The sequence below is a fragment of the Pelodiscus sinensis genome, chromosome 3 (assembly GCF_052426305.1).
Source record: "Pelodiscus sinensis isolate ZL-2025 chromosome 3, ASM5242630v1, whole genome shotgun sequence".
Taxonomy (NCBI): domain Eukaryota; kingdom Metazoa; phylum Chordata; order Testudines; family Trionychidae; genus Pelodiscus; species Pelodiscus sinensis.
This window is the reverse complement of record NC_143054.1, coordinates 57,489,975-57,597,943: the sequence shown is the minus strand read 5'-3', so window position 1 is coordinate 57,597,943 and position 107,969 is coordinate 57,489,975. Positions and strand designations below refer to the sequence as shown.

General features: G+C 44.7%; 1 protein-coding gene and 1 long non-coding RNA gene across 2 annotated transcripts; one reads left to right on the top strand and one right to left on the bottom strand.

Annotated features, from left to right (window-relative positions):
- Positions 1-31,167: 31,167 nt before the first annotated feature.
- On the bottom strand, positions 31,168-32,382 carry LOC142827816 (uncharacterized). The gene is made up of 2 exons (XR_012902571.2): positions 31,786-32,382; positions 31,168-31,491 (listed from the first exon to the last, which is right to left on the bottom strand). It is a non-coding gene; the product is annotated as an uncharacterized LOC142827816 (long non-coding RNA).
- Positions 32,383-32,435: 53 nt separating this feature from the next.
- Positions 32,436-105,851, top strand: TTK (TTK protein kinase). The gene is made up of 22 exons (XM_075923778.2): positions 32,436-32,578; positions 45,594-45,737; positions 46,088-46,313; positions 56,808-56,914; positions 57,733-57,876; positions 59,161-59,269; positions 59,359-59,443; positions 59,545-59,642; positions 61,364-61,463; positions 74,216-74,342; positions 77,334-77,512; positions 77,726-77,865; positions 82,040-82,166; positions 85,678-85,770; positions 92,513-92,670; positions 92,771-92,922; positions 94,872-94,996; positions 96,137-96,217; positions 100,443-100,619; positions 102,890-102,980; positions 103,247-103,344; positions 104,682-105,851. Exons 2-22 carry the CDS (start codon positions 45,596-45,598, stop codon positions 104,766-104,768), a joined length of 2,646 nt encoding a protein of 881 aa, XP_075779893.2. The 5' UTR covers positions 32,436-32,578; positions 45,594-45,595; the 3' UTR covers positions 104,769-105,851.
- The last annotated feature ends 2,118 nt before the right edge of the window (positions 105,852-107,969 follow it).

The following is a 107,969-nucleotide window of genomic DNA, read 5'->3' as shown; positions in this document are numbered from 1 at the left end:
TGTGCACACAGTTCATAGTATGTTCATCTAGGCCAGGGGTCAGTACCCTTTCTGAAGTGGCGTGCCAAGATTTAGCCTTGCTTGCCCTGGGCTGCGCCATTCTCCGAGGAGTCGGGGAGGGGCTCCCTCCTCCACATACCTGACTTGGTCTCCTGCCCCAGGCTCTACTCTGGTTTTTCCTATGGAGAAGGGAGGAGCAGCACATGTGCACTTCCCTGGAAGCCAGATGCAGTGCAGAGCCTCAGGGCTTCTCTCCAGCCCCCACAGGAAGCCAGCACTGGCTCCAATCTTGCAGGGAGGGACAGGGGGCGATACTGGATTGCCAGCATGGGCTGGGGTGAGGGTGGCCTGGGGGGCATTTCAGAGAAATGGGCAAGGCTGGGGTTGGCAGGTGGGTGACCCTGGGGTGTCCAGCCCTGATGGGGGGGTGGGCCAATGGCGCCCTTGCCTTCCTGCCAGGAACCCAGGTGCTAAGGGATCAACACTGCTTTGGGGTAGAGGGACCCCCCCACATGTTTTCCTCTCCCCTCAGCCACCCACACTGCCGCCCAGCTCTGTAGCCGTAGCCCAGGTAGCACTCACCCTCACTCATGCCCCAGCACTCACTTGTGCCCCAGAATGAAATCCCCTCCTCCCCGCAGCCACCACACCCCCGCCCAGCTCTAGCTGCCCCGGCAGCTGGCCTGGGGGCACCCCACTCCCCCACAATGTCTAATCACCCCTGGAGAAGCCCTGACCCCGGAGCAGCTGCTGGTCATGCAGGCCTACCGGTCGGACCATGTGGCTGCCATGGAGCAGGAATGAGGGCTGTGGTGAGGCTGCCCTAGCAGAGACAGCCTCACTGTGACCTGGCTCCAATGGCGGCACACGGGGCAGCCGCTGACCACACAGCCCCACCAGCTGATCCACAGGCCACTCAAAATCGGCTCATGTGTCACTTATGGCATGTGTGCCATATGTTATCTACCCCTGATCTAGGCTATATTCCTTTAATTTGTTTGTAAGAAGGTCATGTGCCACAGTATCAAAAGCCTCACAAAGGTAAAGAGATAGCGCATCTACTGCTACTCCCCACCCCCAATCCAATAGGCTTGTTATCCTATCAGAGAAGGATAGTAGGTTGGTTTGACAAGATTTGTTCCTGACAAACCCATGTTGGCTCTCACTTATCACCTCGGGTATGTCTAGACTACATCCCTCTGTTGCCAGAGGGATGTAATTTAGACATACCGACATTGCAAATGAAACGGGGATTTAAATATCCCGCTCTTCATTTGAATAAAAATGGCCACTGCATTTTGCTGAGTCAGTAGTTTGTCGGCAAAAAGCGGCTGTCAAGATGGGGATCGGGCGACAAAGAAAGCCCCTGTCAACCGATCCCTTATGCCTCGTAAAATGAGATTTACAGGATCGGTCCACAAAGACTTTTTTTGTCGCCCAATCCCCGTCTTGACAGCCACTTTTTGCCGTCAAAGTGCTGACTCGGCAAAACACTTTTTGCCGTCAAAGTGCTGACTCGGCCATTTTTATTCAAATGAAGCGCGGGATATTTAAATCCCCACTTCATTTGCAATGTCAGTATGTCTAATTTGCATCCCTCTGGCAACAGAGGGATGTAGTCTAGACATACTCCTTATACCCTTCTAGGTGCTTGCCAATTGACTGGTTGGATATTTACTCTATTTTTCCCAGTACCAAAGTTTAAATGACTAGTCTATAATTCCCTGGGTTGCCTTATTCCCCCTTTTTTTGATGGGTACCATACTTGCTCTTTTCCAGTCCTTTAGTATCTCATCCCTTCTCCACAATTTATCAAAGATAAGTTATGATCAAACTTTTGATCAAAATGAAATATTTAGTGGAAGGATACTGAACTAGATGGATCATTAGGAGATGGCATATCCCAATTCAAATCTCTTCTCCCAAACAGATAAAAAAGAGAAAGGGGCTTAAACTGGGGCTCTCCCACATCCCAGGTGAGCACTCTAACCACTAAGTTAAAAGTTATAAGGGAGATCCTCCCCTTTTCCTGTCCCCTGATCCAGCCACAGGGGCTCGACTGTTAGGTAAGCACTTACCGTGCTTAGTAGATTGGCTCCTACAGATGAGTTAGGCAGAGGAATGCCAATCTATGCCACTGGTTCATGCATCACTCTGGGTCTTAGGTGCAGGACTGCAGTGCATCTGCTGAGAAGCATAAGCATTTAGATACCTACAGGCTTATTCAATGGTGATCTTGGCATTGAAAAAGTTCAGAAAAGGGCAATAAAATGATTACGGGTTTGGAACAGGTGCCATGTGAAGAGAGATTAAAAAGACTGGGACTTTTCATCTTAGAAAAGAAGAGACTAAAGAGGGATATGATGGAGTCTATAAAATCATGACTAGTGTGGAGAAAAGAACAAGGAAAAGTTATTTACTTATTCCCATAACTAGGGCTCGCCACAGGTGAGTAGATTACACCCCAGAAGAGCTGGCGCAGAGCGATCTGCTCATGCGTAGAGCGCAGAACCGTGCGGCTGGCGAGCGGGACTCGCTGCCACTCAGCGAGCCCTGCCCATAAGAAAAACTAGGGTCTCCAAATGAAATTAAGAGGTAGCAGGTTTTAAACAAGCAAAGCAAGCATTTCTTCACACAACACACAGTCAACTTGTGAAACTCCTTGCCAGAGGATGTTGTGAAGAGCAGGACTTTAACAGGGTTCAAAAAAGAACTAGATAAATTCATGAAGAATAGGTTCGTTAATGCTTATTAGCCAGAATCAGTAGGAATCATGTCCCTAGCTCTGTTTTCCAAAGGCTGTGAATGTGTGATGATTTCCTGATCTGTTCATTTCCTCTTGGGGCACCTGACAGTGGCCACTATTGGAAGATAGAATACTAAACTAGATGGACCTTTCGACTGACCCAGTCTGACCCTTCTTGTGTTCCTATGCACTTCAGAGGAAGACACAGAAACCTTTCTAGCAACAGAAACTTATGGGATAATCTCCTCAAAGAAAGATTCCTTCCCACACGTCTCAGACATTTGCATATTTCCTAAGCACATGTATTTATCTCTGCGAAAGAGTATACTATCTCTTTAAAGGACCTCTTGGAGTGTAATCAAGGAGGTCCTGCCCTGACACATAAAAAAAGGAAGAGGCAACAAGCTGGAAAATAAAAGTTATGCAGATTGTAATGCAATGTTATTTATGCATTTCCTCAGCTTCTAGGCTTACTTGGAGCTTTGTTTTGGACTTTAAATTTGGGAGCTCTGGACCAGAATCATGAGATAAGGTCCTTTGAATTATTATTCCAAGTGCTCCTCCCCAGGGCTATGTTAAAGGAAATACACTTATTCTTATTAGTTTGTTTTCATAGAATCATAGAGTACCAGAACTGGAAGGGACCTTGATATGTCATCAATTTCAGTCCCCTCCTGATATCATCTAGATAATCCGTGACAAAGGTCTGTCACCTCCTAATGATCCATCTAGTTCAGTATCTTCCACTAAATATTTCTTTTTGACCAAAAGTTTGATCATAACTTATCTTTGAGAAATTGTGGAGAAAGGGTGAGATACTAAATCAGGGGACGGCCAACTCATTACAGATGAAGAGCCAAAATAGTTGTAGATACAGTGCAAAGGAAGTCGCTAAGCAAAAAAAACCCACCCCATGCTGCCCCTTTAAGAGCCGCGAGCCGCGGGTGCAGGTGTGGGAGCTGCAATTTTTTTGCAGGGCAGGGGCAGAGAGTGAGAGACTTCCCGTGCTTTCCCACCCCAAGCCCTGATTCACCTGGGGGCGGGGAGGCACGGTAGTATCCTGGCCCCATTCCTTCCACCAGAGGCCCTGCCCCTTCCGGGGTGGCCCGAGACTACTTAAAACATTTCTGAAGTGGCCCCTCCATCTAAAATTATTGTCCACCTCTGACACAGAAGAACATAATATGATAAGTTTTGGTTTCTCATGGACTCGATCTATGCAAGATGATTTATAAATGCTGCACTGGGAGGGGAAATTAAAACGAGGTGTACCAACAATGCCACTGCTGGTCATAAGAGGCCCACTTCTTTACAATATCCCTTCCTCTCCTTCCCTTTTAATAATACTGGGTTACTGAGTTCTAAGATGTCTCATTCCAAAAATTCTTCATCTTGCTTTTGGTTTGATATAACTCTCTTCTATAGCATAAAAATCTTATAATTTGAAGATCACAAGTAGTATGTCATTAGAAAAAAAAAATTAATAGAGCATAGATTTCTGCAGAATTTGACATTTGGTTTGTACAGTAAGAGGACAACTTTTCATTGACTTTCTATTGGTAGTAGGGGTGAATGGTTGTTTGGATGAAATTACAAGTAATTTGTTATAAAATGTATAGAAAATGCTGTAAGGAAGCATCCTGAACTGAGCTTAGAGGTTTTTTTCTCTATTGACTACTCAAAGGCTGATAGACAGTAGGCATGGAGCCTTTCTCAGCTACAGAAGAACTCTACAATTCATGAGCTTTGAAAGTAAGGAAAGGGGGAAAATATATAAATTAATGGGTCTGAGAGGGGTCTTATAAATTTAGGCCGTGTCCACACTCAGGGGTTCTTTCGAAAAAAGTACCCTTTTTTCGAAAGAACTTCCCCTGCGTCCAGACTCAAGCCGCGTTCTTTCGAAATTAAATCGAAAGAACGCGGCTTTTCTTTCGACGGCGGTAAACCTCGTTTCACGAGGAAGAACGCCTTTTTCGAGGGAGATCCGTCGAAAGAACGTGAGTCTGGACGGGGGGAGCCCTTTCTTTCGAAATTATTGGCCTCCAGGAACAAGCCCTGGTGGACAATCTGGGCCATGGGTTGCACGTCTGTGGTTCCTGGCTGCAGCCATTCCTTAAAGGGACAGGCACCCTCACAGCCACTTGTTGCAGACAAGGAGCCAGAGCACACGGCGACCTTGCTGCAGCATGTCACAGCCCCAAGAGCGTCCTGGCCCTTCCACAGAGCCTTCTGGGGACCCAGCCAAGGGCTCCAAGCGCCGGGCACCATCCTGGTCCGGCACTGAGATCAAGAGCCTGTTGGAGCTGTGGGGAGAGGAGGAGGCCTTACAGGCCCTCAAAAGCCGGCGGCGAAATGCCGAAATTTATGGCCGCATGGCTGAAGCCCTGGCCCAGAAGGGCCACTACCCCCGCACACAGGACCAGGTGCGCTCCAAGGTAAAGGAGCTGCAGCAGGGCTACGCCAAAGCCAGGGAGGAGAGCTCCCGTTCTGGGGCAGCCCCCCACTACTGCCCCTACTACCCAGAGCTGGACCAGATCCTGGGTGGCAGTGCAGAAGCACGCACACCACGGCAGTTCGTGCAGTCCGGACTGGCAGACCCGGTGGTGGACGCTCCAGAGCGGGAGCTACAGCAGTCTGGAGACGGGGACATGGGCCCAGAGGAGGAGGACACCAAGGAGACGGCGACCCTCACCCTGGAGCCAGTCACCCAGACCTCTGAGGCCTCCCAGGCGTCATCTGGCGCGGGAGAGGAAGCAGCAGGTGAGTACAGTGAGTTTGTGTCACACCCGGGGGGGGGGAGGTAGGTGGGTGGGTGCACAGTGGGTGATGCACAAGGGAAACCTGTCATGCTCAGGCTGATGCCCAGGTCACACACACACACACACACACACACACACACACAGTGTGACCTTCAGAATGTCTGCTTCCCCTGTCTCAAGGGAGAGGGCATGCCCTTTTGGACAGCTGTTGCACACATGACTGATTGTGATAGAAATGTAGCCGTGTTACTCTGATCTGAGGAAGTGGGTCTGGCCCTGGAAAGCTCATCCCCTAATAAACCATCCTGTTAGTATTGTAAGTGCTACAGAGTCCAGTTTATAGGACTGATTGTGTCTTCTTCTTTTCCTCCACAGCCGGACCAGCCGTGGAAGAGGGCCGCAGCACCCCAGCCCCACCTCCATCTCCATCTCCACCTCGGAGACATGGGAGCCGCAGACACAGGCGTGTCTACGCTGACATCCTCCGGCAGCACGTCGAGGCTGTGCAGGAGCAGAACGCCATCCTGCTACAGAGGGCGGAGGCAGAGGAGCGATGGCGTGATCGGCTCATGAATGAGCTGGTCCTGCAGCGCACGGTGCTGTACGCCACCCTGAGGGAGGTCAGCGGCTTGCCTGCTGCTGTGCCTGGTCCTGCTCCTCCAGCACCCCATGACCCCACCCCACCAAACCCCCCTTCCACAACAGCAGCCCTTTCCCCCCTTGGACCTCCCTCTCCCCCAGCCCCCCCAGCTCCCCAGCCCCTCTCTCCCCCTGGCCCTCCTCTCCCCCAGGCTTCCACGTCCCAAGAGCCCCCCAGCAACCAGCCAACCGACAGGTGCATCACCCGATCCCGTAGCCGGGGAGCACCCCAAACACGAGGCCCAGGCAGGAAAGGGAAATCTGCCAAGCCCCGTTCAACCTGATCCCCTTCCCCCCTCCAGGTTTCCAGTCCCCTTCCCCCCTCCAGGTTTCAATCACCCCCATCACCCCACTTATTAAGCACAAACAAAGGGTTAAAGGAACTGTTTGTTTATTGTATATAGTTTGGCAACAACAAAAATGAAATTTTTTTTTGTTATTTTGCCACATTGTTTGATAATATGTACAAAATTATAAATAAGTAAAGAGAACATTTTATTTTGAAACACACCCTGGTGTAAGTGATGTGTCCAAACTGGGTCAGGAGATGGGTTGTGGAGGGAAGCTTCTATTGGGGGCCAGGGCCCAGTCCCCAGGCAGAAGCCCCTCAGTGCACTCAGTGGCCTCCACTGGAGAATTGCTCCCGGAGGGCCTCCCGGATGCCAACTGCAGACCGGTGAGCCTGGCGGATGGCAGCTGTCCGGGGCTGGGCAAAGAGCCTCTCCTGGCCATCAGCAGCTCTACCCCACCCTGGTAGGAAGGCCTCCCCTTTCCTCTCCACGAGGTTATGGAGGACGCAACACGCGGCCACCACCTCGGGGATGTTGGTCTCCCCCATGTCGAGGCGTGTGAGCAAGCACCGGAATCTGCCCTTTAAACGGCCAAACGCACATTCGACCTGGTTGCGAGCCCGGTTAAGGCGAGCATTAAACTGCTCCTTGCTCGCATCCAGCTGGCCGGTGTAGGGCTTCATCAGCCACGGCATCAGGGGATAGGCGGCATCAGCCACTATGCACACCGGCATGTGCACATCCCCAACCGCAAACTGACGATGGGGGAAAAATGTTCCTGCCTGAAGCCTCCGGTACAGGTACGAGTTTCTGAAGATGCGGGCATCGTGTGCCCGCCCTGACCACCCAACACAAATGTCTGAAAACTGTCCACGATGGTCGACCAGGGCCTGGAGGACCATAGAAAAGTAGCCCTTTCGATTGATGAATTGGGCTGCTCGATGGGGCGGTGCACGGATGGCAATGTGTGTCCCATCGAGCGCTCCTCCGCAATTGGGGAAGCCGAGGGCAGCAAAGCCGGCCATGACGCTGTCCAGATCCGGTAGACAGATGAGCCTGTTGAGCAGCTCCGAATTGATGGCCCTCACCACCTGCAGAACGAGACAGACAACAAAGTGTTAGAAGGGGTGCCTTATGTCTTAGGAGGAGAACCCACCGCCCACCTTCCCTCTCAAACAGCCCGGGAATCCCCTCCTCAGAACCCCCCCCCCCAATTCAGGGTGAGTGGAGGAGCTCCCTCCCACTCCCACTCCACTTGGCCCTTCCTGACAGTCTCCCTTCCCCCCACCCCAAACTGTGACTGTCCCCAGACAATGACTTACCTCCATCAAGACGGCCCCGACCGTAGATCTCCCCACTCCAAATTGGTGTCCCACGGAGCGGTAGCTGTCGGGGGTTGCCAGCTTCCAGAGGGCAATGGCGACCCTCTTTTCCAGGGGGATGGCGGGCCGCAAGTGGGTGTCTTGCTGTTGCAGAGCAGGGGCGAGCCAGGTACACAGCTCCTGGAAAGTGGTCTTTCTCATGCGGAAGTTCCGTAGCCAGTCTTGGTCATCCCAGATCTCCATCACGAGCCGGTCCCACCAGTCAGAGCTGGTGTCAAACCTCCAAACACGCCTGTCCACGAAAAAGTTCGGAGGCAAGGGCAGTGTGGCTGCCGGACGGGGGAACCCCTCGTCCCTCTGGTCTGGGTCCAGCTCGGGAAGGAGCCTCATGATTGTCTCACGAAGATGCAGCAACAGCTGCAGTATGGTGGTGTGGGGCCATCGCCTGCCCAGGGGCAGCTCTGGCTCCATGCCACAAATAAGGGTCTGCAAGCAGAAAAACCTCCAAAGAAAAAAGCTGCTGGGGTGTCCCAGGAAGCTGAGCACTCCAAAGCAGCACTGCAATGCCTTGCAAAATTCCTCAAGGGACAGCAAAGGCAGCTGCAGGAGCAGAGCAACGGGTGTTCAGGAGTGTCCCTCTCACCACGCGTCTCTGCAAAGGGCAGGCAGGCAGCACCCGGAAGGAAATGCTGCCCCCATGCCCTGGCAGAAGCAGTTCCGGGTGGCTTTCAATTTCGAAAGAGCGTCCAGCAGTCTGGACGCTCTTTTTCGAAATAGCGGATCGATCTTTCGATCCGCGCATTGTAGTCTAGACGCGCTCTTTCGAAAGAGCCTCTTTCGAAAGATGCTTTCGAAAGAGGCTCTTTCGAAAGAAGCCTGCAGTCTAGACACAGCCTAAGTGTATAATAAGCTTGTCTTTCAGAGGGAAACCAAAGAAATAGAAAATTCTACCTATGTATGCAGCATTAAGCCAAATTAATGTTGCCTTTAGAATTTATTGACTTTTCATTGTTTTTAATGTTGTATTGCCATTAATTTTTTTCACTTTTTTTTAAACATTACTTCCACATTTTCTTTTTTATCTTTTAAGGAATCAATTTGTACAGTTTGAACACTTCTGATTTAATCAATGTCATTTGTAAGCTACTTGTATTGCTTCTATTAGTTTGAATATCTAACTACAGCTTTCAACAACAGTTTTACATAGATTGTAAATTCTAATGGCTAAAACTTTTTCTTTTCTATTTATGTATTACTTTGCTCAATGGGGCCACAAGTGCTTAATTTGTAATTAAAGAGATCCCAGGATGCAAGCAATTCTCTTAGGGTATGTCTACACTACCCCGCTAGTTCGAACTAGCGGGGTAATGTATGCATACCGAACATGCAAATGAAGCCCGGGATTTGAATTTCCTGGGCTTTATTTGCATAAGCCGGCCGGCGCCATTTTTAAATGCCGGCTTGTTCGAACCCCGTGCCGCGCGGCTACACGCGGCACGGGCTAGATAGTTCGAACTAGCTAGCCATTCTGAACGAGGAACGTTTCCAAACGTGGAACGAGGCGTACAGATAGTTCAGAATGGCTAGCTAGTTCGAACTATCTAGCCCGTGCCGCATGTAGCCGCGCGGCACGGGGTTCGAACAAGCCGGCATTTAAAAATGGCGCCGGCCGGCTTATGCAAATAAAGCCCGGGAAATTCAAATCTCGGGCTTCATTTGCACGTTCGGTATGCATACATTATCCCGCTAGTTCGAACTAGCGGGGTAGTGTAGACATACCTTTACTTTCATATCTAATATGGTAAACCCAGAGATGTCAGGGCTATAAACTGCCAAGCCTAGAGGTGCCCTGACAAAAATTAAGCAGTAGGAGCACTATCACAGATTGGGTCCAACTGAAACTGCTGAGGCAATAGAAAGTAGGAAAAACTTAATTATCCATGTTGGAATGTGTCCAGGACATGAAGGCAGATTTCTCAAATTTTAAGGAAAAAGCTATGAGGTCTTTAAAAGAGTGCTATCTGATTTAAGAACATATTGTTTTAGAATAGGCTTAAAAAAACTGCACATAAATAAAAGCTCATATTATTTATAGAAACTATAAACTTTTGTTTCTAGTTAGTTACTTATATTCTAAGAATAGTGCTGAAATCTTTGGGTGCAAACACTACAATTGAGTTTATAAATGTTCATTTTTAATAGTTTCTATTGTAATTTAAATATCATATAAACATTGCTATGGAATTCAGATTTTTGTAGTGACCTTTTTTAAAAAAACAAACTGGAATTCTTGTGAAAATTTGAAATGATACTATCCTTTCAACAATCACAAGTGGTAGAATCTTTGTTCTGGGTTCATCAAAAGATGAACTCTCCATTTCAGCATACTTCCTTGCCTCATCATGACACTGATTCATAAGTAATAACTGAGGTTTTATTATAGGATGGAGCAATTTAGTTAATGTGTTATCCACAGTGAATTTGTGTGTATTCATATGTGCGAATGCACGTTCATAGCTTTGTGTTTCAGAACAGCTTCTTTTTTATAATCTCAGCAAAGAGAAGATAGTAGTAACTTCAGGAAAGTGTGCATGCCTTTACTGTCTGGCATTGTGACTCCTCCAAACATGCTGTAAATTTATCTTATAGAGCCAAGTGCTTTCTATAATATCTGCCACAGCGTCTACCTTTTTCCCCCCAGGTGTGGCAAACACACTGTTGCAATGAAAGATGTATATGCATGAATGTATAGTAAATTACCTTGTGTATTGAGGGCATTATGTTGAAACTACAGAAACCTGTATGGTCACATCTACAGCATTAAGCTAACTAATAAACACAATATTTTTCCTGGCTTCTACACCATGGGTGTACTGCACCCTCTTTGGTAGCTGTGTCAGAAACCTAAGGCTGTGTCTAGACTGGCCAGTTTTTCCGGAAAATCAGTCGCTTTTCCGGAAAAACTTGCCAGCTGTCTACACTGGCCGCTTGAATTTCCGCAAAAGCATTGACTTCCTACTGTAAGAAATCAGTGCTTTTTGAGGAAATACTATGCTGCTCCCGTTCGAGCAAAAGTCTTTTTCCGAAAGACTTTTGTGCAAAAGGGCCAGTGTAGACAGCAGAGATTTCTTTTCCACAAAAAAGCCCTGATCGCGAAAATGGCGATCGGGGCTTTTTTGTGGAAAAGCGCGTCTAGATTGGCCACTGATGCTTTTCCGCAAAAAGTGCTTTTGCGGAAAAGCATCCTGCCAATCTAGACGCGCTTTCTGAAAATGCTTTTAACGGAAACCTTTTCCGTTAAAAGCATTTCTGGAAAATCATGCCAGTCTAGACGTAGCCTAAAGGTGTGTACCTGCTTAAGCATGATTTGTATCCTGGCTTCTCTACTAGAATTGGGCTGAAATGTAGGCAACATATTTAGGTGGAAACATACTGATTGTGCAAAGCGTACACTATCTCTGGCTGCTTCTGTAGCTACCTGGGTATGGGGTACATTTAGTTGCTAGGAATACCCTTATTTATGTGATGTATCGGGGAAAGAGTTGTAGCAGAAGAGTTACACCCTTTATTTATCAGCCATGAATTAAGGTTCTGAATCTGAATGACCCTGCATATGTTCAACACATAATTCTATCTACTTGCTGTTCTGGAGATCTAAGTTCTTCTGAGGGAGGACCCAGTTGTTACAAGCAGGTCTATGATGAGAAATGTTATACATATTAATTTTCCCATACATGTCCCTAACAAGATAGGTTAGTATTATTATCTTTATTTTTAAAAGGAGAAAGTTGTCTCAGAAAACACATGATTTGCTAGTGAACTGTAGTTCTCTGGAATCCATTTATGAAAGATTGTGTGACTCCCAACAAATGTTATCAATTCTTCTGTTATCATCAAACCATTGTGCACTGGACTTGCCTCAGGATTATAGAACATGTTCCTGTGATGTTTGACTGAAGCATATCTTACAGAAAGGCATCTAGTTTTGATTCAAAGACTCCAGGAGAAGGAGAATAAACCACTTCCCTTAATAGTCTGTGTCAATGGTTAAACATACTCATTCATGGGTGTGGCTGTAATTTGAATTTATCTGGCTTCAGCTTCCAGCTATTGGTTCTTGTTATGTCTTCTCGGGTACATACAGAGTCCTTTACTACCCATTATTCTATCCTTCTGATGGTATTTAAACACTTATCAAGCCATCTTTCAGTCTTCTTATTTAAATGGAAATATTTGGAACATGGGTAAATCCATATTGCATTTCATAACAAGACAAATTATGCCAGACTAACTTGATATATTGTAGAAAGAAAGAAAGAAATGCAGTAGATCTATCTGGACTGCAGTAAGGTATTTGATACATTACTACATGTTGGACCTCCGTGGTCTGGCACCCTTGGGACCTGACCAGTAATGAACAAGGGAATTTGCTGCACCAGGGGAGGTCTCCTGTCATCAGCCTCCCAGGCACCATCAGCTCTGCTTCTGGCCCCAGCCGCTCCCTCCCCGCCCGACCCGATTGCCTTCAATCTTGGCTGGACCCCTCAGCTCCAGGAGTCCCAGCTGCGCTGCGGGATCCCCTTGCCGTGATGCTCCCTGCGCTGCCCAAGCCCCCTGCCGCAGGGCTTATAGCCATACTGTGGGACTCCCTATACTTCCTGCGCCCCTGCTGTGCTCCTGGCTGCATCACCAGAGCTCTTTATACCACTTGAGCCTCCTGCTGTAGGGCTCCTAACTGTGCTGTGGGACTCCCTGCACCACCTGAGCCCCTGCTGTATGACTCCTAGCTGCGCCTCTGGAGCTCGCTGTGCTGGCAGAGCACCCTGTCGCAGGGCTCCTTATGTCACCAGGGTCCCATGCCACAGGGCTCCCTACCACACCGTGGGATCCCTACATTGCCTGAGATCCCCTGCCCCAAGGCTCCCTGGCTGCCACTGGCCTTGCTGCCCTGGGCTCTCTGGCTCCTGCTAGACCAGAGAGTCCCAGTTTAGGGAGGTACAACCTGTATATGAGAAATTAGTTAAATTGGAGATTATGGGGATTAGTAACAAGACTTGTAAGTAAGAACAATACATGAGTATGAACCTGCTAAAAGAAAGAAGACAATGAGTTGTACTTAAAGGACTCTCAAGGTGGAAAGAGATTACTAGTGAATTTTAAGGATTGATCTTCATTAGTATTTTTATTAGGGTTACTTCCACCTCATGAACTAAAAGCCAACTGGCTCTCAGCTACAGCTGTAGATCAGACTTCACTCTCCTTTATCGGTGGTCTCAGTGTCTCTGGATTTCAGTATTAGTATTTTTATTAGAGCTGTCAATTGCAGACTAATCACAGTTTTAATTGCACTGTTAAACAATAATAGAATACCAATTTAAATTTATTATAAATATTTTGGATATTTTCCTACATTTTCAAGTATATTGATTTCAATTACACAGAGAATACAAACTGTGCAATGTTCACTTTGTATTTTATTACAAATATTTGCACTGTAAAAATATTTAAGTAAATGACATTTTATTATTGTTGGTCAGTGCAATTATAACTCAATTAGTCACGACTTCTTTAAATCTCCTGATTATTTTTTAATCATCTGACAGTCCTAACTTTTATTAATTATTAACACAAAGTAGAAGTTTGCTAATGAAATGTACCGGTGACACAAAGGTGGGAGGCATTGTCAAGCCAGAGGAGGATCGGAATGTTATAAAGGAAGAATTGGATGACCTAAAGGACTGAAATGATAGAAATGGGATGAAATTCTATGGTACAAAGTGCAAATTTAAGTGCTTAGGTACAGGCAATAGTTTCTGCTATAAGCTGTGGGCTAATCACTTGAAAAGGACAAAAGAACAGAGTATATTTGTTGCTCACAGAATGAATAAGCCAACAATGTAATGGGGCTAGAAGGCAAATGCAATTTTAGGATTGCAACCGGAGAGGTATTTCCAATAGACATAGAGAAGTACCAATGACATTGTACAAAGCATGGGTGAGACCTCAGTTGGAATACTATGTTCAATTCTGGTCACCCGTATTCAAATAAGATGAATTTCATTGGTACAGATGAGGACAAGAGCTATAAGATGATCAGAGCAATGGAGGACCTATCGTGAAAGGACACTAAAGCTACATCTAGACTACATGGCTCCATTGATGGAGCCATGTAAAATAGTTTATTCGGCATAGTCAAAGAAGAGGGGATTTAAATAATCCCCGCTTCATTAAAATAAAAATGGCCACTGCGCTGTGCCGACGATCAGCTGATCCAGCACAGCGCGGCAGTCTAGACACGGCACGGTCAACAAAGGAAGCCTTTGTTGACTGCTCCAGTATGCTATTTAGGCTAAAGGACAATAATGGCACAAGAACAAATGAATATACACTGGCCAAGAATAAATTTAGGCTGAAAATTACATTTCTAACCATCAGAGGGATGAACTTCTAGAATGGCCTTGCACTAATGGTGCAGCAAAAAACTTAGTTTTAAGAGAGATCTTGCAGTGGGATTGCATGACAATGTTACCTGTGATGGCAGGGAGCTGGGCTCAGTAACTCAGGAGTGTTCTTTCCCAGGTCTGTGCCTTATGTTCCTAAATCTTGGACACCAGCCTGTTTCCTGCAGAGTGAAGGAAGAGGGTGGGGGCATCCCCATTGTAATCTGGGGTTTTGTTGTAGTGAATCGGGATGGGGAGCCTTTTTTGGGTTGGGAGCTGCTAACCCACAGAAAAATCAGTTGGGGGCCACACACAGTGAGAAACAAAACAAAAAACCCTCTCTGATATGGCCCCTTGACTAAAGAGAAAGACACTCCCCACATTCCTCTCACACACCGGAGCCTAGGAGAGCCCAGGTTAGTAGATTTTGTGTGCTCCAGCACACAATTACACTCCATTATACTGTACCAGTGCTATGGCCAGCTACTTTTGTATTACACTGCAGAGTAACACCACCAAATTCACAGTCCCAGACTTTCACCCAGAAATGTAGATCTTGTACTACCCAGTCTCCTTCTAGATAACACAAACTCCTAAAGTATGTCATTTTATTAACAGAAAATGATATGCTCAAATCCTGATATCCCAAATGAAATTTCTCAAACATTTAAATCCAAACACACTGGTCTAAATAAAATTGGTTTATTAATATATAGAAAGATAGATTTTAAGAGATTACTGGTAATGTGGCATAAATGTCAGAAACAGTTGCAATAAAATAAATGTAAAATGAAATAAATAGTTAACTTCATAAGCTAAAATGAATTAAAAGCAAAGGATCCGTTTCACCCCATGTTTCAGCAGTCTTACTGACTGACTTCTTTTCAGACAAGTTCCTGCCTTTAGTCCAATGCTGTTTCTTTGTTCCTCAAGCATTGTGGCTGCTCTGGGTAGAAATGGAGAAAATCTTGGGGCAACTGCTCCTTATTCAAATACCTTTTTTCCTTCTTTGAGAATAATCTCCAGCCCAGGTTCAGGAGACAAGAAGTCTGTGGAGATGGGAACCTCTAGCTCAGAGGTGGCCAACCTATGGCTCCAGAGCCACATGCGGCTCTTCAGAAGTTAATATGCGGCTCCTTACATAGGTACCAAATCCAGGGCTGGAGCTGCAGGTGCCAACTTTCCATTGGGCCCGAGGGTGCTCACTGTTTAACCTCCAGCTCTGCCCTAGGCGCTGTCCCCCTCCACCCTTTCCCCCTAGGATCCTGCCACTTCCTACCCTCTCCACTGAGCCTGTCACACCCCTTCTTTCCCCTCTAGAGTCTCTCATTCTTAAAGAACTGATCACAGTGGGCAGGAGGAAAAGGAGTAGGAGTGCCCAGATTTATTTCTTAACACACTGATTTCATATGCATCACTCCTCATCCTAAGCATGGTATTTGGCATCAGAAAATCAGTATATGAGCTAGATTTCCTAGTAGCCCTTTAGAAAAGCAGTAATCTAATAGGAAAAAAACATTATGACAGGTCTGTGTGAATATCTATGAGGATAAAGATATAACAGTCACAAAAAAGTATTGCTAGTCAGTCAGAGACCCTGAGTTTTCTTCATGATTCCACAACAAAGCTACTTATTTCTATCAGAAATATCAGTCACACTTTGGAAATACTCCAAAATAGCTTATCTCAAAATAGAACATCTACACTATAGGGAAGCTACAAAATTAGTCCAAGGCAGGCTTCCCTAATGTGGACATGCTACCTCAATTTAGAGCCCCAAGAGTCGCTGGGGAGTAATTAATTTGAATGGCCCTGAGGAGGAGCTATTTCGAAATAGCAGCAGTGGAGTGTCCACACTACAGCTCTTTCAAAATAGTTATTTTGGAATAGACATTATTCCTCGTGGAATGAGGTTTACAGAAGTCAGAATAAACCATCTGTTATTTCGAATTTATTTTGAAATAATGGAATTGCTGTGTAGACGCTCGCATTGTTATTTTGAAATAAGATCAGTTACTTCGAAATAACTGTGCTGTATAGACACACCCTATAGTATCATGAGCTTTCAAGGGCAAAACCATGTATTTACAAAATTGAGAGAATTCAGAGAAACATTAAGAAAAATCAGGTAGCTGGAAAGACTGGCTCAGAAAAAAAATTAAACCAGTTAAATATTTGTAAGTTGCCTGAGAGATGACAGTGTAGCCCATTTTTACATATTTACAAGCTTGGAGGTGTACTATAATCAAGCAGGGAGAGGAATTATTAAGATTGTGCAACAGAAGCTGCAGGTTCTAGGATGTAGCATGTGAATCCAGGGCTCTTCTGTTGAGTCATGCTGATTTTACATGCTTGAACTCTTGTGATGATAGAGTGGAGGGTATGTGTTGTTATCCTGGGACGCAGTAACGATTAATTTTGAAACCTAATTTGGACGTGCTCTAACTTGAGATTGATGTTAAATGTCTCAAGTCCCAGAAGAGAGCTCACCTGAGGCCGATTACTCGAGGCCGTATCTATCACCGGCACGAATTTTCCTGGAAATAAGACACAAGAGACTTAATTTGGGGCCCAACCATATATTGTAAAATTTGAATTACAGAACAGCAGGTAATAACTTCCTAAACAGTTCCCTCCCTATCCCTGAAAATTAAGATAGAAAAGATCCCTAGATACACAAGGTGTATACTTTACAATCACGTGGTGTAGACAGATGAGGAGCTCACAACCTCAATGCCGCAGCTAATTGCAAGCCTTGGCAGAGGAACTGTGAGGAGTCCCACGATGACACTGGACCAAGCCCTCTGGGTTAGGGTAGGCAGGCTGTAGATCATCCGTCGAGGGCCTTGCGCTCTCCGAATGTAATCCGTGGGGAACCAATTGGTCTTCAGACCCAGGAATACTCCACAGGTCACCAAAACCCCCAAAATACCCACCACTCTCACACTAACACATGACTGTCTGCACTCACACTCTTTCACTCTCTCATACACACTGACAAGGAAAACTTCTAGGGAACCAAAAGAAAAATGGAACTGGATCAAAAATCAAGGTAGTCGCTCTCAGGTGGAGTGAAGAATCCAGAACCAGAACTCCTTTTTAGCCAAGGTATATAAACTCTCTGAGGCGGGAAAACCTCAAGGATGCCGGGGGCACATTCTTGCGGGTGGTGTGCATAGATTTTGAGCTGTGTGCAAAGCCATTTGGTGCTGAGTGCAAAGCTGTTTGGGGCTGAGTGCAAAGCATTAGTGCCGTGTGCAGTGGGCAAAAAGGTGGGAAGCCTCTATCTAGTCCCTTTCCTTAGTCTGGACTAATGTAGATAGTCCGAATTAACTACTAGTTCGAATACCCTTAGTTCGAACCAATATCTTAGTTCAATATAGTCAGCACTCATAACATCTCACAAGTTTCTTTCACACAACCTTATAACTCTTAACTGCAAACTGAGGTAACAGTGTGTATGTCGCTTAGAACTCCTTCCTGGTTGTTTCCTAGATCTCACACTCTGCACTCAGTGCTCCAGTTCCTGGTTGTATGTGTGCATAGAGTTGGGGGTGTGGAATTACTTAGGGCCTGTTCCTACATACCTGCCTGGACTGTTAAAATATTTTGTTCAGACTATTGCTGACTCAACTGGTTCATAGAATTATCAAAGTGCAGGACTAAAAGGCTACGTCTACATTGCAGTGCTATTTTGGGATACCAGAAGTATCCCAAAATAGCTATTCTGCATCTTTTGAGCACACCAGTTATTTCAAAATATAACAGGCTTGCTATTCCAATGTCCCTGTAACCCTCATGGAACAAAGTTTAAGGGACATTTCGGAATAGTGCTTTATTTTGAAATTACCTTGAAATAAGCTACACAATCTGTATAGCACAAATTGCATAGCTTATTTTGAGGTAAGGGTGCAGTGAAGGTGCACCCAAAGGCACCTCAATAGATCATCTCGTCCAGTCTCTTGTACTCAAAGTTAAGTGAATGCCTATTACGCCCGCTGGTGTGTAGGGTAGCAACGAAGGTTCTCCATTTTTGTTTGTCTTTTTCCATTTTCTCCAGTGTGTCCCAGTTGTAGTTCATTCTCTTCATATCTGCCTCAACAGTATGCTGCCATGTTGTATTTGGCCTCCCATGTTTCCATCATCCTCCAGGCAGGACTACATAATAACAGGATCATTCTTGACAGGTGTTTCTCACCTGTTCTTAAAACCTCCAATGATGGAGATTCCACAACCTCCCCAGGCAGTTTGTTCCAGAGTTAACTACCCTGACAGGAAGTTTTCCTAATGTCCTGCCTAAACCTCCCTTGTTGCAGTGGAAGCCCATGATTTTTGTCCTAACCTCAGCATTTGAGAACAATTTTCACCCACTTCTCTGTAACAACTTTTTATGTGCTTGAAAACCATTATCAGATCCCGTCTTAGCCTTCTCTTCTTCAGACTAAATAAGCCCATTTTTTCAATCTTTCCTATAGGTCATGTTTTCTAGAACTTTAATAATTTCTGTTGCTCTCCTGTGGATTTTCTCCAGTTTGTTCATTTCATTCCTGAAATGTGGCACCTGAATATGAATATGAATATGGATGTGGCTTTATCTGTGTGGGGAAGAGTGAAAGAATTACTTCTCACGTCTTGCTTACAACATTCCTTCTAATACATCCCAGAATGTTCACTTTTTTTTGCACCAGTGTTACACTGCTAACTTTACATATAGCGATTGACAGGGCTTGCTGAACCGCGGCGAGCCCTGCTCGTCAGCCACGCTGTCTGGCGATCTGCGTATGTGCAGATCGTTCTGCGCATGCGCAGATCGCCCGAATCTGGCTCTTCTGGGTTACAATCTACTCGCCACAGGCGAGTAGATTGTGTTATTTGTCGAGCCCTGGTGATTGAATTTAGTGGTAGAGCCCACCATTCTGTTCTGCCCTTTTCCGAGAGTATCAGCAGTCCTCAGTCCTTACACCTACCACCCTGTCCAACTACAGCCCCAACATCTAGTCATTCACCTCGAGGGGAAGCCACAGTCCTGAATAGAAATTTGTCAAATGCAACCAAAAATCCCGTGCAGACTCCACGCAGTCCCTTAAACGTTCGGATAAAAGTCAACGTACATATACCATCTCTGACACAATGATGTATGGCCACACTTTAGTGTGGCGAAGTACAGTGCATGGGGGGAGCCAGGCCAGCCCCCTACACTGGGTCTTGGCCCACAGTTCCTCTGGTGGCAGCCTTGTCCTGGCCTTCTTCCCTTCTACTGCCTCTTGCTCCCTGAGCCACTTCCCTGTGGCCCTTGCACCTTCTTATCTCATGTATAAAGGCCTACAGCCTGGGAGGTGTGAAACTGAAGCTTTTTTCTCTCTCTCTACCCACTACCCTGCTGAGCATCACCTTATAAAAGGGCAGCTCCAGCAAGCCACCCTTTAATTGGTCCCTATAAACTCCTTTCCCTGATTGGCTGGGCTTGTACAGGCTCCCTCCAGCTTACTTTTTAACTCCTCTCTAGGCACGAGTGGGATAGCTGCCCCACTATAGGTAGGTTTTCAAAATTTCTGTTTGTAGTCATCCTGGCTTTTAAAACTATTGGAATATGTACAGTTCCCAAAAGAAAACTCTCTTATTATAAGGTATATCTATATTTAAACCCTACAGCAGCTGTTGTGCCATGATAGTGTTTTAATGTAGACATTACCTATAATCAGAGTGCTTTTAGATGTGTCAGCCCTATGTGTGGTACATTAGCCGCCCTCCTTCCCTGCTGCCTGATTCTTCCGAACTGGGAACTACTAGTAGAGAAGGAAATACAATGACAATAGTCCCTTTTATTCCTTCCTAGTGGATCATGAGGGCAGTGAAGTGCATTGTGGACCACCCAGATGCTACTGGGGAACAATCTCCAGTCCTAGACACATGCTGAATCTGAAGGCTACTACACATTATTAAAGCCCTGTACAGATGCAAACTTTGTATCCCCATCCAAAATATGAGTCATGGATATCTGTATCCACATACATAGCTGCAGATATCCATGGATATAAAGTGGGTATCTGCAAATCTATAGGTTCTAAATAATGGTCAGGGCCAGACCAGAACAATCCACAATGGGATATCTGAGGCTTCTACAGGTTGAATCTCTCTAGCTTGGAATCCTCAGGACATGATCAGTGCCGAACCAGAGAATTTGCCAAACCACAGGAGGTCAATATTGTCCAACAACATTACCAACACTTCCACTGCTTAGAAGACTTTAGGAGTAAATTAGAGCTAAATAATAGCACAGAACACTGAGAACCAAAGACTAGTAGCTGTAAACAAACTTTATGGGATTGTGTGAAACTTGGTCACACCCACAATAAGTGGACATCCAGCTAACTAAAATGATGCTGGATCACAGATGTTACCAGACCAAAGTGCCAGACAAGAGAGAGTCAACCTATATTAACATTTGGCAGAAAGGGTACAATTACAATGTGATCAGTATTTCTAATGGTTTAATTTTAGTTATTTTTTACCCAACGTATGTGTGTTAGTGAGGACTATGCTGAGAATAGCCTCTTCCGTGTGATCTAGGACTACTTATTTTAAGAAGTAATGATTTAATCATTTAACATGTTGAGAAGCTTTTCGGAAAACCTTCTCTGATTGTAACATTTTACCAGTTTATATGCAGGAGCTAAGTCATTACCACCATTTTACTAGACTATCTCCCTCACAACTGCGTAATCAATAATTTCTTCCTGACAAGATGACCAGTATTATCTGTGCTAGTGTACTTGTATTCTTATGACAGGATCTATAAAAGATTCTGCTGAAGTCAATGAAGTTATGCTGACTTAAAGCAGCTGAGAATCTAGCCTGGAATTTTATCTCATTAGATTCTACAAACTACTTTAGGAATAGAAAAGCAGCACTATCTCCACAAGATAATCTGTCTGTTTGTATGGCTTTTAGCCAAGTATTACAGTAATTACTCTATTTTTGTCATTTGGCTTAATTTCAATAATGTCTATTACTATAGCAAGGTCTTCTTCCATTGCCATACATTCTAGTTCACTTATTTTTTGCTTTTAAGCTTGCATTAATATACAAATATTTATCATGTTAAGTTTTGGCTAGGTACCTAGAGAGCAAACTCTCTAGTGCAACATCCAGTTCCTTTCCCAGAATCTAAGTTGATACAGAGATACGCTTGTATGTCCAACCCTAATGCTCCTTGGCACCTGCTGGCTTTTTCTCAGCTCTCACTTTAAATGATCTCCACACATTTTTGTTTACTAGCAGACTGGTTCTCCTTTAGCTAAGGTAGAGCTCATCCATTCAGTAGAACTTTCGGAAAAGTTCTACAGTACTTCCTGCACTTCAGTTTTTCTTTTTTACACTCTTTAATATGCTTATTAATACTCTAAAGTTCCACACACAGGGTCAGTTAAATACAGTAGAGGGAACTTTACAAACTTCTAAAAGAGCCCTGCTCCTACATCTTCTCCTAGGAACCTCAGGCTTGCCTACACAAAAAGTTACTGCAGTCCAAGCTAGAGTGAGAATCTATAGCACGCAATCTGGCTGCACAGTAACATCCAAAGTGGACACTGCTACAGCGTAGTCCAGACTCAGTGGCAAAATGAAGGCAGCAATTAGAAATAAAAAAGCAATACATAATAAATGGAAACAAATGGAAAATAAATAGCAATCACTATGAATTACAAGTTATAAGGTACAGAAAATTTATATGGAAAAAGAAAAAAATGTCTGGACCATAGCACAAAGGCCAATGAGTATGTTTTATTTTGCTTTTAAAGCATATAACACCCAAGAAATCCTAACAATAAGTCTATTACTAGATGGAGATGGTAAAAATTGTCAATAGATGCAAAAAAGGCAAACATGTTCAATAAAGAATTTCTCTTCAGTATTTGGTTAATATGTATCCCAGGAGGATGAAGTATTTTCTAGCCCATTCATAAATAAGATGTTGTACCAGTATAGATATATCTAAATCAACAAGCCCAGACAACTTGCACCCAAGAGTTCTAAGAACTGGATGAGGAGAAAACTGTCCTGCTAATGTTGATTTTTAATAAATTGTGGAATATTTGGGAAATTTCAATGGACTGGAAGAGTATTAAAAAGGGCACGTGAGATGATAATTATAAGCTAGTGACGCTTACAATAATGCCAGGCACAATAACAGAAGGACTAATACCAGTCAATAATAATCAACATGGTTCTATGGAAAATAGATCTAGTTGCAGAAGCCTGATTCATTCTTTGAAGAGGAAGCAAGTTTGCTTGACAAAGGTAATTGCATAGATGTAATATACAAAGACTGGTGTAAGGCATTTGACTTAGTACAGCATGACGTTCTGATTAAAAAGTTAGCACTGGTGCTTTATTAATATTGCAGTCACATAGAGTAAGAACAGGGATAGTGACAGATCTCAAAGTAAGTTTCAATGGGGAATCATCACCATATGAGAATATTTCTAGTGGGGTGTTCCTGATTGGTAGTAGGAATGATGCTATCCAACATTTTTATCAATGACCTGAAAAGTAAATACAAAATACTGCTGATCAAATTTGCAGATGACACAAAAATTGGTGGTAAATGGTGTAGCCGAGTAGTTTCTGTCTTCCTATGCACACCTGATATGCCTGTCTCAGTTTTCCCTTCATTTGCTCACAAAGAAGGAATATAACCTCTGTCAGCATTCAGTTCAGAGACCCTAGGCATAATTTATCCACATGTATATGAAACAATACACAGAACCTTTGTGAGAAAACTATTTTTCCTAGAGCACAGAATCACAGCAGTTTTCCATATTCCTTTTAGGGACATCATTTGTAGCTCACCTTCCCAACAGTCCATTTCCAATCTTGTTCCAGTTGCTTTCTGCCCTTGTTTCAGGGCTCTACTCTCCAGCGTACCCCTATTTGCTTCTTATTAATGACTCTAGTAGCCCCAGACAGGGGTGCCAATAGAATTGCCAGATCCCTGGCAAGGTGTGTGTGGGAGGCCAGCTCTGCATTCCTAGAAGGGTGGGGCCTCAGGCAGAAGGCACAGATCTTGGAGCAGCCAGCCCTCACCTCAGTGTCACCTGGAGTGCACTGTACCACGTCCCGCAACCTCCCACCGGTCCTCAGAGCTGCCCAGAGCATGTTGCATGGCACTCCAGTGGTGATTTAAAGGGCCTGGAGCTCCATCCGCCAGTGGCAATGGGCTCTTTTGAATTGCTGGGCCCCATGGCAACTGCCCCCTTTGATCTCCCCCGTCAGTGGGCTGGCCCTGGTCCTGTTTTTCACATGACAGCATCATTTAGTGTTCCACTACACAGGCCTCCTCAACTGAGAGTCCCACCCCTGGTTAGCCAACCTCCCTCCAAGACTAACCCCAAGTCCCTGGGCTCAGCTTCCTGCAGTCCTCTGCATTTCCCATCGTATTCCACTCACCCAGGCCTCTGCCTGCAAGTCCTACTTTGCCCTCAGATTCATCTTCCATCATCAATCTTGTTTTGAGTTCAGCTTCCCTTAACCAACTTCCCCTTCTTCCTGTCAGCCTTTGCACGAGCATCTCTACTTCAACACGGGTTCCCTGCTCTGGGCAGTCCTCACCAAGAATATATTTCTTTTGCTCTTCTCAGCAACTCAGTAGTGCAACGGTTCTCTGGTGTTATTGTTTCCTTTTGGGTCTCTCTTTTTCTCCTCAGGCTGCTCACCTCTGCCTCCTGTCTTATATGTTTTTACACGCTGGTGGCTCTTTGTGGGCAGACCAAGAATAGTTGTTTTTACAGAAAAGCTGTGTTATGTCATTGTCATAGTCTCTTCTTCTGACATTTTTCATCATTTATATTATCCAAATCTAAATTTCTCAGATGCTTTCACAGGACATAATTCTGAGAAACCACAATCTTTGTTTTTGAAGCACAGGAGGAGGGGCCATAGTTCAGGCATCAATACCAGCCCTTCAAACTTTGGGCAGGAGTATCAGTAGCCTGACCTCGCTTTCTCTCCTTTTGTACTGCTGCAGCAGCCAGTAGATATTGAAGGAGGACAGAACTCTGCAGTATGTCCTGCATACCAAGAGTGGTGAAGAAAACAGCAAGAGAGCTCCTTTTGCAGCTGCTGACAGGATCTAAAACAATAGTGGGTGCAATGTATGGGAGCAGCAGCTAGCTAGCCTCAGAAAGGGTCAAAAATCTAAGCATAGGTTGAATCAATATTTTTAGATAGGCTTGTGAAATGTTTTACTGCTATATTTAACTCCCCCGCCACAATCAATATTGTTCAGTATTAGCCCATTACTATATAGAGATCTAGTTGATAGATTGAGGAGACAGTTAGCAAGTCTGCTCGTGGCTCTGGTTCAGTGGGGGGCAGAAGTGATGAAACTGAGGCTAACTTTGGGGAACTCCACCTGCCACTCATCAATTATAGTGTGACTGGAAGAGGACCAAGTAGAAATCTCAGAGGTGCTTTCCAGAAAAGAAACATGTGATAACATGCACAACTAACCCGTGGAATTAATTACCTGAGGGCAATATCAAAGTCAAGAGTCTACAATGATTTTTAAAGATTATGTATTTATATGAATTAGAACACAGGTTAGCAAAATTATTTCAGGCAATGAAGCTGTAACACAGGATAGCTGGCTAGTTGGTGAAGCAAGGCTAAGGCAGGCTTCCTGCCTACCGCAGGTCCACTCCTGGAAGGGGCCAGCATGTCCCTGTCGCTCCTGGAGTAGAGGGTGCATGGCTTTGCACACTCCTCCTGTCTACTGGCACCACTCCCTCAGCTCCCATGGGCCACATTCCTGGCCAATTCCCCATTCCTGGGCAATGGGCACCACCAATAGAAACAAAATATTATTTGTAAAAAGATAGTAAGTGGATAATTACTTCAGCCAAAACAGGTTAGGCATTTTAGAACTCACTACTCAAATAATTAAGTTTAGGTGTAAGAGAAATAAAAATTATGAAATGCACAGACCAGTCAAAACACTACAATAACACACTGTGAAAGAATAAAATTACAGAGAATGTGTGTGCAAGACAGGAAGTTCCAAGTAATAACAACAATACAAGTATGTACTGGGAGGGGAATATGTGTAACCCAGAGAGAGAGATGACTGCTGATTCTGGCTAATGGGAGCAGTAAGGAAAGCCTCCAGGTGAGCAGTTTTCTGTGCTGCTGTTCCCCCAGCTGGGGGAGAAGGAGTGGAAGTGCACAGAGCTGCTTCCTTCTCCCACAAGCCAGATCCGACCTGTAAGGCTTGGGGCTAGCGTGCCAGTGTAGACTCTCCCCTGCAACGGATGGGGTCATCCCCAAGCCCATGACTCACCTGCAAGATGGTCCCAAACCACTAGTGGTCCATGGACCACACTTTGAGAATCAGTGCTTTAAGTTATAAGAGGAAGCTTCATACCAAATTTTATGGTTCTAGCTCTTACTGTTTTAGGAGGAATTCTTGAACAAAGAGATGAACGGACAGACAGACTCCCTTGCTCACAAACTTTCTCAAATATGTAGTAGATAGTGAATAATCATATCCCCTCTCAGCCTTCTTTTTGCTAGGCTAAATGGTCCAAGCTCTTCTAGTTTTCTCATAATACAGGACCTCCACTGCCCTCATATTAGATTCTCTTTTTCTGACCTTGTTCCCATTTGAATTAGTCTTTCTAGAACAGGGATGAGCAAAAGAGCCTCCGTGGGCCAGATCTGGCCTGCCAAGTGGGTGGATCTGGTCCATGGAAGCCCTGCTGCTCCCCTGCCGGGGGGTGGGGGAACATGCAAAGCCTCCTCCCGTCCTGCCAGGAGCACGTGGCGCTTTCAAGCGCCGTGCACTGCAGGGGAAAAGTGGAGAAGGCTTTGCGTGCTCCCACACCCCCTATTCGGCCTAGGAGCAGGGGAGTGTGAGAAGTCTCCTCCCACACCGGGGCATGGGTACCTCGGAGGAATGTGGGGGGGGGGGGCAAAGGAATTCCCTCACCCCCAGATCAATCATTGTCTGGGGATGGGGAACCTGGAAGTATCTTGGCCCGCCCCTTCTATTTGATGCCCTGCCCCTTCCACATGATGTCCCACTCCTTCCTGTGTGGCCCGGGGTCACTTCAAAAATTTCCAAAGTGGCCCCTGGCAAAACATTATTGCCCACCCCTGTTCTAGAACATGGATGACCAGGAATTGTACACATTTTTCCAAATAATGCCTTACCAATACCTTGTTCAATTAATACTTCTCTATTTTGGAAATGCCACACCTCACATCACACTGGTGGCTCATGGTCCTCTTGTGATCAACCCACACAACCAGATCTCTCCTCTGCTGCTTTCAAAGCGCAGACAAATCCCCATCTTACAGCAGAAATTCTTTATTATTAGCCCCTACATATGTGACTTTGCACTTTATGAAGCTGAATTTCATCACTTCTTACAAGGTCATCCAGATCTTCCTGTGTAATAATCCAGTCCTCCTCTGTACTGATGACTGTCAACTTTATAATCAGCAAATTTCATTAGCACATGCCTTATTCTTGGACCAAGGTCATTAGATAAGCATTGATTAAGATGGGTCCTAAAATCAATCCTTGAGAAACTCCTTTCGTAACCATCCTCCAGTTCAACAGTTCACTATCACCGGTTTGCTTTCTCTTCAAACTAGTGACCATCGACATTATTATGGTTTGTACTGATGCCCATCTTCTCTAATTCAAGTACTGTAATGCCTCCAAATGAGAAGGCATTACAGTATTTATTAAATCTTTATCAAATGTTTTAGCAAAGCCTGTTTACTTCCCTCAGCTAAAAACCACCCAGTTCTTACCTCAAAGAAAGAAATCAGGTTACTGTGGCATGAGTTACCTCCAATGAGCAACCCAGCTTGCATAAAATATAGGGTTGCCAGTTTTCTTGTCTTACCCAACTCCTTCTTCTAGGTTCTGTCCCCTGCTTGCTCCATCCCCCAGTCTACCTTATTTGCTCTCCTCCACTGTCTCTTCCACCAGCCTGGGGCATGGGAAGGAATTGAGGGCATCACCTGAGGCGCAGGCTCTGGGGTAGGGAGGTTAGGAATTCATGGTGCAGGAAGGGGCTCAGGATTATGGTAGGGAATTGGGCTGCAGTAGGGCTTAGGAGTAGGTGCTTATCCTGATTCCCAGGAAGCAGCTATCAGGTCCCTGAAGCCTCTAGGCACAGAGAAGCTTCAGTTGCATACCTTGAGGCCTCGCATTTGCAGGCACATCCACAGCTCCCATTGGTTGTAGTTCCTGGCTAATGAGAGCTGTAAAGCCAGCACTCTGGGCACTGCTCTAGGGTTGCCAGGTGTCCAGTATTCACCCGGACAGTCTGGTATTTTCGCTTCCTGTCCAGTAAAACAATTCAGAAAATACCTGGCAACCCTACAAACACTCAGCAACAGGCCTTCCCCCCCCCCCAACATCCCCAGCCCCCCGACCCCCAACCACATGCTTACCAGGTTCCACAAGGCTACCGGCACAAAATGGCTGCCAGCAAAAAGACCAAGGGGAAGCAATGACTCCCCTGGATCTTAGTGCTCAACCACTCCCCTGTTCCTATCCCTGCACTCACTCTTAAAGGGGACATGATGTCTTAATAGTGTTTCATTTTAATTTTGTTTTGTTTTGCTTAGTAAGTCTTTGAGTCCTTTTCTTTTTCTTTGCTCAACAACTTTGGTCCCCTCCCCCCTTTTTTCTTCAAGAGATTTTTTTCCCAGTGTGTTTTTTTGGGGGGAGGGCAGCGTTTGGTATTTTTGTTTCTACCATCTGGCAACCCTACACTGCTCCCACCTCTTAGAGACAGCACCACTGCCCATTGGCTAGGGAGCATGACCACTGGGCACTGCAAAAGTGGCATCTATAGGCCAGAGTGCAGCATGTGCACAAAGCCACCCTGTGCCAAGGGGTCACAAGGACCTGGCGTCCCCTTCCGAGAGCTGCCTGGTGCCAAGGCATGTTGGGAGCCTGTCCCAGGCCGTGCTGCCAATCGGACTTTCAATGCATGGTCAGTCAGTCGGATGCTGGGGGCCCTTGGAGTTCTAGCGTGTAGCCCAACACCTCGCAACCCCATTACTCTGTGAATTTAATTAGCGGGGGGGGGGGAGGGAGTCACGTGGCTGTCTCTGCAGTGGGCCAATAAGGCTGTACACCCAGGCTGTGTCTAGACTGGCCACTTTTTCCGGAAAATCAGCTGCTTTTCCAGAAAAACTTGCCAGCTGTCTACACTGGCCGCTTGATTTTCCGCAAAAGCACTGATGAGCTACTGTCCGAAATCAGTGCTTCTTCCAGAAAAGCTTTGACGCTCCCCGTTCGGGCAAAAGTCCTTTTTGCAAAAAACTGTTGCGCAAAAGGGCCAGTGTAGACAGCTAGCTAAGACTTTTGCACAAAAGCAGGCTAAACGGAAAAAAGCTGTTTGGACGCTGGGAGACCCCGTAGCCACCCCGGACTTCCTGGTAACCAGAGCTCTTAAAGTAGCCGCAGGCTGCTGAGCACATGTGACAGAAGCATGCCTCAGACCTCTGGCCTGAGGCCTGCCAACATTGCCCCTGCCATGCCCAGCAGCCACCTCGCAGCCCAGCATGGCAGCTCCGGGTGCTCAGCCACCCGCACCCCCAGTGCAGGACGCCCCCAGGGGCCGCAAAAGAAGAGCCCCATCGTGGTCCTCGGGGGAGCTGGAGACCCTCCTGGACCTGTGGGAGGAGGAGGAGGGCCTCCATGACACCCGGTCCCGGTGCCGCAACGCCGACATCTTTGGCCGCATGGCCTGGGTGCTAGCCCAGCAGGGCTATCCAGCCTGGAACCTGGAACAGGTCCAGGCTAAAGTCAAAGAACTTCGCCTGGGCTATGTGCGAGCCAGCGAGGGCCGGGGGGCAGGACCAGACACCTGCCCCCACTGTGACCGTCTGCATACCATCCTGGGACAGCCAGCTCCACAAGCCCCGGATGTCACAGCCGACACCTGCGTGCACCCCCCAATCACCAGGACCACCACGACGAGGGAAGGGAAACAGCAGCAGCAGTGTGCCAGAGGACGAGGCCAGCAGTGCCATCCAGCAGGCCCCCTCCAGCAGCCCCAACGTCTCCCGCACGTCCTCAGAGGCCGGGGAAGGATACACCAGTAGGTGTTGCACTTTGCACTCACGAGGGTGGGCGGGAGGGGAGCCAGGCACCCAGAGGGGGGAGAGGAGAGCATGTCACTCGGGCCATGTGAGCTGCACGCTGTGTAGCATTAGGCAGCAAGCAGTACGTGCAGCCTGGTGACCGAGTGGCACGTGGCCAGCAGGCAGCTCCAGGGCACGCCTGGGACCGTGCTGCTCACACGCGTCCGGCAGGACCGGGGAGGGGGCGGGGGTGAGAGGGTGGATTCCGGCTGCCAGGGCCAAGGGGACACAGGCCAGAGCCTGCACCTCCGCAAGGGTATAGCAGGCAAAATAGCACATTGTCCCCATGCCTGGCTGTGAGGTTTTCCTGGGAAAACCGCAGCATCACAGCCCTGTGAGCGTGGCCCCCCCGAACTCCTTGCCTGCTCCCAGTGCCTTGGCTGGCTGCCCGAGGGAAGTCTCCACTGCGGCCACACATGTCCCTGAGCTACCGTGTGTGAGGGATAGTGGGAGGAAGAAGGGGGGGGGGGGGAAGTACTTGGGCCGCCCCTAGGGCCTCCTGAGTTTTGCTGCAAGGATGGGACACTCCCTTGTCACTCTCCTGGTTCCATCCAGGAGATATCCCACGCGATGGGGATCTGATAGCCCAGACCACATCTGGGGATTTATCTCACTCCCTGTCAAACACCAGTGATTAGCCCAAAGCCTCACAGCCTCCACCGGCAGGGAGTTCCACAGGTTAATGCAACACGAGCACCCTCCCACCCTCCACGGGGCCAGGACAGAGACCGGGGGTTCCAATACATGGAGGAGAACCCTACTCCAGAGGTGGTCCTCTATGCAAATATACAACATGTGGGGGGCAGGGGGGAAATGGAGGGGGCCCAAGCCACACTACCCCTGTGGTGTCACCTGGGCTCAGGGGTGGGGTGGAAGGCATGAGGTGTGGGGACAGTGGCCGGGCTGCCTGACTGACCCATCCTTTCTTCTCTTCCCTGCAGCGGGACCAACCTGGAGCGGGGGACCCTCCAGTCCGGCAGCAGCAGCAGCACCCCCAGCCGCCCAACCACGGAGGTGGCGTGTCCGACACCGGGACCAGCTCCTGCGGCCATGTGCAGGCCGTCGAGCGCATAGAGACTGCCATCCACAGGCGCACAGAGGCGGACCTGCAGTGGCGCCAGGAGGCCTGGGCCACCTTCCAGGAACACTGTGCACTGATGGCAAACTCCGTTACCAGCCTCTCCGCACACATAGTGCATGCCATCCATTATGGCATGGCCTTGCCCTATGCCCCTGCCATCCCTCCTCTAGCACTGCCCCCGCTCCCTCCTGCCCCTCCTGCAATGGCTCCTTCTCCTCCAGTCCCTGCTCCTCCTGCAATGGACCCTCCTCCTCCTAACCCTACCCCTCCTGCTGCCCACCTCCTCATTCAGCCTGCCCCCCCATGTCCAGGTCCTTCCCCGCAGGAGCAGTCGCAGGGGCCACCCCTCCCAGGAGTAGCTCCTCTCCCTCTCCCAGTTCAAGGTCCCCTCCCCCTCTTCCCCCTTTGTAATTAAAAACCTACAAGTTTTTTGGGTGAAACCCAACTGTGTTGTTGTGTATTGGGAGATAAGGGGAGGGGAGGGAGTTGTCCAGGGAAACCGAGGCGACCCTACTCCGCAGCCTGTGAGAACATGTCCATGAGGTCCTCCTGGATGCACACCCCATCATGGTGCACCTGCCCTGGCCCCCTCCTGCAATGGCCCTTGCTGCTCCTGCTGCCCACCTCCCTGTTCAGCCTGCCCCCCCATGTCCGGGGCCACCTCTCCCAGGAGTAGCTCCCTTCCCCCTCCCAGTTTAAGGTCTTCTCCCTGTTACGCAAGGTTACGTGAATAATTAATTTAGAATGCTGATCAACCTCATAAAATCATGAAGATGACAAATGCGGACTCCAAATTCCATATCTATCCATATGTCCAGAAAGCTGCCCCGGTGGTCCACGAGGGCCTGCAGAACAATGGAGCAGTACCCCTTTCTGTTCATGAAATGGGCCGCTCGATGCTCTGGGGCCCAGACGGGGATGTGGGTTGCATCCAGGGCTCCCCCGCAGCTGGGGAACCCGAGGGCAGCGAAGCCGACAACGGTAGCGTTCACGTCCTGCAGGTGGATCACTCTGGGGAGCAGGACATCGTTGATGGCATGGACGACCTGCAGAAGGGTGCAGAGAAACACAGGGGAACACATCACATAAGGCAGGGGTGGGTGTGTACTCCCTTGGCCCCCTCCCCGTGATTCTCTCTGTCCTCATGCACGCACACACACACACACGCACACATACACACACACACACACACACCACAGCCCCCTCGCCCTACATCCCGCCCCCCCCCCAGCAGTCCTGTGCAAGGGAGGAATGGCCCAAACCCCTGGGTGACCCAGCGTGGAGTCTTGGCTGCCCCAGGCATGGAGTGCAGCACCCTCCCCCCACCCCACGGGACTTACTTCCATCACGACAGCGCTGATGGTGGATCTGCCCACCCTGATCGGTAGCAGCCGTGTCCAAAAGTCAGAGGGCAACCCCCAAACCTGCTATGGCTGTCAGTCCCTGCAAGAGGGCCTAAACCATGGAGCAGGAGACAAACGGCTGTCCGGGGAGACCCCTTTAAGCATGTGTCTGAACGGAGCTCAAACCCCCGCCCCCTGAAAGGGCTGGTGCCCTTGTGCCCTCTGCAAAATGGTTCTGGGCTTTTGCGGAAAAGCGCACCACCAATCTGGCCGCGCTATTCCACAAGAGCGCATTGTTATAACACGAACACCGCACCCATCCGGCCGCGCTTTTCCAAAAATGCTTTTAACAGAAAACTTTTCCATTAAAAGCATTTCCAGAAACTCAGGCCAGTCTAGACACAGCCCCAGAGAGCTCCCCTGGAAAGAGGTGGCCCTGAAGCCTGCCGGTGCCAGGGCTCTGGCTGAGGCAGCAGGACATGGGGAGGGGCTCGGGCCCTGGAACCACAGAAGCAGACCAGCCTCCCCAGCGCTCGCCACTGGAGAGCGACCGTTCCCACTTTCCGCAGGGCCTTTTCTAGCCGCTCTCGCAGGGCGGGACAGAGGGAGGGCCTCAAAGCGTCTCTTGTCCAATGGGAACGAAGCTCTGGAGCCGAGCCCGCCAATCAGAGCCCGGCTTGTTGGGCGGTGACGATATTCAAACAAAAAGCGCGGCGCGACGCGTTCTCTGCCGTCCGGTCTGAATCTCTTGCCTCGGTGCAGCGGCCTCGCGGCATCCCGGCTGCCGGCGGTGAGTGCGGCTCCCCAGGGGTCCTGCTGCCCGCCGGGACAGCGCGGGGCGGGGGCAGTGACTGTCGGGCGAGTGTTTCTGAGGCAGAGGGGCCGGAGCGAGGCCTGTCCCCGCGGCCTGGCTGGCCCCGTCTTCGTTCCCGTCGCCAGCCGCTCGGAGGGGCTGCGAGTCTCCCGAGCTCCCCCCCGCCCCGCCTCCCCCCGCAGGAGCCTGGCGCCGCGCTTCGGCTCGCCCGGTGTCGCAAGAGCCAGGCGTGGCAGCCTCCTTGTGTTCTGCATAAGCACCCCCGGGGCGCGGACCTCGCCTTGCCACTGGGTGACTTGTAACGTACGCCCGTGATATCAGCCCTGCATCGGGCTTCCCAGGAAGCCTGTGATGTAAGCCAGGCCTTGGGCCTCCCCGGCCTGGATCTGTGCCGCCCATCCCACTGTACAGATCGCAGGCCTGCTCTGTTACTTGCCTTGTGTAGCTAGCGCGTGGGAACCCTAACCACGGTGCGTCATCTGTACCGAAGCAGAAGGCTCTTAACTGTAGTATATGATCTCTTGGCTACTCTGAGCCTAGACAGTTAAAGGCTGTATCTGTACTGGGTAATCCTTTAATGTTGTGCCCAGAAACACAGTTTTTTGATAGGAAAAAGAATATAATAGGGTAGTTTTTGATGTGTATGTAGTGCCTGTAACTCTTAGTGGGAGCTCATCATCAGAGACACAGACATCTGCATATGTGGCATACATTGGTAAATAGGTTGAGAACTTTAGAAAATAGTTGATGACAGCAACCAGAAATCCTATTGGCTTGGGACTGTCAAGCTCAAGGCAGGTGATTTACTATAATAAGGGCTGAAATATACTCCCACTATTAACAGTAGTTTCTGAAGGAAAGTGTATACAGGACAGTGTTATCCTTTCTTATAACTGGTATCTGCTACTACCCTTTGTTAATTCATCACCAAAACAATAACATCTGCTTGCATTATTGTAGTTTTTACTAATATCAGTTGATATCCCTGATCTACACCACAATGAGAGGGCTTTTCCCAGTAAGACTAAGTATATGCCCATGTTCTTTCCTCCTTCAAGGTAGTATGCCTTCCTGGGTTAACAAACTGCACCTGCCTAAAGTGATATGGTTTTAAAGATACCACATATCCACTCTTCACCCTCTCACCTTTCTCACTGTTAGGCTATGTCTACATTGCGCTTTCTTGAGCAAGAAGATATACAAATGAGGTGTGGCAAATATTTCCACTCATTTGCATACCTAATGAGCCACCTTTGCGTACCTAATGAGCTACTATTTTTGTGCCAGGGGCTTTTGTTCCAGCCCTTTCCTTCAGACCATGTCTAACTTTCCTAATGTCACAGTTGCAGTTAGGAAGGGCAGTTGAGTGAAGGTTTAAGTGGGTGGAGGCACATGGTAAGGTATTCTTTATGAAGGAACATCAATTCTGAAACTTGCTTTCCACCCTCGCCATCTGATTAATGCTAGGTTTTAGCCTTTAAGATTCTGAAAGGTCCATTTATTTTCCCATACTTTTAGGACAAGCGTGAGTTGCAAGCTATTAAGTAGCCAGATGGAGGAAGTTTTCCTTGTGTTCTGTTTTTTGGTAGTTGGGCTGATTTGATTTGACAAATTACTATATGGAAGTTTTATTTTTTAATTTTAATTAGCAATTAACTGTACTTAGACCTTGGAATAGGCGCATATTAAAACAAATCTTGAACAGGCAAGGGTGCTTGCAGTTCTTCTTGCTTGTTATTCATTAGTTAACAGTGTGCATGTTGTTCATTACTTCTAGAGCAGAGGTGGGTAATAAGCAGCCTGCAGGCTGAATGTGGTTCCCCAGATGCTTTATTGACTGGAGTGTCTGCAGGTATGGCCACTCACAACTCCCATTGCTGTGATTCCCGGCCAATGGGAGCTGCCGGAGTGGTGGCCCAGGGGCTAACCTGTGAGAACTGCATTTGGCCTGCAGGCTGCTTAATGCTTACTCCTTCTTGAAAATTTCTCCTTTCTTCTTGCCTTATTTTCTATGTTGTATGAGGTTGTTGATGTTCTATTAGTACTATATTTTTGTATTACTTGTAATAGTCAGAATCAAGATGCCATTATGCTAATTGCTGTACAAGAGCACAGTAGAATGGCCCTTCTGAAATACTCAAAATATAATTTGACACAGCATGTAACGGTGGCCGTAGAAAGGAGAGGAGAAATGAATGAACGTGTGTACCGCATCATGCAGACTGAATTGCAGTTCTAAAAAATTGTGGTTTTTAAAAGAGGTTATTAAAACCACTTTGTGTGTGTGTGTGTGTGTGTGTGTGTGTGTATTTACTTGAATTAGGCATGTAAACATTGGTTAAACCGTTCACTGCTTTTTAAATGTAGTAAGAGCCCGGCACTGGGAGCTAACTCCACAGCAGCTCTGCCTTTTAAATGTATTAAGAGCTGCCTGGCTCTTACTACATTTAAAAAGCAGAGAGGCAGTAGGGGACTGGGCGTGAGCCAGGACTCAGCTGTCCTGGCTTGCACTCAGTGCCCCGCTGAGCCTCTGCTTCCTTTGTTCCCCCCACTTGGGCAGAGACAGTGCTGGGGGAAACCGTTTTTTAAGCCTGCTCCCCACCCTTGCTGCCTCTGATAGAGGTAGCAAGGGCAGGGGAGAAGTGACTAGTTGAGTAGTGACTTGACTACCTAGACTACTAAGTCTAGGCTTATTGGGTAGTCGACTACTCAACTAGTCGTTTAAATCCCTTCTCCTGACAAGAGCCTGCCTCTGGCACCCCAGCCCTCTGTGGATCCCAACTCCCTGCTCTCCTTTTGAATCCCTACTAGGGATGTAAAATCCCAGTGTAATAGACAGGGGTGCTAACCAGCACCCAGTGACTAAGTGGTTAAACTCAGGTCGCTAGCAAAGGTGTTGGCCAGGAGGCCGGGAGAACCAGTCGAGAGAATGTGTTGAGATTTGAACTGGATATAGATGTCTTGCTTGCTTTCTTTGTGGGGGAGAGAGAAATCAGGAGTTGAGGCACATAATGATTTAAACCCAGGCAGGACTACTCGGTCTCCGAAGAATTTGGGGCATGGGAGTGGATTGAAGAAAGAGAAAATTGTAAGTAAAAAGAAAAGTGAATCTAGTCATGTTCAGGGATTTTTTTTTAAATTTTGTGGATTGGTTTGAACTGCTCTGTGAATCTGTGCCTCTCCTTCCCATTTACTACCTTGCATTGTGCCCAAAGACTTTTCTCTGTTTTAATTTGTTTTCCTTAGTTGCTCTGTAACATCTAGCAACCAAGTATGCTTTATCAAGTTATCTTTTATTTTGTAATAAAAATCATTTTTTTAGGTGATGATTTGATTCTTGTGTCCTGGAAGGTTTGTCTGTCTTTGTGTATCTGCATGCCTCAGACTGAGGGGTCAGTTACCAGACACTGCAGCTTGTTTTCCTCTTTTTTTTTCAAGCTCTTTTGGGGCAAAAGAACTTGGAGTATCCTAGGGGGTGGGTTCAAGTGTTCACCTCTGGTTTTAGGGATAAAAATCACTTGATGGCAGTAATGCCCAAAAATCTGCGTGTTGTGATTTTGGGTGGGAGTTTTTTTGGCAACCAGTGTCTGCAGAGGCAAGGTTTTTAAGCTCTCATGGGTCCTCATCTTCTGCACTCCCTGAAGACAGAGGCTTCTCTGGACACTGAAGCAGTGCAGAGTCCCTGCGGACAGAGGCTGCTCCAGGGCTCATAGGCCTGCCACAGACAAGGGCTGCACCTCTACCTGCATTTGGTGCCATCTTTCTATGGCTTCTGTGCTTTGTGCTCTGCCTCCTCCTTGTGCGGGAATGGATCTGTAGGTGTTGACAAAAATGTTGATAGGTCTCACTAGCACAGAACATCACGCGTGGCATTCATATGACATGAGATTTCATGTGGCTTTTGTGGAGGTGATGACCACAGTGGAACTCCGTTTTTAGGCTCTGGGAAAAAGTAGTGAGTGGTGATATCACATCATCATGCATGTGCGGGATGACAGGCATCTGCATCCACTTATGCAGAACTTTTGTATGAGGAAAGCTACTTTCATGGGATTATGTGCTGAGCTCACACCCATCCTGCAATGCAAGCACATGCAAATGAAAGCTGCTCTGCCTGTGGAAAAGCATATGGCTGATGAACCAGAGGTTCGAAAGATTGTCTAGGGGTGGCTTTTTGTGGCAAGGGACTGGGCCGCGAAGGAGGAAAGCCCGAGACTTAAATGTACTTAACCAATTACAAACTTTATTGACTACAATCTGATTATATTAAATTACTATCTCTGATTTGTTTAAGACAACGTAGCATGCAAATAAAACATACATTAGAGAAAGTTAATACAACAATAATATAAACTCCTCCTATAGCCAGTCCCTCTATGGTTACCTTGGAACAGCCGGTAGAGTTAGTTATTAGTTTGCCTAGTCACTTAACAACCCCTCAATTCAACTCCTAGTTCTTATTAGACGTAGGTGTGGTACCATTATACAGTATGGTTAATGCAATACAACTAACTATTGCAAAGCTGACAAATAATGTATTAAGCAATACTTACAAGCCCAGTAACAATTATGATGCACAGACACAAAACAACACGAAGCATGCTCCGGATTCGTACACCCTTTCGTGATTCGGTGGGTGGGAGGCGGCCTTGGGTGATCAACCCCTCAGCCAGGCTGGACGATACGTGCCTTCTATTTTTTGATACAGAACCTCCCCGCGCTTAGGGCTCAGGGTGCTTTATACTATAATTTTGACATCCAGTACCATTTTAGGGTTCCTTCCTTGTGACATGACATCTATCTCAAGGCATTGTGGTCAGTGCCTGATGCAGACATGACTGGCACACGTGAAAGCTAGCTATGTTTTTGCTTCCCTGCTCCAGGTTCTTGTTAACAAATGTATATGACAGCTCATTTCTTTTATTTCTATCTTGTCCTTTTTTTTTCTTTTCTTTTTTTGTGCTCGTTAACTTAGTGTATGGGACAGCTTGTGTCCCTGCTCTTATCTTTTTGGCCCAGGTGCTTGCCAAGTTAAGTTCTGTTTACTGAGAACAGTGCTGAGCACCCAAGGGACTTCAAGATCTGTCTCTGGATCGGCCTCAGCGGCCTGTGTTTTTCTTGTGAGGGGCTTTTGTGTGGCAGTATGGGCAATATTGAACATAAGAACATAAGAACGGCCGTACTGGGTCAGACCAAAGGTCCATCTAGCCCAGTATCCTGTCTACCGACAGTGGCCAGCACCAGGTGCCCCAGAGAGGGTGGACCGAAGACAACGATCAAGCGATTTGTCTCCTGCCATCCCTCTCCAGCCTCTGACAGACAGAGGCCAAGGACACCATTTTATCCCCTGGCTAATAGCCTTTTATGGACCTAACCTCCATGAAATTATCTAGCTTCTCTTTAAACTCTATTATAGTCCTAGCCTTCACAGCCTCCTCTGGCAAGGAGTTCCACAGGTTGACTACACGCGGTGTGAAGAAGAACTTTCGCTTATTAGTTTTAAACCTGCTCCCCATTAATTTCATTTGGTGTCCTCTAGTTCTTCTATTTAGGGAACTAATAAATAACTTTTCTTTATCGGCCCTCTCCACACCACTCATGATTTTATAGACCTCTATCATATCCCCCCTCAGTCTCCTCTTTTCTAAACTGAAAAGTCCCAGTCGCTTTAACCTCTCCTCATAGGGGACCCGTTCCAAACCCCTAATCATTTTAGTTGCCCTTTTCTGAACCCTTTCCAAGGCCAAAATATCTTTTTTGAGGTGAGGAGACCACATCTGTACACGATATTCAAGATGTGGGCGTACCATAGTTTTATACAGGGGCAGTAAGATATTCTGGGTCTTATTTTCTATCCCTTTCCTAATAATTCCTAGCATCCTATTTGCCTTTTTGACCGCCGCTGCACACTGTGTGGAAGTTTTCAGAGAACTGTCCATGATAACTCCAAGATCTCTTTCCTGATTTGTCGTAGCCAAATTAGCCCCCATCATACCGTACGTATAGTTGGGGTTATTTTCCCGATGTGCATTATTTTACACTTATCCACATTAAATTTCATTTGCCATTTTGTTGCCCAATCACTCAGTTTGGTGAGATCTTTTTGGAGTCCCTCACAGTCTGCTTCTGTCTTGACTATCCTAAACAGTTTGGTATCATCCGCAAACTTTACTACATCACTGCTTACCCCTTTCTCCAGATCATTTATGAATAAGTTGAAAAGGATCGGTCCCAGGACTGACCCTTGGGGTACACCACTAGTTACCCCTCTCCAATCTGAAAATTTACCATTTATTCCTACCCTTTGTTTCCTGTCTTTTAACCAGTTCTCAATCCAAGAAAGGACCTTCCCTCTTATCCCATGGCCATGTAATTTACACAAGAGCCTTTGGTGACGGACCTTGTCAAAGGCTTTCTGAAAATCTAAGTATACTATATCTACTGGATCCCCCTTGTCTGCATGTTTGTTAACCCCTTCAAAGAACTCTAACAGATTAGTAAGACAGGATTTCCCTTTACAGAAACCATGTTGACTTTTGTCCAACAAATTATGTTCTTCTACATGCTTCACAATTTTATTCTTTACTATTGTTTCGACTAATTTGCCTGGTACTGAAGTTAGACTTACCGGTCTGTAATTGCCAGGATCGCCGCTACAGCCCTTTTTAAATATTGGTGTCACGTTGGCTAACTTCCAGTCATTAGGTACGGAAGCCGATTTAAAGGATAGGTTACAAACCACAGATAATAGCTCAGCAATTTCCCATTTGAGTTCTTTTAGAACCCTTGGATGAATGCCATCCGGTCCCGGAGATTTGTTAACATTAAGTTTTTCTATTTGTTCCAAAACCTCCTCTAATGACACTTCAATCCGGGACAGTTCCTCAGATTCATCACCCACAAAGGACGGTGCAGATTCAGGAATCTCCCCAACGTCCTCAGCCGTGAAGACTGAAGCAAAGAAATCATTTAGTTTCTCTGCAATGGCTTTATCGTCCTTGATTGCTCCTTTTATAGCTCGATCATCTAGGGGATCCACAGGTTTTTTAGCAGGCTTCCTGCTTCTAATGTACTTAAAAAATATTATTTCTTTTTGAGTTTTTGGCTAGCTGTTCCTCAAAATCTTTTTTTGCTTTTCTTATTACATTTTTACACTTCATTTGACAGTGTTTATGTTCTTTTCTATTTATCTCACTAGGATTGGACTTCCACTTCTTAAAAGATACCTTTTTGTCCCTCACTGCTTTTTTTACATGGTGGTTAAGCCACGGTGACTCTTTTTTAGGTCTCTTGCTATGTTTTTTAATTTGGGGTATACATTTAAGTTGGGCCTCTATTATGGTGTCTTTAAAAAGTTTCCGTACAGCTTTCAGGGATTTGGCTCTAGTCACTGTGCCTTTTAATGTCTGTTTAACTAACCTCCTCATTTTTGTGTAATTCCCCTTTTTGAAATTAATGCCAGGGTGCTGGACTGCTTAGGTGTTCTTCCCACCACAGGAATATGCGCAAGGCCGTGGTCAAAAGGACCCGCTACATGACAATGGCAATCACACTCTGGAAGCTGGTTACTCCAGACAGCTTTTGCTTGGTCACCAGTAATTTCAGAATGTGAAAGTCAACCATTGGACTCATGGTGATGGAAGTGTGCAGTAAGGGTGTAAGAGTTTAAGTTTATCAGTTAAACTCTGGATCACTCCTAGGAGCCTGCAGGGCTTGCAGTACTGGGGGCTTGTGAACCTGGAGCTTGTGGATCCAGCAGTCTCTCAGGAGCCTGCAGGCATGGTGGGGCCAGCATCTCATGGGACTAGCCTTGTAACTGAATGAATTTCAATTAGTTACATTGTTAATGTTTTTTAAAAATGTTACAGCCTTAGTGTGCAGTTCTGTGACTCTGGGAAACATGCGTGAAATTGTAGATGACTTTGCATGGACGAGCGTCCAAACTGTGGTGGCGTGATAAGTGGCATAGACATTCCATTTCTGGCACCAGACCACCTTGCCCCTAACTACAAAGGGTATTTCTCCATGGTTCTGCATGTGCTTATGGATTACTGTGAGCATTTCACAGACATCTGGCCTGGAAAGATGCATGACACCAGAACTTTGGCCTGTTCAGGAAGCTGTAAATGGGAACTTTCTTTCTAGACCCGAAGATCACGGTGGGGGAAGTGGAAATGTGATCGTTGGAGATCTTTCCTACCTCTTAATGCCTTGGCTCATGAAATTATATGCAGGGAACTTTGACAGCAGCAATAACAGTCTGAGCAGGTGCATAATGACTGTGCTTTTGGCCATTTGAAGGCTTTCTGGCAATATGTGTACAGGAAGCTGGACTTGGCTGATGAGAATATCCCTATGATCATTGTTGTGCTGTACCCTCCATAATATTTGTGAAAGGAAGAGTGAAAGCTTTACTCGGGACTGGTCTGCTGAGGCTCAGTGCCTGGAAGTTAAGTTTGAATAGCCTGAGACCACAGTTATAAAAGGAGCCTGGTGCAGGGCTGTAAGGGTCACGTATGTCTTGAAGCAGCAATCTCATGCTGAAAGTCAGTAAAACTGGTTGCGGTGTTTGGGAGTGCAGTGGCTGCATTGCTCGGGAGTTGCTCTCACATGTGTTGGACTTAGTGCTAAACTGACCTTAGCTTTTCTGGGGTATGCTTTCTTACTTACTTTCGTCTCTCTATTAAAAAAAAAAAATTCCTGAGGGATAACAGTGTTGTCATCCCTGAAGTAACCTCCACCTGCTTCTGGGTCTTGCCCCCAGCCTGCCTTGCTCTGTGCAGCCTGACCACAGTGTTTGGGGGCCACACTGCACGTCTCTCCCTGAGTGAGCAACTCCGGTGTGTGCCGGTGACCTGGGTCAGCGCACAGTCCCAGGAGTTCCGTCTCTGCACGCCCCCTGGAGCAGCGTCCATCTGCCTGTGGGGCCTGTCCCAAGCCTGCCGAGCCCACATGCTTGCCGTGCAGCTTGATTCTGTGCGACCTAGGCTCAGGCATGCTCTCCTGGGCCTGCTGTGAGTGGGGTAGGTCTTGCAAGGCTGCCTCAATCCCATGCAGAAAGGCTGGGCTGGGGGCAGGCTGTGGCTGCTGCTGCGGTGGCCAGACTGTTGCCCAGCCTGGTGGTGCTCCTGGGAGGACGAGTACACAGCTCAACAAATTCATGGAAGGAACCAGGGGGTGTGTAGAGAGAGAGGAAGGGAGATGTATGTGTATGTGGGGATGGGTGGTGCAGTTAAGGGGGAATGGTAGGGATATAGGAATGGAGGCAGGGGGAATGGGGAATGTGGTGGTGGGGAGTGGGTAGGGAAGGATGAGGGTGTAGTAATGGAAGAAGGTGGTTGGGGGTATGGGTAGGCAGTATGGGGTGGGGCTGGGGAAGGGTTAGGGAGGAATGGAGTTAGTTGTAGGAATGGGTAGAGATGGAAGGAGAGGGATAGGCAATGTGGGGTGGGGAAGGATTAGGGAGGATGGTGAGTGCAGGAATGGAGACAGGAGGGGTCAAATTGAAGTATGGGATAGGAGGGAGAGCTGGGTTGCTCTGGCTGGTGGCCGGGGCGAGGGACTGCCATGCCTCGGCCCAGCCCTCCCTGGTGGCTGGGAGGAGATCTTGGGCTACCTATCCTTAGAAACTGGGAGATTGGCAAGTGTAGCCAGCAGGAAACACATGAATTTCATTTATCAAACACAAACAAATAAATGTAGGACACCTATGAAGAATGATACTAAAACATTTGCACTGTGAGAGACAGGGAGGGGAAGCATGGCTGGAGAATGTCACAGGTGTGTGTATATATGTCAAAGATTTGTATGGAACCTTGCCATCTGATGAGCTGCAGAAGGGGGTCTGTAGTACATCAGGGCTAAGCTGCGTGCAGATTGGCATTGAGTGTATCAGCAACCTATGGGAGTCTGCAAGGGTGGAGGTTGGGCAGGCAGGCATGGAGTGTGGTGTGTGGTTCCCAGGTTCAGAGAGATACCCAAATTGAGTTGGCAGAGACAGGGGGGTGTATTGGAGAAAGTTTAGGAACACCAGCTGAAGAAGGGGCTGGTTGCACAGCTGCTCTGTTTGCAGGGCCTAGCAGGCTTCCAACATGTTTGCTTGCTGCTCTGTAATGCTTAGGAGTCACTGCATGCTCTCTTTTCACTCCCTCCTGTCACTGTCCTTCCACTCCTTCAATTCCTCGTGTTTGGCATCAGTACGACTCAGAATGTCTTGCAAAAACTCCTCTCTAGTCTTTCTTGGGTGCTGTGCTGGAGTTAAAGCTTCCTGAGACTGGCATTCCAAGGCCAGCTCTATCAAGGATAAAATTGCAAGATGTTGTGTTGCGGAAGGCCCATTGTTAAGATTAAAAAACAGCATTGCCCCAACCAACCCCTTCGAAAGACTTGCACTCTCCACGTTAGCGATGTAAGTGACTAGTTGACTATCTGATAAGAAAAAGCTTATTGGATAGTCAACTAGTCCCTTGATTAGTTGCTTCCCCCCGCTTGCTGCCTAGTAAGGGCAGGGAGCAGGAGCTGGAGCTAGGGGGAGCTGGCTTAAAGGGCGGTAATGGAATCAGCTGACTCCTGCTCATGCACAGTCCCAGACGCTTCGCCTCTGCTTTTTAAATTTATTAAGAGTCTGCTCCTAGACTTTACCTAGAGGCCTGTCTGACCTTGAGGACTCCTCTTCCTCCCATGTATCAAGAGCTTGATGAGGCTGGGCTCCAGATTTCTAGGGGGCTTGATCCAGTGTTGTGGTCAATTAATACAGAGGGTAGGTGTCCCCCCGGATGCTTCCTTGAACATTTTATTTATATATATATATATATATATATATATATATATAATGTGATCATTACGTACAATTCAAATCAAATGCAAATTATTAAACCACTACTAATGTAATGAAGGATGCTTCTCCCCAGCATTGTCCCTCATGTCAGGGACCTCCAAGTTCCCCCTGCAAGGCCTCTTGGCAGGTGGCATCTCCCTGCCCAGGATCCCCCTCGTTTTTCTCAGCTGCTTTCCACACTTGGCACTGGACTCCAGCTCCAGCTCCACTCTAAGCCCTGCTACTGTTCTGCCTCTGCTTAACTTTGCTCTCTGGGCTGCTTCTCTCTGGTCTTGGCTGCAGTGTTTCTGGTTCCAGCTTACCTTGAGCTCCTGTTTTCCCCTTAGCTCATCCCTGCTCTGGGTCAGGCAGCTCCAGTTCATGTGGATGACGGAACCCTGGTACAGGTTAGATATCCTTGGTCCGGCAGCTTTCGGACCTGACCGGTTCCAAATGAGGGAGTTTGCCAGATTAGGGAAGGTCAATTCTGTCGTTCAGCTGATGGATTCTGGGTCTCCCAGGATCCACCAACAGACTTAGCAGAGTTCCCCTCCTGGCTGCAGAGCTCCTCTGCTGCTAAGCTCTTGGCTCTGGTCCAGCACCGGGGCTGCTGGAGCTTCTACTGCCTCAGAGCTGCCATCGCCCCAGGACCACTGTGTTCTTGCTGGACCAGCGAGGTTTAACCTGTACTGAGAAATGGCCAGCCAATACCTCCACTAAGTTCCAGTCAGGGGCCAACAGTCTCCTTACATTTGCAACATATCAAAAATGACTGTTTTAAACTTATTTGGCAGGGCGCATGCTTTTTTTACATTTATCTTAAGCCATAGTTAAAACTCTGTACATTTTCTAAATTTAGAAGAAGTCACAAGACTATTTTCCAAGAGACCAGGAAGAAAATTAACAATCCGAATGTAATTTTGGAAGCTCTGCCAGGAATATTCTAAAGTTAGAAAAACTATTGTCTACCTGCAGAACATTTTTGTACTGCTAGTCAAATGAGTACATGTGAGGATGGATTGCCTCTTTCCTGCACCTTGTAGTAGTCTTGTAAAACATCGTAAAAGCATGGTAAAGCCAGGACTCATCAGAACCTTTGCAGTCAAATACTTTGAACTGTGTGTGTATGTGTGTGTGGCTTTTAAAAAAAATTTGTATATGTGTTTATTTCACCTAAGCTCCTTATCTCTTTTTTTATTAGCATTTTCAGGTAGCATTCAAAGGAAATATACTATTGAGTCAAATCCACCAAAGAATAAATTGTCCTGGAAATGTCAAACTGCTGTTATTGAGCAGCGTTGCCCACCCTGCATTGAAAATATGTTCTTAAGTACTTGTTAGGGGGCAAAGCCCCCTGCTCACTGAACTTGCCAACCTTCCTGTTGCGGGGGCGTAGGAACCCCGGTTCTCCCCCTCCCCAGCCACCGGGGAGGGATGGGCTGTGGCCACGCCAGCCCAGCGCCCCTTCTTCCTCTTCCTGCCACAACAGCCTGGTTCCCCTCCTCATCCCCTCTGCCAGCCAGGGCCCTCCAATCCGCAGTCTAACTGTAACTCCAGCAGCCAGGCAGCAGCGCGCAGCAGGCCCAGCTCCCGGGATTCTCCCCTCCTCCACGCCGCGAAGAGCTGGGCTTTCCTGCTGGGAGAGTCCCGCTGCTGAGGGACCGGGCCTGAGCCACACTGAGCCCTAGGCCTGGCTTTCCCTCTGGCTGCTGGGAAGGGGAAGGCAGGGCTGGGGGTGTAAACAGCCCCAGCCCTCCATATGGGCTCTGGGAAGGACTAGGCTGGGGGTGGGCGGGGCATGTTCCTGTAGGGTACAGAATGTCATGATGACATCACTCTGTCGTCCCACAGAAAAAACTTTTTATAGGTATAGTAAGATTTGTGTATATGTAGAGGAAAAAGTAATGCTGAATTACTAGGTTATAGATATTATTAACAAACAAGTAAAAATAATTAGGTTCAAGGGTATAATTAAAATTGCATTCATTACAGAAGTTCTTAAATTTTGCTCAAATAGGTATCTCAAACAGATATGGAATGGTCTTAATCTTCAAAACATACAAAAGGAAACTTCTCAAGCTTTTCTAATGGCTATCTGCTACATAAGCTTACACTTGAACCTGGACTGCAACAGAACTGTGCAATAGTTATCCTGTCTTTTATCTCTGTATCTAGAAATGGAGGAGGAGGATTTAAGTGAAAGAGGACTGACAATTGCTTCAATCATGAATCGAGTCAGAGACCTGAAAAATAAATATAAAAATGAAGACAATGTTACTGATGAGCTTAATTCTACTAAAATCTCAGCTGATACAACAGGTATGTTTTTATGTTAATCTGTATTTTCCCGCTTTCTTCAATAGATGCAAAAGCCAGTTAGCCTGAGAAATATTAAACAAAGTTATTCATTTCAGTATTTTATTTTTGCAATCTTTTTAAAACTCACGAGATGTCCAAAACAAGTAAAAAAATTTCAGCTCCTTTTGATAATGCTGATTGAGAGCCTTTCCTTCAGTATCTGCATTTGTTTGTAGACTTCTCATATTTAGAAATTTCTTTGACTTTTGGGTGTGTGTGTGTGGGTGTGTGTGTGTGTGTGTGTGTGTGTGTGTACGAACTTTATAACCATAAATCTAAGAAGGTATTTAGTTGTTGTTGCTCTTTTTTAGATAACTCTGGCACTGTTAATCAAATTATGATGACTGCAAATAATCCAGAAGACTGGCTGAGTTTCTTGCTTAAATTGGAAAAAAAGGGTACATCTCCAACCGATATTAGTCTGTTGAATAGATTGATTGGCCGTTACAGTCAAGCAGTTGCTGCACTACCTGCAGAAAAACACAGCCAAAATGAGAATTATGCCCGGATCCTAGTGAGATTCGCTGAGTTGAAAGCGTAAGTATTATCTACTGTATATTTTAGAGAATTTGTCTATTTGATCAAGAACTCTTCCTAAATGGTAAGAGCGAGGACCACCAAATTTGGTATACAGCTTCCTCTTAACGTAACTTAAAGCGACATAAGGGCTTGGTTGTGCCTAGAATGAGATTGCTTCTTATAAAATCAAACCCAGAAGATGGAATCACCAAATCAAGTTCAGATCTCAAAATTGGCATAAATAAGTGAATGCTGAAAGAGAGTAAACCAAGATGAGCTAGAAAAATAGGATTAACCTGGAATAGGATTTATTCTCAATAAAACTTACAGAAAAGAGAAAACAGAGAAATTTGCAATGGGGATTTGTTTTGGCACAGCTAAATAGATATAAATAAGATTTTATAGGACTAAAGAAAAATAAACTTGAGTTTCCATTTTAAACAAATTACTAACATTAACTTAATTAAAATAAACTTTTTTCCCCCAAAATATAATCATTTCAATAAAGCATGTACATTTTTCCTTTTATTTCCTTCCCCAAAATTAGTTAAGGACTCTTGCAATTTCAGATAAATCTGCTAGTTTCCTATTTAAAAACTCCAAAACAGGATTTATGAATTTTTTAATAGCAACATAGACATAGAGCAAAAGTCTGTCTTGCTTTTAGGGCAGTGAAATCCTCACATTACCTTCTACATACAAGTTAAGTAGCATGAATGTTATCTAGGACCATTAGTCACTTGTCTTGCACAAGCAGTAAACTATCTCATGTAAGCCCATTTACAGTGAAGTGGGATGGATTGATTTTTAAATCAAAGCAATTGATCTAAATCACTTTTAAATCTCCAAGAAAAAAATGTTGATTTTATATCAAGTTTCCAACTGGCACTTCACTTATTTCTTAAATAATGGTGGAAATCGGATCACTAAAACATTAACTTACAATTTAGTACATCATTTTTTAATATCTGAAGGGTATTCTTTGTGTAATTTTTGTAGATAACTTGATTTTCATTAATTCAGGAAATATTACATAATGCTCGTTACCTTTGTCAGGTTGCAGATGCAGCAGTAGTACATTAGGAATGGTAAGAACTAAATCACACGCACGAATACAATAGCACACATTTTATTGAACTAAATCTTAAATGTTATATAAATTTTTGCTGCAGTTGCAAACGTAAGTCTCCTGAGTTGCTTGTTGAAGGCCTTAAACACTTTTAAAAACATTTTCAAGCTTTATTAACTCTGAGAGACCCTCAGAATATTAAATATACGGTGCCCTTAAAACGTCTACAACTAGCTCTCATTTTCTCCACTCCCACTGTCATTTTGATTCATAGACTGAAATAGAAATACAAGTTTTCAACTCCCAATTATTTCTTAAATTTGTGTGAATAATACGAAATGATGAAACTGTTCTCTCTGTGCCTGCAGAGGAAGCTTCTGTTGTGAAAAGTTGGCTTAGCAACTGAAAGAATTCTGTTTCAAGGTGCCTGGCTAATGATTCCCAGCAATTCATGGGAGTGTCTTTATTCAAAACATCATCAGTAAACATGTACTCATTATATGGTTTCACTCCAGCCCTGAAATTTATTATGCCTACTATAACTAAGGAGTGATTTTTGAGATGACCATACCATGCCATGGCAGCAGCAGCATCTTCAGAAGTTAGGCATCTACCTTTATATCTGGGGCTAAAGATGTTCATAAGACAATGAATTGTAGATAATGATTGATCTATTCACTTCTTTATTGCCTGTAATTTAACTTTCTGATGAGGTATTTCTTTTGCCAATGTCTTGAAGTGCCTTCCATATTTTGACAGCATCAACAATGCTGCAGTAATTTCTCTGAAGTTTAAGGCTGCGGCTAATAGGTTTTAGTATACTGAGCATTCCTCTGCATTCCTCTTTAGTCCAGTGTTGGATACTTTAGATGAGATACTTGAATCTATTTAATCATGGTTTTCTTAATAAAGTTTGAGGATAGGCTAATTCTTAATAAATAGAAGACAGTCAACCACAGAATTCCATTAAATATTTTGAGGGGGAATTGGTTTGGATCCTCCTCCTCTCCTCAGTGACTCTGAAGCAAAACTGGTGTTTCGGAAGTATTTTGTGACTTCAAGAAAAAACATACATACATCTTTGGTTAGAACCGTGGTCACCAACTGGTCGATTGCGAGGGCTTGACCAGTCGATTGTGAGATGTTCGGGGGGGGCCCCCCCTCCGATTCCCCCCACCCCCAAGAAGCCCCACTACCCACCTCCAGCGATAATGGAGGGTGCCAGTTTCCTGCGGAGTGGACGGAAGTCCGGAAGCTGCGTGCCACTTCTGGGGGTTCCGGAAGTGCCCTGGCTGCTCCCCTCCCCCAGGCCTGTGGTGTGGTGTGCTGGGAACTTGCAGGGAGTCCCCAGAGGAAGCGCGTGCTGGGGCTTTAACCCCCTCTGTGGGAGGCGGGGTGAGTCGTCCCGGGAGGAGGCACGCGCCGGGGCTTTCCCTCCTCTGCAGGGAGCGGGGAGGCGTTCCTGGAGGAGGCTCACGCCAGGGCTTTAACCTCCTCTGTGGGGGAGGGGGAGAGGAGCAGTGAGTCGTTCCCGGAGGAGTCCTGGCAGGAGGCGGGGGTGGGGGGGGACTCCCAGCAACATCCTGTACCCTGATGCAGAACCTTGTCTCCCCCTCCCCCCCCCCACCCGCCTCCCGGCACCCTATCTCCTCTCCACTGCTCCCTGGCACCCTCTCCCTTCTCTCCCACTGGCAGCCTGTCCCCTGTCCCAGCACCCACTAGCACCCTTCCCAATACCATGTCCCCTGCTCCCGCCAGCACAGTTGGGACTGGAATAGCCAGCATGGGTTTGTGAAGAACAAGTCATGCCAAACTAATCTGATAGCTTTCTTTGATAGGATAACGAGCCTTGTGGATAAGGGAGAAGCGGTGGATGTCATATACCTAGACTTTAGTAAGGCATTTGATACGGTCTCGCATGATATTCTTATTGATAAACTAGGCAAATATAACTTAGATAGGGCCACGATAAGGTGGGTGCATAATTGGCTGGATAACCGTAGTCAGAGAGTTGTTGTTAATGGTTCTAAATCCTGCTGGAAAGGGATAACAAGTGGAGTTCCTCAAGGGTCTGTTTTGGGACCCGTACTGTTCAATATCTTCATCAATGATGTAGATATTGGGATAGAGAGTACGCTTATTAAGTTTGCAGATGATACCAAACTGGGTGGGGTTGCAACTTCTTTGGAGGATAGGGACATAATTCAAAATGACCTTAGCAAGTTAGAGAAATGGTCAGAGGTAAACAGGATGAGGTTTAATAAAGAGAAATGCAAAGTGCTCCACTTAGGAAGGAACAATCAGTTCCATACATACAAGATGGGAAGCGACTGTCTAGGAAGGAGCATGGCGGAAAGGGATCTAGGGGTCATAGTGGACCACAAGTTGAATATGAGCCAACAGTGTGATGCTGTTGCAAAAAAAGCAAATATGATTCTAGGTTGTATCAACAGGTGTGTTGTAAGCAAAACTCGTGAAGTCATTCTGCCGCTCTACTCTGCACTAGTTAGGCCTCAGCTGGAGTACTGTGTCCAGTTCTGGGCGCCACATTTCAAGAAAGATGTGGAGAAATTGGAAAGGGTACAGAGAAGAGCGACAAGAATGATTAAAGGTTTAGAGAACATGACCTATGAAGCCAGGCTTCATGAACTGGGCTTGTTTAGTTTGGAAAAAAGACGATTAAGGGGGGACATGATAGCGGTTTTCAAATATCTAAAAGGGTGTCACAAGGAGGAAGGAGAAAATTTGTTCCTCTTAGTTTCTGAGGACAGGACAAGGAGTAATGGGCTTAAAGTGCAGCAGGGGAGGTTTAGATTGGACATTAGGAAAAAATTCCTGTCAGGGTGGTCAAATATTGGAATAAATTGCCAAGGGAGGTGGTGGAATCTCCCTCTCTGGAGATATTTAAGAACAGGTTAGATAGACATCTGTCAGGGATGGTGTAGACGGAGCTTGATCCTGCCTTGAGGGCGGGGGGCTGGACTCGATGACCTCTCGAGGTCCCTTCCAGTCCTATGATTCTATGATTCTATGATTAGTGAGGCTTGGGGTATTTTTGGAGGAGTTATTGCATCTCACTTGTGTGGCCTCAGCTGACTTTTTTGAGTGAGGGGGCACTGACTCACAGAACAGGTTCCCTGCCCTTCTCATAAATAAAGACAATGCAGAAACTTTTTGTGTTTGACATAGTATTTTATTTAAAAATGAAGCATGGCCAACAAGCCCCCAGTTGGGGCCAAGCCCCCATCTGGCTGCAGCATCATAACACTCCTGCACCGCCCCCCCAGACCCTAGATCTGAGCCTATCTTACACTAGAACCCCCTGCCCTGAACCCCTGACATACCCCAACCCAAATTCCTGCACCCTCATATTCACAAACCTGTGGCTTGCTTAGTACCCCAAGCCTAAATCTGACCCCAAGATTGCCCGGCCTGGAGCCTCCTCCCCAAGCCTGCGTCCCCTTCTTCACCTCCTCCTGCATCCAGATTTCCTCCCAGAGCTTGCACCTCTCACCCCTTCCCACACCCAAATCCCTCATTCCCACCCCAGAGCCTACACATCCTGTCTCAACCCAGCGAAGGTACGGCTAGACTGCAGGAGTTTTTCAGGATTCCGGAGATATCCCAGAAAAACTCTTCTGCATCCAAGGATGTGTTTGTTCTTCTGCTTTTTTTAGTGGAAGAGCAAACATTCTCTTTTGGTCATCCCTTTATTCCTCTTTCCATGAGGAATAAAAAGGCTTCCAAAAGAAGGTTTTTTTCTGTCCATTTAGACAGGCCAAATGTTGGAAAAATCTCTTCTTACAGAAGAATGGGGAGTGGGGGGAAAGCAGTAGTATAAGGGTTGCGGATAGCAAGTGATGGAGAGGAAGAGAATAGAGAGGGCGGGGCTTGGAGGAAGGGGCGGGGCAGCAGATCTTGGCTTGTTCTATCATTTAAAAAGTGATCTTGGGTATAAAAAGATTGGAGACCACTGGGCTAGAAGATGTATTAAATGGGCACTACAGGCATACGTTAAGGAGCATACTTGCATTTCTTTTTCTGAATATCTTCTCTTTGCCATGATTGCAGCATTGTCTGTGACAAAATTGCACGTGACAGGTGAATTTTTGTTCAATTTATTACGGTTTTCAATACCATTCCTTTTAAATATGCTGTTTTGTGGGCATTTCCTAGTGTATCTGTTGTTTCTGAAAGAGATGCAACCCTATCTTTCTTTATTACACAGGCATATATTCTTTGATCATTGTGTACGTTATTCAGGGGCGGCCCGTGGGCCTAGGCGAGCTAGGCAGCTGCCTAGGGCGCCGCTGGCCCGGGTGCCCGATGATGACATCACGGGGCGCCCCATGATGACGTTACGGCCATTGACGGCCGTACAGTCAGGGGCACCGATTGTGCCGCCCTGCCTAGGGAGCCAGCTGCTGCAGCCGGCCTTGGGTCACTCCTGACCTTATTCCACCCATCAAGTATTAAAATGGCAGATTTTCCCTTCGTATTTCTTACACCCTGGTCAAGTTTATTCTCCTACGCTATTTCTAACAGGGCCATGAAGGTTTAAACGTGTACATGGTTAAATGATGAGCCCAAGCTTGTCGTTTAACCTTCACAGTTACAAGCAGCCATAGTTCTTGCAGTTCATGCCTGCCCAGCCACGCACAAAAATTCTTCATCTGCCCACTTACTTTGCAGAGCTGTGCAGCAGCATTCACCTTCCTGCTGGAAGGTGAGTGGCACAGCAGGCGTATGCTCGCGGCCAGGGCCAGCTGAGGTGGCATGGTGGTGTGGCCGCGGGGGGGCTCTGCTCCGGCGACTGGGGCTGGGACCTGTCGCATGGCAGGGGGCAAATGCTTATCGGATAGTCCACTAGTCCTTAACATCCTTAGTTCGGTGACCTGTTTGGAGGACCTGGGGACCTGCTTGAGTGGCTGGGGCTTTCTGGGGGGCCTGCTTGGAGGGCTGGTGGCCTGCTGGGGGGGGAGGGGGGAGGGCCATGCGGTGGGGGACTTGGGCTGCTCTGGCAGCTGGGGTTGCATGTTTCCCTTGGTTGAAGCTGTGTTCAGGGCCTCAAAGTGCCTTTCCATCTGCTTCCTGGGCTGGATGTGTGGCGGTTTCCCAAAGCTGGAGCTGGGTTGTGGGGCAGCTGTTCCTGGGGCTGGAGCCCCCTTCATCGCTCCTCCGCCCTCTCCCCCCCGCATTTTTTTTTGTCCCTCAGAGCCCCTTGCCCCCGATCCTCTGTCCTCCCATGTGCTCCCCACATATCACTGTTCCAACTCCACTCAGCAACTCCCTGCAAACCCTGGGGAACAGTGCCACTGGTGGGTGCCACAGTGGCAGATGTCCAAACAAGCACGCGTGACTTCATTGTTGGTGCACAAGACAAAACTCACTCCGCTGATGGATGGATGGAAAGTCTTAGAGGGAACATTGCAAACAGCCCCTTATCTCCTGCTCTGTCAGAAGTAGCAGCGCTGGGGTGGGCGGGCAGGCAACTTCCCCTCCCCCCCATCCTGTGTGTAAATGTGTAACTGCTGAAATTTTCATCAGTTACATGTTTACCGAAATAAACGTATTTTAACATCTCTAATATCTAGTGACTTTCCATCAATGTCTGCTTTACCGGATGAAGTATAGTCTGGTTGTAAGGACTCAACCATGTCAATGAAGGTTTTAATTGTTAACAATGTGAAAAGGAGAATTTGTGGCAAAATGAACCAAGCAATTTTTCAATCTATGGTATCTTCTTGCTGTTTGCTTTTCCTTACTACAAACTCATCCATGTTGTGCATTCTGACGATTAAGAAGTGTTGTTTCAGGCTTCCTGTGTGTCCTGATTCCTGGCTGCCCCCCTCACCCTCTCTGCTGCTGTCTGTCAGAAGAGGTGAGGGGGCAGTTGGCGCTGCGGTGCTTAAAAACTGGCTTCTCCCTAGCACTGTCTCCTGTCTGGCCCTCCCCCCAACCCCCGCACTGCTGCCTCTGTGGGAAGCAGCTGGGGAGTAGGTGGTTGCACGGGAGCCAGCTTGCACTGGGATAGAGAGGCAGAAAGGGATGTGTGTTCATGTAGTCGTTTGAATTAATCCCTGATTTATCAGTTAATCATTGAAACAGTTAGTTTATAACATCCACACTTCACATATATTAATGGCTGTTGATAGAGAGAGCTGTGATCAATTGTCTGCCATATTCACTGAAGTTAAGCCAGAAAGTAATGAGCTGAATTTGTAGCAATGGAATCTAAGTTTTTTGGCTTCTGCCTCAACAGAGGGCATTGATGTCCAGCTAACTAGTTTATAGTTATTTAAGTAACTTGTCTATTTTGAATACTGGCACATTAGCACTTTTCCAGTGTTCTGGAGTTTCTTTTGTGTTAATTCAAGATTAAAAATCCAATATACTTGGTCACAAGTCATGCAAGATTGCCAATTTAAAAGTATTTACCGCTAGTATATGTTGTCTAACATTCTTCTAGGTTACCAGTGTACTGGAAAGTACTTCATTTTCCTCATGTGATATAAGTACTGCTCTTTCAGAATATAACACAGAAATATTTACTGAATAGTTCTGCATTTTCTGCATCATTGTTAATAAATAATTTTATGATCCCCATCTAGTAATGGGTCTGTACCATTGCAGGGCTATTTTAATCCTAGTATACATAAAACCAAACAAAACTGATTCTTCTTATTGTCCTTAGCCTTAGAGGCAGCAACAGGAGAGGAGGGGTACTTCAAAGCAGCAGCGGTATTTGAAGCTTGAGGCCAGACACCAGGCACCACATGGAGCTGCTGCTTTGAAATTCTGGGTGAATCCTTGGGCCAGCTGGGGTGTCCCAAGTCTGTACATGGCATTTCAAAGCAGTAGTACTGTATGTAGCCTGGAATGAGCTGGGAACTCACTCGCTGGCTCCGTGCGGCGCTGCTGCTCTGAAACGCCAGGGGAAGCCTGGTTTCAGGCCGCATGCAGTGTTTCAAAACTGCAGCATTAGGTGGAGTCCCAGATCAGCTGGAGACTCTGCCGCTGATCTTGGGCTCCGTGCTTTGCTGCTGCTTTGAAATGCCACGGGGAGCCCAGCGGCAGGCTCTTCACGGCGTTTCAAAGCAGCAGTGCCTAGTGGAGCCCGCGATCAGCGCAGGAGTGCCCAACTGACCCAGGGCTCCCCACACCCTTTCGCCTTTGGGCTCATCTAGGCCAGTGTTTCTCAACTTTTTTTGCTCATGGCCCTCTTCTGAGCCTTGTTTACCTCTGTGGCCCCCCTCCTAGCTGCTGTTAGTTGGAAAAAAAGGTACTATGCAGAACAGTCGAAAGAGGATATGCAAATTCCATGTGAATTTGCATATCATCTTCTGTGCGCAGTTTCGAAAGCGGAGCTTGTGAAAGTAGTTTAGATGTGGCTTTCTCTAAACCAGCATGATCACTTAGTTGTATTTCATTCAAATAATATTAACCTTGTGCTGTATTAACTTTCATGGATATTTAAAAAGATGTTGCATTGGATGTATGCATGCTACTATCTCTTACTTGTAATTTTGGTTGCCTGCTAAATGTCTGAGAGTCAACAATAGCAAATGCAGGGTCAATAGCAAATGCAGGGTCATTGATCGTAGGGGACTAAAGAGACAAGGTGGGAGAGGAAATATTTATCTCTTAGTGGACCAGCTTCTGTTGGAGAGAGAGACAAGCTCTCAGGTTTATACAGAGCTTTTCTTTGGGTCTTATAGAAGAAGTTTGTCCAATAAAAGATAGTATCTCAGCAACATTAGCAAAGCTTTTAAAGCTAAATATGAAGTATTATATCTGGGGCAAAGCAGAGCCAAGCAGAGCCAAGCCGCGGAGCGCGCGATCAGCTGACAGCCCAGACGCGTCTGGGCTGTCAGCTGGCCGGGCGCTCCGGGGCTTGGGTCTGCTTTGCCCCCCCCCCCATCCCCCTGGTCTGCAGACCAGGGGGATGGGGGACGGGGGCCAAGCAGAGCCAAGCCGGGGAGCGCGCGGTCAGCTGACAGCCCAGACGCGTCTGGGCTGGCAGCTGGCAGCGCGCTCCACGGCTTGGCTCTGCTTTGCCGCCCCCCCCATCCCCCTGGTCTGCAGACCAGGAGGACGGGGGGGGGGGGGGCAAAGCAGAGCAAAGCCGCGGAGCACGCGGGCAGCGGACAGCCACGGCGCGTATGGGCTGTCCCGCTGCCCCGTGCTCCGTGGCTTTGCTCCAGACACCTGTGGTACAGCAGCTGGGGCGCTGCCAGTTGGTCCCGTAGCGCCGCTCTAGGCGCTACTGGACCAACCGGGCAGCACCCCAGCTGTTCTGCCCCAGGCGTCCTGATTCAGCCACTGCTGGTCAGATTCAGCAGCGGCTGAATCAGGACGCCTGGGGCAGAGCAGCTTGGGTGCTGCTGGGTTGGTCCAGTAGTGCCGAGGAGCGGCGGCGCTACTGGACCAACCCAGCAGCACCCCAGCTGCTCTGCCCCAGGCGTCCCCAAGTCAGCCGCTGCTGAAACTGACCAGTGGCTGACTACAGGAAGCCTCTGCCCCGGGCTTCCTGGAATCAGCCTCTGATCAGTTTCAGCAGCAGCTGACTTGGGGACGCCTGGGGTTCTTAAGTTGAATCTGTATGTAAGTCAGAACTGGCATCCAGATTCAGCCGCTGTTGAAACTGATCAGTTTCAGCAGCGGCTGAATCTGGACGCCAGTTCCGACTTACATACAGATTCAACTTAAGAACAAACCTACAGTCCCTATCTTGTACGTAACCCGGGGACTGCCTGTACATATGAAACCATACTTTTCAAGGAGTGCCTCTTAACCTTAAAACAGAATCCTCTATATACCTTGGGAAGCTGAATCTTGATTCTGTACCAAAATCTGCATTCTGCAACATTTTGGTGTGGCAGAGAAATTCTGTGACAGATTCATTTTAGAATTCAGTTTAATATAGTTCCTCCTGTGTCTTTATTGTTTTTATCTTTTCACCTCATCCGAATATTTTTGGTACACTGCACACTTTTATCATGGCAAAAAATAAGTTAGGGGAAAGCTGGAAGCTTTGACACTTGGGTTTTTAGCATATTACATAGATGTTGGATGTTCATGGTTTAAATATATTAGTTAAATTTTTCAGCTAAAATTATCTGTAAGGAAAAAAAGTATTGACAGTTAAAATTATTCTCCTTCAGGCTTGAGAATACGCTTATTGATATTAACTAACTTCGTCAATATCAACACCTCTAGTCAGCCTTTCTGTAGACACAAGGAAACAATATACATGGTTTGTTTAATGTATTAATTATTTTGTAATAGTTGTGAGAGGAAGGATTTTTGTTTAACTGTGGCAAAGGTGAATTTTGCAGCAGATTCCTTGTCCATCAAATATATAGAACTCTGCCTTAAATTTCCTTTAGTCCTTCAGTTCCAGCTTTTGCTCTCTACATAAGTAACAGTGTACTATTTTACAGTTTTCAAGACCCAGAGGAGGCACGTGACCAGTTTCATCTTGCCAGACTGAACTGCAAGAAATTTGCTTTCGTGCATGTAGCTTTGGCACAATTTGAACTGTCACAAGGTATGTAGGAACTTTGTCTAATGCTGGAAGCTTTTGTCTCACTATTTTATATTTCTTTCAAAATTATTATAATGGTTAATATTTTAAGAAAAGAGAATATTGTGTAGTGGGTACAGAATTAGGAAAATTAGGAATTTAGAAAGTACTTTTTCCTTACTTAGCTGATCTAAAATTCCCTTGAGGAAAAAGTGTGGGGGTTTTCTTTTAGTGGAACATGGGTCTTGGATTTGCATTTTTGTGGTGTTATAACTTCCTCACTTCACTTTTTTTGTTTAAAAGTACTGTATTGGACTGTAAAATCTTCAAGGCCTGGGAATTTGCCAAAGTACCATACATACTAAAAGTGCTATATAATAATCCAAAGTGCAGATCCTTATGTGGCAAAATCTGTGGAAATATTGCTTACGTTAATGTGTACAAAAGGCTCTGCAATAGGTAAGATGATATTGTCAAAGCTACTGTTACTTATATTTTACCCATCATAGAATCTGAATGAATTACAGAAATGAAAAATGGTGCCAGGAATTATTTGCGATTAAATTGATCTTTTATATTTACCACCTCCACCTGTTGTCTACTTGAAGTGCTGTCTAGTCTGAAAAGTAACTTTCTTTAAAGATAAAAACATTACTCAACTTCTTTGGCTTGCCAGGAGTACGCTGAATCATTATCTGGGCTAAACTAGGCTTTTATGGCATTCAGCCAAAGGCCTGATTGCGAATTGGTGCAATACCAAGGTGCCACAGGGGTTACATATTGGTACCTTTTGTATGAATTAAACTTTTAATGCATTTTCTCTCTCTCTTGCCACTTACCAGGAAATATAAAGAAGTGTAAACAGATTCTTCAAAAAGCTGTGGAGTGCTATGCAGTTCCACCTGATATGTTGGAAATCGCTCTACAGAATTTACACTTGCAGAAAAGACAGTTGCTTTCAGATGAAGAGAAAGAGAACTTCTCGGGTTAGTGCACTTCAGTATTCTAAAGTAACAGTGGAGCTTAAATATGTTTTTTGAATGATGAAATAACAGTACTAATACTGTTGGAAGGATCTTCTGGAGGATGGTGTTGGACTCAGATTTGTGACCTGTGTTCAGTTCTTCATTGGTTTACAGACTTAGGGCAATTGACTTAAATTACCCAGTGCCATGCCTCATCTGCAAAATGGGAATAAGAATTCCATTTTTCATGGGTGTGTTGAGGATAAAATCCATAAATGTGTTTCATAAATCCTGTTTGTTGGTGAGGGCCATGTAATATCTATATATTTCTTTTATTAGCATTTTTAAAAAGTGTAGTGTTGTGTATTGCCTCTGTTTTGTGAATTCCATGTTTCATGAGTACTATTGTAATAGGATGGCGGAAACGATTCTGCTTAAGAATTCATTAAGATTAAATTATCATGATGTTAGATGTTTGGAGCCTGCATAGAGATATCGTGTCTTTACTACTGGGAATCTAGCAGGTGCATTTTGTTAACTGAAAGCAGGATATAAGAAGGATGATTGGTAAAGTATTAGTGGTGAAAGTACTACGGTTTGGGACAGCTTGGGGGAAACACTTAGGGTGAAAAGGTTCCCTTTGGATCATCAGTGCAGTTAAACTCTAGAAAAGGGATCAGTTTGGATAACATAATGTATTAATTCAGTCAGAGTAGGCTAGGAACTATGTATATTTATAAATACAAATTTGAACCAATTTAACACCAACCTGGGTTGTCTGCTCCCTGAGCTAAGGTAACTTTGGCAATGCTGAGCTATGCAAGTGGAATTTTTCATATTGTCATATAGTAGTACTTTCTGCTCCCTTATTCCCAGAACCTTTTATCCAGGAACTGGGTGCTCATTCATAAATATGGGTAGGTACTCTGTAAAGGCCATTGTGAGAAAACTCAGTCAGTATAGTTTCTACTCCAGACTTGGTTAATGAACTTTTATTTTATTACTTACATATAAATCCTTGAGCTCATTTATTGTTCAAATAACTGCCCTCTTTACCCACTCAAGCATGGGAAAGCTTTAGTATAAATCCCAGTTCAGATTTCCTTCTCAGTAGCTGCTGGGTGTAGCCTATATCGTGTAAACTTGGTCTCAATGTTGCCTTATATATAGTCCAGATTCCCATGGCAGCATTATATACATTAGAATCCTATAGTTAATGATACTTTAAGGCAGTTTCATCTATTGAAATGGCAATACATTTCACTGGCAGCCACTGAATAATTCAAACTAATTGTTAATTTATAGTACCAAGTACACAGGGATCTGGACCACAAAACATGGCTGGACATCTCCGGAGTAGGAAAAAAAGTGATTCTGGTGACATTTCTTCTTATGCCCACAGATCTCCTTTTTGGTAACAATTTAAATACTTATATTTTTATTCAAGGTTGGTTTGTTGTTTTTATTGCTGAGATAACTGCAGTATATTTTCTTATTTTTCAGGGAGAACAGCAACTCTCCACCAGACTTCGATGCAGTCCCCCTCGCTGGCCAAAATCCCTTAAAGCAATCAAACAAATCTACCCAGGTGGAAGCTCTTTGAATGCTCACTTTTGTTCTTTCCTGCTGTTTTGTTTTGTTTGTTTGTTTTTTAAGATCTGATAACTTTCAAAATTTTAAAATGTTTAGGTCTGTCCATTTGGGAGAGTTCCTGTTAAATTAGTAACTGATAGTGGGGAGACTGTGAAGAAGATGGATGTTCCACTTACAACTAGTATTACAAAGAGGTACTGTTAATTACATTAATCTTGTTGCAGAACAATATACTTTAATTCTTCTGTTCTTCTTTAAAGATATTATGGGACATAGAACTGACTACTGTTTTGAGTACTGCCAATGGTGATCATAGGCCAACTCTTTCCTCCCCCCTTCCCTCCTCACCATTGCAGTGGTCACCAACCCATCCATTTCATTTTCAGGCAGGAAGGCAGGGTTGTTGATAAGCAGAGCTCCACACCCAGCAATGTGTGTTTAGGTACCCTTCATCCCATGTGGTTCCGTCCTGCAACTGGTCCTGGGCAGCTGGCTGTGCAGATTAGGACCGGGGAGAGGGCACTGATATCAGGGTATCCCACTGTAAACCATATCCATAGAAAAGGGAAGAGGGAGGCCTGAGTGAGTGAGATTGTCTGTCTGCATTTCTTAGAGACAGTGCCCTCTTTCTGAGACTTCCTTAGCAGCCAGCTTTCACAGTCTCTCAGGTATGCACACACTAGGGATATAAAATTCCATTTAATTAGTTAATTGTTTAAATATTAAGTGTCTTGTTTGTTCTATGCATTTCATTTTAATTTTTATTTCTCTTACACTTATATTTAATTCTTTGAGTTCTAAAATGCCTAACCTGTCCTGATTGGAGTAATTATTCATATGGTTCTATTGTCTGGGAATGGGGAACTGCTCCCTCGCAGAGACTGCCACCTCCTGCTCCAGATCAGACCCTCTTTTCAGAGCAAGTACTCCCTATTCCCTCCCACACCTCTGCCCCCCTTTGAGCCATCACTCTGTACCCCTTCCTGCACACAACACTCTCCTTCATCCAGAGCCCCTCTTACACCCAAGCTGCCTCCCAGAGCTTCTGCCCCTCACCTTCTCTGGAACCCTTCAGCCCCAGCCCAGAGCCTGCATACCTTCCTGAACCCCAACCACTTGCCCCTGCCTGGTGAAAATGAGCAAGGGTGGGGGAGAGCATGTGACCGCGGGTGGGGGATGGATTGAGTGGGATGGTGCTTTGAGGATGGGGGTGGAGCCTTGGAGAAAGAAGGGGGTAGATCCTGGGCACAAAAAGGTTGGGGAACACTGCTCTGTTGTATTACTATGGGTATGAATACATGATACAAAGTAACTTTTTCAGATGATGATACAAGTCGCATCTTTGTACAAAGGCTTGGAAGGGTAGGCTTGGAAGGGTTTGATTTTTATTGGCAAATGATAGTAAACATTGATTTCACCATGTACAGGCAAATTAAGGAAAAGGTATTTCCATAGATAAAGTAAGAAAATTACTGCTTGAAAACATCGTTTCTATTTTAATGGTTAAAGCTTTAGCATTTTGAATTAAGACCTGTCATTAAATAAATGTTTGATTCCCCTCCCATAATTTCCTGCAACTGTAAACATTAAGTTGATATGTTTCTTAAGCATTTTTAGAATTTTATCTATTATTCAAAAACTGTTTTTTAAAAGTTCTTTGTTATTCCAAGCTTGCATATGTACATTTTCTAAGGAAGCAAACCACATAGAACTCCTCATATGAAGATAATGTGTCAGCTGTTTAGATTTGTCTATTGTACTCATCACTGTGCTGTCAAAGCATCGTCACTGCTCCTTTTATGTTGTGACTTCTGTCCAGGATTTGCACAACTGGCTCAAAATAGATGGACGTTTATCCCTGAATTTTGAAGTTTCAGGTTTCTTTTACCTCTAATGTTGTCTTTTATATAAACAGGCAGCTATCTGGCTCTAAACGCACAGAGTTGATTATGCCTTTTTTACTGCGTGAACCAAAACATAATGAAGATGATTCATATGACCCGGGTTACTTAAAGGTAACTTTATTTTTCTGTTTTGAGTTAGTAGTTGTGAAAACTACATAGATAAAATATTTCAGGGAGGGAATAAAAACAGTGACTTAAACAAAAAATGGTTCTAGTAATATGAATTCAGAAGCAAAATTAAATTCATATTTAGTGAAAAGAGTATTAAGGGCTTGTACAGGCAAGCTAACTGATCTGTTTGTTTTATATCTCCAAAAGTTAGTTTATTTTTGGCTATATCGTTAGAGAATGATACATTGAAAAAGGGTGGTTTCTTGAAGTGATTGTCCACATATTCCACTCTATGTGCATGGGTACATCTAGATTACATGTCTCTGCCGACAGAGGCACATAAAATAGGTTACCTGACATAGTCAATGAAGCGGGGATTTAAATATCTCCGGCTTCATTAAAATAAAAATGGCCGCCACACTGTGCCGGCTCAGTTGATCGTCGGTACAGCGCACAAGTCAAGACGCGGATCAGTCGACAGGGAACACCTTTGTCGACCGCTCCCTTATGCCTCGTGAAATGAGGTTTATAGGAGCGGTCGACAAAGGCGTTCCCTGTCAACCGATCTGCGTCTTGACTCGCGCACTTTGCTGATGATCAGCTGAGCCAGCACAGCATGGCAGCCATTTTTATTTTAATGAAGCCAGGGATATTTAAATACCCGCTTCATTGACTATGTCGGATTGCTTATTTTACATGCCTTTGTCGGCAGAGGCATATAATCTAGATGTACCCAAGGTGCCTCATGCATGCAAGATTTGGTCTTTTTAAACAGTGGTGTCTATTGGAGCTGCATCTTTGGCATATGTGCCCCTTTGTTTCCTATCATAGTTGGTATAAAGGGCACAGGATGGAACCCACAGTGGTTGTATTACTTTAAGAGTGGTGTACTGGCTGCACATCAATTTTTTTAAAAAATTGTTCTCGTTTTCTGTATTGTATTATACTATTTTTAGCTTATGAAAGAGTAGGAGTAGGTTTTCTACCCTCCTTGGGGGTCTTTATCTCATCCGAAATTTTCTTGTAGATGGGTAAACCCCTATACACTCCCATAAGATAGCTGCACCTAAGATTTTGGGCTTCAAAATTTGCCCGTGCTATGATGCCTGTTATTGACAGCTGTCCCCAGTGCTGTGGTCAGGAACATGTCCCATGCAGGCCCTTTTCAAAGAATACTACAAAGACCAAGGAAGCAAAGCTGAAGTTCTTCCTTGCATCATTCTATGGCATCCGATGTGGGAAGACCATTGGAGACAACCCTGATGCCAGGCCATCTGGAAATGTCCAACACTTTGACTAACTGCGCTGCTATGCGGAGCTCCCGTGCTCCCTCTAATCTGCCTCTGCATCAGCTGGACTGGGGTGGCCTCAGAGAGAGAATGTATGGAGTACTACTCCAAGGAATGAAGTGGGGATGGAAGGCTTTCCGTAAGACACTAGCACTGAGAGATCTTAAGATCAAGTCTCATACTGAACTCTCTGTGCTAGCAACAGTAATTGTTAAGTTTAAGGCACTTGCTTTGATCAGCACAAACAAGGAAACAATATCCTTTGCACTGATTGTCCCCGTACTGGGCACCTCAGCTCCACGTAAGCTTTCTCTCTGAACCATGCCTGCATCAAAACTGTTCATCTCTATCGTGGCAATAGAAATTAATTAAGGAGGTTCATTCTGCTTCTTCACTCATGGCGTCACAGTACACTGCACTTTGAAATCAGCCCACACCAGCTTCATCCCCTTGACAGTTTAGTGGCCACCTCTCAAAATTTATTTCCAGTATATGTGCAGAGATGAAGCATACAGGAAAGATCATTTCCACTTACGGAAGAGAACTATGCCTTTTACTTTCTGTCAGAAGCTCATAGTGAGGCATCATCCCCAGAATAACCTGTTGCTTCTCCTTGGATGGTGCAAAGGTTGCAGGCATTTGACATCCTTCATGAGATCCAAACTTCAATAGATGTCCCTTTCAAGGATAATTATCTTTTTTAACAGTACTACTGATAATATCTTGCATACGCCAAAGGACTCTAAAGCCACATCCTAGCCTATGTGCTGTTACTTCATTGTATCACAACTCCCATCTGACAACAAAAATTCTTCTTTGAGTGATGTCTCCATGCGTGCTCCACAGTTCTTTCCGTTGGTGTCAGGCTCATCCTGGCACCACAGATTGGGGACTTTGAGAGCAGTGATTGGGTGAGCTGCACATGCGCGAGCGGAGAGCTGCGCTCCCGCTTCTCTTCAGTTCCTTCTTCACTGCCCTCGGCCACAGATGAAGCTCAGTTCTCCTCCTCAGCGCGCTCTGCAGGACAAAGCAGAACTATCGTATCGGCTTTGATAGACCTGAAGCACTCAGGACTACCTTTCTTTTATACATTTAAAAAAAAAATCCTGCCGCCACTAGCTCTTACTGCCCTTCAGTGGCAAAAGCCAAAAAAAAGGAAACAGAAATCAGCAACCAACAAGGAGTCTCAGCTGCTTGTACAGTTACAGATAGTCTGGCATGTCTCCCAGAAACTCTCCTAAGGAGAAAAGGTGCGGCAAATACCGACAATTTATGCCAGTCTGTGATGCCCACAGCGAATGTATATGCTGTTTGGGGGACACACATGTATGTACCTCAGAAATGTGTCCATTGCCGTAGCCTCACAACCAGAGCTTACAAAGAGAGAGAGCTCACAGTGTGCACGCAGTCTATGGATAGAGCCCTGAAATCCTCCTCCCCGCCTAATTCTGAAGGGGGTAATAAGGGCTCAAGCGCAACTTCTCCTCAAGGCAAACATCCAAGCCTTCTCAGAGAACATGCTCAGAAACTAGACCCTCTCCAGCCCGCTCTCTCCCCTCAATAAATTAGCAATGGAGATGAGCCAGGAACTTCAGGCACGGCAAAGTCTCAAGCCTCATCAATAACAGGCTCAAAGACATGCTCAAAACAGTCCTCAAAATCAGCTACCACAAAAAGGCCACCTAGCAAGGGCCCTGTGGTGACAGAGGCGCCACTGACATTAAGGGCACCTGGCTAAATGCGGGCGCACTCGATCCCCAGCATGTTGCCAACCTACGGTACAACATTCACCTGTGGCACAGAAAACCTACAGGGCTAGCTCCAGCCACCCCCTAGTAGCCCACAGTAACTCTAGATCCCCTGGGTCACAGCTACATCCATGCCACCGCCACCACAAGTGCCAACTAGCCTGCACCCAAGTCACAAGCCTGCATCCCATCGCCGTTCCTCAGGTCGCAAAACACAAGTGCCATCAGGATATGACTGGGGGGGGTCTAGGATCCTATCCCCTCTTGAGCCTTCACCATGACATCATTCACGCTTCCCACTATGAACAAAGGGCTCACTACGGTCACTGTCCTTATCACAATTCAGTTCCTACCATGGGGATACAGGGAACATGTTCTTCTTGCAATACTCCTCCCCAGATAGGGCACACACATGTTATGGGGTATACAGACCACCACATTACCAACATCCTCCGTGGCACACTGATTGGCATTACTATGACACTCATCGCAGCCGATGGTCCCCCTGTCGTTAGTGGGCACCATGACACACTTCCACTGCACTGCCTACACCTGCACAAAGGTCACTGCTCTCCATGCTCTCAGATGCATCACATTCCCCATCTGAGGGCTAAAATCTAGAGGAAGGACAGATTGAGGATGACCCAACCATCCACTGATCTGATATAGCACCGAACGATAATTCATCCTCCACTTCTGATGAAGCGGTTATTCCAAATGACCCAACACCTGCTGATGATATCAAGCAATTCCAGGACCTATTTAAAAAGGTGGCTGCCAGTCAGGAGATGGTTTTATCAGAGGTCCAGGAGAAATAACGCAAACTCCTAAAGAATCTACAGCCATCTGTGAAGTCCAAAATCGCACTGCCTCAAAATCCTTGAGGCAGCCAATGAAGTCTGGCAAACACCTGCCATGGTCCCTCCAACCATTAAAAGGGCCAATAGGAAATATTTTGTGCCATTTAAAGGCATGGACTTTCTCTACCTGCACCCTCAATCAAACTCCTTACTGGTTGACGCTGCCAATCAAAGGTCCAAGAACCTACAACACAAAACACATACACAGGACAAGGATCACAAATGTTTTTGGGAGAAAAGTGTACTCCTTGTTCAACCCTCCAGCTATGCATATCTAACTATACAGCACCGCTTGCAAATCCTGATTTTGACAATTATTCAAAATTAATAGAACTCATGCACAATCTTGCAGAGAATAAAAGACCTATCCTCAAGGCAATCATTGAGGATCACGCTATATTCTGTATGGCACTGCAAATGGCCCTGGATGCCACAGACACTGCGGCTAGGTCCACCGCGACATCTGTGGTGATGAAACGTTCATCTTGTCTGCAAGCAGTGGGAGTCCCTAAGAACCTCCAGGCCAAAGTAGAGGACCTGCCATTTGACAAAAACAAAATTGTTTGCTGCAGGTACCGATGAAGCACTACATTCCAGCAAAGATTCGCACACTATCTTTCGCACATTAGGGATGTATACTCTCCTTTACCGAAGAAAGCGTTACCCACTCTGTCAAAGGCACAGGGACACAACCTTCAGTAGACAACACCAATACTGACCCTTTGAGCAAAACCACTTCAGACCTTGAAACCAACAAAAGAGAGCCCCAAACAACTGCTCTTCTGTGACCCAGGCCTCGAGGCACAAAGTTTGAAAATTTGATTGAGGGTCTGCCTCCCCCCAATTACAGAACCAGGTGAGCACAATATATTTCACCACTGCTTTGCGCCCCTTCTACGATCAGTGGGCAGCAATCACTACAGACCGGTGAGTTCTAGAAATTGTCAGCCATGGTTATTCTATCTCCTTCATGGCAATTCCTCCAACCTCCCTCTTCAGGGACCCCTCTCATGAGACTCTGCTCCGCCAGGAGATTTTACATCTCAAAATAGGAGCCATAGAGCGGATCCCTGAAAAATACAAAGGGAGAGGTTTTTATTCAAACTACTTTCTCACTGAAAAGAGAACAGGAGGTTGGAGACCTGTCTTGGACCTGCACCAATTAAACAAATATTTTCGCAGGCAACACTTCAAAATGGTCTCACACGCAACAATAATTCCATCACTGGCCGGGGGGGACTGGTTCATAGCCCTCAGCCTTCAAGATGTGTATTTTTACATCACAATACGCCCCGCACACAGGCGCTTCTATGACTCACGATAGCCTCAGACCACTTCAATGCAGAGTCCTCCCATTTGGACTCTCTTCTGCCCCCAGAGTTTTTTCCAGGACCTTTGTGGTGGCCGCAGCATATCTAAGACGCAATGGGATCACAATATTCCTTTGTCTAGACGATTGTCTTATTCAATGTCCCTCACAATGGACCATTAAAGACATGATCACATTCATGAAGACCACGCTTCAGTTGCTGGGCTTCATTATCGACGAGCAGAAAACCATATTACACCCCACACAATCTTTGGAGTTTGTATAGACTCCACAACAGCATGAGCCTATCTCCCCAATCACTGGTTCGACAATATAAGAAATCTTGTTATGACCATTACCACAAGACCAATAGTACCCATCATAGCATGCTTCAAACTTATGGGGCACATGTGTGTCCCTCATAACACGCTGCATTTCCATTGTTTCCAACACTGGATCTCTTCCGTGTACAGACCAGCCAGCCATCAGATCCACAGGCACATTTCTCCTCCCCCAAAAGTCCTCACCTTCCTACAGTGGTGAACACAGACACATAACCTCTGCAACTTAACCTGGTGCAGCCTTTCCACCAGGATCAGCCATCCAAACAAATTACGACGGACGCCTCACTGATGGGATAGAGGACACACTTCCGACAACAATTTGCACAAGGGAAATGGTCCAAAGATTAGTCAAGACTGCGCATAAACCTGCTCGAGTTCGAGCAGTCCACAACGCATGCAAGTACTTCCTCCTTTATATCCAAGGCTCTTCTGTGTGAATTGTCACTGACAATATGACAACTACGTCATCAACCGCCATGGGGGTGCGAGATCCCAGTTGCTATGCGCAAAGGTGATCAGGCTTTGGAATTGGTGCATCTCCCACCATATTACCATTTTGGCAAAATACCTGCCTAGAGATAAGACCATTATGGCAGATCCCTCAGCTGCAACTTCCTCACAAAACACGAGTGGGAACTACACGATTAGATGACTCACAAGCTGTTCCACCAATGGGGATGACCACAGATAGATCACTTTGCCACCAGGCAGAACTCCAAATGCCCCCAGTACTGCTCCCGAGCGGGCATAGGGCGCAGCTCCTTGGGCGATGCCATGCTTCTCACTTGAGGGGAGGGGCAACCTATTATATGCTTCCCCACCCATTCCTCTCATTCCCAGAGTCCTTTGAAAGATACAGATGGATGGGGCCAGAATGATCTTGATAGCCCCAGCTTGGTCCCGACAGACGTGGTTCACATGTCTTTCACCTGTCTCTACAATCTCCCTACCTGTTCCGAACTACCCAGATCTACTCTCCCAGAACCAGGGGTCAATACTTCACCCCCAATCACAAACACCTGCCCCTGAAGGTACTTACCTGGTTCTCGGAAGTGGAGCAACAGTGCTCTCAACAAGTGAAAAATGTTCTGCTACATAACAGGAGACAAACGACGTGCAAGACTTATCTATACAAGTGGCACTGGTTTACACAGTAGTGCACACACAGGCCACTTGAACCATCCAGGGTGCTGCTCTACCAAGTACAGGAGTACCTCATACACTTGAAACAACAAAATTTGTCACTTCCATCGCTTTGGGTGCACATGGCCTCCATTACGGCCTTCTACCCTCCCATTGATGGATTCTTCATATTCGCACACTCCAAGATTTGCACACTCCTCGAAGATTCTGGAAGAGCCTGCAGAGCCTACACCCACCTCGAAAACCCATTCCCCCCAGGGAGTCTTAGAATTAGTCCAACACTCACTCACAAGGCCACCCTTCGAACGAATGGCAACCTCACCACTTACTTTTCTTACCATGAAAACATTGTTCATTCTGGCGATCACTTCTGCAAGGCGGGTCAGCAGACTCCTAGCTCTCATGGCCTCGCCTCCATACACGACCTTTCACAAGCACAAGGTCCTCCTGCGGCCACACCCATCCTCCTTACCCAAAGTGAACTCAGAAATCCATATCAACGAACCGATAATCCTTCCCACTTTCTACCCAAAACCACATCATTCCAGGGAAGAAGATATATTCCACACCCTGGACGTCGGAAGGGCAATTGCCTTCTACCTCGATAGGACTCAATCCTTCCTTTCAATCATCCAAGAGATTGATGTTTTCCCTGGCTGAAAGGTCCCAGGGAAAACTACTGTCTTCCCAGCACATATCAAAACGCATAACAGCATACATTACTACATGCTACTTGCTCCAGAATAGGGCATTACCAACGAATACAAAGGCCCACTCTGCCAGAGCTATGGTGACATCACCTGCTTTCCTAAAGGGAGTCTCACTCCAGGAAATACGCAGAGCAGCAACATGGTCATCTAATCATACCTTCATAAAGCATTCCACTATTCCACCATGCTCCACAACAGATACCGCAGTAGCCAATGTGGTTCTCTCCACAATCTGTAGCAGTTGATCGAAGCCCACCGTACGTCTCAGTGAGCACTGCTACACAGTCACCAAGTGTGGAGCACCCACGGGGACATCACTCGAAGAAGAAAGAGAAGTTACTTTGTGCAATAGTGATTGTTCTTCAAAATGTGTCCCCCGGTGTGTGTTCCACTACCCACCTCCTCCCTGCTTCTTTGGGCAATAATAGCAGCCACCAGGGCGTCAGAGAAGAAACAGAGAAGCGGGCTGTGCAGGCTACTTCAAAGGCGGGAGCACCGTGCTCTGCTCGCTCCTGCGCAGCCCACTTGATCACTGCTCTCAAAGTCTCCGATCTATGGTGTCAGGACAAGCCTGACACCAACTGAAGGAACTGTGGAGCACCCACACATTTCGAAGAACAACGGTTACTGCAGAAGAACAACGGTTACTGCATGAAGTGAGTAACTTCTCTTTACTACATGATCCCAGGAGTGGGGACTGAGGCCAGAACCCACTGAATCCAGAGCCCATTCAAGCCCCAGGTAGAGGGTCAAAACCTGAATCCTGCCACCGAGGACTGAAGGTCTCAGGCTTTGAACCAGTCTAGGCAACCCCATTAAAATGGGGACTTGACCCACTTTGGGGTCCCAACCCACAGTTTGAAAACTGCTGTCTTAGCTGCTAAAATGAAGATTTTGAATTAATTGCAGCAGTACTACAGACCCAGATAGTAGCAGTACTTCTTTCTGGAAACATTTCCATCTCTGACAACTCCAGTTCCTCTTTGACTGGATGTTCCCTCATCTGGAGCCCTACAGGAACATAAATTATGACATGCATGTCAGAAGTTGCATATTTAGAATCACTGATTGGCCATGCTTCAATTAGCTATCTGTTTGGCAACTGCTTCTCCCATTTCTGGGTAACTTTTGGTTTAGTGTGTCTTTGAGATGGTAAAGAATCCTTATCTTGTTAGCTACTCCCACTCCATCCTCTGTCCCTTTTCCCTCTTCAGAGACCCTTCTCATGAGATTCTACTGAAACAAGCAACAGATTCGCAGTTACAACTGGAGGTAGTGGAAGAGGTGCCTCCGGAGTTCAAAGGCAAGAGATTTTAATTTTGTTCTTTCTTGTCCCAAAGAGGAAGGGGATATGGTGACCACTCTTTCCCTTTGCTGCCTCCACTCCTTTACCCGGCATCACTGATCTGCATGGTCATCCTTGCTTCCATAGTCTCTGTTGATCCTATTGAGTGGGTTATGGCTCTCAACCACCCAAGATGCTTACTTCCATATCTCTAACTCTGATGCTTAAAAAGAATGAGGGGTCCTATGACACCTGAGATTAACTGATTTATTATGGCATAAATCAATTAGTTTCTAAGGTGCCCCTGAACTCCTTGTTGTTTTTGCAGATACCGACTAACACAGCTACTTCTCTGAGACTCTGACATATAAGATAAGTAGTAGATGTTAACAATGAAGGTTCTTGTGCTTGAGCTTTCATATAGCCTCCTGCATGTTCACCCTGTTCATAGCTGGAATCCAGTTGTACCTCTCTTTGACTGCCTCTTGCAAGGGAAGTCTCCAGCATGTCAGACTCACTGTAGAAGATACTGAGTATTTTCAGTAACTTGGGACTTGGAATCAATAAAGAGAAACTGACCATGACCTAGAGCATAGCAGTTATTGGGGCTTGTTTGGACATGATGTTGGTGTGGGGATATCTGCATGACCAAAGGTTTCGGATTGACAGATCTCATTGGCCAAATTTGATTTCACCCCCTTTTATTTCTCTTCTCCCCGCTCCCTCCCCCCAAAAACAAACAAAAACCAAAAAAAAAAGTCTCAAATTCCTGGACCACATGTTGGCATGCACATACATCACATACCTTGCCAGACTTCACTTGCAGCCTCTGCATGCATGGTTACGATTTGTATGTCCAACAATCAGATGCAGCAGAGAGAGGATCACTGTCCCTCCCAAAGTTCTCGTATCAAATTGATGGACAAATCTGACGAGGAATCCAGCAGGGATCTCCTCTCTGCCAGCATTATGGCTCAAGGATACCTTCCACATATATGTTCTGGAACTCAGGTCTATAAGGTATGTACACAAGGCCTTCCTGCATACCTTCTGGAGGAAAGGATGGGATTTATGGTCCATGTCTATAACTGTGGTATTGTCTGTGAGTACTGCATCAGTTGCCATGGGAGGTCAGATCTTTTCTTTCTACCGTCTCTTGCCCACCCTTTGTTAGGAAGCCAAGTGGCTCTGGAATTGCTGCATTGACCACCTGCTCACCCTGGTGGTTCTGCATATATTTGGGCTGCAAAATACTCTGGCAGACTGCTTCAAAGGATTTGTGAGAACTACAAATAGTCCCTCAAGTCCAAAGTCCTCATATAAGGCCTTCTGAAATGAAGATTTCCCTGGATAGTCCTTTTCACCAGGAGTCGCAAGTACCCAGAATTTTGTTGTAGAGGGGAAATTAGCTTAGGCTTTATTTTAGATGCTTTCCAGTTAAGTTGGGTTCTGGACCTAATGTATACCTTTCCCCATCTTTTGAATACTAGGGATCCTGCGTAAGCTGAAACTGGATGTGAGCTTAGTCATCATGATGGCACTGGCTTGGGCAAGGCAGAATTGGTATTCCTATCTAGTGAATGCATTCATTTGATGGCCCATCCCCCTACCAGCTCAAATAGAGCTGGTGTCTCAGTTCAGCAGCAAGTTCCACACCTGAACTTCTTCTGGCTGCTTGGATGGTGGCTTGCTGAGGTTAGGACCTCTTACTTCACAGCAGAAGTAAGATATTGGATTGTCTGCTTTCTAGTCTCTCAGCTCAATATGGGTGTTTCAGGCATTGACATCTGCTAATCATCCTCTAATCCAGTGGTACCCAGTCATCTTGCACCCTCTGCTATCAAAATTACTTACAGGGCTTATTGATATCTTCCCCCTGTTCAAGAACCACCCTCGTCACGAGACCTAGTGAGGTCAGTCCTGTGGGAGTACCCCCATCAGTGTTTCAAAGCAGCAGACCCTAGGCTCCCAGCTGGCCCCGAGCTGCATGTGGCATTTCAAAGCGGCAGTGCTGCATGGAGCCCTAGGTCTGGCCCCATGCTCCACATGGTTCTGCCGCTTTGAAGCACCCTTTCCTCTTTCCCCTCTCCTCCTTGCTACTTCTTTCTGATAGAGGCAGCAAGGAGAGGGAAGTGACTGGTTGACTAGCCTGAAGAATATCCAATAAGCATTTGCTTATCGAATAGTCGACTAGTTGTTCACATCTCTATTGGGGTCATGTCTGTGCTCTGTGTGCACTCCTGATACATGTTGTCTGTTTAGCTTTCACTTTTGGGCTTCCGTCAATGCTGATTGGAATCTTTTTGAGGATTTTTATTGTCAAAGGAACTGAGCATGGGCTGTGGCCACACGACCCTTTATACCTTGCTATGGGAAGTGAGGGAGAATATAGGGCAGATACAGTCTCAAATATAGGGCATGGATGCAACCCCAGTGGACACTGCTATTCAAAAGAGAGCAATTATATGCATAGTGCACATGCATACTAAGAGAGGTCCTGTACATCTGAATTACAGTTACTATGGCATAGTAATGGTACTTTTTGGTCACTTGTCTGAGTCAGGAGTTCGTTACAAACCACAGAAGCTGTTTATTTTAGCAGTCACCATGAAGATAAAAACTGTATCTTTGCAGAGATTTTTTTAAATTTTGAACTGAAATGTTTTCTGAGCCACACCTGGCATTTGCAAACCTAATTGTTTTGATCAAGCCTGTTGCTATGGAGAAGTGGTGTAGCACCTCACCAACTGCAGCCCCAGGTGCAGCACTTAGGTGAGCCAGGAGTACTTTGAGCAGCTGCTGAGTAGTATCTTGCTAATGGTCTGCTCTGAGGGGGCAAGAAGAAGTTCTGACTTGTCCATCATCTGCTTCCCTGCCAGGATTCTAAGAGTGAGAGCTGAATTAAAACTCATCTGATTTACTTGAGCGAGGTGAATAGTTGGAGTTGATAGAAGCTCAACCTTCCTCAAACATGTTCAGCCATCATGTTGAACACCACTTATTATTTTAATAGTTAGGTATTTTGCAAACAGACGATAGCTTGAGATGTGCAGAAGCTATGGGTCTGTATTAAATTAATGAACATTGGAAGTGCTCTGAAAATCACGTCAATAGTTCTCCATTTGTCTTTTTATTCCCCCTCCCCCCCATGTGAAGCTTGAAGGAAGGTAACAAAATGATTAGCATGATTAGGCACGTTTTTACAAGTTGCATATGTTGGATTTTAAAAAAATCACTTAGATTCATTCCTCTGTCTCTTATGTCAGTTCTCAGCTTCAATTCTGCTGCCTTTTATGGCCTGTACAGAGGAGCAGCTTATTCATAAGATACACAAATGAGGAAAAGTCTCTTTATCTCTGCACCACTGCATTATTTATACGGACAGTCACATTATCTTCTTGACTATCACAATTTATTAACAGAGGAATGTTCAAGGTTTTCAGACTTGTTGTTGGCATAAAACAACTCTTAGTTGCATTAAGAATGCTAACATTATTTTGTCGGTTGCATCATTTTATTTAAAGAAAAAGTATTCCAGAAATAGGATACACTGACGATGCATCTACACATCACCCTTAGCACAGAATAAGCTATGTAATTTGCACTATGCAAATTGTGTAATTTATTTCAAGTGTATTTGGAAATAGCTTATTTTGTAATTTGGCACTGTCTATGCAGTGCCAAATTTTGAAATAATTCGCTATTACAAAATACCTCATAACCCTCATGGAACGAAGGTTACCAGGATGTCAGAATAAGCTGCCCGTTATTTCGAAGTAATGGGCTGCTTCAACAGACGCGGAATAGCTATTTTGGGATACTTCCGGTATCCTGAAATAGCTCCATAGTGTATGCTATCCTTAGAGAAGGGTAATAATTGGAATGATTGGAATAACTGGAATGATTAGGTATAAAGTTGTCTGTGGTCATATAGTTAAAGTTTAGAACTAATAATGCATTTATTTGGCATGGGGTATTTCAGTGGTAAATTATTATAGGAAATGACTTTCAGATAATGTGCTTGAGTTCTCGATGCTTTTAAAAATATATATTGTTTTCTTTAGTCCTTACAAGATGAAAGCTGTGTACAGTCACACACATCAGCTGAAGAGAGTTTAGAAACTGCAACCGAATCAACCGTAACCCTAAAAAATAAAACAGATTCAAGTCTTGCAACGAAAAGAAAAGAAGGTAATTGTGAATAAGAGTAAATTTTTACCAATCTGAAGTGGAACACTATTTTTTGGGATGTTCTATTTAGAATGCCTGCTAAAGGAAACCTTCAGCCTATATTTACTACTTTTGTGATTAGGGAAGAATTTAAAAATACAACTTCTTCTTTATTTTTTTTTTGGTGAAGTTGAACAAAGACTTCCAAGAAACAGCTGTATATACATTTAAAATGGAAGCTCGATAGCTTTATCACCATCAAAGTGCTAGAATTGTAACAGATGTGCCTGTATTTAATGTTTATCTATTCTGTCCTTGCTAACTCCGTTGAAAGTAGGCAGGGTGTTGAAAATGACAAGAATCCTGACTTTTGAAGAGCAAGTCTTTTTTTGCCATTTGGATATCATGCTTATTCAAAAAAGGAAAAAAAGAGAGAAAGTCTTGCTACTCTGCTTAGTACTACAACAAATTTGGATACTATTTCCTATAATCAGACTAGATCAAGGTGGGCAAAAATGTTTAATGAGGGGCCACTCCAAGATTTTGGTAATTGGTTCAGGGCTGCACTTCTGTGAAGTGGGTGCAGGGTCTGGCACAGCGGGTGGGATTTAGAAGGGAGTTTGGTTGAAGGAGGGGGTTGTGATCTGGGTCAGGGGCTTGGGATGCTTGGTCCAGGAGGTGTTATGGGTACAAGGATGCTGGTGAGGTGGCTGTGGGCCGGATCTTGTGGCTTGGTGGGCTGGATCCAGCCATAAGATGCCTTTTGTGCACCCCTGGACTAGATGGATTACTGATCTAGAAATTGATGCATAACTCTTAATCTCTGTTACCCAACATGAATTTAGCCTTCTTCAGTAGTAACTAGAAATAGCTCTGTCTAAAAATACTGCTGACCAAGAATAACACTTTAAAAAGTGCCCAAGTATCCTTTTCAAGAATGACTGAGGTGTTTGAAAACCAAAGCCCCATCCTGCTATTGATTTGTTTGAGCCAGAAAAGGCTCTCCTTGCTTAAATAAAGAGCCTGTAAAATATGTTTTAATATTTTTAAAAACATTGATAGTAATCTAGTCAGGTGAGGTAGCATGTAGTGGATTTAGTGGGTTTTAATAAATGCGTCAAGGTCTTGTACTCCATTTTATGTTCCCTGCCTTGTGATATTTGCTATTCTACATAATAAGGAATGTGAAAATACTTGTCTGTATATTTTCTTTCCCCTGAAGAAATCTCATCTCATCACGATTTTTTTTTCTTTATGGATTTTTTTTCTTTATGGATTTATAAATGGATCAGAAGAATTCTTTTGTTACATCAGCTAATGTACATAGATTAAAGACTCTTTTCCCTTTTGCCCTTAGATATCTGAAAACCCCTAAGAGAACTTGAGACAACTCCAACTAACCTTCCCTTGATAAAATGTCACTGGGTTAATTCACGTTTTCAGTTCTTGTGTTCATCTGTTTTTGTTTTCATCAGGCATTTTTGGATCTATTCAATTGTCACTTTATGTAATTGTGTATAGGAGCAGGGAAGGCAAGATACTAATCAGTCTAGATATGGCAGTGGAATTTTGAGTTAAGTCCAAAATGTTTTAAAACTTCAACTCCTCACTCTGACTTTGCATTATAATAGCTAATAGTCAAGCAGAGTAGAACGAGTCTTTTTTTTTGCAGTCAACAATGCCCTCTAATTAGCCAGATTGCTCTTTTGCCACTCCGTTTTTTCTACTCATTGGTTCAGTTGAAAAATAGTTCTTCTGTAGAGTCTGGGGCAGATGAGATTTGACCCCTTGTTTGCTGCAAGATTATGCAGATTAGCATTGTTGTCATACCAGCATAGTCAAGATAGACCACTAAGATAAAATGCTGCCTATAAAAATCTAAGGTATTTAACACATGTCTAACATTAAGTGCATGAGCACAGAGGTGGTAGAACTTTTCAAAGAAAAGTTCACTAGAATTAAAATGGGCAGAACAATGTGGTTTTTTTTTTCCTAGCCTCTTTCTTAGAAGCAGCTAAACTCTTTTGGCTGATTTTTTTTTTTTTAAATCACGAAGCAGACACTGTGTGAAAAATATCAGCCCAAATGTTTAATCCAGGGGTGGGGGACCTAAGGTCTGGGATCCACATGCGTCCCTGGCTTGCCTGGATCCAGCCCCCAAGGTTCAGGGCTCTTCCCCTGTATTGGAAGGACTGTGCTGGTGTTATAGCCTACCCTCCCCCATCTCTCCACTGGGCTGGAGCACACAAAATAGCCTGGGCTCCTCTAGGTTCTGATGTGAGAGGGGAATATGGAGAATGTCTTTCTCCTTCTCAGTGGCGAGTTGCCTTAGTGAGGTGCGTTGGGGTTTTTTTTTGGGGGGAGGGGTGATTCTCATTTGTGTATGGTCCCCCACTATTTGTTCTGTGTGTCAGCGTCCCTCAACCCAAAAAGGGTCCCACTGTTTTAATCTGACAAAGTTGCTATGAGTTACAGAATACAAGGTCTTATAATGGGGAGAGTTTGGGTAACTTTTGTAAGTTGTGTTTCCAGTCCCACCTGGAATAATCTTAGCCACTCTTACAAGTGGCTTATTCCAGAATGAAACTGAATTGAGAGTGTATTTGTTTTTTTGAATAAACAATTTGTTCTGTAATTCACTTCAGAGTAGTTGTTTCCAAATAGTATTCCACACATCTTTTTCTGGTGGTCTCATGATACAATAGTGAAGATGGTTGTCAAAGCCATCTAGAAAAGGATCTTACTGAGGTTTCTAATAAATAAAAATGCTTTTGTGTTCTTGGTCAGATAAACGTATTATAGATATGTTTAAATATTTCTAAGTAACAATAGCTATGAAAGAGATGTTTAAGAGGTTCCATTTTAAATAATCTGTATTAATGTGTGTGTGTGGGGGGGGTGAAAGGATGGATGAAACAAATTTAGTTTAAGTGCAGAAAAAATGGTTTGAGATCTCAAAATAAAGTTCTAGCATGCCTCCTTTAATAACAGAAGAAAAATGACTTATTTCAGAAATAAATATGCAGCATCAGGAGCCAAAGATGTCAGAGTTGAGGTGTCCAGAAAGTCATGAGCAACAGTCCTGTTATCCTGGGAGTAACAGAAAACAGGTGGATCAGTTAAAACTAAATTGTGCTCAATCTGCAAGGAAATGGGAGATTCCAGAAGTGATACACAAGAGCTACACAGAGGTGACCTCATTCTTTTCTATAGGAAATATAAAATGTGGTGGTTTTGTTTAGTCAGGTTTTCTTGGTGGTTTTTTTTTTTATTGATACGGCTGTAGATGCTTATAGTGCTACATAAAAGCTCATGCTCACAAAGTAATACCAAAAATTTGAGGTTAATGTGCTCTGACTATACCTGAAATTTTCTGAACTAACCGTCTACTTTACTGTTGTTAGGGAAAGCGATCAAGTTTTGAACAGCCTATCCTTCCCATTTCTAAAAGATCATCACCAGTAGAAGCTGTTCCTAAAGGAAAAGATCCAGTGTTTTTTTGTGGAACACCAAGCAACAACACATTGAAAGAATATATGGCCTGGTAAGGTTTGTGTATTTAAATGGATTTACTATACTAAGTTTGTAATACTTTTATTAAGGTAACTTAGTTTAGGGACTCTAAATTGCTAATGTTTAGATCAGGGCTACTCAAAGTGCGGCCCATGGCCCGTTTGTTTGCGGCCCATGGGGTGGTTTGGGTTTACTTGGGGCTCAACACACGGCCCGTGGGTGGGATTCTTTGAACATGGCCTTCACTGGGAACATGCTTCACAATGTCGAAGCATCTCTCATGAAGGGTAAGCGCTGAAAGACAAGCGGATGTACTGGCTGGAACAGACAGATGTTGGCGTTTCTAGACCCCAGAGAGGAGGTGCTGGGCGTGCCAGGTCATTGTGGGAAGTGCTTTGTATTCATGCCAGTCAGTGTGAAATAAGCTATTTGCATATATTTACATATATATTTGCATGTAGATGCAACAAACACTTAAGTTGTTACTCTCAGCACATGCAGAGAGCATCATTGTGACCCCTGGGGATTCCAAAGTTGTGTAGGCCTGTTTATATGTTGTTTGGGGGAATTCTACTACAAAAAATTAAAATCCCCCTTCCCCCCCCATCCTCGTGTGTCCCTACACCCTCACCTCCACCCACCCACCATCTTCATGTGGCTTTCTGGCACCCCTCCCGTTCAGTCCATAGCTCAATACTATCACTCCTTTAGCTGCTGCACCTGCACCCCAGTTTGTGACTCCCCAGCAGCCTTGTGTGCTCCACTCTGTCCTAATCGGGCTCTAAGGAGAGTGCTCTCTGGTGCCACAGCAGCCCGAGGGTGAAAGGTGGAAGTGCAGTACTTATAAGGCAGAACATTTTATGCTGTGTGTGTGGGCATGAGCCTCTCCCGCCAAATAAAGAGCCAGATGTAGGGCCTAGATAGCCTCTCCCATCCGGTGCCCATGGCTATCCACTCAAACGTTCCCAGAAAAGTGTCCAGGTCATCTGCTGAGTCCATTTTACAGAATCCTAGGCTTGGTGGCTGGGTGCCACCTCCTTCCCTGGGACTCACCAGTTTCTGCAGAAGTAGCTTCTGTACCTTGCTCTGCTTCTTAATAAAATCCTGCAGGCTTTTATTAGCAAGGCCTGTCTCTTCGCCTGGTGGGACTGCTGTAAACTTTGCAGGGCCTGCTGCACCTCCTCTTGCTGTTTGATGAGCCACTGCAGGGTCTCTGCCATCTCTGGGCCATCAACCATGTTTGCTGGTGCTTAATCCCACCTCTGATGTCGCGTGTGACAAGGTTCTCACCCTGGGACCTCTTTTTTGTCCACAAATCAATTAGAGACCCTTCTTGGTGCAATCACCCATGCTTTTTTATTGTCCATGCCAGTTTCTCACCACCTTCTATTTACAGAGCTTTTTTTTTTTTTTTCCAGAAAACTACGCTAGCCTCTCCAACTGGCTGGGGAGCGCACACAGCCACTCTCTGGCTCCTCCCTTTCCACTTCCCCTCTGACTGCCTTATCTAGCCCTTTGGCTAATGAGGCCCAGAGCTGTTTCCCATTAGCCCCTGAGGCATGGGCCTGCTAAGCTGGCCTCAATGGCCCTTTTCAGTCAGGCCACAGTGTCAGAGCTCTGGCTTAGCCAGCAGCCTGTCACATTACGTTTAAAATGCAGAGCCGCAGTAGTCCCGGCTCACGCTCATCCAGGACCTACCCCTGCTGCTGCTCTGCAGTTTAAATGTAGTAGGAGCCCAGCTGCCTGTGTACCCAGCTCCCGCTACATTTAAACTACAGAGCCACAGCGGGGGTAACTCCTGGACCAGCGCAAGCTAGGACAGAGTACCTTCCCTTATCGACTAACTGTATAGTCAGTACAAATTGTATCAACTACACAATTAGTCAGTTACCTGCCTCTTAACATCCTTAATCCTGGATTCCATTTTCACTTCTCTCCCCAGGTTTTTGTGTGATGTTGGGTAGGTTATTTAATAGACATTTCACAGTTGGCTGTTAGTAGTTGTCTTCCTCATTTTCTTGGCGCTGAACTTCCAGAAGGGCTGAGCACTGTGGTCAAAGGGAGCTGTAGTTTGGACATATAAAGTACTGATTGAAAACAATCTATGTGTTTTTAAACAAAGGAACAAAACCAAAAAACTTAGCCCTAGCTGTATGACTTTGGGAACTAAAATAAATGGACACTTTTTTCCCCCAGTTTTGGTCTTACATAGAGATTACCAGTTCCCTATCTATAAAGTGGTGTTTTGATGATCAGTTAGTTAACACTTATGAAATATTTCTGAAGATTAAATATTATTTGTGTTTTTATAGAAATACTTCAATTTTGAGAGGTACTTTTTTAACACAGGGTTGAAAGCCTATATATAGTAAACTGTACCAATGCATATGAACATGAATATAGTAGACACATAGGGAGTCAATGACAGACTGAATAAACTTAAAGGCTTCAATTTGTAATAGACCTACTTTCATACTAGACATTGTGACCTAGTGCAGCGGTTCCCAATCACTGGTCCACATACCTCTGCCTGCCAGGCTGTGGCACTCTCCCAGGCCACACCCCCGGCTGCTAATTAGCCCTGTGCACTGGAGAGCTCCATTCCCTATAAGGTGCACACACTACAAATCCTCCCACCCTCCCTCGGTGAGTGGCACTGTGGACTGCCTCGTGCTACAGCTCGAGTGGGCCCACAGTGAGGCTGTCCCTGCTGGGGCAGCCTCACTGCAACCCTGGTTCCAGCTCCGGCAGCAACCATGTGCCCGGCTGGTGGGTCTGCTTGGCAGGCGGGTACCCTGTGTCCATTTCGTTGTGGGTACTATGTTCGGGACCGGGGAGCAGAGCCTTCGCAGCCATGAGCATCCCGGTCTTTATTGATATTAGCAAAGAGGATCAAGTTAGAGGCCCTGGGGAGCCACGCCGAGTGTCCGCAATTTCTGCCCCTCCTTCGGCAGGGCCTGGCTTCCCCCGCAGGGTCTCCCTTGCCAGCCTGCACCACGTGTCTGGCTGCTTCCCAATGTCCTGGGGAGCCGCAGCCAGTAGCACCAGTTGGAGTTGTGTGGGAAAAGCTGGGCTTGCTGGCTCAATGCAGCGAGTGTTAGGGGGGCTAGTACTGCCCAGCTGTTGGGTGGGTGCCGCAAGCCAGATATATGCACGAGCTGAGTGACCCAATGCCTCTATGCCATGACTGCTAATGGCCTGGGTAGGAACTCTCGAGCCATCAGAAATGTGCACCTGTCACTTGTACCGCAGACACTGCCAATTCCATGTGCCAATTCCACTACCAATTCCAGGCCTGGCAGGGGTGGGGTCTGTTCCTGGGCGCAAAAGAGCGGTTTGCTGCATGATGGGAGGGCAACACAGAGCCTGATATGGCAGTCTGAGAGCCACTGCAACCCTGGCAGCAACACTCAGCTGGCAGCTGGGAGGCAGGACAGGGCTAGGTAAGGGGGGGAGGGGTGGGCTGTGGGGGTGGGGCTAGTAGTGGAGGGGTTATGGAGGCAGGGCTGGCACTAGGTGCTCTGTGAACAGGGCTAATATTGGGGAATAGGGGGGCTGGGACTGGGAAAAGCCTCTGGGGGGATTGGGTGCGGTGGTGCTCTGGAAATAGAAGGCTGGCACTGGGGGTGGGTCTGGGGGCTCTAAGCCTTGGGCGGCTAGCACAGGGGGCTCTGAGGGTGGCACGGGGGGGTTGGGTGCAGGGGACGCGGGTCAGTAGCTAGCGTTGGGGGGGTATTGGAGGGGTGGGGGACTCTAGGGGTTAGGGTTGGCACTGGGGAAGGCTGGGGCTTTTAGCGGACCGGTATCATTTTATTTGTATATTCATTACTTTCTTAAAGAATATGCAAATAAAGGTTAGTGGTCTGCCAAAAGTTTGTGAATGGGTTTGCCAGTCCCTGGTGGTATATAGGTTGGGAACCACTGACCTAGTGGATAGGGCATTGGACTGAGACTTAGGAGACCTTGGTTCTTCTTCCCAGTTCTATTGCTGGCCTGCTGGGTGATTATGGGTAACTCACTTGACCTGTACCTCAGTTTCCTCATCTGTAAAATGCGATACTGTCCTCTTCTTTTAAATATTTCGAGTCTACTTATGAAAACAACAACATTATAAACGTCTTAGGTGATGGTGGTATTATTCATCATATTTTGTAGTAATACTGATCAGGTACAAAGATCTGTTTGATAATAAATATTTCCCCCAGTTTCAGAACTCCAGTTATAAAGAATGACTTCCCACCAAGGTGTCAGGTATCCACTCCATATAACCAAGTTCCATATTTCCAACCACATACACCAGCAACTCCATTTCAAAGCCATGTGGGCTTACAGGTAATGTAATCTGAATTGTATCTCCTTGCATTTAAAAACAAAATTTACCTCTTTCCACAATTTTTCAACCCCATGTTTATCTTGATTCAACATGAGAGAAGTGTGTGTATTTTGTATAGATTTAATTCATCTTTGCATTTGTGTCTATAGCTGTTGTAGATCACCTATTTGGAGCAGGAATGAGGTAGAGTTCACGGTTCTGTAATCAGAGAAGGGTAATTGTTTTTACTGCTAAGCCATTTTTTCTGAAATTCATATTAACTCCATTAGGTTAGGGCTCAACAAATCTCTTCCTTTGGACATACTGTATAACAAAGGAAAATTTCCTGGGAGGAGAATATGAAATCTAAGCTTTATTTTAAAGGTTGAGTGAAGGAGTGGGGAGTTTGTCATCTTCTATGATTGTAAAAGTAGCTTTCCATCTTAATCTGGTGATTAGATACCCGAGAATTTTTTTTCTTCTCTTTTTCAAACCCTGTGTATGGGAGTGGGTATGGGGGCAGAGAAATTGATGGAGTAAGTTAGAAAAGAGAAGTGGGGGAGAGGGAGAGTCAGAAAATGAGAGATGGCTATAAAGCATACACTGCAGAGAGAGAAAGGAGGAGTATAATGGGGTGGAATGAGTTAAAAAGGAAATGTTAGGACTACAAAAACAGTGAGATGTGCCCTGATCTATTACCATGATCTGTTATCTGAAGGTAAAAGTGAAATGAAGCTAAGAAAAGAAAAAAATATGCAATGAACCTAGTAAGCTTTTTTAAAAATTACTGAACCAAAGTGATTTTGCTACATGTAAACTAACCACAGTACAATATTGTTTTATTCTTTAAATTCAAGCATTGGCTTTGAATAGATTGGAATGTCATTACAGATATACATTTCAGTTCTCAGATCCTTTTAGTTCTTAAGATATACTAAGTGTTGGGGGGATTTCCGGAGCCCTTTATTAAGTGGGTTTGTAGGGAAGGCAACAAAAGAATTTTGTAATTGTACTGTTGTTTACCAATATTGTTGTAATTTTCATCAAGCAGTCAAGCTGTGAAGAAATTTAAACAATAATAGAACACCGTTTCTTGAAATATTTTGTGTTCTACATTTTTCAACTATATTGATTTAAATTGCAACACAGAATACAAAGTGTATAGAGCTCACTTTATATTATTTTTATCACATCTGCACTGTAAAAACATTTTCTAATTGATCTTATACAAATACTGTAGTGCAAGCTCTTTATCATGAAAGAATAACTTACAACTATAGAATTAAGTATAAAAAAACCTCAATTCAAAGATAAAACTTTAGAGCATACAAATCCACTCAGTCCTACCTCTTCAGCCAATATCTCATATAAGTTTGTTTACATTTGCAAGAGAAAATGCTGCCCACTCTTCACTTGTCACTTGAAACATTTTTGTAGCCAGCATTGCAAGGTATTTGTGCCATATATGCTAAACATTCATGTGACATTTCATGCTTGGGCCACTATTCCAGAGGACTCACTTCCATGCTGATAATGCTTGTTTTAAAATGTGTTAACTGAGTTTTACAATTTCTCCCAAAGGAGTTTATTATGTCTCCTGCTCCATGTTCTGCCTGCATTCTACCATTATAGTTCATGTCCTAGCAGTCTTGAATGATGATCCAGCATATGTTCATTTTAAGAGCACGTTCATGGCAGATTTGACAAAACACAAAGGGGAAAACCAATTGTGAGGTTTGTAAAGATAGATACAACGCTCAACCCAAGGTCTAAGTGTTTGAAGTGCCTTCCAAAATCCAAGAGGGATGAAGTGTGAAACATGCTTTCAGAAATCTTAGAAAAGCAACACTCCAATGTAGAAACTACAGAACACGAATCTCGTGTGTGTGCACGCGCGCACACACACACACACACACACACACCCTTCTGCTGGGAGCATCTCTCTTAGATGATGAAAATGAATATTTTCCCTTTGGACCCATTATTAAGCAGGACAGTCATTAGCATGGTCAGATGTCCTGTGGAATGCTGATTGAGGCGTGAAAGGACATATCAATCTTTAGCAAACCTGGTATGTAAATATCTTGTGACAGCAGCTACAACAGTGGCATGTGAAAATCTGTTCTCAATTTCAGGTAACATTGTAAATCAGAAATGGGCATCATTACTTCTTGCAAATGTAAACAAACATGTTTGAGCTAGTGACTGAACTGGAAGTAGGATTAAGTGGATTTGTAGGCTCTAAAACAGGAGTAGGGAACCTTTTTTGGGTCGGGGGGCTGCTGACCCACAGAAAAATCAGTTGAGGGCTGCACACAAGTGAGAAGCAAAAAACCGCAAAACAAACCCTCACTGACATGTCCCCCAACTGAGAAGGAAAGACACTCCCCATGTTCTCATACGGCAGAGCCTTGGAAGGGCCAGGTTAGTAGATTTTGTGTGCTGTAGCCCCATGGATAGGGGGCTGAAGCACTATCGCAGGCTCCCCAATACTGGAGGGGAGTCCTGAGCCTCGAGAGCGGGTTCCAGGCAAGCCATGGGCCATATCCAGCCCCCAGACCTGAGGTTCCCCACCCCAGCTCTACAGTTTTACATTGTTTTGGTTTGAGTGTAGCTATGCAATCTACATTTGTAAGTTGCACTTTCAGGATAAAGAAATTACACTACAGTATTTGTATAAGGTGAATCTCAAAATACTATTTCCTGTTATTTCTACAGTGCAAATATTATAATAAAATAATATAAAGTGAGCATTTTACACTTTCTATTTTATATTGTGACTGAAATATATATGGAAATATAGAAAAATGTCCAAAATATTTGTCAGATGGTAGTCTGTTTAGTGGTGTGATTCCAATTGTGATTAATCATGATTAAAAACATTAATTGTTGTTAATTTTTTTGAGTTAATCATGCGAGTTAACTGAGTAATTGACAGCCCTATTCATAAATGTTACTGTCTAAATATACGTGATCATGCCAAACAGTAGTCTGCCAGTTCCTTTAATTGATAAATTCAGATAACCTTAATTTAGTCAAGAAGATTTCTCAATATCTATATTTGAACCTACCAGTCACTGAAATGTAAACTGATGCCCCAGATGTGTTTTCATAAAACAAGTGCCATGCTATTGCCTCATTAAATGAAATACAACTTTTTTAAAACGAGTACATATTTTAGTATTCAGAAGCAAACTTTAGTTTAGAATGACCCAGTGACATATCTCTAGTTTGGTCAACAAGGTGTATGTATATCTATTAAAAATAATTAACTGTTCTCTAAATCTGTCTACTCAAATACCATCTTAGGGAATGCCAGAAGTAAGATTGCCCATGAAATCCTTTATGCATATATATTATATAACAGAATTAGCTTGTTTCCCCCACCCCCACCCACGCATGCATTACTCCTGTTCAGGGATTGGAATGTGTGTAAGACAGTTAGAATGTTTACAGTATTAATGAGCAGGCTTCTGGGAAGTTTCACAGCATCTGCAAAAATAATTTTCATTTTCATTTTTCTGTATGCAGGTTTCAGCTTCTGTGCCTTCAAATGAATGCCTTACTGTTAAAGGAAAAGTGTACACCGTATTAAAACAAATAGGTAGCGGTGGCTCGAGTAAGGTAAGAGATTTTTTTTTAACCTTCAAGACTAATGGAGCCCATTATTTCTAATATGACTGCTTCTGTTCAAATTTGTAAATCCATGGGTATCAAACAGAAAACTCGTTTGCCAGAGACAAGCTGGATGCTACATTAGGGGTCCCGCATAACACATTCAGATTCTTCAGCATCTTACTTTCTATATCAAGTGAAAGCTTAGTATCTAGCTTAGTTTCTGGCTGCAAGAAACATTACAAATGTGAGCAGATTTTAACCATTATAGTAGCATCAGCCTGAATCTGCAAATAGCTTGCACCAATTAATGGTATGAACATGTGGCCCCTATTAGTCTAATGCCAATATTAGTTTTCAAGCCCAGGGATTATTTGTTAACATTAACATTAGCCATTTTAATCATTGGTCACGTTAGTGGGTGGAACAGGAGTAGTAGGTGAGAGAGAAGCTCTTTGGGTTCAGAACTAGGAGAAGCTACAGGGAAAGAAATGCAGAGGAGATATAGATAGACAGATATAATATGCACCTGAAAGCTATTGCGCTCATTTTTAGGAGTTAAATTTTTGAAGGCTTCTTAGACATACCAATGATAAAAAAATATTTATCTTTCTAAGACATCTGTCTCCTGGAGTTGCTAGTGCCTCTTCCACAAGCTAGCAATAGACACATCAAAAGCTAAGTATGGGACACTTTCAGCCCACTCAATTAGCCTCTTTAGTACCGGCACTACAGTTGACAGGTATTTTTTCTCTCCCTTTTTTTTCTGTTGTATATTCTACTTCTCCACTTTTTCCCCCATTCAAACTCATTTGAAGAAGCAGGTTTTGCCCACGAAAGCTCATGATACTATATATATTTTTGTTAGTCTCTCTAAGGTGCCATAGGATTACTCATTTTTATAGTTGTTAATTTTAATTTAGTTTGAGGGTTGGATGGTAGTGGGGTCTTCCCCTGTTCCACTTGTCCCCTCTCACCCAAGTCACAGAGATTCAAGCTGCACAGCTTCTGTGCTAAGTCCATGCCAACTGGTGATCCCCATAACTTGTGTGTCTGATGCCTGGAGGAGGCTCACCAGTTGAGTAAGCACAGGATCTTGGTCATTCAAGTAGCAGCACAGGAAGGAGTGAGACTTTTTTGTCTCAAGCAGCTCCTTGTGGAGTCAGCGCTACAAGCCCAGCAAGATCTGGCGCTGAGTAGGGATGTAAGGAACTAGTCAAGTCTCTACTCGCATACACACCTCTTGCTGCTTCTGTATCAGAAGCAGCAAGGGGGGTGCGAGCCGCGCACCTTAAAAACTGGTTCCCCCCAGCACTGTCTCTGCGGTGTGAGGGGAAAGGAGTAGAGGAGGCAGAGACACAGCGGTCTGGGACCTGGCGCAAGCCGGGACTACTGAGTCTTGGCTCGAGCCCGGTCCTGGACCTACCCTCACTGCGGCGTCACAGCAGGGCCCCTTATCGACTAATCGTGTACTTGATAAAAATGGTATCTCAGTACACCATTAGTCAGTTACCTGCTTCTTAACATCCATAACACTGAGCGTCTCGGGCTATAGTGTTCCTCTGTTAGTCCTGGGGTCAGCGCATGGGAAGGACTCAGGATGGCATGGCCAGCACTGCTGATTTCTGGCACTAAAAATCTCAGCATGTTGGCACCACTCTCACTCCCTGACCCAGCGCAGCAAACCAGCAGTGCGCACTCCCCTGGCTTCACCTTCACTTGCATCTCCATCTTTTTAGCTCCTGGAGTTGCTCAAGAGGGCTAGCCAGTTGCAGATGTCCCACAGGATTCACACCCTGTGTTGCTGGACTTATCGTCTGTCTCGGTTGGGGTATGTGGCAGCCCCTCCCCTCTGGGCAGCTTTGAGGCTGCCAGAGGCATCAAGATTATGACTCCAAAATCGCCAGGAGCTGTGGATATGCTGCTCTGAGTCCTGACACCGCTTTTGCAGGCGTTGCCAGTCTGTCTTGCAGCATCCGTCCATCCTTTAGATTCTGCTTGAAGTTGCACTTGGCCAATAGATCCTGGATGTGCTCCAGATCTTTCTCATGGTCCCCATCTTGTTGGTACCATTCTTCCCAGTACTGGTCATGCTCTTGGCTCCTAGTCCCATCACTAATCTTCTTCATGGTCTTTAAGATCCTGAGGTTGGTGCTACTTTCTGCCTCCACATTGATCCCGGTTCAGCAGCATCTCCTACTGGCACTGATTGCCACTCTGACTCCTACCACCACTGCAGGTCCAGGCAACACTCGTTCCCAGTACCAATCAGGATCCCGACAATGGTTGTGGTCAATGTTACTTCTAATTTTTTCCATCTGTGTGTAGAATAAATGTTATGTGCACCAAGGCATGTGCAGATATGCACCACCAATAGATACAGCTGCCCACAGCTCACCAACATGTGTGGGTGCTCTGCCAATCAGATGGGTGGCACCTGAATTTCTCATGAACAGCAACACAAGTGCACATCTTATAGGGGATGCTGGTCCCAATGCCAGTCCAGGTCTTGAAGCAGGTAGATCTCTGGCAGTTGATCCCACCTATGGCACCAGCCCCTTCCAGTGATGCCCTTGTGTTTGACCTTTCCCTGGTTATCTCACTCCGTCTCCCACTCCCAACCTTCAGACGTGGGTTCAGGAGCTTCTGAGGCGTCAATACTGCCCAACCCTCACTGGGATACTCCTGTCACTCAGTGGCAGTTTTGGACACCAAGGGCATACCACTAATCCCAGGGTACCCTGCCAAAGGCTAACTTCTCAGCGCCATCTAATCCCGGGGCCCAAAATCCATGGTGATGATGGCAGCTTTCCTCAGATGGCAAGGCATGCGTGTTTACTCATATTTGAATGATTCACTCCTCGGGGGGTTGGTTTCACCTCCAGGTGGAGGAGATGCCTGCCTCTCATGTTCAACAAACGGAAATTGACTTTCATACCTATGCAGTGGATCGAATTTGTTGGCATGGTCCTCAGTGCCACACAAGCTCATATGTTCTGCCAGAGCACTGCTTCTTGGCTCTTTCCCAGTTTATAGAGTCTCTCGTTTGCTTCTCTATGACTACAGCTGGGCCTTGCCTCAAACTACTAGGTCACATGGCAGTTTGTACATATGCCAGTCTGTTTGCCAGACTCCATCTCCCAGCTGCTGCAGTTGTGGCTGGTGGCAGTGATGTTCTCTCTCAAAGTTCTCCATGAGCTTTGGTAGTGGCTAGATCCAACAGCGGGTCATGCAGGACGCCCCTCCCACCTTCCACAGCCCACACTGCGCCTCATTACTGGTGAGTCTCCTTTGGGCTTAGGAGCACATCTCTACAACTGACCACATAGGCGTTGTGGACAGTGGAGGAATTGTCCCTCCACATCAAGGTCTGGGAACTCAGGGCGATGCATCTCACTTGCTAGGTGTCTTTGCCACACTTTTGGATCCAGAGTGTGACGGTCATGATGCACAACATGACCACTACGTACTATATCCACAGGCAGGGCAGAGCACGGTCATCACCATTATGTTAGGAAGCCCTTCAGTTGTGGCAGCTCTCCTTCACACTTGGGTGCAGAACTGACTGGCAGACCACCTCAGACAATGTTTTGTCTCACGAGTGGTCTCTCCAGCTGAACATGGTTCACAACATCTTCCAGAGATGAGGGTTTACACTGGTAGATCTCTTCACAACCGGAAACAGGAAATGCCCTCAGTTTTGCTCCTTCAGGGGGCTCTGCCTGGATTCCCTGGCAGATGCCTTCCTGACTCAATGGTTTAGAGCCGTGGTCCCCAACACGGTGCCCGCGGGCGCCATGCACCCGCCAGGTGCTCGGGGCTGGCCGGCCCCGGGCGCGTGGCGCTGGGCGGGGGGAGCGCCGGCGCTGGGCGGGGGGAGCGCCGGCGCTGGGCGCGTGGCGCTGGGGGGGGCCGCCCCCGGGGCGCAAGTGTCCCCGCCCCCTGGTGCCCGGCGGGCGAACGGCCACGCCCCCGGCGCTCGACAACCTCAAAAGGTTGGGGACCACTGGTTTAGAGGCTTGGTGTATGCATTTCCCCTGTAATTACTTGCTCACTAGGTGCTCAAGATCCAAAGGGACAAGGCAAATGTCATTTTAATGGCTCCTGCTTGGGCGCATCAGTACTGGTACCCTATGCTCTTGGAGCTATTCATTTGGCACCCAGTCACACTGTCTCTCCTGCTGGACCTCATCACATAGGATTATTGTCTCCCTCTTCACCTGGACCTTCCTTCCCTCCACCTGATAGAAATGGAGGGTTTGTGGCTGAATTCAATGCTTGGAACATGTCCAACATGTATTTTTCAGCAGCTGCAAGCTTTCCATCAAACTAACATGTGGCCAAGTGAAAGCAGTTTATACACTGGTGTTCTCACTGCTGCCTTGAGCCCCTGTCTATCTCCATACCAAATGTGCTCAAATACTTTGTGTTTAAGGACCAGGGCCTGACAACCTTATTCCTCATGGTTTACCAAGCTGCCATATCAGCGTTCCACCCTAGGGAAGCTGGACCCTGTCTTTGCAAGCCCCCATTGGGTCGCTTTCTCAAGAGGCTGGACACCCCCAACCAGATGCCCGGTTCCAGCATGGTATCTCAACTTGGTTCTTCTCATGGGACTGCCCTTTGAACTCCTGGCCACATGCTCTCTCCTGTATTTCTTCTGGAAGATAGCCTTCTTGATGGCCATCAACTCACAGACATGTTTCGGAGCTCTGTGCCTTGACATCGGAACCTCCATACATGGAAGTCCTTTCATAAGGATTTGGTTCAGCTCAGACCTCGGCTTTTCTCTTAAAGGTGATTTCCAGTTTCCCATGCAAGCCAGAATATTTTCCTGCCAGTTTCCACCCAAAAAAGTTTGCAGGACCACCAGATGCACTCTCTTGATGTCAGATGGACCCTTGCCTTCTACATTCATCATGCCTAGCCCTTTCGGAAGTTGAGGTAGCTCTTTGTCACCGTGATGGAAAGTTAGAGGGAGCTACTAGTTTCGTGTCAGCACATTTCTTCCTGGATCCTGTCCTATATCTGTACATGCTCTGATATAGCCAAAACACATCCTCTGCCTCTGACTGCACACTCAACCCGGGCTCAGATCTCTTTTGCAGCCTTTCTAGCCCAGGCTCCTCTCCAGGAGAGCTGTAGGGCTGTAACGTTGTCATAGGTCCTTATCTTCACCTTGCACTATGCCATTGTGCACCAATCAAGATAGGATGCATCGTTTGCTGTGGAGGTGCTCCAGTCATCAGCTTGTTGACTCCAACCCTTCCTCCTGCTTATGGCTTGTAAATCACATAAGTGGAATTGATATGAGCAAGCACTCGAAGGGAAAAAAAATTACCTTTGTAACTGTTTCTTCTTTGAAATCTATTGCTCATATCTATTCCATACCCACCCTCCTTTCCCTCTGTTGGAATAGCTGTCAAGAAGGAGCTGAGGGGTTGGCTGGGTTAGCAGGGTTAGAGTGCCATGCCAGTGCTGCTTCAGGGGGCTCCACAGCCTACTCAATGGAAAACGGATAGGTTAAAAAGCTTTTTGACAATTGTGCACAGGGCATGCACATGCATCTAAGTGGAATAGATATAAGAAACACATCTCGGGGGGGGGGGGGGGGGGAAATAGTTAAAAAGGCGAGTAACCGTTTTTTCCTCAACTGTTCGTGAAGCTAGAGTCATCCTGCTCTGCTGAGATACAACATGTACTATTAAATAGTTAAATTATTTTTGTGGAAACTTTTCTTTTATCTTCAGAAGTGGACAAGATTTGGCCAGGGATATGAACTCCACAGTGCTGATCTTGAATCTGCTTTCCTTCCGTTTGTTGTGGAGTATCTGCTACAGCTTAAGAAATCAGGATAAACCTGAATGGAATTCAGGGGTTATCCGGCAGTCCTAACAGCCTTTCATACTACTATCAAGGGGCTTTCTTTATTTGCTCACTCCATAGCCACAAGTTCATAGAAGGCCTGAGGAATCTCTTCCCAGATATAAAAGTACCTGCTCCTATCTGGAATTTGAACTTGGGTCTCAAAAGCCTCACAAACCCCCAGCCCACTTGAATCAATGACTGCCTACTCATTGAATTTATGTAGGAAACCCACCTATCTAGCAACTATTCTCTCAGCCTGCAGGGTCTGAAAGACTGGGATCTTAATGGTAGACATTGAAATGTTGGTAGAAATGGAAATGGTTTTGAAATTGCATAGGCTACAGTTTTATTCCAGGGAATGAGAGGTGAAAACTTGGTTAAGTTGAGAGGAATATATGGGGAGAAAGTAACAGAGATGACTATGGTAAAGTGGGAAATGCAACAGAAAGTCACAACCTGTTACCTCTGAAAGTTAAGCTTCATACAAAATAATTAAACAGTAACTTTAAGTCATAGTTCTCTGTCCAAAGATCACTTGAATACATTTATTGAGAACATAATCTGATGACTTCTTCAGTAATCCCTACCATCTTTTCTTAGGTTGTCCACATTCTAACTTGTAGTTTTAAGGGTGGAAGTGGGTTCAGTTGAGAGCCCAAGAACTCCCTACTTGTAAAATCTGAACTTACTTCCGAATCCCTTTATTTGTTCTAAGTGAAATACCATGAGACTAAATAGAGAAACTTGTAACTCTGTAAACTAAAAATAAATTGTTTTCTTCCCCAAATCTTGCTGTTTGTCCATTTTTAGATGTGGTGAGTTCTGTCCCCACAAAGCGAACAAACATTGGGAATGCATAAATAGTTTCTCTGCTCTTTTGCAGGTGTTTCAAGTATTGAATGAAAAGAGACAGTTGTATGCTATCAAATATGTGAATCTTGAAGAAGCAGATCAACTGACTGTTGAGAGCTATAAGAACGAAATTGCTCATTTAAATAAACTACAGCAACATAGTGATAAGATCATCCGACTTTATGATTAGTGAGTAAACCTTTTTAAATAGTTTTTTTCAAAATATTCTTCAAAGCAGTTACTCTACAATTTAATTTGTGTAATGATAACTCCTTATTATTTATTTTAGTGAAATCACCGAGCAGCATATCTACATGGTAATGGAATGTGGAAATATTGATCTCAATAGCTGGCTTAAAAAGAAAAAGACCATTAATCCATGGGAACGAAAGAGCTACTGGAAAAATATGTTGGAAGCTGTTAACACAATCCATGAACACGGTATTGCTAAATATTTCTAGATGATGGTTTAGTATGTGATAAAATTTTCTGACCTATTTTAGTTTGGTGGAGCAGCTGCTCTCTGTGCTGGGGGAAGCTGAGACACATTCCAGGATTGTGGCTTTAAGGCAGAGTCCTTGAGGTTTTGTTTATTTTGTGTATTTCAGAGCACCTCTGATTTCCAGAGGGATGTATAACCTCTGGAACATAAGTACCACAGTTATACTTTACTCCACAGTTTTACCAAATTTGATCCATGTCTTGACTAAAATGCTTGCTAAATAGTGTCAATGGTCTGTTCAGTGGTAACCAGGACACAGATACAAAGACTGGAACAGACTTTTCTTTTTGTTATATGGTTTTCATGCCTCCCTTGTTTCCCATGTAACTACCTTCCATTCATTTGCAACATGGAAAAAAATTATAAGACACTGACTGGATCACATTATTCCTCCCTGTATTTCTTACCAATACTTCATATCAGAGTCAAGCTGCTTGTCCTCTCCTTTTAAGACTTTATATATGATAACTCTACCCTTTCTTCTGGTTTGCTCTGTTTCCCTCTTATATACTGACCCTGCCTCATTAAATCTGATAACTAACATTGCTTCCATTTTCTTTTCTCAATTCTGTGTGTCTGCCTTTCTCCTTGCTGACTCATATGGCCCCCTCTCTGTATCTGTCTGACAAGATAGGGATTATTTATATCAGGGGTGGGAAACCTCAGGCCTGGGGACTGGATGCAACCCCCGGCTTGCATGGATGCGGCCCTTGAGGCACAGGGCCCCCCTTCATTGGAGAGCCTGTGCTGGCACTCCAGTTCCCCTGGGCTGGAGCACAGAAAATCATCTAGGCCGGCCCTCCATAGACTTTAGTGTGTGAGGGGAATGTGAGGAGTGTCTTTTTCCTTCTCAGTCGAGCATCACATCAGTGAGGGTTTTTTGTGTGCAGCCCCTGATTTTTTCTGTGGGTCAGTGGCCCCTGACCCAAAAAAGGTTCCCCACCCCTGAATTGTGTTGTTTCTGACCTATTTTATTCATCTCATTTACATCTGTCATTTTTCATGCAACAAAATAAGTGGATATTCAAAGAAAATGGAAGGTAGCAAATTCAAAACTAATATTTATTTCACTTGTGTATAACTAAACTGAATGCTATAAAATGTCATTTGGCCAAGAACTTGGCAAGATTCAAAGGGAAAATGGATGACTACATGAATAACAAGTATATCTAGAATTGACGGTAAGACTATTGAAAGGAAAGTCTCATGCTTCAGGCTTTAAACCAATCTGTCATTAAACATTAAGTTGGGAGAGGCAGATTATCCTACGTCAGCATTTCTGCATTTTCGAAGGGAGGTGGCCAACATGTGGCTTTGGCGCCACATGCAATTTTTTCAGGCGTTAATGTGCAGATCCTTGCATAAGCACCAACCCTGGGGCTGGAGCTACAGGTGCTAGCCTTCCAGTGTGCTAGGGGTGCTTACTGCTCAACCCCTGGCTCTGTCCCAGGGGCTGCCCCCACTCCATCCCTTCTCTCATGGACCCCGCCACTTCCCCAGGGGCTGCCATGCCCTTGTCCCTCCTTCTCCCTTCCCTCACAGAGCCTCCTAAACATTGCAAAACAGCTGATCGTGGCAGGCAGAAGACATGGGGAGAAAGGAGTTGCTGATTGATTGGTGGGGCTGTGGTGGGCAGGAGGCACTACTGGTGATGGGGGAGGGGGAGGGGAGGATGGATTTTCTGATGTTTTACTGTGGCTTTGTGGCAATGTACATTGTTAATTCTGGCTTTTTCTCAGGCTCAGGTTGGCCACCTCTGTTCTAAGGAATCTAATGTTGACTGCTCTGAGAGGACAAAATGAGCTATAAACCATGAGCCTGATAAAATAAGGCAATTCTGTGTTCTTATTTAGTGGCATAACGGAAGTGTTGTTTTCTTACCTTGCAGGCATTGTGCACAGTGATCTGAAACCAGCAAACTTTTTGATAGTTGATGGAATGCTAAAACTAATAGATTTTGGTATTGCGAACCAAATGCAGCCAGATGTGACAAGCATTGTTAAAGATTCACAGGTGAAATACTTTTGGTACGGTTGAACCTCCCATATCCAGGACTCTGTGGTCCAGTAACATCCGTGGTCCGGAAGGAAGGACCACGAATGTTGCTGAACAAGAGGGCCCCAGAAGTGAGGAGCATGAGCCAGCTGGGAATCGCGCAGGTGCTGGGGAGCCCCAGCTGGGCTGGCAGGGACTGGTCCTGTGGCAGGTGGGCAGTCCAGCCCAGGGGAGTCCCAGGTCAGGGAGCCCCTATGGCAGCTAAGAGGAGTCAGTCCCGGCCAGGTACCCCAGTGGAGAGGGGCTGGTATGGCTGGGGGAATCCTAGCCTGAGGAGCCGCTGCATGAAGTCAGCAACGGGGAGGGAAGCCCAGGCTTCAGGGACACCTACAGCTCAGAAAGGAGCCTTGATCTCCCTTGGTCTGGTAAATTCTGTAGTTCGGGACCACTGTGGTCCCGAGAGTGCCAGACCAGGGAGGTCCAACCTGTAGATGGATTACCACGTTTTACAAAATGTAATTTCTGAATCTGCTATATTAAAAGTGATCTACCAACCTAAAGAAAACAACAAACATTACAATTTTGTGCTACACAATACTTTTAATGTTTCTCGAGGCAAGATATGAGCTAATAAAACAAATGCTACTGATAATCCTAGAGGGAATTTCTGTGTTTATTACATGCATATTTCAAAATAACGGACGGTTTATTCTGAAATCTGTAAACCTAATTCTACAAGGAATAACGCCTATTTTGAAATAGCTATTTCGACTTAAGGCGTGTGTAGACGTTCCACTGCTGCTATTTCAAAATAGTCCCTCGCCATGGCCATTCTAAGTTATTCCTCTTCTGGGGCTCTAAATTGAGATAGCATGTCTACATTAGGGAAGCCTGCCATGGACTAATTTTGAGGCTTCACTGCAGTGTAGACGTGCTATTTCGAAATATTTCATGCAGTGTAGATGTACCCTAAAAGTCCGAGCATGACACAGATACTCACCCAAATACTAAGTCTGGAATGTTGCTTTTCAAGGCTTTTATTAGATTTCAAACCTACCTATTCAACTGTAACTTACTTGTAAAAATTCTTTTTTCCAATAAGTTAAATTCCATTAAATACTTGGTTAATTTAAATATATGTATATTATTTGTTACCAGGTTGGCACAATTAACTACATGCCGCCAGAGGCAATCAAAGATATGTCTTCCTATGGAGAAAATGGGAAATCTAAATCAAAGGTAATATATTCTCTCTCTTATAAGTAGGATATATTTCAGGTATCTTGAAGAAACAAAAACTTAGAATATAAAACTTTCACTGTAACAGAACATGGAGGAAAACTATTTCATCAAGGCATCTGAGTAGAGTACATGCTTGCTTTTTCCTTGGAGGTGAAGATGGGCAGGGCAACAGATGGGAGGGTATGACTGAAGTCCTAAATTATGAAAGAGAGCAAATTGAGAAATTGCGATCTTACTCTGATCAAAAGGAAAAACTAGCAAAACTAAACTGAAGTTAAAAGGAAAGGAGTATAAAATAACAAGTGGGAGACTCTTGTAAAATAAGTTACATTTAATGCTTTTTTAAAAAAAAAAGCTGACTGTCAATGTTCTAGTTAGATACTATAAATGAGAAATCGTGCATTCCCTTAAGAATGGACATGGTGTTTTATGGGAGACATAGCACAGTATAACTTCCACTCTTAGGGTATGTCTAAACTACATGGCTCCGTTTTGTTGTTTTGGCAAAGTCAAATGAAGCCACGATTTAAATGATTATGGCTTCATTTAAATTTACATGGCTGCCGCGCTAAGCCGACAAAGAGCTGATCAGCTGTTTGTCCGCTCAGCGCGCTAGTCTGGACGCTCCCCTGCCGACATCAAAGCCCTTTGTCAGCAGCCCCGGTAAACCTCATCCCACGAGGAATAATGGGGCTGTCGACAAAGGGCTTTGATGTCGGCAGGGGAGCGTCCAGACTAGCGCGCTGAGTGGACAAACAGCTGATCAGCTGTTTGTCGGCTCAGCACGGCAGCCATGTAAATTTAAATGAAGCCGCGATCATTTAAATTGCGGCTTCATTTGACTTTGCCTATGTGTCTAATCTACATGCCTCTGATGACAGAGGCATGTAGCTAGACACAGCCTTACTGATCAGAGCATAAGGTTATTAGTAAGGATGAAGTAAACTTCTTCAAGCCCAGACAATGATGATAAACTTCTGTTGCAAACTTTCATCTTATTCCTTTATACCACTGTCTATCACTGTAGTATCTGTTGTTGACACTGATTTTACATGAAAGGTGCTCAAACTCCCTTTTGGACTTCATGGAGTTGCTCACGCTTCTCCCTTTTGAGGATCAAAACTGTCTGAGGTAGACTTTTGTTTTCATATTGTGAGAGTCACTTATGGTGAAAGGCTTTTTCAGAGGGAAGTTTTGCAATATTCCATAATGATGGTCCTCCAGCAAACAATTCCCTAGTTGGATCTCCTTGACCTGCAATGGTTTATCCCCAGTTCTCACATGGTTTGTGATCTCTGTTGTCCCAAGGATCACAGCTTTCACAGTGGTTCACAAATCAAAATGTAGTCTTTGATGAAGCTGGGACTTGATCTACTAATTGCTTTGAAAATTAGGACCCAGCCCTCAAGCCAGCACCTGTAGATGATCTTCAGATACAGTGAGTTGCAGTATTTCATTTTGGTGGTGACAGATGCATATATTATTATGGACAAATCATCATCTGGGAGGAAGGGATGAAGTTTCTTAGCAAGCTGGAGGTGAAAGAAGGTATTTTTGGAAACTTTTACTTGGCTACTGAAGTGTAGTGAGAAGTCAGGCTGAATGCCAAGTCTTTGCACAGCAGTGATAAATGAATGAATGGCGGGCTGTATGTGTCTTTTGGAATGTGGAGATGATAAAAGGGGGCAATTCTTCAAAGTGTTCTTTTTCTCTTTAACCAGCATAGCTTTGATCTTATCTCAGTTCAAGTAGAACCAGTTTATCTTAAGAGTTATTTTTTGTAGGAATTCTGACATAGTAGTAGTGTGTGTGGGAGGGGGGCACAGTTGAAAAAGAGAAATAGCTGAATGTCATCAGCATACTGCCCTCTATGTGAGACAATGTCTTACTTCCAAAAAATACAATTTTGCCAACATTATTATCTTTTTCAGGTTGAAACTTTTAATCTCAGGTTACATTTGATTTGGTTGTATTTGATTTTTTTTTATAGAAATTGCAATATTTAGTACATAAATTTTAATAACCCTTTGAAATAGTATTAAGTCAGTGAATCTCCTCTAGATCTAAAACATCCTTTTTCTCACTATCTATATATGACATTTTGATATGTTGAGATTCTAATATGGGTATAAAGTAGTGTTAAGGCTTCACCTCTGATCTTAACAATCTTGGCAAAATGGTGAATTGAAGATGTGGGATTTTCTTGTCTACAATATTTATTCACATTTTTAGAATAGCTAGTGTACTTTAGCTGAGCAATAGTCTGTAGGATCTTTGCACAAAGAGATTATTGAAGTGAATATCTTGCAAGACCATCTTAGCCATATACCAAAATATAACTGCATGACTTCATATCAATAAACTGGGGAAATGAAATCTAGATGGTGCATAAATGGCTAAGTAACCATTGTCTGGGAGTAATTACTAATGGTTCACAATCATGTTGGAAGGGCACAAGAAGTGGGGGTCTGTTCTGGGACCAGTTCTGTTCAATATCTTCATCAATAATTTAGATGATGGCACAGAGTATAATTATTAAGTTTGCAGATGATATGAAGCTGAGAGGGGTTGCAAGTGATTTGGAGGATAGGGTCAAAATTCAAAATGATGTGGACAAACTAAAGAAATAGTGTGAGGTAAATAGGATGAAGTTTAATAAGGACAAGTGCAAAGTACTGAACTTAGGAAGGAGCAATCAATTTCACACATATAGAATGGGAAGTGATTATCTAGGAAGGAATACTGCTGAAAGGGATTTAGGGGTCACAGTGGACCACAAGTTAAACATGAGTCAGCAACGTTAACACTGTTGCAAAAAAAAGCAAACATGATTCTGGGATGCGTTAACAGGAGTGTGGTGAGAGAGACACAAGAAGTAATTTTTCTGCTCCGCTCTGTTCTGTGCTGGTTAAGCTTCAGTTGGAGTATTGCGTCCAGTTCTGGACACTACATTTCAAGAAAGATGTGGAGAAATTGGAGAAGGTCCAGAGAAGAGCAACAAAAATGATTAAAGGTCTAGAAAACATGAGCTATGAGGGAAGAGTGAAATAATTGGTCTTCTTTAGTTTAGAAAGAGAAGTCTGAGAGGAGCTCTTTTCAAGTATCTAAAAAGATGTTACAAGAAGGAGCAAGAAAAATTGTTCTCCTTGGCCTCTGAGGATAGGACAAGAAGCAATGGCCTTAAGTAGCAGCAAGGGAGGTTTAGGTTGGATGTTAGGAAAAACATCCTAACTGTCAGGGTGGTTAAACACTGGAATAAATTGCCTAGGTGAGTTGTAGACTCCTTCACTGGAGATATTTACGAGCAGGTTAGACAGACACTTGTTAGGGATGATCTAGAGCAGGCCTGGGCAAAATACGGCCTGCGGGCTGCATCCGGCCCGCCAAGCCACCGGATCTGCAACTTTTATTAAACAACCACAAACTCCCCTTCCCTTAAAAGAGATCCATTTTGGTGGTTATCAGATCCTCTGCTTATATTGGCTTTTGGCATCAGTTGTGTAATCTCTTCCCATTTTTAATTTTACCATACACTTATGATGGGATTAGTAAAGAAACACTGGGAAAAAAAGAACATTGTTGTCCGGGTTATATCTCAATTGAGGTTAAACTGCATTGCCACCTCTGACTTCTAAGAGACTGATTGGAGGCAATTCTGAATCATGTACCACTAAAAAAGAAAAAGAATTCTGTCTCCAAAACTCTACATCATATCCCAGATACTGCAGTTGGTGATTGTGCAGGAGAGTTTCCTTTGATTATTTTTTTTCACCATAGTCTATATGAAATGCTAAGAGGAGAGAACTATCACAACCAATATCAAGTTCAACTTAAAAATCAAATATTTTCTTTTAATTTTCACTAACTCTTTAGCTGCTTGTCTTTCCCTAGGGTGACCCAAATTAATCTATTCCTCATAAAAATAATTATTTAGAAAATATTTTTTAGAAATTAGTATTGTAACAGTATACTCCAGGATTTGTATTTATGGGCTAATAATGACATGTCTTGGCAGCTAATGGCACTCCGCCTTTGACTTTTGTGCATAAACTCTAATGTGGATCATAATGCTATCTAACATACACCCTATTGTATCTTATTGCTTAAGTAAAATTATATTACACAAAGTAAATTATGTTTAGTAACTATGAGAAAAGAGATCATTCCATCTTAAATTAAAATGTATATGTATATATTAATCAGTTAATTACTTTGTTTTTAGATAAGTCCCAAAAGTGATGTTTGGTCATTGGGATGCATTTTATATTCTATGACTTATGGGAAGACACCGTTTCAGCACATAACAAATCAAATCACTAAAATTCATGCTATAATTGATCCTAGTTTTGAAATAGAGTTCCCCGATATTGCAGAGAAAGATCTCCAGGATGTGTTAAAGGTAACTTTCTTCATTTTTATTTTTTTTTAAAGTTGGATTCAGATTCAAGTGATGGTTCTTCCTTTATAAGACTATTGTGACTCGACTTCTTCTGAAACACTTTCTAATTTGGTTCCCAAGTGGGCATAATTCTGATTGTGCATGTACTTTTGGGTCTGACTGCCAAAATGAAGATTAATGCTAAAGCTAATTATGTGGGTTCCTCTAGTTTGAGTATAGTTTTTCGTGCAATTTGCAAATGTGATCAGCAGCATGATCTGGTTGATTTAGCTGAGTCACAGTAGAAGTTCAACATATGCTCTGTACGGGGAGGGGGCAAATGCTTTTTGGAAGAGAATCCAGTTCAGTGGCCAAGTGTGCTGTCTTAACAGGGAGTATGGATTCAGGTCCATCCAGACATTCCTCTTGACCTGGCAAAGGCAGTTAACCTTTTTAGAGATTGGTTGAGAGGGCAAGGAAACCTTGATATTTGTGGAACGTGAACTGAGAAACATAATGGAAATACTAATGATTATAATTGTGTTGCGTAATATAAATCTAGATCACAACATTTGTACTACTTGATTCCTTTTTAATAACAGGCATGTTGTATTGGATTTTCAAAATTTATGTTCTAGCATTACAGCAGTTCCCCAATAGTTAACGTTGGCAATGTTTTCTGTTTAATGATTAACTTTTCTGGAGGCTCTAAAATCCACGTGTTTATTTGGATTGTCTTTAACTTTGCTGTGCTTCACGAGGGTACGGAATTGATTTTTTTTTTTTTTTTTTTTTTAAGTTTAGCTGACATTTTTGAAAAACAAGTAGTCCTGACTCTGTAGCAAAGGATAAATGGACACTAATAAGAAATCAGAAATGGTAACACACACAAACCTGTAGAAGAATATTTTAACCTGCCTGGTCACTCAATCATGGATTTAAAAAGTAGCCATTCTTCTACAAAGGAATTTCACTATCCAATTACGGAGAGAGACTGCAGAATTGGAATTCATCTACAAGTTTGACACTGTTACCCTCATCTTGAATAAAGACATTAACTAGTTGATGCATTACAAAAATAATTTCCCCTACCTTTAACATCCACATTTTCACATCAAAAGCTATGAATGGGACACATCAAGCCCATTTAATTAGCCTTATTAACACGGGTCATACTATTGACAGGCACTTCTTTTGCTGTTATATATAACTCTTGGTTTCTGTTATTTCCACTCTAACTCATCTGATGAAATGGGTTTTACCCACAAAAGCTCATGATCCTATGTATTTGTGTTAGTCTCTAAGGGTATGTCTAGACTACAGGCTTACGTCGACATAAGTTTTGTTGACAGAATCTGTTGACAAAACTTATGTTGACATAGAGCGTCTAGACTACATCCAGTTCTGTCGACAAGGCAAGCCACTTTGTCGATATAACAGTGTAGACGCAAAGGACAGTGTAGATGCAATAATGCCTTCTATTGACAGAACTCTGTCGACAAAAGGCGTTATTCCTCGTAGAATGAGGTTTACATACGTCGACAAAACTGCTGAGTTTTGTCGACGTTATGTCGACATAACTCAAAGGCAGTGTGGACACAAGTATAGTTTTGTCGACAAAAGTCCACTTTTGTCGACAAAACCATGTAGTCTAGACACACCCTAAGGCACCACAGGACTACTCATTCTTAAAGTTACAGGCTAACATAGCTGCCCCTTTGAGAATTTAAAAAAAAATGGGGGGAATGGTTTCTCATTGAACTAAATGTCTTGTTTTGTCTTGGTTTTATGTTTTGATAAAATTGAAGGAAAATTTGAAACAGTCATTTAGAATAGATTTTTTTCCTATACAAATTTGTGAAATATTTTAGTGAATCAGAATCTGCATTCTGAGTGTAAAATTTTTCTCAAAATAATTTTCCCAGTTCTATTCCTAACTAAACTGTCAGAATACTTTGGCCTTTACAACAGAAGATCCTCTTACTCCTGGTGCCTGGTTACGAAGGAGTAATATTACAGGAGTATTTCAGTTTCTGGGAAGAGGGGATTTCTAGGCATCTTAGTTTAAAGATATGAAGACCTATACATGTGTTATAGCTTCCTTCCTGTTCAACAAATACAGCCAATATATTATCTTGCCAAAACAAATTTTTATAAATTATAGATTTATACATGGAAATCAGCATAACTGTAATGATTTATGAAACAGAGCATGTATATTTAACTGCAGAAAACCTAGCTTTGAATATTTACCCACAGCACTAATTTTTTCAATCTTTTTATTTTTGTAGCACTGCTTAATAAGGAACCCTAAACAAAGAATATCAATTTCTGAATTGTTGACTCATCCATATGTGCACATTCAAACCCATTCACAGACAGGTAATGTTTATATTAAAATTATATGATAATAAATTAGCAAACATTCTAGATTTTTCTAAATTTATTTCTAAAAAGATAAATGTCTTTTTTGTTTTAATTCTCCAATTTGAGTTATGTATAAGTGTTTCTGGTATACTTGTGTATATAATGGCAAAGGCTGCAGTATCTTAATTCTGTAACTTTTGTATAGTCAAAATAAGACTCTGCATTTTGAAAATAACACTTAAAATGCAGGTTTCAACATATCTTTTTTTGAATAACTGTAGGTGGTCTGAATACAAAAGGAACAACTGAAGAAATGAAGCGCATCCTTGGCCAACTTATTGGTCTGAACTCTCCTAACTCTATCTCTAGAGCTGCTAGAGTGAGTAGTTTTTGTATCAATCTAATGTTCACATTTCATTAAAATATAATCAGCTAAGTTAAAATAAGTGTGTATCACAAAGCTAATATGAATACATATTTCAAATCCTTATCCCCTCATACAGAAGAACTGTGCAATACTGTCATGGAACTTGCAGCTTAGTAAATCACCATTTCTTATGATCCTCTGGAATGGATTGGGAGTTAGGGTGGTGATGGTTACAAGATTTTTTTTTTCTCATCTCCTTGCCCTGTCCAGTAAACGTTTTTCCCTAGTTTTGCTGTGCCAACTACCGTTTTCCTTTCTCTCTCTGTCCCCTGTGATGCAGCCCAGTCATGTTACTTGTGGTCAGAGCAAAAAAACAAGTTGCTGTGAAGTGGGCTAGCACTGCAGCACTTTCCTGCAATCAGTATGGATGAATGAGCAAATTTTCATGTGTCCATCAGGCAGCCAGTCCAGATGCAGAATTTTCTCTCTGCTGTTTTTCCTCCTCCATGGTGTTCAGGCATGCTTCCCCAGTTATGCCTTTTCCTCTCTGGAAGCAGCTAGAACTCTTGCCAAGGCATCCTTTTTCTTCCAGGCTTCAGAAGAGCTCCAGATGACATTCTAGAAAAAGATGGAGCAGCTTAAGAGCAGTTTAAAATGTGCTTCCTTTTCCTCTCCCTGCCATCTTAAAGTCCATTCTGCCAACTTGTCCTACTCCACGATCACTCTGAGGTTTGGAGTGTCTTTGAACTTGGCAACTGTACTCTGCTTTATTAGCACTCCACCCCAGTGAAATGACTCACTGCTCCCAGCTCCCCACAGACATGCAAAAGGTTTTCCAGGAGGGCTTAGAACCAGTCTGGGACCTACAAGAAAATGGGGAGAGCTAGGGGACACTGTCTTAGTGGGGGAGCCTCTTTCTCTCCCAGTAGGGAATCACTTCAATCTGGAGCCCTGGCCTTCCTGCTCTTGTCTTTTCCATAGAGAATTTTCTCATCTCACTCTTTCCCCCTCCCCCCCCCCAAAAAAAAATTACCCAAGAGATCTTCTATTTCCCAGTATGACCTCTCTTTGTCTTCCTTTGTTTTTGGGAACTTTTTCCAGTATCTTTAGGCCAGGGGGGATCTAATCCTTCTTTTTATACCACCCCAATTCTAGTACTGTTTTAATCCTGTCTTCCTATTAATTTCTCCATTTGCATATATTTAAAATTTTAGTGCTGGGTTTAGATTGTACTCATTATTATCTTTTGAAATAATTTTGTACACTATAACCTCCTTTATTACAAACATCATTTGAATAAGTAATTCTTAGAATGATTGTTTCTATCCCTTTATCTTTTTAAATTTCAGACTTTATATGAGCAATGCAACAGTGGTGAAAGTCTTGATGTATCTGCGTTTACAAAACCTGGCAGTCAAACACGGATAAAGAAATGACATGCAATAATGCATTCTTTACTAGAAATGTGTAAAATAAATTTCATAAAAATACATATTGAGCTGCTCTTTGCGGGGGAAAGGCACTGACAGCATAAACATCCTATTTTTAAAGTAATGTTATTATCTCTGTTGCTAATAATGCCATAGACTATTGATACAGAATTATTTAAAACTCTAATACACTCTTTGCCATCTACTGTTTGTTTACCATTTGCATATCATTCTGGTTAAATAGTAAAAATGAGCTAGTCCATCAAGCTTTATGGTTCTGATAGTGGCACAAGATTATAGTTTTTATTAAAAATATTTGTATAGCTATGTCTAAATTAAAAAAAAAAACAACCTTTTGATGAAACTTTAAAAAGAAGGGGGAGGATTTTTAGATTTCTATAAAAACCAAATTGTGGATCTGAAGCAAGGACTTTGTCAGGTACAAGTACACTTAGAAGGTATATTCTACAGTTTTGTTTTTGTTAAACATAGTCAATATCAGTGACTTTCTTTATATCAGTGGATTGTCTTAGACTTTCAGAAAACAAGTGCTTCTGTAATATAAAATTGCTAAAACACAGCATTGTTGGTTGATGCAAGTAAATCTAACATCCTGGCTTGAGATGTTTAGTTGTAATTGGATGATAAATGGCACACTGGAGGTATTGGTAAAACTCAGAAGAACATGTAGATAAAGTGGCACTGTATAAAAATGATTCCTTGTAAACTCAATTTTCTAGATGATGCTTTTTTCCTAAGAGAAAAATATTCTTAGAAAAATACTTAACTAGTTTTTTTGGTCAGAAAATACCTAACATTTAATACTAGTTTTAAAGAAACCTCTTCAGTTAAAGCACTGTTCTGAACTTTGTGTAAGAGGCTTTAAAAAGGTGGTAGACCTCATACAATGAGCTGAAATAAAAAGTCCAAAGAGGAAGCTTGTGCCATGGTATTTTATACTTTTTTGCTGTTACACTGTTTTGAATATGTACTGTTGTAAACAGTAGCTTAGAAACATTTTTCAATTTTAAATACTTAATGAATTTTAAGTGTGCTTAAATAAATTAGTAAGAGTAATCAGATCAGTAATTTACTTTTTTCTTTAAAGGTAAATATTTTAAGGTTTTGCCATCCTTAAAATTGTGCTGTTAAAAGCTAGCTGACAAGCTAGATGTTTCTTAACTTCTTGCACAAGCATTTTTGATAACACAATATATGCATCATGGAGATATATATAGATGGATCATGTTTTCTTTTAGCGTCCTTTCCTCTAAAGCAACATTTCCCAAAGTGTGGTCCGTGGCCCAGTACCGGTCCTTAGAAAACTTGTCGTGCATGATCCTATTAATTTGTGTGATGGGTTAGCAGCACCCCACACTGCCAATCACAGCGGCGCAGCCCTCTTGGCATGCTCCTGGGCGGTGGGGCTAGATCTGTGGGTGCTAGGACCCAGAGAGAAGGCTTGGAGCCGTGTGCACCGACGCAGAACGCCTGGCACCGGATGCAGCCAGGGAGCCGGTGCCGGCCGATAAAGCGGCTGGGATTGGAGCTGGGGGGGGGGGGGAGACAATCCGCTGGACAGATAGAACCAGCAACACATTTTGTTTGTATATTCATCATTTGGTTAATGAACATGCAAATATTCGAATAAATTTTACCAGTCCTCCAAAACCTTGTGAATGGGTTTACTGGTCCCCTGTATCAAAAAGATTGGGAACCATTGCTCTAAAGGTAGCACCCTCCCTCTTGGGTCAGCTTTCCCAGTATACAAATGGCTGGAAGTCCAATAGGGTTTATTTACCTTCCCTACTGAAGGCTGTAAAAAAACATTTGAAGGCACTTCCCCTGACTTTTCCTGCACCAGTTGCTAAAATTAGTTACACACTTCTGAAAGAAATCTCAGGAAAATAAACATTCATTTCATTATGTTTGTCAGCTTTAATCTTTAATTAGACTGGGTAATTTCTGTGAACTAAATAAGTTGCCTCATACTACAGCCTGAGGTTATTCCTCCTTTTTATTTATATCTCATTTTAGTATAGGCTTAGATTTGAATTTTCACAGTAGCATTTAATCACCATGGTAGCATTTAATTTCAGAAAGGGGAACTACAAAAAATCAGGATACTAGTTCAGCAGATATTAAAAGGTACAGTGCGCAGAGTGAAATCCCTGCAAGCCATATGGAAACTTTTTGAAGACATCATAATAAAGTATCAAATTTAAACGTATGCCCCCAAATTAAGAGACATCAAGGACAAAAAAGTGCCACCATGGCTAAACATAAAAGTAAAAGAAGCAGCGAGGCAAAAAGGCATCAAATACATCAAGAAGCTTGATAAACAGCCAAAAGGCCACTGGACAATTGAGATGCTAAAGGAGCACTCAGGGATGCTAAGGCTATTACAGAGAAGTTAAATGGATTCTTTGCATTGATCTTCATGGCTCCAGACGTGAGGGAGATTTCCCAGTCTGAGCCATTCTTTTAAGGTGACAAATCTGAGGACTATCCAAGATTGAGGTGTCAGAGGAGATTTGGGTACAGATTGATAAATTGTAGTAAGTCATCAGGACCAGACAGTGTTCACCCAAGAGTTTTAAAAACTCAAATGTAAAAAAATAAGTCATCACATTAGCTATTCTCCAGTCATCTGGTACAGAAGCTGATTTAAATATCCGGTTACATAACAGTTAATGGTTCTGCAATTTTACAAGGCTCCAGAGGCGATCCCAGCAATTTCAGATTGGAAAGCCCAACTTTAGTACAGGACAAATTGATTGATTGAAACGACAGGTTGGACTTCCTCGTCCAGCACCCTTGGGACCTGAGTGGTCCTGAAGGAGGATTTTGCTAGACCAGGGCAGGTCATTTCTGCCCCTCAGCCCGGTTCTGCTACTTGCCTGGCCTTCTAGCGGGCTCACAATGTGCATCCAGCCCTGCCATAGCAGCCTATGTCCCTCCACTAGAGCTTTCAGCTTCATTGTGGCAAACCCATTGCCCCACCCCCTGTGCTCCCAGCCCTACTGGCTCCGCTGCAGCAGACTGCTGTTCCACCGAATCCTGCTGGCATTCTAGCTACTCTGCCACGGGCTCAGCTGGATTCCTGTGGCAGGGCTCCCAGCCGCTGGCTTCCTTGCAGCCAGCCTGGCTGGGTTCCAGGCCCCTGCAGAGCTTCTGCCTCTAGCCCTGCACCAAGTCTCTCCGGTC

Bases quoted from the DNA above. Each gene is read 5' to 3' on its own strand.
- TTK (XM_075923778.2), top strand. From the start codon at position 45,596: ATGGAGGAGGAGGATTTAAGTGAAAGAGGACTGACAATTGCTTCAATC. The intron at 59,270-59,358 runs GTAACAATTTAA...CTTATTTTTCAG, and splicing joins GCCCACAGATCTCCTTTTTG to GGAGAACAGCAACTCTCCAC. The intron at 92,923-94,871 runs GTATTGCTAAAT...CTTACCTTGCAG, and splicing joins TAACACAATCCATGAACACG to GCATTGTGCACAGTGATCTG.